Below are 121,896 nucleotides of genomic sequence, written 5' to 3'. Positions count from 1 at the left end.
GGGACCCACTGCATGAGCTTATCTGCACTAATAAATGTCAGTGTGTGTGTGTGTGTGTGTGTGTGTGTGTGTGTGTGTGTGTGTGTGTGCGCGCGCGCACGTGCACATGTGTGTTTGTGTGTGTGTGCGCGCGTGCGTGCATCTCCTCTATAACTTCAAAACCATAAAACCTGGCAGCCTGAAACTTTGCATGCATACCAAGAAAACTTCAAGGGAGTGCATGAGTGAAAATTTGGTGTTGGGGTTAATTAAAACACTCCTTTTGAAGATAATTAACGGCTTTATTTAATTATATCCTTTATCATGCGCATCCTTGGGCACCTCACTCTCCCTCGATGGGGTCTTAATTTGCCATTTTCTTGGCCTGCTCAATAATGCCTTGACTTGGAACAGGCCACAACAATTTCTTAACAATGAAGTTTTTTTTCTTCACTTTCCTCACTCATATCATCGAATTCCTCATCTACATACCTACGGATCGCTGTATGGATTGCAATGCTTATAAACGCCCGGAGATGCAAGTGTTCATGGCTTTATTTCATTTCCACATGCCGTAACCTCGAGAATCTCTTAAACCAAGCCGAATTGCAAAATTTAAGCTCCATAATTGAACTTGGCGGCAGCTCCGACTGCTAAAAAGGTGTTCATTTGTCCAATTCGGATAGTTTGACATTTTGGGCGTCTCTTGCAGCTGTTTAATATGACGGATCGGTGATCGCTAATCGTTTGCCAAGCCAGCCGTTCCTTATCAACAATTTCATTGGAGTGCTTCCTTGAACGCTTAAGCCACTTGGCGAGCATTCTATAACACTCGCACTGTCACTGAACACTGTATATCGTTCGACTTGAATGAGTTCAGGACCACTCGCCTGTATTTGGCTGTGTGGTGCATCGGGCGGTGGCTGGCTCGCTGAAAATGTGCAATTTTATTTTTCACCACGTTTACCTTTTTGTACGATCTTCTTTCATTGTACAATCCATCACTTCGGCATCGATAAATACAAATAAAAAAATTTAACGTTTCATTTTTTAAAGTTTCTTTAACCATTTAGTTGAAGTGCTTGGTTAAGCTACTTGGCACATGCTCTTCAAGCTTCAATGGTGATATGGCAATTTCATACTGGAGTTAGGAAGGCAAAATAAATTAGATGATTACATTGAGTAAAAAATGTTTTCAGTTGTGAATCGCCACATCACGGCAGGATATCTGAGAGGTACGCACGCTCGCTCTAAGCTGTCTAGCCTGGGTTCAAATCCTGACCCAGCTATAAACGGTCATCCCGGTGTTTCACTGGCAGGCCGATTCCTCAATTTGTGTGCCGTCTCTCGGGTGGATGTTAAACTGGTCGTCACATCTGCCGGAATCCTTCCTCTCTGCTCTGCGCTCTCTCCTCCCATCTCTTCCCCTCCTCCCTCTATCCCCTCTCCCTCTCTCACCCCTCTCCCTCTCTCTCCCTCACCCTGTTGCCTCTCTCATCCCTATCCCACCCCTCTCTCTTTCTCCCACCTCTATCCCTCTCTCCCCCACCCCTCTCCCTCTCTCTCACTCTTTCTGCCACCCCTCCCCCTGCTTCCCCACCCCTTTCCCTCTGTTAATGGGACTGATAAGAACTGACTGGTTAGTTTTGAATTTAAAACTGCTTCCCCATAGGGTAGCATGTCCGAATCAGATTCAGAGTGAGCCGACTGGAGGGGTGCAAAGGCCGCTGCATGTGTGAGCATACATGCATGCAGGCAGGCAGGCCTTTGCTAGGTCGATGGCGCATTGCGGGTGATAAAGGTTGTGGTCAAGTTTCATCGGAATGTGGGGAATTTCTGACAACAAAGAAAACACCTATTTTGGGGATAACTCTCCCCCCCCCCGGAGACCCCTTTAGACCCCAATGTTTTTTTTTTCGTGCCATGAACAAACGTTGGTACATCACGAGTGATGAAAGTTGTGGTCAAGTTTCATTGGAATTGTGTGTGTAGTTTCAGAGAATAAGCGTATACCTATTTTGAGGGTGGTGAAACCTGGACCCACCTTGACCCCCGGTAGACCACCTTGGATCCCGACTTTTTAATGCCGTGAACAAACTTGAGTTGTAACATACCAAATATCATTTTAGCCATGTTTGGTCACAATTCCATCAGCAGTTTCAGAAAAAAAGTTGCAAGTGTTTATGGACAGACGGACAGACACCACGCCATCCCATGAGCTCACTGGAACTACGTTCCAGATTAGCTAAGAGTTGGGGGCACCAATTGTAGAAACAAACCCTACAACAGCAATAAGCCTTCCCCAATGCTGTAGGTGGCGGCGTAATAACTAGCCATTCTTTCATTATCTAAGAGGTAAATAACAGGTAAGGACAAGTGTGGGCCCATTGAGGAATAGCACAGGGAGAGGAGTTAGTGATGAAAGTGAGATGGCAGGCTTATTAAACAGATATTTTGCTTCAACTTTTACACAAGAACATTCAGGAGAATTTCTAATAGCTGAGAGTATTTATAGAGGAGGTGAGGAAGGAGACCCGGGTCGGAGTGGGGGAAGTAAAGGAAGTTAGGAAATCTAAGAGAGGATAAGGCTCCGGGGCCAGATAACATGAACCCGAGAGTATTGAGGGAGGTGGCTGAGCAGATAAGCGAGTTGTTGACGGATATCTTTAATGGTGTACTGGAGTCAGGACAGGTACCGGAGGATTGGACAATCGCAATTGTAACACCATTATTACCCCACACACGCGAAGCGAAAGGTAGAGTTCAGCAATCGGTTCACTTTGTCCGTCTGTCTGTCCACAAACGTCAGTTTATGATCGAGGAACAACTTATTTAAATTGAATGTACATTTTGAACTTGAATCGGAACACGAACCTGCAGTTTAGCAGTACTTTGGCTCTGAATTTGGCAAATTGCTTTCGTCCTGATTGCGTTTGTGCACAGAGGAGTAAGGTGATTGTTTTAGTCTGTCTACCTGTCTGATAGTCAAACTGTAGCGTACATGATTGGGGGGGGGGTGGTTTGTCAGGGGGCAGACTCCTGACAGCGTTTTGGGCAAAAAGTATGGGTTTTTTTCGTATACACAGTCGAACAGGACAAAAGCAACACCAGAGAGAGAGAGAGAGAGAGAGATGTGGGGTGGGGGGGGGGTGGGGTGACACTAACAGTAGAGCTGAAGGCTAAGACTGAGGGAGAAGGATAAGTGATGGGTGTGGGGGTGAGGGAGCAGGAGAGGATGTACCGGATGGACAAGATGGACACAGAAGGAAACTCAAGTGGAAAACTGGACATTTGGAAGAAGGGATTTGGGTGGGGTGGGATTAATGAGGGTAGAGGAAATCATAGTTTTGGATTGGGGATGACCTGAGATGGTGGTGAATAGCTGTCTTGAAGACCTGGAGGGAAGTTGGAACTTGGTTCCACAGACGGAAAAAAAAAGAGAAGCACATACATGAGTGGACATGAGCAATAGTCCCAGATTTAGGTCGTTTCACCAGAAGGGAGTTGATGGTGCACCGTGTGTGCCCTGCAGAAACCGAGTAGGGGGACAAAGTGTGGAAAGAACAGAAGGTGCAAGACCAGAAAGGAGGCGGTAGCAGACAGAGACCACCAACCTGTCTGCGATGACTTTGTGACAGACCCATAGACTCAGCCTCATCACGGTAAATTCCAATAATGTTGAAGGCCTTGGTTTTCATGGTGTCTAGCTGAGCAGGATGCGAGGCATGGGGAGTCAACCCAGACGGGAGAGCAGTCCTTCATCAAGCTGTGGATGAAAGCCTTGTTGGTGAATAGGAGTTCAGGTATGCCAAGGAAGTAATTTTTACGACGGAGGTTGCTCAGTTGGCAGCTGGTTTTGAAAGCCAACTTTGAAATGTGGTTTGCCCAAGAAAGATGATAGTTGGCAGTACCAATCATGTACAGCCTTTCGGCTGCTGGTTGCATCATTGGTTAGAGGCGCGGCTAAGCCGCTGATGCAGTGCCCCTCTACCAGTACACTGGTACTCATTTCGCCGACCTCGGAAGGATGACAGGCTGAGTCAACCCCCTGGTGTATTAATTCAGCGGCCGACGGGGCTTGAACTCAGGATCCTAGGATCCCAAGCCACCACCCTAACTGCTAAGCCAACACCAGGCATCTCAAGAGGATTGGGGCTTGAACTCAGGACCCTAGGATCCCAAGCCACTACCCTAACCGCTAAACCAACACCAGGCATCTCAAGAGGATTGGGGCTTGAACTCAGGACCCTCGGATCCCAAGCCACCACCCTAACCACTAAACCAACACCAGGCATCTCAAGAGGATTGGGGCTTGAACTCAGGACCCGAGGATCCCAAGCCGCCACCCGAACTGCTAAGCCAACACCAAGCTTCTCAAGAGGATTGGGGCTTGAACTCAGGACCCTAGGATCCCAAGCCGCCACCCTAACCGCTAAACCAACACCAGGCTTCTCAAGAGGATTGGGGCTTGAACTCAGGACCCTAGGATCCCAAGCTGCCACCCTAACCGCTAAACCAACACCAGGCTTCTCAAGAGGATTGTTAAGTTGTTTTCACCAGATTTCTTTCAGAGAGAGATAGTGAGAGTGTGAAATTTGTCAGGATTGAAAGACATATTCCGAGTGAATAAGGAAGAAATGTTCATAAACGTTACAAACGTTTCAATGAACATATAATTTTGTGACTCAAATCACGACTTAATGGTTGTGTTTTTTTTAAATCCCTCGGTTATGTGTCATCTAAAGCTAAGAATGTTTCGGTATTTGGTCAATATAAAACATCCAACAAGTTACACATGCACATCTCCATTTCCATGACGTGTCATGCAGAAAACAAAGTACGAAGCACAAGGTGCGTGCGTGTGCGCGTGCGTGTGCGCATCAACGATCACGGAGGTCATCAAAACAAGTGACTCACCAAAAAAGTTGTGACAGAGTAGTTTGGAAGAAGCAAGGCAACGCCGAACTCAGGTTTTAAGATTTATTAACAGAGCTTTTGTTGTACAAGTTTGACCAAGATGTAGATCTAAGCTGTTGTGGAATATACACGCATGTGTCGTTCGGCCCTAACATTAAAAACAAATCTACATAATAATACGCTTGTTCGTCTGTCCGTCGTCGTGTGTAACAATCCGTTCCACACATTGGCCGGACAGTTCGTCTGATGCCACGCACTGTTTCAACCTGAAAAATGATACGACCGCCATGCTGGTGCTTCCTGGTGTGTGAAGTCAAAGATATCTTTGGAGTTGTCATATTCACAATCGCCATGCCATCCCTATAAGTTTTCCCTTCAGTGCAAGATGTTCAAAGCGACAGTTGTAAGGATTTTGAGCCGATAGGCAGCACAGGCCTTGTGAAGATGGGCCTCATCAATCAAGGGTCTGTTGTCTATACACCACCCGAATAACTATGTGGCATTCTCTAAAACAGGGTTTGTTTCTGCGGAGGTTACGCAGGAGGTTGAAGGAGTTTGGAAGGGATTCACACCTTCGGGTTGGAAGGGGGAGGGTGAGGACTTGGGGTTTGGGAGGAAGGGTTGAGGACTTGAAGTCACATTTTGCATTGGGAGGATGTTCCGCGGGTCCCCGCAAGTGAGAAATAAAATTTCTTAAATGGTAATTGATCTGCCGTGGATAAAAGTGAAGTCTTTTCTGGCCTTACCCTTCGTCGCAGCAAAAGTGGACCAACTCCTGGCTGAATACAAAAGCTGAACACTGTACCAGCAAGGGAGCGAGACCAATGGTATTGAAACAACAAATACACAGGGAATTTTGAAATTAATAATCAAGAACATGTTGGAGTGCACTTCTGCCAATTTTACAAGACTGTATCGCATCGCACGGACTCATCGTAGTGACACGACCAACTTCTTCAGCTACAGCTAGAGCTGAGCGACCATTCAGCAGGGTCGAACTGATGAAGAGCCATCTTTGCTCCACAATGACTGGAGAACGGCTTTCTGGGCCAGCATTGCTCAGTATGGAAAAGGATCTTGCATCAACAGTGGATTTTACTAATCAGTGATTGAGACGTTTAACAGAATATGCAAAACGTGCAAAAAATTTCATGTCAAGGTCAGTTTAAAGTTGAATTTATATTTTCCATACAAGTAATGCCGCCATGTAATACATCTTTAGAGTGTTCAGACATAGAAAAATACGTTATCACCTGGAACCTTCGTGCTTAATACTTTATCACCTGGATCCTTCGTGCTTGATAGTTCATCACCTGGATCCTTCGTGCTTGATACTTTATTAGAGAACATTGTACTTTACGGTAATTCCACATATCGACGGTCCCCTGTGCCAGTGCGCATGCGCAGCCTGACCCGGAGCCAGGGATGTTGTGGGTGTTTCAACCTGTTCAATACTTGTTTGATTATTGTCGTTCCACGCTAATAAAGTGGTCGAACAAATTGAACTCTGTTCTTATTTATAATCAAACAAGTTGATGCAGTCGAGTAAAGATCGTCGGTGCTGAGGAGGACGCGACTGGGTGAAAACGGACCACGAGAACGTCGACAGTGAGTTTGGATTTCTCGGGTCCTGTACCCAATCTTCGCCCCCAGGACACTGTACACACGTGTGCATCACCGAAAATAGAACGTTTACTCCAGAATAACTGTTCCTATGGCGCCGGTGGAAGCAGAGTGCCCGATCGAGGGTTGTGACTATATGGCTACACACACAGAGGCGGCAGTGGTGGCCGCCATGTTGAGTATACACGCCACTGTGCACGTCGCCGCCCCCAGGGCGGCGAGCTCGAATGCCAAGATGGAGAAACTCAAGCGTCCCTCCATAGCACTGGCCGGAACGGGCGAGGCCTGGTCGTACTTCATAACCCGCTGGGGCGAATACAAAACAGGTACTAAGCTTGTCGGACCGGACATAGTCGCGCAGCTACTGGAGTGCTGTGAGGAGGAGCTGAGAAAGGACCTCACTCGCGCGGCGGGTCGGAGCCTCGTGGGCAGCGATGAAGAAGACGTCCTCGCCGCCATGAAGGCGCTCGCCGTCCGGACGGAGAACACGATGGTAGCTCGAGTGGCCCTGTCTAACATGCGGCAGGGACACGAGGAGCCCGTCCGGTCGTTCCACGCCCGCATCAAAGGGCAGGCGGACACGTGCAAGTATGAAATGAAGTGCACCAAGGCGGGGTGCGATCAGGTCAACGACTTCACCGAAGAGATATTGCGCAACGTGGTTGCCCGTGGCATCGCGGACCAAGCAATACAACTTGACCTACTCGGTGAGAAGAACCAGGACATGCCATTAAAGGACATGATAGAGTATATCGAGGCCAAAGAGTCTGGAAAACGCTCGGCATCGCGCCTGCTTGACACTCAGAGCACGGACTCGATCAGTAGTTCGTATCGGCGGGGAAAGCGACAGGACGTCCGCGCCAGAGTAGGAGCCAGGCCGGAAAAACGGAAGGCCAAGCCCGAAGGAGTATGCATCTACTGCGGCGAGGTGGGCCACGGCAAAACGCCTCAATGGCGCGCCAGACGCGCCGAGTGCCCCGGATACGGTAAAAAGTGCCGGAAGTGTGACCGCCAGAATCACCTCGACAAGGCGTGCCTGGGCGGCCGATCGGCAAGACCCCCATCTAAGGAGACCGACGGGATGTACGACGAGCAGACGGCAGCCTTCGTCGAGCTATGCACGGTCACCATGGCCAGCACAGAGGACGAAATGCGCACGCTTGCCCTCGCTCACCACCTGTACGATGATATGTGCGATAAGTGGATGAAACGCATATCCGACCCGCAGCCATACGTCAACCTCACTCTCACCAACAAGCGCGAGGATTACAAAGCGCTGGGTTTTAACCTCCTGAAACACACCCGCGCGGTAACCCTACCCGCTATGGCAGACACGGGGTGCCAGAGCTGCCTGATCGGCATTAAAGTCGTCCAACAAATGGGCCTGAGTACCGAGGACCTCATACCTGTATCCATGACCATGAAGGCCGCAAACAACAGAGGAATTCGTATCCTCGGAGCCGTGGTAGTCAGATTCGCCGGTAACAGTGATGACGCTCGGAGATTGGAGACGCGCCAAATCGCATATGTGACGGACTCTTCAGACCGCATCTTCCTCTCCCGCGCGGCCTGCATGGACCTGGGAATGATCTCGGACAGATTCCCGACACTCGGAGAGGTGAATCTGACAACCTCGGAATTGTGCGACTGCCCGCGACGCGCGGAGCCGCCGACCAAGCCGACCGCACTCCCCATGCCAGCGACCGAGGCCAACAGAGAGGCACTACAGTCACATTTACTCAGGATGTATGCTCAGAGCACATTCAACACGTGCCCACACCAGCCACTACCGAGAATGACCGGCCCGCCACTACGTCTTATGCTCAGTGAGAACGCGACACCGGTTGCCCATCACACTCCCATCTCCGTGGCCATACATTGGCAAGATGAGGTAAAAGCAGGCCTCGACCAGGACGTTCGGCTCGGCGTGTTGGAGGAAGTACCCGTCGGCACGCCGGTGACATGGTGTCACCGCATGGTAATTTGCGCGAAAAAGAATGGCAAGCCGCGACGCACCGTCGACTTTCAGGCCTTGAACAAGCATGCGTTCCGCGAGACCCACCACACCCAATCCCCGTTCCACCAGGCGAGACGCGTACCTAACGGGAAGCGCAAGACAGTATTCGACGCATGGAACGGTTACCATAGCGTCCGCCTACACGAGGACGACCGCCACAAGACGACCTTCATCACTCCATGGGGCGCTACCGGTACCTATCTGCCCCACAAGGGTATATGGCATCGGGGGACGGTTACTCACGACGATACGATGAGATCGTCGCGGACATTGGTAACAAGACCAAGTGCGTAGATGACACGCTCCTATGGTCAGACACGATTGAGGGGAGCTACTTCCAGGCGGTCCAATGGCTGGATATATGCGGCCGGAATGGAATCATCCTCAACCCGGAGAAGTTTGTCTTCAGCGCACCCACGGTGGACTTCGCGGGCTTCACCATCACCATGACCGACGTGCGACCGTGCAGCCGCTACCTGGAAGCAATCCACGATTTCCCACAACCGCGTAACATCACCGACGTCAGATCGTGGTTCGGGCTTGTCAACCAGGTGGCATACGCCTTTAGTATGGCCGAACGAATGCAGCCATTCCGGAAGCTCCTGAAAAGTGGAGAACGCTTCCAGTGGTCCATGGAGTTAGAGGACATATTCCGCGAGTCGAAAGACGTGATCGTACAAGAAATCGAACACGGTGTCCGCATATTTGACAAAACTAAGCCAACATGCATCGCCACGGACTGGTCGAAGGAGGGAATCGGATTCTGGTTGCTTCAAAAGCACTGCCGATGCGTGCCAGTTAGACCATTCTGCTGCACTGATGGATGGAAAATAACCCTGGTCGGCAGCAGATTTACACACGCGGCAGAATCCAGATACGCGCCCATAGAGGGCGAGGCTCTCGCAGTCGCGGACGCCTTGGACAAAGCGCGCTACTTCGTACTGGGCTGCGAGAACCTGATCGTTGCGGTAGACCACAAACCACTGCTGAAACTCCTTTCGGACAGAGCACTTGACGACATACCCACAGCCCGCCTCAGGAACCTCAAGGAGAAGACCCTGCGTTATCGCTTCCGCATCATACATATCCCGGGCATGAAGAACAAGGCGGCAGATGCCATGTCGCGCAGGCCAGTTGGCACCACGCGACCTCCACTCATGAACCTTCCAGATGACAATGCCACCATAGCGACCCACTTCCAACCAAGCACGCACACCGACGTCCTGTCCCTCCTACGCCAAACTGAGCCGGAGTATGACGACGACGTCGAGGACAACCTGGCATGGTGTGCCGCGGGCCTCGAATCATTGCGATCAGTAACATGGGATCGCGTCAGGGAAGCCACCAGCAGCGATGGCGATATGCACATATTGGAGGGAATGACAATGAACGGCATCCCCGACTCAAAAATCGAGATGCCAGAGACAATTCGCGACTATCACCAGTACCGCGAGAACATTACATCGACAGATGGAGTGATCCTATACAAGGACCGAGTAGTCATACCACCCTCACTCCGCGGCGATGTGCTGAGCACCCTACACGCTGCCCACCAGGGCGTATCAATGATGACCGCCCGCGCAGAATCCTCTGTATTCTGGCCAGGCATGTCGGCCGACATCAGCGCCACTCGGAAAAACTGCGAACACTGCCACCGGATGGCACCATCACAGCCTGGAGCGCCACCAACTCCACCTATTCCGGTCGTTTACCCCTTTCAGGCAGTGTGCTCGGACTTCTTTGTACACAGGGGTGCACACTACCTTGTGACAGTGGACAGATACTCGAACTGGCCGATCATCTCAAAGTCGACGGGTGGCGCCGCCGGACTCATAAACCACTTACGTCGCGCCTTCGTGACGTACGGGACACCAGAAGAGCTCGCGTCGGATGGGGGACCGGAGTTCACCTCCACCGAGACCAGGTCATTCCTGCACAGATGGGGCGTACACCACCGCTTGTCATCGGTGGCCTTCCCTCACAGCAACTGTCGCGCGGAGATTGGAGTTAAGACAATGAAACGACTTATCACGGACAACACCAGCCCGCAGGGAGAACTTGACACTGACGCTGTGCAGAGAGCGATACTACAATATCGTAACACGCCTGACCCTGACACGAAGATCTCCCCGGCAATGTGTGTCTTCGGCCACCCGATACGCGATTTCATCCCAATTATCCCCGGGAAGTACAGACCGCACGACACTTGGCATGAGACCCTGAAAGCGAGGGAGGAGGCCCTCCGCAAACGTCATATCCGCACAGCCGACACCTGGGCAGAACACACCAAACGCCTTCCGCCACTTGCTGTAGGGGACCAAGTCCGCGTACAGAACCAGACAGGATTCCACCCAAAAAAATGGGACAAGACAGGCAGTATCGTGGAGGTACGCCAACACGACCAATACGTGATCAAGATCGATGGCTCGGGCAGAGTCACACTTGAACAGGAAATTCCTGCGCAAGTTTAGCCCAGTTCGCAATGACCAGCTGCCACCCCGGTCTATCTATGATGATCGAGCAACCCGCATCACTGTACCTGCACCCGTTGTAACACCGCAACTGCCTGACCTCGACAGCGAACCCGTGACATCTGCGACGCCAACGGGGCCCACGCCGGCACTGACGTCAGTATGCACACCCCAGCGCAAGACGACACCCGTTTTAGACACGCCAGCAGCACCAGGACGAGGCACACCGAGGCGCGCGATCCTTCAGACGCCACCATCGGCCCCTGAAACCCCGAGAGCCCCATCCCCACTGGGGCCCGATGTGACACCACCAGCACCAGCGATAGGTCAACGCCGATCCACCAGAGCGACCAGCGTGCCTGCCTGGCACAAGGACTACTCCATGGAATAGTCACACGATGGGCGATATAAACTTTTGTTCATTCATTAAACTTAATATTTTCTCAGCCTTTATCTATTAACATAATAAAGACTCGGAGGGAGATAGAGAACATTGTACTTTACGGTAATTCCACATATCGACGGTCCCCTGTGCCAGTGCGCATGCGCAGCCTGACCCGGAGCCAGGGATGTTGTGGGTGTTTCAACCTGTTCAATACTTGTTTGATTATTGTCGTTCCACGCTAATAAAGTGGTCGAACAAATTGAACTCTGTTCTTATTTATTTATCACCTGGATCCTTCGTGCTTGATACTTTATCAGCTGGATCCTTCGTGCTTGACACGTTACCAGTTGGATCCTTTGTGCAAGCTACATTATCAGTTGGATCCTTTGTGCAAGCTACATTATCATTTGGATCCTTTGTGCAAGCTACATTATCAGTTGGATCCTTTGTGCAAGCTGCATTACCAGTTGGATCCTTTGTGCAAGCTACATTATCAGTTGGATCTTTTGTGCAAGCTACATTATCAGTTGGATCCTTTGTGCAAGCTACATTACCAGTTGGATCCTTTGTGCAAGCTACATTATCAGTTGAATCCTTTGTGCAAGCTACATTACCAGTTGGATCCTTTGTGCAAGCTACATTATCAGTTGGATCCTTTGTGCAAGCTACATTATCAGTTGGATCCTTTGTGCAAGCTACATTATCAGTTGGATCCTTTGTGCAAGCTACATTACCAGTTGGATCCTTTGTGCAAGCTACATTATCAGTTGGATCCTTTGTGCAAGCTACATTACCAGTTGGATCCTTTGTGCAAGCTACATTATCAGTTGGATCCTTTGTGCAAGCTACATTATCAGTTGGATCCTTTGTGCAAGCTACATTATCAGTTGGATCCTTTGTGCAAGCTACATTACCAGTTGGATCCTTTGTGCAAGCTACATTATCAGTTGGATCCTTTGTGCAAGCTACATTACCAGTTGGATCCTTTGTGCAAGCTACATTATCAGTTGGATCCTTTGTGCAAGCTACATTATCAGTTGGATCCTTTGTGCAAGCTACATTATCAGTTGGATCCTTTGTGCAAGCTACATTATCAGTTGGATCCTTTGTGCAAGCTACATTACCAGTTGGATCCTTTGTGCAAGCTACATTACCAGTTGGATCCTTTGTGCAAGCTACATTATCAGTTGGATCCCTTGTGCAAGCTACATTATCAGTTGGATCCTTTGTGCAAGCTACATTATCAGTTGGATCCTTTGTGCAAGCTACATTATCAGTTGGATCCTTTGTGCAAGCTACATTACCAGTTGGATCCTTTGTGCAAGCTACATTATCAGTTGGATCCTTTGTGCAAGCTACATTATCAGTTGGATCCTTTGTGCAAGCTACATTATCAGTTGGATCCTTTGTGCAAGCTACATTATCAGTTAGATCCTTTGTGCAAGCTACATTACCAGTTGGATCCTTTGTGCAAGCTACATTATCAGTTGGATCCTTTGTGCAAGCTACATTATCAGTTGGATCCTTTGTGCAAGCTACATTATCAGTTGGATCCTTTGTGCAAGCTACATTACCAGTTGGATCCTTTGTGCAAGCTACATTACCAGTTGGATCCTTTGTGCAAGCTACATTATCAGTTGGATCCTTTGTGCAAGCTACATTACCAGTTGGATCCTTTGTGCAAGCTACATTATTAGTTGGATCCTTTGTGCAAGCTACATTACCAGTTGGATCCTTTGTGCAAGCTACATTACCAGTTGGATCCTTTGTGCAAGCTACATTATCAGTTGGATCCTTTGTGCAAGCTACATTATCAGTTGGATCCTTTGTGCAAGCTACATTATCAGTTGGATCCTTTGTGCAAGCTACATTATCAGTTGGATCCTTTGTGCAAGCTGCATTACCAGTTGGATCCTTTGTGCAAGCTACATTATCAGTTGGATCCTTTGTGCAAGCTGCATTATCAGTTGGATCCTTTGTGCAAGCTGCATTACCAGTTGGATCCTTTGTGCAAGCTGCATTATCAGTTGGATCCTTTGTGCAAGCTACATTACCAGTTGGATCCTTTGTGCAAGTTACATTATCAGTTAGATCCTTTGTGCAAGCTACATCACCAGTTGGATCCTTTGTGCAAGCCACATTATCAGTTGGATCCTTTGTGCAAGCTACATTATCAGTTGGATCCTTTGTTCAAGCTACATTTTCAGTTGGATCCTTTGTGCAAGCTACATTATCAGTTGGATCCTTTGTGCAAGCTACATCACCAGTTGGATCCTTTGTGCAAGCTACATTATCAGTTGGATCCTTTGTGCAAGCTACATTATCAGTTGGATCCTTTGTGCAAGCTACATTATCAGTTGGATCCTTTGTGCAAGCTACATCACCAGTTGGATCCTTTGTGCAAGCTACATTATCAGTTGGATCCTTTGTGCAAGCTACATCACCAGTTGGATCCTTTGTGCAAGCTCCATTATCAGTTAGATCCTTTGTGCAAGCTACATTATCAGTTGGATCCTTTGTGCAAGCTCCATTATCAGTTAGATCCTTTGTGCAAGCTACATTATCAGTTGGATCCTTTGTGCAAGCTACATTATCAGTTAGATCCTTTGTGCAAGCTACATTATCAGCGCTACACCAATCCTTCGTGCTTGATACGTTCACCTCAACGTTCACCGCTCGCCCTCATTGAGTCAATCCATTGGAGAAACATTGTGTTGGTGTAGCGCAGGCGTGATGGGCCAAGTGGCCTCCCAATTCCGTTGCAACAGGTGCAGACGTGCATTACATGGTTGGTGACATCTCACAGGTACCCAGCAGGTGCCCCTCGAGGGCCACAAATCAGCATGTTTAAGGTCATTTGTGGCCTTCTCCCATCCGACTTGGTCATTATCGCCAAACAAGATCACCCTTCTCGCAGATCGTGACGCTGAACTCGAACTGCTCTGACATATGTATTCGTCAGTCTTTGCAAAGCGCTTCTGCATCTATTTCTGGCGAATCTGCATTCGTGTAATCGCGGATATGCTCATTACGAGCACTTTGGCTCCCTGTCTCTGGACGTCACAATGCAGCATTGTCTCTGCTGTCTGAATATATTTTATTGCAGTGTCCCGTGCTGTGCGCCATGAACCAAGATCTCTACGGTGAGGAGTACGGAGCGAACTATCTGGGATCCACGAGTGCCTCCGATGGAAGGAACGCGATCGGTGGGGTAGGGTCACCCATGGACCGTGGGTCCGGGGTCGCTCCACCGGTGGATAAGCAATCGGGACCCGGTACGTACCGTGAGGGTCCCGTTCCCGGCGGGATCGGTGCCAGAATCGTAAGGCAGTATTTAATGAATCTTGGTGAATTTCTCATCGTTTTTACACGTTTCCATCCACAAACGTGGAACAGCCAATCACCGACCGCCAAAAGCAAGTCTTGGTTGTCTCCACCCACGTGGCTGGGATATTCACCAACTTGTACAGCTTTCTTCATGGTCTGTAATTTCATGTCTGGTCTTTACATGATAACAAAACTCAGGAAACAATGGGTACTGTATTTGAAATTTCTCTTTTGATTTTCAGACTATCTGAATTGGATTTATTACAATTTCCCAAACTACCTCAAAGTCTCTTCAAAAACTAGAAAGACCAATCAGTGATCGTCCCTTGCCAGTACTAGTTTTGTGTCTTGCGTGTAATTTTATAAACGTACTCGCACTCCATACGTCATCAATGAATGCATGTTCTAATAGTACGTACTTTATACTTGTATACGTACTCACATTCTATATGTATATACTTTACAGACGCACTCGCATTCTGGATGTACATACTTTATAGACGTACTCACATTCTATATGTACATACTTACAGACGTACTCGCATTATATATGTATATACTTTATAGACGCACTCACATTCTATATGTATATACTTTACAGACGCACTCGCATTATATATGTATATACTTTATAGACGTACTCACATTCTATATGTACATATTTTACAGACGCACTCGCATTCTATATGTATATACTTTATAGACGTACTCACATTCTATATGTACATATTTTACAGATGCACTCGCATTCTATATGTATATACTTTATAGACGTACTCACATTCTATATGTACATACTTCATAGACGTGCTCACATTCTATATGTACATACTTTATAGACGTACTCACATTCTATATGTACATACTTTACAGACGCACTCGCATTCTATATGTATATACTTTATAGACGTACTCACATTATATATGTACATACTTTATAGACGTACTCACATTCTTCTGTAAATACTTTATAGACGTACTCACATTCTTTCTGTAAATACTTTATAGACATACTCGCATTCTATACATACATAGTTTTTATAGACGTACTCACACTCGAAATGTACATACTTTACAGAGGTACTCACATTCTTTCTGTAAATACTTTATAGACGTACTCACATTCTATATGTACATACTCTAATGACTTACTCGCATTCTATATGTAAATACTTTAAAGACGTACTCACATTATATATGTACATACTTTATAGACGTACTCACATTTTATATGTACATACTATTTAGATGTACTCACATTCTATATGTACATAGTTTTTATAGACGTACTCACACTCTATATGTAAATACTTTACAGACGTACTGACATTCTATATGAAAATACTTTATAGACGTGCTCACATTCTTTCTGTAAATACTTCATAGACGTACTCACATTCTATATGTACATACTCTAATGACTTACTCGCATTCTATATGTAAATACTTTATAGACGTACTCACATTATATATGTACATACTTTACAGACGTACTCACATTCTATATGTAAATACTTTATAGACGTACTCACATTATATATGTACATACTTTACAGACGCACTCGCATTCTATATGAAAATACTTTATAGACGTACTCACATTCTATATGTATATACTTTTTATACACATACATTCTGTATGAACATACTTTATAGACGTACTCACATTCTTTCTGTAAATACTTCATAGACGAACTCGCATTCTATACGTACATAGTTTTTATAGACAAACTCGTATTCTATATGTACATACTTTATAGACGAACTCACATTTTTCTGTGCATACTTTTTTCGACGTACTCACATTCTATGCGTACATACTTTATAGATGTACTCACATTCTATATGTACATACTTTATAGACGTACTCACATTTTATATGTACATAGTTTTTATAGATGTACCTGTACTAACACTATATGTAAATACTTTTTTCGACGTACTCACATTCTATATGAAAATACTTTATAGACGTACACATTTTTCTGTGCATACTTCTTTTGACGTACTCACATTCTATACGTACATACTTTATAGATGTACTCATATTCTGCATGTACATACTTTATAGACGTACTCACACTCTATATGAACATACTTTACAGAGGTACTCACATTTTATATGTACATACTTTATAGACGTACTCACATTCTATATGTACATACTTTATAGACGTACTCACATTTTATATGTACATACTATTTAGATGTACTCACATTCTATATGTACATAGTTTTTATAGACGTAGTCACACTCTATATGTAAATACTTTACAGACGTACTGACATTCTATATGAAAATACTTTATAGACGTACTCACATTCTTTCTGTAAATACTTTATAGACGTACTCACATTCTATATGTAAATACTTTATAGACGTACTCACATTATATATGTACATACTTTACAGACGCACTCGCATTCTATATGAAAATACTTTATAGACGTACTCACATTCTATATGTATTTACTTTTTATGGACATACATTCTGTATGAACATACTTTATAGACGTACTCAGATTCTATATGTAAATCCTTTATAGACATACTCACATTCTGTATGTACATACTTTATAGATGTACTCACATTCTATATGAAAATACTTTATAGACGTACTCACATTCTATATGTACATACTTTATCGATGAACTCACATATTTCTGTGCATACTTTTTTCGACGTACTCACATTCTATATGCACATACTTTTTATAGATGTACTCACATTCTATACATACATACTTAATATACGTACTAACATTCTATATGTACATACTCTAATGACTTACTCGCATTCTATATGTAAAGACTTTATAGACGTACTCACATTCTATATGTACATACTTTACAGACGTACTCACATTCTATATGTACATACTTTATAGACGTACTCACATTCTATATGTATATACTTTTTATAGACATACTCACATTCTATATGTACATACTTTATAGACGTACTCACATTCTATATGTACATACTTTACAGACATACTCACATTCGATATGAAAATACTTTATAGACGTACTCGCATTCTACACGTACATACTTCATAGACAAACTCGCATTCTATATACACATACTTTATAGACGAACTCACATTTTTCTGTGCATATTTTTTTCAACGTTCTCACATTCTATACGTACATACTTTATAGACGTACTCACATTCTGTATGTACATACTTTATAGACGTACTCACATTCTGTATGTACATACTTTATAGACGTACTCACATTCTATATGTACATACTTTATAGACTTCCTCGCATTCTATATGTACACACTTTATAGACGTACTCACATTCTATATGTCCATACTTTATAGACGTACTCACATTCTATATGAAAATACTTTATAGACGTACTCACATTCTATATGTCCATTCTTTATAGACGTACTCACATTCTAATATGTACATACTTTATAGACGTACTCACATTCTATATGTACATACTTTATAGACGTACTCACATTCTATATGTACATACTTTTTATAGACGTACTCACATTCTATATGTCCATACTTTATTGACGTACTCACATTCTATATGTACATTCTTCATTGACGTACTCACATTCTATATGTACATACTTTATAAATGAACTCACATTTTTCTGTGCATACTTTTTTTGACGTACTCACATTCTATACGTACATACTTTATAGACGTACTCACATTCTATATGTACATACTTTATAGACATACTTACATTTTATATGTACATACTTTTTAGATGTACTCACATTCTATATGTACATAGTTTTTTTATAGACGTACTCACACTCTATATGTAAATACTTTACAGACGTACTCACATTCTATATGAAAATACTTTATAGACGTACTCACATTCTATACGTACATACTTTTTAGACAAACTCGCATTCTATATGTACATACTTTAAGACGAACTCACATTTTTCTGTGCATACTTTTTTTGACGGACTCACATTCTATACGTACATACTTTATAGACGTACTCACATTTTTCTGTGCATACTTTATAGACGTACTCACATTCTATATGTACATACTTTTTAGATGTACTCACATTCTATATGTACATACTTTTTATGGACGTACTCACACTCGAAATGTACATACTTTACAGAGGTACTCACATTTTATATGTACATACTTTATAGACGTACTCACATTCTATATGTAAATACTTTATTGACGTACTCACATTCTATATGTAAATACCTTATAGACGTACTCACATTCTATATGTACATACTCTGTTGACTTACTCGCATTCTATATGTAAATACTTTATAGATGTACTCACATTCTATACATACATACTTTGTATACGTACTAACATTCTATACATACATACTTTATATACGTACTCACATTCTATACATACATACTTAATATACGTACTCACATTCTATATGTACATACTCTGTTGACTTACTCGCATTCTATATGTAAATAATTTATAGACGTACTCACATTCTATATGTACATACTTTACAGACGTACTCACATTCTATATGAAAATACTTTATAGACGTACTCGCATTCTACACGTACATACTTCATAGACAAACTCGCATTCTATATACACACACTTTATAGACGAACTCACATTTTTCTGTGCATATTTTTTTCAACGTTCTCACATTCTATACGTACATACTTTATAGACGTACTCACATTCTATAAGTACATACTTTATAGACTTCCTCGCATTCTATATGTACACACTTTATAGACGTACTCACATTCTATATGTCCATTCTTTATAGACGTACTCACATTCTAATATGTACATACTTTATAGACGTACTCACATTCTATATGTACATTCTTCATTGACGTACTCACATTCTATACGTACATACTTTATAGACAAACTCGCATTTTATATGTACATACTTTATAAATGAACTCACATTTTTCTGTGCATCCTTTTTTTGACGTACTCACATTCTATACGTACATACTTTATAGACGTACTCACATTCTATATGTACATACTTTATTGACGTACTTACATTTTATATGTACATACTTTTTAGATGTACTCACATTCTATATGTACATAGTTTTTTATAGACGTACTCACACTCGATATGTAAATACTTTATAGACGTACTCACATTCTATATGAAAATACTTTATAGACGAACTCACATTCTTTCTGTAAATACTTTATAGACGTACTCACATTCTACACGTACATACTTTTTAGACAAACTCACATTCTATATGTACATACTTTATAGACGAACTCACATTTTTCTGTGCATACTTTTTTCGACGTACTCACATTCTATACGTACATACTTTATAGACGTACTCACATTCTATATGTACATACTTTATAGACGAACTCACATTTTTGTGTGCATACTTTTTTCGACGTACTCACATTCTATACGTACATACTTTATAGACGTACTCACATTCTATATGTACATACTTTATAGACGTACTCACATTCTATATGTACATACTTATAGACGTACTCACATTCTATATGTACATACTTTATAGACGTACTCACATTCTATATGTACATACTTTTTAGATGTACTCACATTCTATATGTACATAGTTTTTATAGACGTACTCACACTCGAAATGTACATACTTTACAGAGGTACTCACATTTTATATGTACATACTTTATAGACGTACTCACATTCTATATGTAAATACTTTATCGACGTACTCACGTTCTATATGTAAATACCTTATAGACGTACTCACATTCTATATGTACATACTCTGTTGACTTACTCGCATTCTATATGTAAATACTTTATAGACGTACTCACATTCTATACATACATACTTTATATACGTACTAACATTCTATACATACATACTTTATATACGTACTCACATTCTATACATACATACTTAATATACGTACTCACATTCTATATGTACATACTCTGTTGACTTACTCGCATTCTATATGTAAATAATTTATAGACGTACTCACATTCTATATGTACATACTTTATCGATGAACTCACATTTTCTGTGCATACTTTATAGACGTACCCACATTCTATATGTCCATACTTTATAGACGTACTCACATTCTATATGTACATACTCTAATGACTTACTCGCATTTATATGTCCATACTTTATAGACGTACTCACATTCTATATGTACATACTCTAATGACTTACTCGCATTCTATATGTAAATACTTTATAGACGTACTCACATTCTATATGAAAATACTTTATAGACGTACTCACATTCTATATGTAAATTTGACTTCCGGTTCCGGTTTTGGAGCAGCGAGACTTCTCCTTCGGGGCTCCCTGCTGACGTTATCAAAGCTAAGTTTCCGGTTGTTATTTGTCCCGTTTTAACTGTTTAATTTTCTCACCTACATGTTACTGTGTGTTGCTAGTTCGGTTTTGTTTCAAAAATCGTGCTATTTTGTGAGTATTTTTGTCGACGTTCTTACCTGTGCTTGAGGCCTAGGCCTAGACTTGAGGCCTACCGGTTCCACTCGGTGTTCGATCGTTTTTTTTTTTGTTTGTTTTTTCCCCCCATTATCTTCAATTTCTATCCTCCCCATTACCTTCAATTTTGATCCTCCCCACTTTCCAAACATCCCCCATTCTCCCAACTAATCTCTTTCTTATCTCAAAAAGAAAAAAATAAAATAAAATAAAATAAAATAAAATAAAATAAAATAAAATAAAATAAAATATACCCTACAACAACACGCTCACCTTCTCCCGATTTTGCTTCTTCTTCTTCCTCTTAACTTCCTCCTCGTCTTCTTCCTCGATTTTTTTTTTTTTTACACTTCCATGACCTAATCTGTTGAACTCTCATACATTAATATTAACAACAACAAAAAAAAAAATATATATATATATATATATACCCAACAACAACAACAACACGCTCACCTTCTCCCGATTCTTCTTCCTCTTAACTTCCTCCTCGTCTTCTTCCTCTTTTTTTTTTTTACACTTCCATGACCTAATCTGTTGAACTCTCTCATACATTATTTTTAACAACAAAAACGATCTTATAATGCTTCATCTTCCTCTCTCACACATGTGGTACTCTTTACTGTTTCACAATGCACTAATCTTCTGCTATTTTAACAGACTGCTCTCATTTCGACCTCTCCTTCATTCCTTGCCTAAAAAATCCAACTATTACAGCGGTTCTTCTCTCCATTCTCTGAATTCGCCTTCATTGCATCCATCAAGAATTGTGTTAAATCGCATCTCTGACCTAAAACTTTTAAAAACCACAGTTTGCCATGGATGCTCGCTTTCCATCAACCATTCTTTTTTTCCAACTTCAGTGCCAACTCACCCCCTCACCCCTCACTCTCACTCTCAAAGCAACCATCCCACTCTCTTCTCCCTCCAAGCCTCCCTCTCACCTCTCTCAAAATCCCCCCTCACCTTTCTCCCACCTTTCATCCCCCTCACTCTTCCTTCTCAAAGTTGCCCCCCTCTCTCATCCACCAACCTGCCTCCCTCCACTGCCCTCTCACCTCCATCTCTTCACTCCACCTCCTCAAATCCTCAACTGCCTTCTTCCTTGTCTCTTGTCCCCCCTCTCCCCCAGCACCACAGAGCCTTTTCTCCTCCTCATTCGGTCCCCTCCCCTCGTTATTCTGCAATACCCCACACTCCTTCAGCAACCCTCCTTACCTGCCCCCCTCGTCCCTTGTCCTACCCTCCCCCTCCCCCTCCACCTCCTGCACCCAAAGCCTCCTCCCCTTCCTCTTCATTAAAAGTGTGGACCTCAAATATCCGGGGCCTTCGCTCAAACCTTTCAGATCTTTCCATGCAGGTTGCCACTGACAAACCAGACATTATCTGCCTAACAGAAACTTTCCTCTCCCAAGACGTGTCTGACTCCCAAGTATCTCTCCCTGGCTACTCACTCCTCCGGTATGACAGACCTGAGTCTCGTCCTGGCGGTGGAGTTGCTCTCTTCATCAAAGACTCTATTCCTCACTCTCCATGCACTGCCCTCACTCCCCCACACCCCAAGGAATACCTCTCGCTGCGGCTTCCCCTCCACTCCCACCTCATGTTTATATGTGTACTGTACCGTCCACCGAACAGTGATGACTCCATCTACACCTCACTATCCGAAAACATGGACCATCTTCTATCTTCTCATCCAAACTCTCTCTTCCTCTTATGTGGTGACTTCAATTGTCATCATGCCAGTTGGCTAGGTGTGGGTACCTCTCTCACCTGCCATGGCACCTCAGCAAAATCTTTCTGCGACTCATTGGGACTGACTCAATCGGTCAACATCGCGACCCGGATCTCAACCAATGGTACTCCATCTCTTCTGGATCTGATTTTGACAAATTTCCCTGACAATATCTGCTGCTCTTCCTTCGCTCCAATTGGTTCTTCTGACCACGTCCTTGTCAAAGTGGACATCTCTCTGGCTGTTATCAGAGAACCACCTCACCGCTGTCGACTCTGGCATTTCACTCAAGCCGACTGGCAGGGTCTCCGAGCAGCCATCAAACTTACAGACTGGTCTCCTATCACTACTTTCTCAAACATCAACTCATCCTGGGAATTCTTTCAAAGAAACTTGCTCTCCCTCATGCACAGATTTATCCCCTCTCGTGTTCAGTTGTCTTACCCTTCCTCCCGCCCTTGGTTTACTGAAGCTTGTGGCGAGGCAGTTGTCCTGAAACAACTTGCCTTTGCCTCATGGAAAGCAAACCCAACTGAGGGCAATCTCAGTTCTTTCCACAAAGCTCGGAACAAGTGTGTATCTACCCTCAGGAGAGCCAGAAAACAACATCTTTCTCATCTCAAGTCTGAACTCTCAAACCTCTCTCCCTCCTCAAAAATCCTGGTGGCGTTTTAATCAAATCTGTTTCTGGTGTATGTTCCCCCTCCATCCCTCCCTTACCTCAAATGGCCGCACTGCTGATTCCACACGTGATAAAGCTGAATGTCTAAACTCGGTGTTTGCAGCTAAATCTTGTGTCCTAAACCCATCACTTTCTCTACCCACTTTACCCAGTCGCACCCAACTGTCCCTGGACTCTGTGTCCTTTTCTCCTGACAAGGTGGAGAGCTTGCTTTCAAACCTCGAGTCAGATTCTGCAACCGGTCCAGACGGCATCAGCCCACGTGTCCTCAAAGCCTGCTCTTCTGCTCTTGCTCACCCTCTCTCTGTTCTATTCACCCTCTCATTTTCCCAAGGTCATCTGCCATCTGCTTGGAAATCTGCTAACATCACTGCCCTGCATAAAAAAGGTGCAAAAACAGATCCCTGTAACTACAGACCAATCAGCCTTCTCCCAATCATCAGCAAGGTGATTGTGGTGAATGGAAGGTCGTGACGTGTGACCACGTGATGCCCGGCCGAGCACAGAAGAGATAAAGCTGAGGTTCGGCTCGGCCGCGGGGTTTTGTCCCTGGGGCATTGCCGTTTTATGTCGCCGGCTCACTTGGTGCTCATTGAATGGTGAGAACACTGATTGATATATAATACTGATTTATTTTGCGGTGATTAGTTGCGCGTGTGTACCTTACTGCTTGTACTCCATACTGCGTTTGTATTTCCTGGTGTGCCCGTAGAAGCGGCTTCAATCAAATGGAATAAAGCCTAAACTCTGAAGGTTCTTCTCTCGTCTTCATTTCAGTGATGGAATCCATCATCGCTTCAGATATGAAATCCTTCCTCTTCTCCAATGGCTTGATTTCCGATCATCAATTTGGTTTCAGACCAGGTCACTCTACCCTGGATATGCTGCTTCTGCTCTCCCATCAATGGATGGAGGTCCTCAATGCCAGACAGGAAATCCGAGCCGTATCCCTGGACATATCACATGCTTTTGACACAGTCTGGCACCCTGCCCTACTCACCAAACTCTCTTCCCATGGTATTCAAGGCCATCTCCACTCATGGCTCGCAGACTTCCTCTCCTGTCGCAGTCAACGTGTGGCCCTAAATGGAGTTCTTTCATCCCCTCTTCCTGTGCAGGCTGGAGTTCCTCAAGGTAGCGTTCTGGGCCCTGTTCTTTTTCTGGTTTTCATCAATGATCTCTCGGACTCTCTGGAAAATCCTCTATTTCTCTTTGCCGACGACTCCACCCTCTGCCGTACCATCTGTCATCCCTCAGACCGGCAAGCAGCAGCTTCTTCGCTCACTGCAGATCTGGTTAAAATCACAAACTGGTCCAACACGTGGAACACGTCTTTCAATCCAGACAAATCTCACACTCTCACTATGTCTATTCGAAAGGACCGTTTACAAACCCCCCCCCCCCCATCCACTTTCTCAACAATCCTCTGGAAGAAGTCTTTTCTTTCAAGCTTATAGGTCTCACTATCTGCCATGAACTTTCATGGGAAAGTCACATTTCCAACCTCGCCTCAAAAGCCAGTCGCCGACTGGGAATCCTCCGTCGTGCTAAGTCCTTCCTCGGCCCTCCTGTGCTCCTGACCACTTACAAAGCTTTTGTCCGTAGCCTGATGGAGTCCTGCTCTCCCCTCTGGGCTGGTCCTCCTGCCTCCCACCTTTCTCGGCTTAACGCTGTCGAAACCAGGGCATTTAAGATCATCGGCATCTCCCGCAATGAAGCTGAGTCTTTGGGCCTCTCACTCAATCACCGCAGGTTGGTCGGTGGTCTTTCTGTCTTCTACCTGTACTGTACTGAATTGGGAGATGCTTAGCAGGCAGACACGAAGCGGAGGAACAGTCGAGCCGGGCTGTGTTGCACGAGTGCGAGCCAGGGCGTACTGTGCCCGCGGCTCTCCTTTATTCCGTACGCGGTACACTCACGAGCCGGCCGACTCCAGTATTACTACGACGCCTCAGACGGCGTGCACACCTCATATCCCTCGCCGACCCCCACGGCCACTCCTCCAACCATCACGCCCATCATGCATCATCATCATGCCCCTCCCCGCGGGCATGACTACACCACACTCCTCCCTCCTAAAAGTATGATTATTAAATGATCAGTATTATAAGAAGCATGCAGAACACGAAGGATTTCGTATAATAATCATGGAAATAAAATGAAAATAACAAAGTATAATAGCACATCACATCATATAATGCGTGGAAGCGAGCTACTGGAGAAGCACAGCAGCACGACTCAGCAAACCCGCCCCCAGGCAGACCTGAAACAGATAAACCTTTCGAGGCCGGACCCCCGCTGTCTGGAACCCGCGGCGCCACCGCCAGACCCAACCGACTTTGTGGGGGCGCTGAACAGCACCCTTTGCCGGAAGCAACAAACACTCCCCAACCTTCATGCACCATAATCAGTTAAGATTCCACCGCATGGCCAAAACGGCCTTGAGCGCACCCAGAGAGCCACGCCCCAGGCGCCAGGCACGTCTGACTTCGCTGAAAGCAGAGGTGGGGTAACGCCGACCAGCGCACGAGTCCCGGCCCCGAGTCGATCTCCGAGACCCACACGGCAGTTAGACAGTAGTAATTCCATTTAAACCCCGCTCAACCATAAGCTCGTTATAAATCAATAGGAATAACATTCGAAGCATCGTAAATTCATTTTTCCGTACAGCGCGCTTTTGATAAAATCCCAGCACATGACAAAGCAATTACCTGCGGCCTGGAGCAACTGGAGGCTAACAAACCTTCTTTATTCGCCCCCACATCACATTGACCATAATCCAACTCCCATTGACTGATCTCCGCCACATCCACTTTTATATGAGAACTGCTGGCATTTATTTCAACAACGTTAAACTGCATCACTAGAGCAAGGAAAAACACATATGCCATGAACAACAACCCACAACCCACATCACGAGTCCGCTTCTTGGTTGTCGACTTGATGCTGCGACTCGCGACTCCCTTTAATGCCACGGGCCCACCGCCACCTGTTGAAGCTGCCTGAACCACACCGATGCGCATTGCCTCACGAACCCTGCCGAAGCGCGGGAACTCATCGCGAACGAAGCGCGGGAACTCATCGCGAAAGCTGATATGGCTCTCGCCGCTCCTGGAGCGCACATCATCGCCGCAGGCAGCAACGAACGGTGGCTCCCGCTGCATCGACGCGGCCCCCGTCGCCAGCACCTCGCCCTCGGTGCACGAAGGTCTCGAAGAGAGCACTGGCACATCTGGAGGCACGGAGCAGAACCCGTTCCGACCCAAAATGGTCCGGCTCGCCGAGCCCGGCTCCTGCTCCGGCTCGCCGGCATCATCATGCCCCGGCTGCAGGCTGATCTCCAGGTCACTGGGGTCCTGCTGCGGTGCCCCTTCGCTCCCGGTGCGATCGTGCTGCGGTGCCCCTTCGCTCCCGGTGCGATCGTGCTGCGGTGCCCCTTCGCTCCCGGTGCGACCGTGCTGCGGTGCGCGCTCTCGCCCCGCACCGCTAGGCGTGCGAGCACCCTGCGGCACTTGAGCCATCGCGCGGACTTGCGCGGTCACCGGTGTCTGCTCGATAGATGAAACAGTCGCGATCGCCGAGTCGAATGTGATGTCGGTCAATGGCTGCTCGCAGACAATGTCAATGGCTGCTCGCAGACCAGAAATAAAATGATCTCTGATCCGTGCCGGTTGCTCCACTGCCGTGAATTTGCACGGCACAGCCCGAATGCGATGCGCGGCCAGCACGAGAGTGGACTCAACTCGACACCCGATCCGTGCCTCGCTCACTTCCCCCCCCTGCCACTGATCTTGTCATTTCCGGATCAATCGCAAGCAGGGTTCGGCAGCAGGGACGGAAGGATCGCCTCGCACACCGCCATCTATGACCGTAACAATGGGCGATGACCCTCGGCCCACACACACGTAGAACGACCTCGAGAGCCCAGACCGCCGTCCGGTGATTGCATTGCCACGCTGCGCCCACGACCCGCGCCGCAGACCGTGCGCATGGCCGTGCGTGCCTGGCCCATCGCGATGACCCCTAGACCATCTGCTGTGTCCCGACCATCGAGACCTCGGATATTCTCCAGAGCTTGTGCGACGTCCAACGCCGCGTTCGAGCCGAAATGCGTATCCTCGACAAAACGAACAAGAAAATGAACCAAATGAACGAACGTTGCCCACTCGACGTGGCCGAAGTCGATTCCGACGAAGGCGGGCATGCGTACGTTTGCCATGCACCGACCCTTTGCCATGTTCGCGCCGGCGGGCAGCACCTTGGCTCCGTAGCCTGGAACCGCACAGGTCATTTGCCGCCCTTACACACGTCGATTCGAAAGTCCTCGTTCGCCAACTGTACTGTACTGAATTGGGAGATGCTTAGCAGGCAGACACGAAGCGGAGGAACAGTCGAGCCGGGCTGTGTTGCACGAGTGCGAGCCAGGGCGTAATGTGCCCGCGGCTCTCCTTTATTCCGTACGCGGTACACTCACGAGCCGGCCGACTCCAGTATTACTACGACGCCTCAGACGGCGTGCACACCTCATATCCCTCGCCGACCCCCACGGCCACTCCTCCAACCATCACGCCCATCATGCATCATCATCATGCCCCTCCCCGCGGGCATGACTACACCACACTACCGACTCCTCTCCAGCCTTGCCCCCCCCTGCTCTCTCTGCGATTTGTCCCCACCACATTTCCACAGGGCGCTCAAGGTCCGCCAACAACCCCCTTCTGGTAAAACTACCAAAATCACGAATCACTGCTCATCTTCACTCTTTCATTCCTCTTTTTTCCCGCCTTTGGAATAAACTTCCTCACTCTATTCTTTCCCATTCTTCCCTCCAGGCTTTCACAACAGCTGTTCACCACCACCTCTTATCTTCCCCCATCCAAATCCTCGATCTTTTCTACCCCCGATAATCCACCCAAGCCCACTTCCTTCAATTCTCCTGCTTTCCTTCCTGAAAGTCCCTGAAATGTCCATCTTCTCTTCGCCATGTTCCCCGTCCCATCCCCATCCCTCTCCCTTCCACAGTTCACCTAATGTGTCTTCCCCACTGTTTTGTCCCTTCCACTCCCGCCCCTCTTGTCTCATGCCTCCTTGCTGTGAGTTGTGTGTTTGCTCTCATACGAGCCTCGACCAAGGTATACAAAAAATAAAAATAAAAAAAAATAAAAACTTTTTATAGACATACTCACATTCTGTATGTACATACTTTATAGACGTACTCACATTCTATATGAAAATACTTTATAGACGTACTCGCATTCTACACGTACATACTTCATAGACAAACTCGCATTCTATATGCACATACTTTATAGATGAACTCACATTTTTCTGTGCATACTTTTTTCAACGTTCTCACATTCTATACGTACATACTTTATAGACGTACTCACATTCTGTATGTACATACTTTATAGACGTACTCACATTCTGTATGTACATACTTTATAGACGTACTCACATTCTATATGTACATACTTTATAGACGTACTCACATTCTATATGTACAAACTTTATAGACGTACTCACATTCTGTTTGTAAATACTTTATCGACGTACTCACATTCTCTATGTACATACTTTATAGACGTACTCACATTCTATATGTACATACTTTTTATGGACGTACTCATATTCTAATAGCACAGGAGATCCTCGTATAACATGAGGGATGCATTCCCATAAAATGCCGTGTTTTTCAGGCAATATTTAACATAAAAAATGGGGGTTATGTTCCAAACGGGGAAGATTTAAACCTTTTTAGGTTGAAGACCAACATATAAACCTCAAAAAAGCAGCAAACAATGCATAAAAATGTTTAACAAATAAAAACTTTAAAATGAATTACTTTTTAATAATTGTTATCATGATTGGGGTTGGATACAGTACATATTGCTTGTGGCAGGCTTATTCAGGTGCGGCAGACTGTCCCGTTGAGGTCGAAGGCTCAGAAGATGAAATGGCGGCTGATTCATGTGGGAATTTTTTGAAGAACTTCATAATGGAGACTTGAGTGCCTACATTCATTTTCTGTTCATCGACCTCCTTGTAACATTTCGCTGCATTCTCCATCTCCCTCCGCACCAGGAACGTCTCATGCAGTCGGGATCGTGTTCATCAAAGATGGCCATCGCTTCATAAACCAATTTGAAACCTTTAGCCATGACCTTTATTGTGAGGGTTTTAACTAGCACAACCTCAGGACTTGATTCTGATTCCTCTCTGATGCGCTCCTCCTCCAGAGCCAGAAGATCTTCATTGCTCAGCTCCTCCCTGTGTGAGAGAAGTAATTCCTCAACATCATCTTCATCGACCTCGTCAAACCCCACTTGCAGGGCCATGTCCACAAACTGTTGCCTTGCTTCGCCGACTTCAGCCTCCGTGAAACCTTTGAACTCAATCACTGCCTCAGGCCAGAGTTGATGGAGATGAAGATGATTGAGATGAAAGTGTGGCTGGGCATGCGTTTGCAAAAGTCCAGTTTCATCGAGCTTAAACACCTGGCTTGGTGTGTAAGGTCTAAGTCACATTTGCCACGGCGGCCGTGGGGTCTACAAAATCTACGGCCACTAGCAATTATAGGGCGGCCGCAATATTTCCACGGTCACACAATGTAGCAGTCACATATGTTTTTATTTTTCGGGTAGCCGCACAGCGTATTTATAAATTGTGGAGACCAAAAACGTGGGGGTGCCGTACGGTCTTTGATTTGATGTCGCACGGTGACCTTAGGGCGTTCCTGCGGCGGCCATATAATTTTCAAGGCAGACGCAAGGTGCCCGCAAGGCAACCGCAGGAGGACCGCGGGGGGACCACAGGGGGACCGCAGGGGGGCCCCAAGGCAAACGTGCGGCCAGACGGACGGTCACGAGTGGATTCTTTTTTTTTTCTTTTACCAGTTCTTTTGTTTCGGCTCGTCGAATTGCTACGGCGAACGTAGAAATGAAAAAAAGTTATAACTCCGCGCTATAATTCCACGGCGACCCCTACGGTCTGTAAAATATAGCCAAACAGTGTAGGGCCACCCTGAGGCCACCGCAGAAACTCTGCGGCCGCCGCACGTTTCTGTCAATTCAGAGGGCGTATGGCCGCCGTATCCTCACCATGCTTCACTTTTTGGAGATTGCAGGTGTATGACATGAATGACTGTACTTTTCCTCAAAAATGAAAGGGGCTTTTCTACTGCCTTGACAGAGCCCACAACCCGTGTCTTGCACTCGGTTATCTTGAGTTGTGTTCTGCTTTTAGAACTTATCCTGTCCTATCCATCAGAATGAATTTTTGCTCCAATGACCAATCCACAATCTCTATCCTTATCTTGATTTGTCACCTTTTACTCCTGGATCTGGGGGGGGGGGGGTGTTTGTTTACATGAATCTTTTAGAGTGTTACCCTAATTTGTTTTGTTCTATATGCCAAGACCTTCAAAAAAAGTTTGGGTAACACCTCCAGATCAAGTACGTTTTCTCTGTAGGGTCCATCTTGTATTCGCAGTTGGCTACCAGCAAACCATACATGAACCAAAATGCCCGGATTGGGTTTAGATGGAATAAATCATTATTAAGCATCCATAAGTTATTAATTTTGATTTACTTCAATTATTATGCATTGCTTAACACATTTTAGCATGATTTATTCTCTTAAAACTTGGTTCACAGGAGAAAATTACCATATTTTATGTAATTGTAGTCAAAAATAGCTTTCAACTTGAAAGTAGCTCAAAGTTTGATGGTCTCTGAATGACTTAATATTAGATACTTAGTAAGTAGAGTAAGTAATACTTAGTAAGTAGAGCTATAAACTTTGGCCAAAAGTTTCATTATTAAGTTCTCTGAGCAATTCAATTTTCATATTCTCACAATGGGGCTGTGTGTGATGACCAGAGCTCATTGTAAACCAAAGTCACCCCTACCCCCAAATGGCCACTTTTGCGGTATTTCATCAAATGATGATATCTCCTTAATTAAATGCCATGGAAAGTAGATTTTTTTCAACACATATAGGTTATTGACCCCAAGGAATTCATTGATAACATTTTTGTATTTTTTTAGCTGATCTAATTAGCATAATCCCAAGATGTTCCTCAAAATGACTGCCAAAATAATGAAAAGTACACATGATTTGACATTGAAGCTTTAATTAATGGTCTAAAACAGTGATGTGCATATGCTTCAATCCTACAGGGACTATATTGAGACACTCATCTTAATTAAATGTAGGGGAACTTGGGGCACAACCACATACCAGTGTGCGATTGTGTCCCAGGCCTCGAACACAGCCACACACTGGTATGTGGTTGTGCCTCATCCAGAATGTGCAGAATAGTTTACATGTATTTACCTGTTATGTTCTTGAGGAGATGGGGGTCATATACAATTGCCAAAATTAAAACTAGCATTGATTCCAAATAGGTAGTTGTCCAATTTACTTTAAGTGTGTGGTTGTGCCTCCAATTCCCCTAGTATGTACAACATGTAGTACTAATAATATCCTTTTTTCAGGGTTGTGAAGAGTTGGATAAAGTGCCAATGATGGAGTCTGTAACTCCTGTAAAGTCATCTCAAGACCTCTGTTATGATGCAACAAAATGTATTATCTGCCAAAAAGTAGGCGATGATAAGACAGCAAGCACAAGCAATGGCTGCAAAAGGATACGGGAAGCCAGCGGCATACACAATGACCATGTTTCCAAAAGACTGAAGCTTGTTGAAGGAGATGGGTTTTGAGATGAGATCAACAACAAGTCAGGAACATATTGAGCTATTTGGCAGCAATGTGTATGTAACTAATAGTATTGATGAATGTGCATTGTGCACCACTGTATTAATGGTTGTGCATAAACCAGAACTTATTTCAATGTGTAAACATTAAAATTGTTAAATTAATATTGCTTTTGACTTCTTTTAATAGATAGGCTCGAGGAAGTGGGAAGGATATTAAGTTAGAGTTTCATCTTGAATATTGTTCTGCATTCCGAATTTTCAATATTTTGGCAGCAATTTTGGAATTATTAATAAGTAGATCAACTCCAAAAACTCAAAATAATGTAACCAATGAATTTCTTGTGGTCAAAAATCTATATATGCATGTAGTATCAAAAATCAACTTCCCATGCCATTTAGTTGAGTAGATATCATCATTTGATGAAATACAGTAAAAGTGGCCATTTGAGGGCAGGGGTGACTTTGGTTTACAATGAGCTTTTTTCAATATTTTGGCAGCAATTTTGGAATTATGCTAAGTAGATCAACAACAAAAACTACAAAAATTTTATCAATGAATTCCTTGGGGTCAATAACCTATATTTAGTACAAAAAAAATCAACTTCCCATGCCATTTAGTTGAGGAGATATCATCATTTGATGAAATGCTGTAAAAGTGGCCATTTGGGGGTAGTGGTGACTTTGGTTTACAATGAGCTCTGTGGTCATAACACACAGCCCCATTGTGATAATATGAAAATTGAATTGCTCAGAGAACTTAATAATGAAACTTTTGGCCAAAGTTTATAGCTCTACTTACAATATTAAGTCATTCAGAGACCATTAAACTTTGAGCTACTTTCAAGTTGAAAGCTATTTTTGACTAAAATTATGTAAAAATATGGTCATTTTCTCCTGTGAACCAATTTTTAAGAGACTAAATCATGCTAAAATGTGTTAAGCAATTCATAAGTAATTGAAGTAAATCAAAATTAATGATTTATTCCATCTAAACCCAATATGGGCATTTTGGTTCAATTATGGTTTGCTGGTAGCCAACTGCGAATCCAAGATGGACCCCACAGAGAAAATGTACTTGATCTGAAGGTGTTACTCAAACTTTTTTTGAAGGTCTTGGCATATAGAACAAAAAAAAAAAAATAGGGTAACGCTCTAAAAGAGTTATGTACACAAACATCCCCCCCCCTCCAGAGCCTATACTATTTATCTTTATCCCCTTGCCAGTATGTTCTGTTGTTGCTCTGCTAAACTGTAAGTTTAACCTTGCTCTGCCTTGAGCCTCGTTCTTGTTGAAACAATCCCTAAAATGTATCTTTGTGTGAAGTTTTTGCAATATCGAAAATTGTAACAGTTGCTTTCAAATTATCGATGCTTTTTATTCCTACAAATGTTTCTTCAAGTTTGTCTCGTGCACCGATTTATTTGCAGATTTCATTGTGAAAGTGAAGGTTGAGTCCGAATTCGTTGATGTTTGGACACCGCAAGTTAGAGGGCTGAACCATGGTAACTGTTTGCACGTTAGAGCTACAGATGATGATGAGTGTACATTCTATGACGCATTATTGTCTCGATGCCTATTGCGAGGCTCTTTGGTGAATCGAACACTAAGCTCGTAAGGAACCTTCATTCCTTCCGCACATTTGTGGGCATGTTTGGGGTAAAACACGTGCATTGCCGGATATGACCTTAAGCGGTCATTTACCACCCTGCAATGCGCTGGCAGGATGGCCTGGAGGTGTGCATACTTTACTCTGAGCTGTCCAACTTGGGTTTTAATCGCAACACGGCTATAAACTGTCATCCCAGTGCTTCACATGCAGGGCGATTCATTGATGTGTGCGCCGTCCCTTGGATGGACGATAAACTGGGCATCCCATCTGCCCGCATTAGTTGGTGAACATAAAGATCCCATTGTGTTCTTTATGAAGAGCAGGTGAACGATTGCCGGCACCCTGACCAAATTCTTCCACTAAACTACATGGAGCATTGATTGCATCAGCGACGTAGCCACACTCTCAGAAGTGAAGCAAAACCAGCCAGAGGCCGCATACAAAATGAAATGAATCAAAATGCAATTCCCCATAACGGAAAATCACATTGAGTTGTCACCGGATTTATTTTGTTCCAGATTTTGACCGGAAGGCGAAAAAAGATCCTGAGTTTGTGGATTGTCCCATGATAGGTAAGTCTTGAAGAAATTGTTAATGTTGAGGCTTGAACATTAATCTGAATAAATAAGTTCCTCCTCACCAATCTCCGTTTGAGGTCAACTAACGATGTTGTGTTAGCGGAACATTCCTCCCCCCCCCCCACGAGGATGAACCATGTGACTCGCCATTGTCAATCATAATGCTCTGTGGTTGTGCAATAGTTCCTGTCTGTTTGTTTGTCTTTCTTTCTGTTTGTCTGTCTGTCTGTCTGAGCATGATATCTCAAAATGTTATGGATGTATTCAGACGAAACTTGGTGTACAGGTTGGGTGTGTAACAAGGACGAAATGATTAGATTTTGGTGAAGATCCAGATAATGAACTGGATACTGTTATGTTCAGTTACGTGCTTTTGTTCCGGTTGGTGATGCGCGTGCATCGTGTTTAACTGGAGAGTTTTATGTTGCCGTAAGTGAGGATCAGGGGGGAGCTTTACGGCAGGGAGAGCGGCGCCGTGTTTTGTGAAGATGTGCAAGGCACGCAATAAATGTGTTGGTTGGTTTCCCATTCTAAAGTAGTTGGAGTCGTTTTTTTCTTTTCTTTTTGAACCTACCACTGTAGCGCCCCTCTACCGCTCTCAGTGGTTATGGACAGGTCAGAATTGAAGTCTTGGGTTCGTTGCAGCTGCTGGTGCATTAGGGTACCAGGTCTGTCGGCTTTCTCAGTCCATGTTACGCGCAAGGTGGCCTACCTCCTGGGTCTCTACCTCTTCATGGTGCTCGGTTTCTCCTTGACTGAAACTGCGGCACAGAAGGTTGCTTCCCCCCAACAGCGACAATGGTCGGCGCTGTTTGATTGCCTCGGCTGCCTCTCCGCCTTCATTCACCAGCCCATTGGTGATCCCAGTGATCCAGCCACTGTGCCATATTCCCCTCACCCTGCGGGATGAAGTGACAGCCGAGCTGAAAGCCCTACTGGATTCTGGGATTATCGAGACCATCAATGCCTCGCCCTGGATCTCCAACCTGGTAATAGCAAAAAATAAGTTGGGGGGGGGAGGGGGCTCCACATTTGCATGGATCTGCATGCTGTGAACACAGTGATCACCCCAGATAAATATCCACTTCCAACAACAGAGGAGCTCACCACCCATTTCTACAGCTCCACTGTCTTCAGTAAACTGGACTTGAGACAAGGCTACCTCCAGGTTCCCCTACACCCGAGCAACAGGGACCTCACTGCTTTCATCACACACGCTGGCGTTTTTCACTACGCCTGCATGCCTTTCGGTCTGAGCTCGGTGCCCATCTGTTTCCAGAAGATAATGTCGTCCATCTTCGCCAGCGTCCCAGGAGTGTCCATTTACTTAGACAACATTGTGGTACATGGTTCCAATGCCTCCATCCACGACGAGCACCTCTGCCAGGTGTTCTGCAAGCTGGCCCAGCACAACTTCACGCTCAACAAGAAGTGGTGCATCTTTGCCGTGTCAGATATTGAGTTTGTGGGGTTCCGTCTCTCAGCCCACGGTATCTCTCCACTACACTCAAACTCGGACGCGATCCACCACGTTCCGGAGCCTATGTCAGCTGCACAGTTTGCCTCCTTTCTAGGTATGACAGCATACTATCTCCGCTTCTTGCCAGAGTACTCAGCGACAACATCGCCCCTGCACCAGCCGCTGAAGAATGAAGCTTCCTGGGTCTGGACTGTGGACTCTACCAAGAGGCTGTGCACCAGCTGAAGCACCAGCTCACCATAGCACCCATCCTGGCACATTTCGACCACGCCAGTCCCACATTGGTCACCTGTGAGTGACCCCTCTGCCACAGCGTTGGGGACCATCCTCTCCCAACTTCAAAATGGGATGGAGAAGCCCATCGCTTTCGCCTCTTGGGCATTGAGTCCTACCAAATATAAATATTTGGTGGGGGAGCGTGAGGCTGTAACTGAGCTTGTGAACGCTGGCACATATACCTATGTGGCCGGGCTTTTACACTTCGCACGGATCACCAGCTCTTGCAGCCATGATATCCACCTCGGGTACAGGACACAGACCGCTCTGACTGTACAGAAGGGCGGATCGCTTCCAACTGTACAATTTCAAGCTTCACTTCACCCCAGGCCAGGAAAACGTGGTAGCGGACATGCTCTCCAGAGCTGTCGTCGCAGCCGCACCTGCCAACCGCAATGTGGACATGGAGGATGACTTGATTCAACTGCTGCCCACCCCTCTCCAGGGTGTGGTTTCCCTCCTTGAACTCCAGCAGGCATCTGCGGAGGAACCCCTCTCTAGCACCTTGCGCTCCTACATCACGGGAGGCTGGCCTTCCTGGGTGCCCGATGAGCCAGCACCATTTGCCAGGATCAAGGAGAAGCTGTCATGCTAGAATGACACCTGTGTGGCTCAAGGTCACTGCACAGTCATACCATATGCTCTGCGTGCATGAGTGCTGGCTGGCTCTGGTGCATGAGGGACACCTGGGTATCATCAGAGTGAAGCAGCATTGCCGGGACTTGATGCGGTGGTCTGGTATCTACCACGATATGGAGGTAATGGTCAGAGACTGTGCAGCTTGCCTGCTTTGTGGAAAAACGGGCAAACCTGCCCCCACTGCCTCTGCAATCGCTGACCTGGCCTTCTCGGCCCTGGGACCACCTGCAGATCGATATCTGTGCGGAAATCCATGGCGTACACCACCACCAGTGCTACCTCATTGTCATCTATGATCTCCATTCCAAATGGCCTGAGGTCTTCCCGATGGGCTCAGTAACCTCCCAGGCCATAATCAACATCCTTGACACTGTCATCTCCCTTTGGGGGCTGCCTCAGATCATCATTACAGATAATGGGCCGTAGTTCATCTCTGCCAAGTTCTCCACCTTCCTCAGTGATAGGGGGATCAAGCACATCCGTACAGCTGTCTATCACTCACAGGCCAATGGGAGGCTCAAGCGGTTTAATCAAACCCTCAAGAATGGCATACGAGCGCACCTGGCCCAAGGTTGCGCATTTCAGATAGCTCTCCTCCAGGGCAACCCAGCACACGACCACAGGGGTCTCGCCAGCGCTGCTAATGTTGGTGCGAGAGCTGAAACTGCCACTGGATAGGCTACGTCCACCTAAAGTTCGGCTTCCCACACCTGATGTTTGCACCAGAGTCAGTCAGCACCAGCACTGCATGAAGCAGTGGTTTGACAGAACTCACAGAGTGAAGTCGCCTGGCATACGTGTCTCGGACTGGGTTAGGTCTAAACGGCCCCACCATAGCGACAAGCTCCAGTCCTTCTGGTCCTCCTCTCTAAGTGTTAGTCACCAGCTTGGTTCAGCCACTTTCCAGCTCCACGACGGGTCCCAGTGGCATGCCAGCCGGCTGCGCAAAGTACTACCTCCAGAACCTCAGCCAATACCGTTTGGTCACCATAGAACTTCTTTCTGGCCCTCCATTTCAGATGTTGGGACCAATGGAGGGGACCTTGAACGTGTTGTGCCTGCAGCACGGTCCACGCGGGTTCGACAGCGTCTGGGCTACCTACAGGATTTTGTAACCTCTTTCCACATCTAAACGCTGTGCAGATAAGAAAAGGGGGGGGGGGAATGTAATGTTCAGTTATGTGCTTTTGTTCCGGTTGGTGAGGCGCGTGCATCGTAATGAACTGGAGTTTTCTGTTGCCGTAAGTGAGCGGCGGGGGGTGCTTTACGGCAGGGAGAGTGGCGCCATGTTTTTTGATGATGTGCAAGTCACGCAATAAACGTGTTGGTTGGTTTCCCATTCTAAAGTAGTTGGAGTCGGGTTTTGACACCATAATAGATACTAGAATTTTTATCCTCACCAAAGGAGAGGGTATTGCATTTGGGTCCGTTTGTTTGTTTGTTTGTCTGACTGGCTGTTTGTTTGTCCGCACAGAACTTTAGTGTTTTTCTCCGCAACCGTTTGTCGGATTGAGACAATTTTCACCATTGGTGCGACTACTCATGTAGAATGTTTTAATGATAATTATGACACAGGTCACCTGGTGTGGCAGCCATATTGGAAAAACTTTGGACCTCTGTATCTCTGAAACTGCACCAAGGAAAAAATTGAAACTTGGCACATAGCAAGTACTCATGGGGAATAAGTGATTTTTTTTTTTAATGACGTCATAGGTGCCTTCGTTATCACGTCAAAATTGCATATGTAGAACCCCCACATCGAATCAGTATGAAATTTTTAAGGGTCATCTCGTGATTAAATGGTCCACAGAATAACAATTGACGTCATCGGTCACATGATTCGCAGCCATATTGTTTTATTTTTTTTAAACCTTAAAAAATATTTTTCAGTGAAGTGGCTGAACAGATCGAGGCGAAACTTTACACGTATGACCGCCTGTCGATGAGGAAGAAAAAGGTCACACTTATGATGTCATTGGTCACATGGTTTGGCAGCCATATTGGATTTATCCTAAAACCTATAAAAAAATCTTCTTCTCCAGAACGGCTGGACAAATCAAGGGGAAACTTCACACAAATGTTTCCCAAGCCTTGGTTGTACAAGTTTGTTAAGGAATACTTGATAGGTCACATGGTTTAGCAGCCAGATTGTATTGAAGAAAAATATTCAATAATGTTTTCTCTGGAACCGCTCAAGCAATCGATGTGAAACTTCATGCTTCTGATGTAGTAGAAATGGGAATACATGCTTTAAATTTCAACTTCATCGGACACGTGGTTTGGCAGCCATATTGGATTTACCCTCAAACCCATAAATAAAAAATAAACCACTCAAAAGAAGTCCTGGCAAGGGTCTGCAATCTCTGATTGCTCTTTTTCTTGTTTTTCAACTGATTCTTCATCATTGATCGAAAGTGCTAAAAACGATACAGAGCATAATATCTCAAAAGGTTATGGACTGATTCGGACTAAAATTGTTCTCCATACGTTTGGTGTGTGAAGCATAATGTTACAACCTCAAAGCAGATTAAGATGTTGTAGATTAAATTGCAAACGAGGCTCAAAAAAAAAAGATGTAGTTTCAACGGTATTTTACTTTGTGGAAGATATAAAAGGTAAAAAGAAGTACTTCGGAAGGATACAGGTGTTGACTTTGATTTCATGGGGGCAATGAGTCCTTAGCTGTCCTAAGCTTCCGAAAGGCTGAAATGATAATGTCCAGAGCCCATTTGTCTGCTCATTCGTTTCTACATGTCTAATGTTGCCCATAATAACAGTGTTTATCAATCCTTTAGTGAAAGCAGGATAGGTTACACTTTCAATTCGCCAAAGTATTTGGGAGAACTGTGATTCAGCCGAACAGAAAATGTAATCCATTCTTCTTTCATCCAAGCCTGTTTGTACACGGTGTCTGTTCATGATAGTCATGATTTTGCAAATTAAATGCACATTCAGGCAGTTCTCACGGGTGCAAAAGAAGTGTCCTACAACTTTTGTTAGGAGAGTGTATATTTTGAACTCTCTGCAAATATAGTTTGACAGTGGAACTTTTACTATGTTCTGCTTTTTGGTTGTACAGATGGTTCTGTGAGCCTTCATGGTACTTTGTTGTTGGCTTGATAATTTCAAAAATTGTGCATTTGTCCTTTGAATTCACTTGTCCGAGCTGATTTTTTTGGTCATAAATAAACTGGTACACAGTGTCCTCTCTTTGACGGACTGATATCACATTGTTTGCAGGTGAATCTCATCCAGTGAAGACAGAAATTTTCCAAAGTGACATTATTCAAACTCCCCAGGAGGTTTTGAGCAGAGACTGTGTAAAGCAAGAACCATGTGTTTCTCCTCTCAAGGAGGTCAACCCTGCTGATTGGTTGCTTGACGGTGAGAAAGGTTGCGCATAAAACACGCGGCACTGCATTATTTCTTCAATACGTGACTTTCAAAATGATATATGAATGCTAACTGAGGCACTTTGCGTATGTGCTGTGTGTGTTTTCTGTTACTCGGTTTTGTTCGCCGGGGACTTTTAAACCATCGTTACAACCAGTTTAAAATTTTGCCTTTTTTTTTTTTTTTAATCGCTTGATAGTGCCAAAGCCTTTGTAACTATGTGAAAAGTAATGTTAAATGATCCCCAACCCCATTCCTTAGTGGGTGGAAGGAAGTGTTTTCAGCCCTCATTAAAAAAAACAAAAACAAACAAACTTTGATTTCTTCAAAATGCCAAATAGTGGGGTAGAATATGTTAGTTAAAAAGTTCAATGGGAATTTGATGATTAAAGCAAACCACCTATCTAATCATCTTTATTAGTCCCCAAACAATTTAAAAAACAAACAAACTTGATGGACATCTCAAAAACATGTGGAATACCATTTTATGATCATCAAAATGGCTGGCTGCCATGGACGGGATGCTTTTAATCAGATTTCCAGTAATAATTACTTGACCAAGTTTAATGATATTGGAAACGAAATGTTCAGGATGATGCTGTCGAACTGTTGCTACTATTTTCAGACAATATTCCACAAACAATTGATGAAATGTATCCCAAAAGAGTAAATATGGGTGTTTTTAGTAGCACTTCAGTAGTTTTTTTAGTTTTTTTAGCACTTCAGTAGCCAACATTCTTTCGTGTAATGGACTAGTATACAGGAAAGACACTGAATGGGTTGATTATATTCTAAAATTTTAAAAAGTGATCCAAAGGCAATACATCGTTTGACAAAATATTTATCGATATATTTATGTAATATTTATTGACAACATATATTTTAAATGCAGTTTCCAAAGGGTTGCTCTTGTACAATCATTGTAAGAAATCATACAGCTATGATATTGCATTCATGTGTATTAACAACTGGGCATGAGCTTGTATTACCAAGATAAGATGAATTGTACACCGCCCCTCCCGATTCCATCTCCAGGCGCAGCTAGACGTCATTGCCTTCGGCGCCCGGCGATGACACGCACCGAAAGGGCGTACTCAGTTTTCACTCTGTTTGTTTTCTTGTTACTTGCAAAATCGAAGATTTTTCAAGTATGTTGATTCGTTGATTTTGTTATTCTGTCTGTCTGTCTGTCTGTTTGTCTGTTTATCGTCTACAAGTCACAATTTCAAACCAATCTTTACGAAACTTCACCACATGGTAGAGTTTGTCATAAGGAAGAAGCCTGTTGTTATTAAGGTCAACATAGGCCAAAAATCAACAACTAAGGTGATATTTCTAAAATCCTCAATTTTCATCTGATTGACTTGAAATTTGAAGAGGATTTATATTTCAGGACACTGAATTCAAGTAGCCAATTATTTTGGAGGTCCACGTTGGCCAAAAGATCAACATAGGCCCAATTTTAAAATTGTCAATTTTCATCCGATTCACTTGAAATTTGAAGAGGAGTTGCATGTTTGGTAATTTAATTCAACCACCAATTATTTATGAGGTCAAATTGGTTTTATGGATTTTTCAAGTGCCGTGCTGTGCACGACATCTTATTGTTTGTTTGTTTGTCCGGGCAATATCTCAGCCATCTTTTGAGCTTGGAAGCTGAAATTTGGGCACAATATTGAACAAGTGCTTTGGCAAAAAGGGTATTTTTTATTTTTTGATTAATCAATTAATTATTAATTACTTTATTTTCTCTCTCATCTGGGCAATATCTCGGGCACCTTTTGAGCGAGGAAGCTGATATTTGGACACAACAGTGACCAAGTGATTTGGCGATAAAAGGTGTTTTGTTTTTTTTATTAATCGATGAATTATTGAATTTTTCGATAAATTCCTTTATTTTCAAAAAGTTACAGATTTGGATGAAATGGTGGTGGTTTAGGTATGCTGTTAGCCAATTGAGAACTTAATTGTTTTACGATTATTATTTACGAGCATAGCCTACCCATCACTTCGCTGACCAACCAATTAGTTGTCCTGTTTGCCAAAATTTTTTGGGCGAGAAGGAGAAGGAAAGCAAGACAAATTTACCCGTGCATAGAGTGCTTTAAACCCTCCTCTCCATCCACCCCCTCCCCGTCCTCATGTCCCGCTCTCCGCCTTTGCCCCTCGTTTATCCTGATGTCCTTTCCCGCTACAAATGTCTCACACATGATGACAGGCTTTGACAGGCCCCTTCGCTTTTTTGGGGGGGGGTGGAGGAGGAGGGGGAGGAAGGAGAATGGAAGGAGGACAAATTTACCCATGTGAAGAGTGCTTTAACTTCAGCATTGCCCATGTAAAAATGGAAATTGCCACCACCATCAGGTGACACCACACGGTACACATTTACGAGGAGAATTTATGCCCCTTCCAGCCCCCACATCCCCACGTGAGACTATGGCCACACAGCTGATGTTACCCTCACACAAAGTTGTATTTGTACCCCTGAGTTTGATGTTTGTAACTTAAAATATATGGCTGTGCAAGAGAGAGAGAGAGAGACACAGACAGAGACACAGACAGAGAGACAGATAGATAGAGAGACAGATAGATAGATAGATAGATAGAGAGAGAGAGAGAGAGAGAGAGAGAGAGAGAGAGAGAGAGAGAGAGAGAGAGAGAGAGAGAGAGACAGAGAGTGAGAGGGAGAGAGTGAGAGAGAGAGAGGGAGAGAGAGAGAGGGAGAGACAGAGAGAGAGAGAGAGAGAGAGAGAGAGAGAGAGAGAGAGAGAGAGAGAGAGAGAGAGAGAGAGAGAGATATATATATATATATATATAGAGAGATTTTTTTAAGGTATATATTTTAATTACGCAATTAATCAATCAGTTATTTTACACCGCTCCCTCCCAATTCTGTCTCCATGTGCTGCACGGCGGAGTAAGTATCATTTGTACACATTCACCTCAGAAGTGCAAGAGGATGCAATTAAAAATCCCCCTCCACTCTGCTTCGTTTCCAATCTCTGCTTCGTCACCGACATCCTCAAAGTACCGTGTGTTGCATTAGGACCAGATAGCTCTTCGGTGAAGATCACAGAGTGAACCACCTGGAAACCATACCGTGAGCGATTGAGGAAACTTGGTCAGTCCGGGAGGTTCTTCCGCAGAACAATTAATTACATGGTCGTTTCACCTGATGATAAGGATACTGGACCCGGTAAATGATGTTCGTTTCATACAGAGAACTTGTGGTTCATGAAAGTTTGGTGTAAATGAATTGTTTTTATTCACTGTTTATGTTTTAGATTCTGATAAGAAAGTGAAGATCGGGATCGAGTTTGTCGCTGATTCGTTCCCTCACTATGAAAGTTTGAACCACTGCCACGTGAAGCACAGACTTCAGGTGTTGCACGAAACTTCATTGTTTGAGCTCCTTCACTTACAGAGAGACTTTACAACTTGAATTTCCCATTTAACTGAAGACATGTAATGGCTGATCGTACACGTGTTTCTGGCTTTAAAGGCGGTACAAGGGGAAGACCAAAAATATCTCGAGTCACCTCTTCTGAAGATAAGGAGTGATTGCGAATGAAGTCAATAATTATTGAATAGCCAATCTTCTCGAAATACCTCAAGATTTTTAGGTCTTTGAGAAAAGTATGGAATGAACAAGGAACATTACAAGCAATCTAAGGAAGCGACTCGGAAAAGGAAGTCGAGAAACAGCGGAGGAAATGAAAAATTGCACCGCAAAGCGGGCGTAACCCCTCAGCCCCTTGACACAAACCAATTTCAATATGGTGGCCATATTGAAAATCGCAGCGCGCCCATTTTCGAAAGGAACCTTCCTCTACTCAACCCCAACATACCCTGCAAAAATGGATTTAATCGGACAAGGCGTTCTTCTAGAAATCGACGGAAACCAATTTCAAGATGGCTGCCGTGGCGGCCACAGTGAAAATCGCAGCATGCCCATTTTGGAAAGAAACCATCCTCTACTCAACCCCAACACACCCAGCAAAAATGGATTTAATCGGACAAGGCGTTCTCCTCAAAATCGACGGAAACCAATTTCAAGATGGCTGCCATGGAGGCCACATTGAAAATCGCAGCGCGCCCATTTTCGAAAGGAACCTTCCTCTAATCAACCCCCAACACACCCTGCAAAAATGGATTTAATCGGACAAGGCATTCTCCTCGAAATTGACGGAAACCAAAAGTTGACAGACGGACACCCGGACGGACGGACGCCCGGACAACGCCTGTGAAGACAATACCCCTTAGCCCAATTCGGGCTGAGGGGTAAAAATGGATTAGAAAAACAAAAAGCTCGTAATCAAAAACAGATAGCTACAGAAGCTGAGGTCGAAAAGACTAAAATACTTGAAGGGCAGAGAGCTCGTAGTCAACATCGGAGGTTATACAGTACCTATAAGCAAGTATACAGTACCTGTAAAGCCATTGAAGGAGATTGCAACAGAGAAAAAAAATCAAGAGAGAGTAAGTTTTAGGCAAACTCAATATCCATTAGTACAGCGTGGGGCAGCGAAACGGGCGGTTTTAAATACTCAGTAATTCAATAAACATTTTGTATGTGCCAAATTACAAATATGCCATCTTGAAGACCACATCCTTGAGGTGACCTCCATCTCTGCACAGGCATTCCACAGGCATGTTTCCCATGACACAGCGTAGCATCTCCAAATAAATTCTGGCAATTTTTTGACGAAGTCTTTCTTTCGGCTCTTCAATATTGTGTGGGTGATGAGTGTTCCCTGTCATCCTTCCGAGGTCGGCAAAACGAGTGCCAGCTTGCTGGTATACCGTGTTTGCATGGCGACCCGTCAAGGATTGTGCCCAATAGCCAAGGAGACTGCTTAAGCAGCACCAATGCTCTGCACAGAGTATGGTCCCTTTGGATGGATGGATGGATGAGTGTACGATTTGCTTTTTAAGTGCCCCCATGAAGAAGTCATAGGCTGACAGGTCTGGGGACCTTGGAGCCAAGTAATGTCACTATTCCTGCAGATGATGTGGTTATGAAAAAGTAGTCGTATGGCGGCCATTGACACAACACTGGTGGTATGAGATGTTGTGCCATCTTGTTGAGACCAACTGGCCTCATTAACTTGAGGAAACCTAGTAGCGAGTCAGTCAAAGAAGTTGCGATCATGTTGGCATTGTGGAGATCGGTTTTTAAAATCTCCTGTTTCTCTGCCCCACCCTGGACTTGCATATGCCATTACTCGCAATTGAGCACAAGGAATCACTCGAGACAGAGTGATGGTGGATTACACATCAAAATATCCAAGTTATACAAGATACCACGGTGCTTTCTTTGTTGCTCTCAGTTGCTCAAGGACCTTCAAAGGTATCTTTCTGAATAATTTTCAAAGAGATTATATTTATTGTTATCCATCTGGAAACATCTGCTGTTCATAATCCATCCATTAGGACCATAATCTGTGTAGAGTGTTGATGCTGCCTAAGCAGTCTCCTTTGCTATTGGGCACAATCCTGGACGGGTCACCACTCCAACACAGGATACCAGCATGCTGGCACTCATTTTGCCGACCTTGAAAGGATGACAGGCAGAGTCAACCCTACCTGAATTCAGCAGCTAAGTGGGATTCTGAACTCAGGATCCTCAGATCCCAAGCCAACCACCCTAATCATTAAGCCAACATCAGGCATAAAGACTATAATGGATGACTTCAATATGGATACTTTTGGGTCTTACAAATAATGAAGGGAAGAGAAAGTAAATGTTTGAAGAGGATTAAGAAACTGAATGTGGTTATACCAATAGTGTTCATGATGGATGGAGAGAAGTTGCTCTAAAACACAAAAGGTTTCGAAAAAGACTCTGTAACTCATCATGATGACAGCATGGATCTGGAATTGTTTTTTTAATTTATGACCATTTGTCTAGGCTGTTATGACCACATTGTGTATGTTGTTGCCTGCTATCTGTGGATGCTCATACCTGTTATGCTCTACTGGTGAACTTGCAAGCCATTTTGCTATGTATTGAAAATGTGAACAATTTGCCAACAACTGTCATTTCAATAAACGTATTAACAAATTGTTATGGTCTTTTTTTTGTACACTGCTCCCTACCAATTCCATCTCTATGTGCTGCATGGAGGCATCGCTGGGTGCCGAAGGCTGGAGGATTTGTGATTTATTTATTTGGCAAGGGGGAGGTGTAATTTAAATGTACCTCTACTTGTCTGTTATAGTATTATTAGGCTGAATATCTTCATATAACTGCCCTTGAATCTCTGTTAAAAACAAACAGTAACTTCAAATGGAGAGTATAATACACATGTAAAAAAAAAAAATATATATATATATATATATTTTCAGACATCAGTGTCCACATATAAAATATGCATTATATTTATATATTTACTGAACAAATTGAGACAAATACAAACATTTAGTAAACTGTTATGCTTTAAAACACTGCATTGTCATGACAATAACTGAAGATCAAGTCTTAAACATAGGGATACTGAATAAAATAATTATAATATAAAAAATAAAAATAATACAATACTGAAACAGAATAAAATCACAAGTACATATTGTGTAAAGTATATATGGTTTTCGTGACAGTTGAACTAACATGATGCATATAAATATAACACAAACTACTAAGTAAATATAACATAACTAAGTAAATATAACATAAGTAAATATAATATAACAACTACTAAGTAAATATAACATAAAAAAGAATAACTAGCTAAAATGACCTGATAAAACATAATAAATAATAATAAATTTTAACTTTGCAAACAAAAGGTAGATACAAGCCGTTGCATCAAAGGCACGCAGCAGTAGTTTTGTGTCGGCCTCTTCTTGCTCACTCACTTCATCGCTCTGTGTGTTGCTTCACATTTGTCTCCCCATGCCACAAGCTTTATTCCCTTCTCTGTGCCATTCTGGAGTGATTTTATTTATTTATTTTCTGCCAGGTAGTTTAAGAGCTCGATCTTTGTGTCTGCGTGGGAGAGTAGGTTAGTTTAGAAGCATTTGTGCTGAACACATTTTGTTTCAAGTATTTCATAATATTTTGGTAGAATATTGTCTGAAAATAGTAGCAACTGTACTGCAGCATGATCCTGAACATTTTGTTGCTGACATCATTAAATTTGGTCAAGTAGTTTCAAAATTATGACTGCAAATGTGATTTTATAGCATCACATCCATGGCGGCCATTTTGATGACATCATAAAATGGTGTTCTTCCCGTTTTTGAGATGTCCATCAAGTATTTTTTAGTTTATTGGGGACTAATAAGGACAATTAGATAGGTAGTTTGCTTTAATCATTAAATTCCCATGAGATTCCAGATGCCCCTATACTAACCAGAGTTGGTGTCAAAGCCACCCAATGCTCGCCTGTTTATACATTTATCATTTTTAAAAGACGAGTCTAATAATTAATATTTTTTATAAAGCATTGCAGTGAAGTCTCATCCAAATAATTTTAAAGCAATATATGTATTTGTATATTGTAATCAGTAACAAGAGCGCAAGTGAGCAGAATATTCGCCCGAACAAGAAGGTATATACAGAATTGTGCTACTACATGGAAAACAGCATCCTGGTTGCCATCGCAACCACTTTAGATGACGAACGTATGTCACGACACACCGTCTCCACAGTCTGTACCTATGTACCAAATATGAAACATGAAAGTTGAAAACTTTGGGAGTTAGAGTGCGGACAGGAACGGATGGAAAACAGCATCCTGGTTGCCATGGCAATCACTTTAGATGACGAACATATGTCACGACACACCGTCTCCAGTCTGTACCTATGTACCAAATGTGAAACGTGAAAGTTGAAAACTGAGTTAGAGTGCGGACAGGAACAGATGGAAAACAGCATCCTGGTTGCCATGGCAACCACTTTAGATGATGAATGTATGTCACGACACACCGTCTCCACAGTCTGTACCTATGTACCAAATATGAAACGTGAAAGTTGAAAACTTTGGGAGTTAGGGAACGGACGGACGGATGGAAGGCATCACATAATACTTTTTTTTTGGTAGAAAATATATATATATATATATATATATATATATATATATATATATATATATATATATATATATATATATATATCGGGCGTATAAAAAAAAAATAGTGTGGTAAATAAAAACATTAGAAAGGAAAAAATAACTTGCACCAAAAACTTTAACATTTTCACGCTCACGCTGACACTGACGCTGATGCTGACGCTCACGCCGGGGATAACGCTATAGCTCTCTGTTCTTCGAACAGGCGAGCTAAAAAGGATTAAAACAGCACCGGGCAATGCTGGGTACCCTTGCTAGTGTTACGTAATTGTTCATCAATTCTAATCGACCACCGAACAAATGTCTGTTGAGGAGACTACTGTTCACGTATGGGGCATCTCTCGTGCTTTCCACAACTACCTTGTGCACAATATCATCGAATAATTCATAATTACCCTTGCCATTGGAAAGGGTATCACAATTGGGTCTGTCTTACTTGCAAAATCGAAGATTTTTCAAGGATATTGGTCAGTCGATTTTTTTATTCTGTCTGTTTATCTTATTTGTTTGCCTGTTTGTCGCCTACAGGTCACAATTTTAAACCGATCTTCATGAAACTTCACCACAGGGTAGAGTTTATCATAAGGAAGAAGCCTATTGTTTTTGAGGTCAAAAGGTGAACATAGGCCCAAGGTCAACAACTAAGGTGGTATTTCTCAAATCCTCAATTTTCATCCGATTTACTTGAAATTTGAAGAGGAGTTGCATATTTGGTCATTGAAATCAACCACCAATTGTTATTCGAGGTCAAATTTGTTTTATGGATTTTGCAAGCATCATGCTCTGCATGATGTCTTCTTATTCTTTGTCTGTCTGTTTTTCTGTCTTGAATGTGTTAAAGTGGGCCACAAACGCCACCTAGTGGAACACGTTTTTTTTTTTTTTCAACCGAGTACCTCTCTAAAGCATGTACAATTAGAATGAGTATGTCTATAAAATACGTACTATAAAACCACACAAAACAAGTGCGGACGAGGGTATGGAATCTTTACTTGTTCTAGTTTATTTTCTTTGTCCCCTCGCACATACCCAAGTTGCTTAAAGAGCAAGGTTTTCATTTTTCCTTCGAGCAACAATGCCTCGAATACCTTTAATAATGTCATTGCACAGTCAGTCACCTCTCTGCCAGAAGGAACCCCTACCTGCACTGATGCATTTAATGTTTTCACTTGGAATTACAAATAGAGCTTTTTAATAGAAAGTTATTGGCTCATGGAGGAGCTGAACGATAGAGTATTAGGTTCACAAACAACCAGAAGGATACGGGTGAGGATTGGGGGGTGGGGGAGGGGGGGAACTTGGGATAGAGAATGAAGAAGAGGAGGATGGTGGACGTAGACAATGAGGAATAAGAAAAAGAGCAATCGCAGATTGCAGACCATCACCAGGATTTGTTTTGTGTGGCGATTGTGTACTTGTGTGTTACCTAATTAATAAGAGACATAACTGGAACTGCCACTTTATAACTGTGGGCAATGATGACCGGGTACCAAGACGTCCCGCTTTGATTGAATACCTGACCCTGACCCATGATGTTTATTATTATTCAATTGAATTCAGAATGGGATTAAAATGAATTCAATTCAAATGAAACGGAAGACCAAATAGGTACAGTCCTGCATTGGAGTCATCAAAAGGAACTCAAACAAGACAAAAGCAAAGATGAAGTCATCAGGAGGAACCAGGATAGGATTTGCATTTCAGCGACTACTGCTATACCCTCAAATCCATCCAGGCACAGCCAAGTAAGCCTGATTCAAAAAAAAAATAATAATAAATCAAAAAGTACCCAGATCAAAAAATTAAATATACCTTGATTCTAGCTGCCAGACCATGCATCCAATCAGGTTGAAATTTAAAATATATATTCTCCATCACTACTAGATCATGACTGTGAAGTTTCATTTCGATTGATTAAGCGGTTTCAAAAGAAATAACTTTTTTTTTTTTAAAGTTTTTCGCTCAATCCAATATGGCTGCCAGACCACCTGACATCAATTATTCATGAATACCCTGGTGGCCCCAAGGCTTGGGAACATTTGTGTGAAGTTTTCCCTCGATCTGTCCAGCTGTTCTAGAGAAGAAGTTTTTTTTTAATGGGTTTTTGGATAAATCCAATATGGCTGCCAAACCATGTGACCTATGACATCATATATGTGAACTTTTGGTTCCTCATGGATAGACGGTCATACATATAAAGTTTTGCCTCTATCTGTTGAGCCACTTCAGAGAATAAGATTTTTGAAGTTTTTATTTTTATTTTTTAAGAAATATGGCTGCCAAATGACGTAACTGATAACATCATTAAAAAAATTTCTGGAGACCATTTTATCCCGAGATACCCCTCAAAAATTTTCATACTGATCAGATGTAGCATTCTACATATGCAATGACATCATAACGAAGGCACCTATGACATCATTAAAAAAAATCACTTATTCCCCATGAGAAGTACTTGCCACGTGCGAACTTTCAATTTTTTCCTTTGAGCAGAAGTCCAAAGTTTTTTCCGTATTTCCCACATGGCTGCTACACCACGTGACCTATGACGTCATAATTATCAGTCCAACACTCTCCATGAGTAGTCGCTCCTCTGGTGAAAATTATCTCTCACTCAGACAAGCAGTTGCAGAGCAAACACGAAAGTTCTTTGTGGACAAACAAACGAGAAAAAAACATCGTGCAGAGCACGATACTTGCAAAATCCACCCCCTCTCCAAAGGTTGCCATGGATACATCAAATTGTCCATTTCGTTACCATTAAAATTGATAATCTTAATCAAAGCTCAGGTCAATCGGATGAAAATTGATTATTTTTCAGATTGAAATTGATGATTTTAGAAGTTTGACCTTGAGTTGATCTTTGACCTGTTGATCTCAAAAATAGCTGGTTTCCCAATTCAGTGACGCAATATGCAAATCCTGTTCAAATTTCAAGTCAATCAGATGAAAAATGACGATTTTGGAAATTTGACCTGAAGATGACCTTTGACCTTAAAATCAATAGGTTTCTCAGTTGAGACCATCTATAAAACTTGGTGGTTTCATGAAGATCGGTTTTAAATTATGACCTGTCAGCGATTGACAAAATTGAATGACCAATACACTTGAAAAATCTTCTATTTTGCAAGTAACAAACAAAAAATTGCTTGTTGAGCAAGGAATTGCTGGAATAACTTTGTCATAGCTCCATGATCTCTGAAAAAACAAAAACCTGGAAATCAATTTGGTTCTTATAAGTCGATAGTGCTACTGTTTAATGAGTTATAGCACTTAGTTTGGTCATGATCATAACTTGGAAGTCAATCGCACTTTAAATGGCGTTTCTATCGCAATTTGAAATTTTTGACCCGACCCTCCTGACAATCGACCCCCGACCGCTAAGAAGGGTGTTGGTGTGACACCCCAATGAGACACGGTTGGATGCAGTATTGGAAGATGCACATTTTGGATTTGGTTTGAAGGCGATACGACCATTTTAGCGGATGTTTTTGCGAAAATAAGAATTTCGGTTTTTCGGTGACCTTGACCTTTGACCTAGATTCACCAAAAAGGACAAGTGTCTAAGTTGGACCATGGCCGACGTCTGTACCCAGTTTGGTCATGATCGCTGAAACGGTGTGACTGCTACAGGGTAAACAAACACACAAACAAACAGACAGCCAGACACACAGAATGACACACACAACCGACCAACATAATTGCCGAAATCCGAAGGATTCCAGCAAGTAACAAACGGACTCAAATGCAATACCCTCTCCTCCGGCGAGGGTAAAAACACAAAAACGAGGAGTGAAAGCTTGGAGAGGAATAGAAGAATTTGTGTGTGTGTGTGTGTGTGTGTGTGTGTGTGTGTGTGTGTGTGTGTGTGGGGGGGGGGGGGGGTGAGCACCAGGTATCAACTGAGATAAAGTGAAATACCGGTTAATTCTGCTATTTTCACAGTTATGGTGCTTTTATTGCATGCTTTTGTTGTTTCTTTGCAGAGAAAGAAATGAAAAGCAGGATTACAATTCCATATTCCAAGTGCTCCAGCTTCTTTTACACAAAGGACTCTTTCAATCAGCATGCTGCACAGGCCTTTTGTCATGATGTTAACAAAATTAGCGACTGTGCTTCCAACGGTGCCGGCACACTTTTCTCAAAGAGACACAAAAATATCAAGAAAGGTGAGAGGCCACATGAATGTTCTTTGTGCCGTAAAGCTTTCAATCGGACATCAAAGTTGAATCAACACAAAAAAAGTACACATGGGAGAAAAGCCTTACAAGTGCACTGCGTGCCACAAGTCCTTTTCGTATTCATTCCATTTGAAGCAACATCAAATCATACACACGACCGATAAATCATTCAAGTGCACCCTGTGTCTCAAAGCATTTGCTCGTTCATCACATTTGAATCGACATCGAAGGATCCACTCGGCAGAAAAGTCTTACACGTGTACTTCGTGTCAAAAGACCTTTTCCGATTCGTTCAATTTGAATCGACACAAAAGAACACACATGAGTGAGAAGCACGAGAAGTCGTACAAGTGCACTATTTGCCTTAAATATTTTGCTCGATTATCACATTTGATTCGACATGAGATAATACACACGGGCGAGAAGTCGTACAAGTGTATCGTGTGTCATAAGGCCTTCGCTCAATTGTCGTACCTGAATCAACATCAATTAATACACACACAAGAGAAGTCGCACAAATGCACCGTGTGTCAAAAGACTTTTGCTTATTCGTCACTTTTGAATCGACATCAAACGACACACTCCGGAGAGAAATCGTACAAATGTCCGGTGTGTCATAAGGCTTTTGCTCGTTTATCAAATTTGAATCAACATGTAATCATACACTCTGGAGAGAAGTCACACAAGTGTACCGTTTGTCATAAAGCTTTTGCGTATTCATCACATTTGATCAGACATCAAAGAATACATTAGATGGATAAGCTGTACAAGTGCGCTGTATGCCAGAAGGCTTTCGTTCAACTGTCATATTTTGACTCAACGTCAAATATTATACACTGAAGGGAAATGTAGTCAGGAATGAAGACAATGAAGTTAAAATGCATTATTGGACTTCATCAAAGTCTGTAAAACCAGACAACACACTGCTAAATGCAGTATCAGCTGTTTGGGTTTGACTCAAAGCGAATTCTTAACTTCTCGCTATCGTACGAGTACACCTACAGGCTTTAGAAACCTTTATTTTTGGGGCGGGGGAGAGGGGGTGGACAGCACCGGGGAATATTGTAGTCAACCAATTACAATTGGACGCTCTCTGGGTTTCAGTGCCAATTCGTAAAAGAGCCCATGAAACAAAGATAGTAGAACAGAGAAACATCACAACGTGATCCTCTAAAAACGAATGTAGATAGTTTAGGCCCTTGGAAGGTTCTGTTCTTCCTTCGAACACCTGCTGAAGGAGATAAAGACCAGCAAGAGTAGAAGATCTCAATCTCTCTGCGAGACCGCTCCACACTGACGCAAAACCCCCAAATCAACACAAAACTAAGCTCCAAAGCAACAAAAGAGGTAAGCTGGAGTATAGAGGAGAAGAAGACCTCTCTTTCAAAGTGTGTTCTTCACATGTGGTTTGGGGGGGGTGCACAGAAAAAGTCACCAACTTCAAAAAGCAGTGGATAAAGAAGTGAACTTCAAGAGTGGAGGCAGTTTCACTTCCAAAGATCACAGTGGCATAAAGTCCACAAATACCTATCCAGGGGTTTCCTTAGAAGCCGGTTACCGGCGACCCGCAGCCGTCTACTCAGAGAAAAAAAGTAAAAGGTCGCCACCTACTTCAGCGCCGATTTATTTTTTTTCAGTACCTGAAGCTGATGACCATGGATTTTCAGAGTATGGTGCAGATTACATTGACCGACTTGGTCAGTTTTTTGAGAAAGCTGGTCAACAGAAAGTTGTTGCTGAGTGGCAGAATTTTAAGTTTGAATTAAATTCATGGAAAAAAAAACATGTGCCTGCTGAAGTACTTTCGTTAAAATCTAACCTCACACCAACAGAATGGGTACTTAAACAAATCTTATCTAAGAAACAGGAGTACAAGCACTTTTACCCCAAACTGGTAGAGCTTGCAGAAATTTGTATGTCTCTGCCAGTTTCCAATGCATGGCCAGAATGGGGAGCCAGCACCCTTAAAGGTCCCCTGACATGCAAAACTTTCTGGTTATTTATATATTAACTTGACCTTCCTAGTGAAGAAATCACCCATGTTTTTTTTTTAAATCAAAAATGGGATAATTAGAGAAATATTTCGATCATTTCTGGTGCTTTTCACAACTTGCTATGTCCCGCCCCTAAAAAAAAGTTGACTTCAGCGAATCGCAGCGTGACGTCACATACAGAAACTCGCACAGAGTGGATTGACTCGAGATCTCTAGAGTCGAGACCAGCGTTTCTCAACCTTTTTACCCTCGTGGAACCCTTGAAATAGTTTTCATGTCATCAGGGAACCCCTGCATAAAAATTATTAGATACCATTATTAATATCTAGCTCTTTTATATTTTTATCGTAGTTCACGTGGTAAATATAATTTTTTTTTTTCGGATACCTTGTTTAAGGAAAAAATGACCCCCTTTTTGTCAAATTTATTGGCAATGAAAAAAAAAAAAACATACTGCTCGTTTATAAGGCCTCATGCCGAGGTTTTAATTCACAAAAATTTTTTTGTTTGTTTTGTTTGAAAACGTAATTTTTGAAAGTGTTTGTCAACCCCGAGTCTGTTTGACAATAAAAAAAAACACACCTCATGTAACTTGATCAACAAAAGTTAAACAAATAATGCTGAAGCAATAAAGGTAAACAGAAGAACTAACCTTGAGAGAGAGAGAGAGAGAGAGACTTTGTGCTAGGAAGCACAGAGAAGATAGATGGACACCGTGCATGCGTCCCGTACTTGAGTCAGTCACTCAATGATACACGAATCCGCCGCGTACAGGACGTCCACTAACCAGTGAGGGCGGTTTCACACTGGCGCCATATAGACATCGTTAAATACATTCCCTATGGTTGTTATAATTGTAAATAATATAAGAGGTTGAAGCCTCTATTATAATAACCAAGGAGTTTCCAACAATATGCCGTACGTGTATCATAAAATTACAAATATTAAATCAAACAAAAACTACTCAAAAATACACTAGCCGATTTACTACTGTTTCTCGCGGAACCCCTAGCGACCTCTTGCGGAACCCTAGGGTTATGAGGAACCCCGGTTGAGAAACACTGGTCTAGACTAGTCCGATAAATCCGTCGTTCGTCCGACTAGGTCTAGGTCTGTCTGTCCTCTCTCCTCTCTCCTCTCTCCTCTCTCCTCTCTCCTCTCTCCTCTCTCCTCTCTCCTCTCTCCTCTCTCCTCTCTCTCTCTCCTCTCTCTCTCTCTCTCTCTCTCTCTCTCTCTCCTCTCTCTCTCCTCTCTCTCTCTCCTCTCTCTCTCTCTCTCTCTCTCTCTCTCTCTCTCTCCGTGTGGCTGCTGGTTGCATCATTGGTTGGGACGTGGCTATGCCGCTGATGCAGTGTCCCCCTTACCAGTACACTGGTGCTCATTTTGCCGACTTCAGAAGGATGACAGGCTGAGTCAACCTCCTGGTGTATTTTAATTCAGCGGCCAACGAGGCTTGAACTCAGGACCCTAGGATCCCAAGCCGCCACCCTCACCACGAAGCAAACACCAGGCTTATTGTTTTCTACTGGCGCTACGTGACGACAGTAGGAATAAAATAAATAAAAATGCAACAGAACATCAGATTTATCAGACAACTCGAGACACTTGTGTCACAAGGTGTGTTCTGCACACAAGTTTTCATCGTATCCAGACAGCGAGATTGCTTCGTTTTATGCGCGGAGAGACACGGCCGATGACATGCGCCGGCCTTGATTGGGATTCATTCGCCACGGTGCAAGATGTCCGCTGCGCTGGTCACGTCACCTCACTAAAATATTTCTGATATCGAGCAATGTGCAAGTCGAATTTACATTATTGAATTACAAATAGGATTTAGTGTAACCAGTTGTTATTGCCAAGTCTTCCTTCGATGTCCTCCCGATCATAATGAACGCCGGGAATTTCATTGCCATTTTCCTCTGCTTGTCCTGCTTCGGGCTCGAACTGCCAAGGCCATATTTCATTTCCAGCGACTACATTATCCGACAATTCTCCATGTGATTCAGACCAAAATCCTTCATTTCTCTCACACTCACTGTCGCTACCAGACAAATGAAAGTCCATGCCATCCATTATTCAAAACCAAATCTTCGATTTTTTTTTTAAAGCGGAAATGAATGAAGCGATTGAGTCAACCAATCAAATGTGAAACACACAGAAAGCCAATAGAATCACGTAGACAACCAACCCGAGTAATTTACGTGCAGCCTTTGTCATACTGTACGTGACGTCATGTGGGTTACGCCCCTTTCAGGATAATTTTTAGGGGCGTTCCCGAAGAGGTTTGTTTTTTTAATTTTACATTTTACAGAATGAGTATTGTGAAAAAAAATTGTCAGATCTGAAATCACGATGAAAAAATCCTATAGGACATATATAAATGAAATTTCAGTACTTTTGCGTGTCAGGGGACCTTTAAGCGTATTAAGTCAAGAATGAGGTCAACAATGAAAAATGACATGCTAGATGTCTTGTTAACAATCTCAATCAATGGTCCTCCAGTTGGCTCAAATGATGCCGAACTCCTTATCCGACAATGTGTACTTGACTGGCGTAGCCAAAAACCTCGACGGATGCTCCCAAATCAACGGCTTGTTTGTGTACCATCAACTTCGTTTGCATGTCCCCAAATTCTCTTGACTGATGACTTGCCTGTCGAATCAGAATTGTCCCCTCTGATTGAAAATGAAGCAGTGCGACAATTTAATGTGGAAGACATTTCATCTGATGGTGACAGTGACTCCAATTGTGTTGCTTAACTTGCTAAATCTCTATTATAATACCAAGCTTGCATACTAAAAACTCGGCTCGCCGTCACATGATCCCTATGAAATTGCTGTGGCACTTAGCGGACATGCCGACAATGTTTGGGAAGTCTTGGCGTTCCATCGTACCACTTGCATTTTGCACAATGCGTATTTTTGTCATTCCCCGTGTACGGTCTGTCGTCTGCTACCAGCTATGTTGTACTGCTATCCCATGCATGTGCACGGGTATCGCTAGTGACTATAGGTTAAACACTGTTAAACAGAACTGTAAACATCAGCTTCAAGAATTTACACAGAACATATACAATTTGTTCTTTTCTGGGGAACGTTTCTTCATCCCAAATACATTTTAAGTTTACCAACTTTCAATCATTGATTATTTAATTACACATAATGTCATTTGTTCATTCCTGCAAGAATAATATCATAAAGATGTTGGATACGTTTGCAACTGAAAATAGACTGTGAATTCATGACTACTTTGATCCTGAAATTTGGACAACATTGTTTTGAAAGTTGAGGATGGAGAATGTTTGTAGCACAAAAAATCTAATAAACTTTTTGAATGTGAAATCTCATTTATGAATTAATTTTTCTTTCTATAAAATATATATAGCGACTCAGATTCCCAAAGGACTTGATTTTAATACTAAACATTGATTGAAATATTGTTTACCGGTATACGAGTTTGTCATTGGTTTGACAACAGAAATGCAAGATGAGTATAACTCCTAGAATGTTTTGTATAGATATCAAAAATATCACACTTCCTTGATTACTGGAATTAAATTATATCACAATAAGTCTATTACTTCAATCAAACTTTAGATCCTGATGTATACAGAATTTCCAGTGTTAATAGTTTGGTTTGCACATTTTACCCAACATTATTATAATAATCTAATCCTTCATGCTCACAGCATTCACAGCAAACCCTGAACACTCACAGAAGTGAAATGGAATATGGTTTCCTCAATGAATGCTAGTTCATCTACACTATTATTTTGTAACACACTTACTTCAGATTGCTCACTGGACTCCACCATGTGCAGTATCATCTCCCTATTAAGAACTAAGGTATGGCCCAAATGTTGCTAAAATGCCTCTCTTTTAAAGTGCTTAGATATTCCATCTTCCAGACACCTTGGTGTGCCCTAAACCATGGCCTTAAATTAATGAACCCCATTTAAAAGCTGCTTGAACTAACTATACAGTATAGCTGAATTTCAGTCAACCAGTCAGTCGGTCAGTATGTTAATGCACCCACATCAGTATAGGCCTAACCACCTGTTTTTGTGGAGTTTTCCACCCCAACAGCATGATAATATGAGAACCATTTCATGTCAGAAATCGTGCTAGAATGCATCTCCAACCATCTAGGATCCTCCGGCTTCCAGGGCCCTCTGTGGGCCCTGGACCCCGGCCATACAGCTGCGCTCACTTCGCTTGCGGTGATGGTAACCTGCTACTCCAAAAAATAAGGAAACCCCTGCCTATCCAAAGACAGAATAGTTATAGCTATCGTGTGCAGCCTGTGGCTGCTGGTTGCATCATTTTCTCGGGGCACAGCTGTGCCACTGATGCAGTACCTTCTATTACCAATACATTCCGCTTATACACAAATACATAATATACACCAATACATAATACCAATATGGTACTCATTTCGCCAACCTCAGGAGGATGACAAGCTGAGCAAACCTCACCTGGTGTTAATTCAATCGAAGCCGGTCGAACTCAAGAACTTAAGATCTTCAGCCAGCCAGCTTAACTGTTAAGCCAACACCAGTCTAAAAGACAGAATAAAGGAGATAATCTATATAGAAACCAGGAAAAGGTGGGAGGGATGTGAGGGCACAGCGTGAACTTTCTCATAAATACAGTGAAGTGCAGCGACAGGAGAAGGTGGACGTACGAGATAGTCGGACCACGGTGACCCGACCAGAGTGAAGAGAAGTCTTTCTATCAAAACAGAGCAGAGGGCCTGATGTAAAGCAGAGGTTGTTCTTTTATCGCCCTGGCAGAAATAACAAACTATGTGGGTAGGCAGGGGTTTTCGCACACTGAGCCATGAGGAGCTAACTGCTATGAATCCGAACAGGCTAACTTCGAGCAGACTGTGAATCCAGGCAGGCCTGACGACGGTGTTGAAGTACAACTGAGGACAATAGTGCAGACGCATCTCCAGAGAGAGAGAGAGAGGGAGCGTGTCCAGCCAGCTAACCTCGGCCGGGTAGCACAAGCGAAGAAAGAGATGACATGCAAGAGTGGTGGATGACATTTGAGAAGATTGGGAAGAGCAGGAGTGTGGAGACTAGAAAAATGAGGGTGATGATGAGCAGTGCAGACTGGAAGAACTGGTCAACAAAATAAAGAAAGTCAGAATGGAGGCATTCAGAGAATGGGCACGACTCGATTGAACAGAAAACAATGAACGGATCAAATAAATTGTAAAGAAAACAAACCAAGCACTCTGAAAACTGACCCCCAAAATATCTCCCCTCAATTCAACACGAAGTTTTGCCAAAGCTCTGTTACATTCAAGAGAAATTACCAAGATGAAATATCTGGTCTCCCAACCAGAAATCAAATACCACCATGGAAACAGACATTTGAAAGGCAAATAACAAATCGGAAAGGAAATGGAAGAAATAGAACAAGTCAGGAAGTGGAACGTAAGACCCAAACCAATAAAGAGAAACCCCCCCAAAAAATACAAATAAAATCGGAGAAAGAACGAGAACCAACTGACAGTAAAATACAATACACTCAAGATGTAGATGAGACCAAAAACAATCTCGTTTTGTAAGGCTGACAGGCCTGAAGAAGTCTGTGTGGAGTGGATGAAACGTTGCTTGAGATAAGGTCGAGTAATTACTACCGAGTTTGGAAGCGAGTAGAATGTTCTTTCAACTTAATTTGGAACAACATCTTAAATGAAAATAATTTTTACATTTACTTTCATATTTACAGACTTTATTCATCACTCAGAAAGAATGATTTGAATGCAAATGTGAAAATACAAGGTGTTCACCATGGAGATAATCTCTTCCTTTTCCTGATCTTTTTTTCCCCCATTTTTTTTTGGACCTGGAAGGTAAAATGATCAATGACAGCAATATCACAGAACCTCTTAACACTAAATAATTTAAAAGGGACAAAAAAAAGTCAAACACCTGTTGCTCCAGTGATGAGTTGTTACTTTTCACACCAAATGATGAAAAGCGAATGTAACTAAGGCCGATAAAACAGCATTCCCAGCGATATCAACATGGGATTTGGACGACTACTCTGCATTGCACAGGTATTCCATTTTCTTCTCGTATCAGTTGCTCGTTCTTTTGGAAAGGACGTATTCAGGACAAGTATAAGTTCCGGTATTTTATGAAATGATTAGCTGAAATCTATTTGGGAATGCACATGTTGGTTATATTAACGGGGAACAACAGGTTTCCCGTAAGCTTCCTTTTCTAACTGTTATGGTTTGATGACTGTTGTTAGGGTTTACACCTGTTGTTATTGTTAGACATCTCTGTTAGGTTTTATGCCTCTTGTTGCTGTTAGACAAATGTTTTTACACCTGTTGTTACTGCATTTTAATTAAATGAAGCACGATATAGTCTCTAGATTGTCGAACACTGTGCTGTTAATGTTTAGTAACTTCATCGGAAGTATTGCACTCTGATTTGTTCACATGTTGAGGTTTATTTAAATTTATTTATATATCAACAGGTTGGGATTAACCTGTTGTAAATTGATCTCTTTTTCAGTTCAAATGATCATTATTTCTCCTTTTGAATATTTCGATTGTGTTCTGTTTTCATTCTGATTCATTTATGCTTTGTGTCTGTCCTTGTCTCTTTTGTCAACCTGGCTGTGTGTCACCTCCACACCTACCGATTTATTACGTATGCATAGAGGAATGGGTGAGTAAATTGTGGAAAATCGAAATGATGGAAATTAAAGGAAGGAAGGATAATATTGGAGGAGTTATGAAAAAAAGGTAAAGATGGAAGGAGAAAAAAAGATAAGGGGGAAGACAGGGATAGGAAGGATATTATGATTGAGGAGATGGCGGGACAAATGGGGGAGGGGCAAGAAGTATATAGGTGGAGTTGTTCAGAAGTTCTGCCAATTTTTTTTTATCCGTAATGAATAGATGGCCAATAAAAAGTTTGCAAATGTTGAGTGGAATGCACGACTTCTGTTTTATGGCCTTGTTGAGGGGTATAATAAACCAAATGTTTCTCTATTGAGACTATAATTTATTTCTGAGGAAATCTGGTTCACTGTTTGGCATTTTGAAGACTTGTTTTTCAGTTGTGTTGACCTGAGCATTTCAAAACCGATTGTTGAACTGTTTGTTAATGCCTGTCCATTTCTGTGTTGCTTTACTTGTGAAAACATCTTTCAGCTTATAGCACCTTTTGCAGGACATCTTGCAGCACATGATTCAATTTGTACACTTTAACCGGCTTGATATGGACGTCCTTGACTGACAATAATCACCACCCTATGTTCAATAAGCCCAATGCTTTGTTTAGTTTGTTTATTTTTCATGAGAAGCTGTTCTATCCTCTCTTCTTGTTATGTCTCACTTGTGGCTTATCTTGATTTTAAACACATGCATCAAATAACGAACAGGTGGTTTTGGCTAGTATGCAACACCAACACGATAAAGATAAATCCCTTAACCTGTCGTCGATATGCAGTACAGTACTTTGCCTTTTACAAAGAAAAGTCTCAATCGAAATTGAATCACATTGGTAAAAGAACATGTGGAGGAAGAATAGTGGATCTTGAAAACCTCTTTGACTTTTTTTGTTGGGGGCAAGGTTTGCTTTCAAATAGTGGGGGCATGGGCATGGTTTGCAGCTCGTGACTTAGCAGCACGGCTTACGATGCAGTGGCGCGGCACTCAACACGTTAATGAAAGAAGTTAATAGTCAATAAATTTGAAAAAATAAAAGTAATTATAAATAATAAATTTTAAAAAGAAAAAAAATATATAATTTTAATTTAAAATAAATTTCAAAAAAGAAAACATATTTTCACATTTTTTGGTTAATTGAAAAAATTGGTGTGGTGGGCGAGGTCATGAAAAGCGTTGCTTCGCAACAATGATAAAAATATATAAATTTTATTTTTGCTTAAAAATACTTGCACAGGACACAATGTTACAATGCATATAAATAACGTGTGCATGGCGTTCACTGATAAAAGATTTTCAGAATGAAAAAATTGCAAAAATACATTCAAAATAAAAAAAATTATAATGAAAAAAGGAAATTCAGTTCTTTTTAAAACTAACATAAAACTGTATTTTTTTCTGTTATTTAACAAATATATCTATATCTACATATCTATATCTACACACATATATATATATATATATATATATATATATATATATATATATATATATATATATATATATATATATATATACATAGCATTGAAGATTGGCGGTTGTACTCGGGGTGTGATCGAGAAAGTTTTAGGTGATAAAATAATTTAATTACCGCAGAGCTCAGGGTGGGGTGTGGGGAAGGGGTGCAGATCCTCTGTGTAAATGTGCATCATTTAGTGATACTTCCTGGTGTGAGGGTGTAGTTCCAGTCATAACTAGAATGGCACTTGGTAAAGTGCATAATTCCGCCAGGCTGAACAGTTTACATTTGATATCCGACTGATAGGCCGGATCTGCACCCAGACCTGAACCAAAATCTCATCGCTTTGCTTTCGTCATCCACCCAACTCATCCAACAAGTTTTGTTATACTCTGTCCAATACTTTTTAAAATATCATGGTATGTATCATTTTTGGCCCTATCTCTCAATTGTGAAGAATCACTTAAAAACTAGAGCGCACTCAGTAGAGCGCATATCTCCACCACGTAATGCCTGATCCACGAGAACATATCGGGTCCAATACATTTTTGAAATATCATGCTATACAGTACTATATAGCGTTGTTGTCCCTATCTCTCAATGGTGAAGAATCACTTTTAAAAAATTAAATAATTCCCGTATCCTATTATAATCTGTGGCCCACACTAAATGTGATTCTTTCTATAATACAATGCATATAACTATTGACTCCTTCTTCCCCACTAAACAAGTAAAGTTGCACAATGGTGATAAACCATGGATGACTACATTTATCAAAAGTCTCATTAAAAAAGCATCAAAAGCTTTTCAGTCAGAGAAATGAGCAATGGAAGAAAATGAGGAATAGAATTTCGAAATTGATTTTAAAGGCCAAACAGCATTTCTATCATGATAGAGTTCAAAATCTAAAATTTTCAAACCCAGCACAGTGGTACTGGATCATGACTACCGGAGTCAGTTCCAACCCTACCATTGAACCACCCCCTCATGTCGACCTAGAGGATGACCAAGGAATAGCCAACTGCATCAACGATTACTTTGTGGAAATTGTGAAGAATGTTATTCCTTTCGATTGCTGAACACCACAGGCATACTTATCAGCCGCACACCCATGTCCATAAATAAAGGAACATCAAGTCTACAAAGTCCTACAGCACATCAATTGCGATATATCTTCTGGTCCTGATGAAATCCCAGCCCGTTTGATTCGTGAATTTGCGCCCCATTAATGGATATCTTAAATTCTTCATTTAAGGAGGAAACTGTTCCTGTACAGTAGAAAAGAGCAATTGTCCCGATCCCAAAGACCTCCAGACCAGTATGGAACAAACTCAGACCAATATCCCTGAAGGATCACTTTGCAAAATTAGCTGAAACCTTTGCAACTGAATAGATAATCAGTGACATCAAAGACAATATTGAAATCAATCAGTTTGGTAACTGAGCAGGTTATTGCACTTCACACTACCTTGTTAAGTTGATGAATAATTTATACGAGCAAGTTGATAAACAACTAAGTCACACAGCTCGGTGGTTGTAACAGATTTTTCGAAAGCTTTTGATGTGATAAATCACAATGTGGTTGTAACAAAGTTGATACAAATGGGTGTCAGGCCTGCCTTAATTCCTTGGATATGTAGTTTCTTAGATAAAAGAGCTCAATGTGCTACATACAAGGAGACCTTTTCTGTGAATCGAACCTTCAGTGGAGGGGTACCACAGGGTACCAAATTAGGCCCCCTCTGTTTTCTGGCTCAAATTAATGATGCAATGACTCAGCTCGATGACTATGCTCATATTCGAGCCCTGAAACACCATCAACAACAATGTAAACAGTGCAGGTCCTCCATCAGGATCCTCCACGCTCTGAGATGCAGCACCGCCTTCAAACAAGGCACTAAATCCGCATTTTTTAAATATTGCCCGGGTTTGATAAAACAACAATTGTACGCTTTAGTATAACAAGGAATAGCAAGGAAATCCAACACAGGTGGAGGCCATTCAGCCCATCATGTCTGCGCGAACACCACACCAACCCATCTACACAAGATCCAAGGAAGAAAATGCAAAAAAATGTTTTTAGTTAACGAAATAATTTTTTTGTTTTTTTTGTAGTAAAAACTACTTTCATGAAAAACTTTCATGAAATCAATTATTTCATTGAATCCTTAGGTAATTGTTTATTTTTGCATTTATTTTTTCTCTCACTGGTTTGTGCGCCCAACCGCGGTTATAACCGGTTCAAAACTCTGGCGTTGCATGGTTCATTGAAAGAAAGATCAAGGCATGTCAAAGCATACAATTGAAGACATAGATTCTCAATAATTGCAGAAACAAATATTGATTTCAGATGCAGAGTGTCTTCAAGATGGATGCAGATACGACTGACCGAATGTCTGATTCACAGCCAGAACATGGACATGATGATCCCGTTGATGAAGAAATAACTACGGCTAACGTTGAACACACACCAGGTAAGCCTAATAAAACTTCTTGAATTATTTAAATCCCTATAGTCTCAATTAACGAGCCTCCATGGCTCAGTGGTATTTCCATCCGCGTCTGATGCGGCAATTCCTGGGCTTGAATCCAGGCCACACCGGATTAATCATACTGGCTCTCTGTCACATGGCAAAAAACTGCTACTTTTGCGAAAATCGCCCATGAATATTAAATGGTTTTGAAAAAAACTGCATGGGGCTTAAAGAGTAAATATATTAGAGGCTTTCTATTCATAGGTAGCTACGTAAAAAAAAAAAAAAAGGTGTTTTTAATTTGCACACGATGAAGACACGATTTTGTTACACTTTTGAAACGTGTTTACGTGTTTTACAGTGTTTTAATTGAACACACGTTTTGTTTTCCTAAAACATTTTATAAACACGCAGGGAACACGTAACACGTTCTAAAACAAAACATCAAGGCACGTTTTCGAGCTTGTTAAACTTTTGAAACACCTGCACACGTTTAAAGGCCCCATCCCGTTTTGTTTTGGATCGGAACACGGCGAAAACTCAGTACTGGTAAAGATTTCCGACATTGATTTAATCGCAAAGGAAGTCAAGTTTCACCTTTCCTGTAGAAGCAAGAAGTTGGCTGCTGCAGCTGGAATAAAACACATTGGCAAACAAAGCAGTAAATGTCAGAAAACTGAAAATCAAGCAGTCACACAAATTTTCGATTATGTCAAGTCACATATTATCCTCGATTCTCGGCCAGAGCGTTTTATATCTGTCTGTGATCACTTTTGTTTTGTTTTGTTTTTTGCCAAGAAGCCGAAGAAGAAGCTACAATCAGTAGTTGTCAATATCTTGGGGAAATTCTGAAAAAGCAATTTCCAAATGAGTTGAGAATTTCTACTCCAGATGCAAAGAAGCAAGGTTCGATTTTATCCATAACAGTCTTCTTGATTATAAATCGATAAAAGTGGTTTATGATTTCAAGTCATCTGATGAAGGCCAGCTTGTAACGTCCGCCTTGCTCCTACGCAAACATTTGAAGGATGTGAAGAAAAGCCCTTTAAGCGAAACATTGGACCGAGACTCACTTATGCATGGTGAAGGTGAAGCACCAGAATTGGTACATCTATTCTTCCGAATTCTCTTCGGTGGTAGAAATCGAAACTCCGACGCTGTAAAACGGCGTGCACCATCAGCAAGCGAAGACGCATTGTTCAGAAAATGAAAGTTTATGCCTAAAAAACACATTTTGCTTGGTAGTCTGGTGAACTCAATGACAGGGAGCCATAAACTGATGACAATTCTGAATCGCTTTGGCCATTGCATTAGTTATTCGAAGTACAAAGAACTAGAAACAGAACTGGCAACAACCATTCAAAGCAGGCAAACACGTTCTCCAAAGGGCGCCAAGCAAGATCTTGTCATGGGAAATGCTTTCGACAATTATGACGAGCTTGTTCATGCGCTATCAGGCCTTGGCAGCCTGCATGACACAATGGGTATATTCTATCGGAATATTGACTTACATACCAATGAAGTCGATGCTGAGCAACCGTCAACGTCACATCAAACTGAAGCTGTACAACCTATATCAGGAAAGAAACGCAAGAGAGAATTGGATATACTGCAAGCGGATATCCCACCATATCGAAAGAAGCCGCGGATAGAACAGTTTGAATATGCCAATGCAGAGTACAGCCAACTTCCCAAAATTTCCCATCGTGCACGAAAACTAGACACACTGTTCCTCCTGAGCCACGTCAATTCGGAGACTGTTCCAATGTGGGGTGGATTTAATGCACCTTTTCACCAAGACAAATTGCCGAAGCAGGTTGTTCACTACATGCCAAACCTGAGCCTACCCATCACAAAATGTGGTGTTGTTGCAGACACCATGCGCACATCTCTGAAGTGTGCCGAGGAATGTGGCCAGAGGTACGGCTTAGTCACATGTGACCTTGATGTTGCAAAGACTGCGCACAAAATCCAAGTTGCTGAACAACCAGAGTTTGACGAGCTCTTTATAATGTTTGGAGCATTCCACATTTTTACGTGCTTCTTTCGGGCCATAGGAAAGGTTATTGCGGAATCTGGCGGACCTGCAATGCTCACAGACTCTGGTGTATTAGCACCGGGATCACTGAGAGGATTCATTGGATGTTTCAACTACAATCGCTGCAAGCGACTTCATCCAATGCTTGCCTTTGCATTGGAAATATTACACTTTCGACGATTCATGGTGGACAACGAGAACTCGGACCTGATTCAGCTGGAACTGCGAAATGTCCGATTCGAAAAGACGGAAGATGTTGAAGATTTCTGCAACTCGGCAGTGTTTGTTCAGTTGTTTAAGGAATTCGAGAAGTTCAAGAACAGCACTGAAAGTGGTGCCCTCGGTAGAACTGCACAGTTTTGGGCGATGTACATACGGTATATACAGGTCCACCACATTCTCGAACGTTCAGTTAGAGAAACGGACATTGATCTGTTCATCACCACACTGACACCGATTATTGATCTATTTTTCACAACCAACCGGCAGAATTATGCTCGCTGGATGTCGAAACACCAACTTGACCTGATGAACATAGAGGATTCGCATCCGGGCCTACGACAGATTCTAGATCGAGGAGGCTTCTCAGTCCCGACGTTCGAATAATGAATTCGCGTGAATCCCAGTAGACCTCACACTGGAACAGACGGTGAATGCTGATGCCGCCTCACGTATGACGGGATATTCATCATCCACAAACAACTACAGCTCAAGAGTACGATGGAGTGTTACAAAGAGTAGTCGAGCAGCACTTGTGAATGAAGCTCTCACGATGGTCGGTATGGGTAATACCAGAGACACTCAAAATGACCTTAGACCAGCCAGAATCAAGAGAGACAATGAGGATCTGCGGAGAATCATCACTCAAATTGAGTCGTGTGCCAATCCATTCACACTAGATCCGAGTTTACCACTCATCAATATCAGCACGGGGAAGAGTGTAACAGATGCCCTGAGCAGGTCATTGTTGAGCATCCCAGATGACGGCAAGAAAAGGCATGAAAGCTTCGTCAAAGAGAGCCTCGAGAGTGCGGAACGTTTTGAGAAACCGATCCGAAGAAATCCTCTTCGCACATTCGCTAGTGAATGTGCAACCAATCGAAAAGCAGGTGAAAACGCCAAAGAAGCACAGCTTAAATGTACCAGTGAACTCCTTGGCCGTATGGCTTTCACGGCAGCACCAGCTGACATTGATCTTGAGTATATCTTCTCATTTCCACTGACACCTGTACCATTGTCAATGTGTAATGTGGATGGCACGATGGCTCATACGGCAAAGAGCAAATTGTTTCAAGTTCTGGAAGGCACTGTTAGTGACCATGGCAGCCCAGCTTTCGTCGGTACCCATATCATCGACGGCAACTTCCTGTCGCAATGTATGTCGCCGGATCAGCCTGTGACCTATGGGGATCTGTCACGAAACATTTTGATTACCAGTTTGGCATATCGTTCACGGAGAATCGATATCAACTTCGATACTTATGAAAGACCCTCTATCAAGGATTGTGAGCGAGAGCGCAGATCAGCTGTTGTGGGAGGAGAGCTAGTTATCGAAGGACCTCGGCAAAAAAGAGACACAAGCTTCAGGAAACTGCTAGAGAGGGAGTCCTTCAAACGAAAGTTACCCGTCTTTCTGGAGAAGGATTGGTCGAGCAACTTCTACACGGAACTTCTTCTGGACAGGGAGGTGTATTTGGGAGTGATGGGAGAGTGCACTCGATACCTCGTAGAAGATGGAGCAGTACACGCTGAATCAGTCCCATCTCTAAGCTGTGATCATTCCGAGGCCGGCACTAGAGTAATCCTTCACATGAGTGAGGCCGACAAGTCCACACCTGGAGACATTGTTACAAGAGCTTCAGACACCGACATTCTTGTGTTGCTCTTGCACCATCTTCATTGTGTGTCATCCATTGTCTGGATGGAGGTTGGTACCAGAGGACACAGCAATCTTCGTTATGTAAATGTATCCAAGATTGCTGCTACTATAGGACAAGAGATGTGCGCCGCACTTCCTGCACTACACGCATTCACTGGCTGCGACTATACTTCTTCCTTTGCCAGAAAAGGAAAGAGCAGGCCATATGAGATTGTAGCAAAAAGTGACAAGTTCCAGAAAGCTTTCGCTTCAATGAGCCGCGTTGTCCCAACAGAGGAAATCACCAAAGTCTTGGAAGATTTTGTCTGTGTCTTGTACGGAGGACGGAAAATTGTTCCACTCAACAAACACCGCTTCAACGTGGTCGACAAAACCTACAATCGAAAGTCAAATGCCGGGCATCCATTCGACAAGCTCAAAAGCAGTTCAGGCAGCGCCATCCCACCGTGTGAAGCGGAACTAGCTCCGCACATCGATAGGAGTGCATTTGGTGCTTGACTGTGGGGCAGTGCTCATCAACAATACCTGGACGAAACACCTCCAAACGGATGGGAAAATGTCGATGGCGAATTTCGCGTTATTTGGTTCGACGGAGAACAGCTGCCCGCTGCACTCATTCCAGCGATACAGGTTCAGACAGAGGCAAATTACAATGCTGACGATACTCAGGGCGATGGTGATATGGATGACGATGTCGATGAAGATCATGATCCTTTGCCAATGGAAATGGAGTCATCCGATGAAGACAGCGATGGTGATTACGAGTGAGATGATCACAGTCCTTATTAGGACATTTGGATTTGGTTTGATTGGACTGGTCAATTTCTGTAATCTTGTAATATCTGTAATTTCTGTAAGTGATTGTATCAACACTTACCTTGAATCGTTTGCAATAAATGTTTTGTATGCATTGACATACCTTGATCTTTGTTTCAATGAGCCATTCAATGTATAGTAGATACCCCTCAGGGTTAAAAGAACGGTCCGGGATGTTTTGAAGTGACATTCAGATTATGAAAGATTTCATGCTGATTCCAAATATATTTGTGTTTAATTTGTAAGGTCAGTTTCGGCCACGTAGATTATTCATGGGCATGATGACGTCACGCTAAGTCTGAGTCAATTCTAAAGCCTTCCCTGGGCCATTTCCAACATTTACTATCGGGTTGTTTTCTAAAACCAAATGAATATTTGTATCTGGGGTCCATTGGTAGCAATCGGGACACAGTTTGAGTATTTTTCTTATGTTATGACGTCATCGTGTCCAGTAATATTCAAAATGGTTCAAACTGACCTCCATAGATTGCAAAACTTTAATTGACATTTCCTCCGTAAATATTAGTGTTACAAAATAAACGAAAATATACAGTATTTGGAATCAGCACGAAATTGTCTTTAATCTGAACGTCACTTCAAAATACCGCGGACTGTTCTTTTAAAAGGCCCCCGTCTTTCTGCAAACCCTAGGAGAAATGACGTCTTAAGTTGTCAATATAATGTCAGGAGTAATTAAATGACCATATGCAACGAGAATTTTGAATGGACTCAAAAGTGTGAAGAAATCATTAATTGATCCCTAATGAGTATTCGTCTTAATTAGTAACCCCAGACAATTTTGTGTCTTAAGTTAAATTTTCATTCACTGGGAGAAATGTTTTATCCATAGCTCTAATCATAATTGATGTACTCCATTTTTTTTATAAATTCGATTTTCGGCGTCCAGACACCCCTCCGGGTCCAAATGCCCCGTCTTATCTGTAAACCCCAGGAAAAAAAATCACGTCTTAAGTTGTTGATACAATGTCAGGAGTGACTAAATGACCATATGTAAAAATAATTTTGAATGTACTCGAAAGTGTGAATAAATCATTAATTGATCCCTAATTAGTCTGCGTCTTAATTAGTAACCCCAGACAATTTTTTGTCTTAAGTTGCATCGTTATACTTTGGGGGGTCATCCAAATGAAACTGACTTGAAACAAATGTTGTACTCGATTTTTTTATTAAAATGGATTTTGGGGTCTTATTTTAGGACCCCCAGGGACCAAACCCCAGGAATGCGATACTAAAGATGCCCGATTCCTTCATTGGTAGGCCGATTGCAATCGAATTAAAAAATTCAAACCTTTTGTACTCAACTTTATGATTAAGATCCACGTAGCTCTCAAACTATGAGGATATAGCCACAAATGGATACTTCACAATCCGCAGAACTGACAAATTTTGATGCGGAGTATGGTCAGACGTGATCATTGAACAGGTACTCATGAGATCATTGAAATCAGCTGTCAAACTTGTTCGAGGCTGTGTAATCACTGAAAGCACTCGAGCGCGTTGGGTGCTCTCATCTCCTCGGCTAATAGATGTATGTTAAGAGTCTGGAGACTTTCTGTGGAGTTATGACTTGCACTTCAGCGCAGCACGTCGAATTGCATGATTCTTGACAATCTTGCAACGATCGTGATCTGCAACGCTTCTTCCACTGATTACTGTCACATTCGCCATTCGGAGCTCGACCCGTGGACCAGCTTGCTTCTTTCAGCTCAGGACTTGTAGCTGATAAGTCAATCAATTGCTATGATGCTGTTGCAATAGTGTGGTTGGCAATCGAGAAAATGACTGGAAACAACTTTACTGATGTCAAACATTCGATGCAATGACAAGGTTTTTGCCCCTTGCTTCCATGAAAGACACTATTACGGTCCGCAATGAAGAGATTCTTATCAATACTCAACAACTGTTTGATAGAATCGTCTGCATACGAAATTCAACTTTAAAACTCCTGAAAATTGCACTACGAACTCACTCCATGGCCGTCCTCTCTTTGAAGACGTGTCAATGATAAAGTTAGTAAAGTCTCATTTGGCTAAAGTGATGGAATCTCTTGCGCTGTGCGAAGAAAACAACAACAAACGTGCCTAGTTTGTTTTAGATGGGGGCAACCCTTCTTCATGCTGTTGTGTGGCTACGGCCAGAAACCTTTGCTGAGGTGTATAACGTATATGAAACATGTATAAAATAAATACGGCACATCAATTATGATTGTCTTCGGTGGTTATATTGGGCATCCGATGACGAAATTGGAAGAGCGGAAACGCAGGTTGGCAAAGGCATCTTTGGTTGATGTGTTTTTTTGAAAACGATGCACACAACAACTTCCGAGTCAAAGTTTCTTGGAAATCCAATAAATCCATCTCATCCATGCACTCTCCACTGAACTTTGAAATGCTGGATTGTGGACGCTGCAATCGATTGGAGATACAGACTTGCTATTCGTTTCCACTGCATTGGATTTGGCTAGGTGTGAACAGGCTGTTGTAGTGGTTGGTACTGACGTGGATTTTCTTGTTATGCTTGTATGTTTTGACTGACAGGCTCGACTGACAATATTTACCTTCTGAATCCTGGCACCAGTAAAACACTGGATAAATTATATGGTGTTTGTAAACTTCAGGAATATTTGGGTAAACTGAAAGAGAAGCTTCTCTTTCTGCTTTCAGTGTGTGACACTACATCAGCACCATTCGGGAAAAGCAAAAATAAGGCATTCAGTGCACTTCGTAATAAAAGTGGTGTTGCAGAGGAGGTGGGTATTTTTTTTTTTTTTTAACAGTGAGGACGCATCACATAACAAAGTGGCCAGAGTCGACATGAAGTACTTTGTTGCTTTGTATGAAAGCAAGAAAGACACACAGGATGAGTTGCACTACTTCTGTTACAAGAGGACAGTGGCACGCCAAAGCCCGAGGACCATATTCAAATGAGCCAGTTTCCCTCCCACAAGTGCAGCCACTCAACACTCCTTTTGAGTGTATCTACAAGTGCAAGAGTGGCGTTTGCCTTCATTTTAGAAAACTGTGACAACTTAGATGTGAACTAATTGATGTTGAAGTCTATTCTATATTTGTGTCATATTCTCATTGTGAATATTCTCAATGTATAGACTGTATATATATATATAATATGAATAAATTATCCACAAATAATTAAAGCAGATTATCTTGCGAAGGTATCTCCGTGTCCTGAACATCTCGAACGCGAAATAATTGCACCTGCCTGAATTTGAATAACAGAGTGCAACTCCAATATACTGTGCACCGGTCTTCTTGAAACGCTGAAGTCTCCCATATTCGAGGGATCCCCTGCAGTCTGATATGAAGCACACGCTGAATATTCCAGGACTTTTAGCATATCAATACTCATGCCATACCTAACTTATCTTTAAATTTTCAGCTTTATACGAATTAATTCTGGGTTTTGCTGAATTTAGCGTAAAGTTCTTGGCCGACAATGAAAGTTAAATTCACTAAACTAATGGTTTTTAAAATTGATACTTTGCAGATTGGGGATGATCTAAGATTGTGGTGAACAGCTGTCTTGAAGACCTGGAGGGAAGGATGAGATTGAAGAGAATGTGGAAGTTGGTTCCACAGGTGGTTGGAAAGAGGGAACAAATGAGTGGAGGTGACCAGTGATTCTGGATTTTGAGTTTCACTAGAAGGAGGTTGATGGTGGACCATGTGCACACTGCAGAAACCTGGGGTAGGGGGTTGGAGAAATCGGGCACGGAAAGAGCAGAGAGTACAAGACCAGAAAGGAGGTGATAAAAGACAGAGACACCACCGACCGATCTGCAATGGGAAAGTGATAGGCCCATAGACTCAGCTTCATCGTGGGAGATTACAATAATTTTGGAGGCCTTGGTTTCCATGGTGTCAAGCTAAGCAAGGTATGAGGCAGGGGCATCACCTAGAGTGGTGAGCAGTATAGCCCGGGAGCCCGGGGCCCTGAGCTCAAACGAACGAGGTACTAATATCTGAGCACAGGGGCATGAATGGAGTATCAAAAGACACATAGAAAGTTATTTCTGCCGGGTACCACCCTCTGCGTAAGGACCCTGGTGACCCTCCAAAGGAGTCCTTAAAATTGGCTAGATCAAACATTGGAAGTACCAGTTGGTATCACTTCCACATGATGCATATGACCAACCTTACAACAAAACCACATGTGAAAGACATGCCTACTACTGCAAAAGGCCCCCCAGAAGCCCCAACAAGGGCCCCCCAAAAAGGGGCTAGCTCAAACATTGGAGGTACTAGATAAAACCAGTTTTAAAATCATATATACATCCCACAGAGTGTAAAATGTCCATTACCAGACAAATTGTCTGCTGCATTGGCCCTACCAGAAGCCCCAAAAGTGAGCTCTAAAAAGGGCAAAACATTATAATAGACCAAAAATACACAATTGGCATAATTTTGCACATTATGCCGGCACACCATTACCATAGGAAACATTTATGTTGAACAATTTAACAAAAGAACTACAAAATACTAATAAGCCTACTGGTATCACACTATGAACCAGTAAACTCGGAAAAACTACAGGCTCATATTGTACTGAAACACTCGGAAATATACGAAGACATAAATAGTTCTAATGTTTCCTAACTTCTCCGAACATTCTTTTCCGAGTTCGGAGATGTTATATTAGGAGAGGTCAGGGAACATTAGAACTGTTATTACTTCCAAAGATTTCCGAGTTAAACACTTACCGGGAGGAAGGATTCTGTTAAACAGATGCCCAGTTTATGAGCAGCGGCCTGGATTTGAGAGATCTGTCAGGTTGTAGTGGAGACCTTGGATGTTTGAGGTCCACACAGTTAGGCACTGGGGAGGGGTGATGGGAGCGTGCAGAATTGAGGGAGGTTTTGCGGGGGCAGGGTGAATGGGAATCATTGAGGGGGTGGGGTGAGGAGGAATCATTGAGAGGGTGAGGGGTGAGGTGAGGGATGCTGAAAGAGGGGACGTGAAGTTGTGGAAGGGGGGGTGGAGAGTGGAAAGAGGGGACATGAAGTGGGGTGATGCAGATTGCAGATTCCCAAATTGGACAAATGTTGATAAAAGTCATGGGATGGGTGGTAAGAATTTTTGTTGAAGGCACGTGGAAAGGTGGTGCTATAAGTGTGGGACGAGGGTTGGTGGACCAAACGCTTAGCTGACAGTTTTGGGAAATAATCAAAAAGAAGAAAAGGTGGAGGAATAGATTATGCTGAATTAACACCACATGCGGTACTCCTGACCAAGAAATATGGAAGGTGAAGCATTTTAAAATGTTTTTGAATGCTTCTAAAGTAAGAAGGATGAAAGGTTTATATCCAATGAAGATTCAGTTTGGAGATATTGAGAAAAGGGAGGAAAAAAAAAAGAATGGAGTAGAGGAAGTACAGGTAGAAATAAATTGAAGTAGAATTGCATTGTTGTGGTGTGAATTTTTATTTTTCTTTATTGCAGCGGAGGATAAATATGATGACGTTGAGGAGGTAGAAAGTACAATATTTGGGAAGAAAGAAGCAACATGGCAAAAAAAAAAGGGGGACACATCATTGGCACAGCGAAGATCCAAGGAGTAGGCCTTGAACAATGTGAAAACGAATTTGACAAATACAGCACAACGCGGTACGATTTAACGTGGAAAATTGGACTGAAACACAAACAGCAACACAGAGACGAAGATACAACAGAAAATAATATGGCTCTGGTTCAGAAACTTAGCTTCAATGAGGTTGAAGCAGCAGTTGCAGATTTGATCATTTGAGCCGTGAAGGTATTCAACCAATTAGTTTTAATGAGGTATTGGGATGGAGAATCAAAATTTGCTTTTTAGCATTTTTTTTTTTTTTGTGTTGGGTGCATTTATTTGTACCTTCGTTCTTGCAACAAACTGATGTCACGTTGCTTGCAGGAAAAGTTCAACCATTGAAGACAGAAAAGTCCCAAAGCAACTTTCTTCAGACTTCCCAGGTTCCTTTGAGCAATGAAAGTGCAGTAAAGCAAGAAGCTCACAATTCTCGTCCGAGGGAGCCCAGCAATGCCATGCGGCTGCTAAAAAGTAAGCACAGCCATGCACCAAACATATTGCTCTGCTTTACTCATTTAATTCAGTATTACCTCTGCCACCTAAGGTGGAAGGAGGTTATGTTTTCACCCCAGTCTGTTTGTGTGCAGGATATCTCAAAAAGTTGTGGACAGATCCGGATGAAATTTGGTGGGCAGGTTGGGCGTGTGTGTAACAAGGACAAACTGATGAGATTTTTGTGAAGATCCAGATCCGGCTACTAAAAATTTTAAGTGATTCTTTACCATTGAGATAGAGCCAAAAATGACATATAGTATGATATCTCAAAACATGGTGGAAGGATTCGTATGATGAAACTTAGTGGACACGTTGAGTGTATGACAAGGAAGAATTGATTCAATTTTGGTGAAGATCCGATATTTTCTTTAAGTGATTCTTCACCATTGAGAGATAGGGCCAAAAATGATATATATATATATATATATATATATATATATATATATATATATATATATATATATATATATATATATATATATATATATATATATTGTCGTGGGCCTGTGGTTCAGGTTAATCCCCTGACCCAAATTGTAGTGACGGGCGGTCAACACCGCTAGCCCGGATAGCCGAGTGGTTTTCCTGAGGAGGCGGACACGTTTATCCTCAAAGATTATAACGCGCGTGGGAGGGGTGGGGCGCAATGGCAGAGCGATGGAGGCACAGATGGATGCATGGGGGGGGGGGGTTATACTCGAACCCCATGACAAATACATGGACACAGGAACTTAAAATAAACATGGGATTTAATGAAAATAGACAAATATTTACAAGGGACAATAATTCAGATATAATAATACTCGTGAGATAAATTAAACCTAAAGTTGGGGCGTCTCTACACACAGACTTAAATAAAGACAAGGGGAAACAAAATAAAAGAAAATCTTTCCTTTATTCTGACACTTAGCTTGGTCCAGAGATGGTCTTTGTGGAACTTGGAATTGAAGCACTTCGTCCTGCACATGTAGATGTGCCCAAAAATGGCGCCAAGCCGCTCTCTCGCAGTGGGAAAAATGTACTTCGGGCAATTTGTGAGCAGTAATCAACACCAAGGCTCAGAGACCGCCGTGCAAATTCTTTGTCTATCGCGCTTGCCGATACGTGGCACTCTGCAGAATGGTGCTTCAGTGATATACACGAGGCTTCAAGGTCCGTCTCGTATGACTCAACCAAGAGTCAATTGCCAGCGTCTTGCTCAGTACGCAAGCCAATTCGCCTCAGCATGAATACGAGAATCGTGCCGTTGTCTTCATGTGTCGAAGGAAAGCCAACTGTAAAGCCCTGTTCTTACAGGCTATCTCCTCCCCATGTTTTCTCTCTACCGCGTACATCCCTCACTCCGAACTCGTCCAACAAAGCCACCCGCCTCTTCGCTTCTCTATCTCTATCTCTCCTGACGTCATACCAAACAACCGTTCCACCTCCGGTGCGTGACTTGCTCACTTGAAACCTGGGAAGGCGGGGCTTCTGCCCACTCGGCACGCCTGGCTCACTTGTTGTTATGGTTGTTATAAAAGCGCAACTCCATCATTGCTGGTTTGTAACACAAAAATAGAGGGAAAAGTAAAAGGGGGGCAATTATATACTGGGGGAACTTATCCTTAATCCCTATCTAATTAACACCACCCCCCCCCCCCCCCGTGTTGTGATACGTAACACTAAAGCTCACAGTTTCCCTACTTAATTACATCGAGATGTCTCCTGCAAGTCCACGGACCAAACAACTCTATTCAATCCTAAATTTCCGCTGAAATTCCTCCATCTATCCCCACAATTGTAACAACAGCATGATAGTTCAAAAATTTATTGGGCCTGATATGTTCTTGTGGATCAGGCATTGTGTGGATGAGGTATGCGCTCCACCAAATGCCCTCCTAGTTTTTATGATGTAATGCTGAAATCAAAAATCCTGCAGTAAGTACAATGGATGTATTTTAACATCGTGTACCAATGTTTATTGCAGGCTCGTTTATGGCAGCTATACACAGACATCACTTGCTGCTCAAGTTCCTCATACCAAGCACATTTCAGCGATTGTTTTCATGGCTCTTATGTCGGACTAGCAGGAGTACCCAGCATTGCCCGTTGCTGTTCTTATCCTGTTGCCATTTTGAAGAATCAAATTTTGATTATTTTTTTTCTGTTTAATGTGGGGGCCAAAAACATTTTCCTACCCCAACAACAGAATAGGGTTGGGGATCATTTAATATTCCCTTTCATGTAGCTATGAAGGCTTTGGCATAATAGAGTGATTAAAAACCAAAAAAAATCCCCAACTTTTATTTTCAATTTTTTTCTTAAAACACTCCCCGACACTCATTGATGATCTTCCACTGTCTCAAAGTATCCACCTCCGTGTGTGTAGTGTGTGTGTGTGTATATATATATATATATATATATATATATATATATATATATATATATATATATATATATATATATATATATATATATATATATATATATATATATATATATATATATATATATATACATATATATATATATATATATATATATATATATATATACATATATATATATATATATGTTGTTGCGGCCACAGGTACCGAGACACCAGCTTGTCACTCAGGGGGATTAATCCCCGGTTGTCCTTGAAAGAGCTGAACCTGGGGCCACCGCTCACAATTAACGTTGTGGTACGGTGGGTTGTTTTAAAACCACGAACACCACCCAGTCAACCACAAGTTCCAGTGTCCGCCGTCCAATTATTGTTTAACTAGAGGTTACCTGGTTAACTGAGTGGGGAGCGCGTCCTCAGCAAAGCACCAATGTTATCTGATTAGATTTTAATTAGGGCGGCCGAGCGTTTTAACCGCTGGTGCGTGCCGACAATTTTTTGGTCAAATCTGTGGTCATTACCTCCCAGTCTATCTCGGTTCAAACAAGGCTAGACCAATAGAAGGAAAGGACAAACACGGACAGGTTGGAAATTGACAAATAATTTATTAATAATAAAATAAATAAATAAAAAGAACCTTTTATTTGCTGAGGTAAATAAAGAATGAATTTCAAAGCAAAATCAATCAAAATGCCAGGAAAGAGACAAAGAGCAGATGCTTATCGGGGGTTGACTTACAGCTAAATGCAGACAAGGGTCCCCAACAGATCATTCAGGGGGAGGGGAGGGGGAGAATCGTCTCGCTCACCAGAAAGTCGTCCGTGAAGCGAAAACGTCCTGAAAATGCGTGCGTGCGTGTCACGTCCGTCACCAGCACCCAGCTTTGCCGTGCACCCTCTCGCGGGGCAGCCTTGAACGCCAGTCGAAGTTTGGAGGGCACCAAGATTGTCCATCGCGGGTTTAGACCCTGGTGTTGTTGGTGATCGACCCGTGCCTCACTTGTTGGCGGCGTCGCTCACACCCACACGCGCACCACACGCTCGCTTGCCGAAGCACTCGGAAGGGCGAATTGTCTCTTCGGCGCTGGTCAGACACCCGCTTCTTGGTCGCTTCTCTCGCCCTTTGCTTTTTCCTCTCTCCTTTCGCTTTTCCTCTCCTCACTTTTTCTCTTTAGAACGCTTTTTTCCTTTCCTTTCTCTCCTCACTTTTTCTCTCTAGACTTTTTCTCTCTTCAGACTTTTTCTCCTCAGAACGTCTCTCTCCTCTCACTTTTTTTTTTTTTTTTTTTTCACTTTTTTTTTACTTTTTTTTTACATTTTTTTTTTTTCCCTTTTTTTTTTTTTTTTTTTTTTTTTTTTTTTTTTTTTTTTCTTCACTTTTTTTTTACATCTCAGAACGTCTCTCCTCACAGAACGTACCTCACGCTTTCTCTCGCTCATTTTTATATGCCCGGGCCGTCTCCGCGGGGTGCTGTCTGCCCCAAGCTCACCCCGCCCCACTGGGGCACGGTTACCATGACGACCCGTGCGCTCTCAAAAAAGAAAGGCGTCGGAGCTCGCGAAAGAATGTTGCTGAGGAAAAATGAGGGCGGGCTTCAGAGCTCATGAAAGAAATGTGTGTGAACGTGTCTGTCGTAAAGAAAAAAAAAGCTTCCCATAAGAGAGGGGATCGATCCTTTACCTTTCTCAATGCATCACATTTAAGATCCCATTAGAGATGGGGATGGGGCTAATCTGAACATTCATTTAAGGAAATAACTCTGAGGACCTGGATGTGTGGATGCATTCATCAGACCAGATTCTAAAATCCATAACAATATATATATATATATATATGCATATATATATATATATATATGTACATATATATGTATATATTGTATATGTACGTATGTGTGCCTGAAAGTTGCTGTTGTTGGCTGCTATCTCCACACATAGGCGGGTTTCAGGAGAAGGAACGGAGACCTACCAGGTCTTGGTGCGTACGTGCATGTATGTATGAGACTGCTCCATTACAAGCCTTAATAATAACCATTACTTCCTTTCACGCCGTTTGGCACATTGGGTTGCTGGGAAGTTTCATTTGGCTAACGAGTACTATCCTGGACGGGTCGCCACTCCGACGCAGGATACTCAAATTGCTAATTACCCCAGTAATCTGGTACTCATTTTGCTGACTTCAGAAGGATGACAGATTGAGTAAATTCACCTGGAGTTTATTTCAATGGAATAACAGGCTCAAGCTCAAGACCCTGATATCTTAAGCCAACCACCTTAACCATTAAGCCAACACCAGGCTTCATTCCAAGCATTAGGTTATGTAAATAAAAAAAATGAAAATGACAATACTTTTCTTTTATTTAAGCTAAATTCTCCACATATATTTAATTGCAGAAAAGATAACTGTTCAACATTATATAGTAAAAAGGAATTTGAGGAGTATATGAAATGCATGATTGGAAAATCTAAATATATAATTGTGAAGCAAGATGAGATATTAAATGATATTTATCATTAAATAAATATACTTGTGAAATGGATGTGCAAGAATGAGTAAGAAGGTTCAAATAACATCAGAAAAACTTGTAAAACAAGAGGAAGAGATAGAGATGAAACAGACAGAAACTAATGAGTGAAGAAGCGTGTGAATGCAAACGAGAAAAATTTTAAACCACTTTTAAAAAGTACACCTCAGCAAAAAATGATAGAAGCACCTACAGGTCCAATTCCCATGATAGAGTATATCCCTGATAGTGTACCAGCCAAACAATTTTACACTTTAAACGGCGTTGTTTGTTAATGGCAGGTAACCATGCTAGAACAGTCATTCATGGGTTGAGGAAGAATATGTGGGTGGATTCTTGAATTATAAGGTCATTTTATGGTCTAAAGGTCAAATTTTGCTTAAAAAAAACATTTAACTGCACCTTGGCCTTGTAAATTATATGATTTCAATGGAGAAAACATTTTTGGTTCATTTTACGAATAAGTATTATAGAAACAATCATTATTTTAATGAAACAAGAAAGGTATAATGAAGAGTAAATTAGTTATTGGTATTTTACATTTAATTCATATAGACTACAAATTAAAATTTAACTGTTTTGCATTTTGATGAATTTTTTTTCTTCTTCTTTCATCACCATCAAAAATGTTAATAGATTAAAAATCAAGGATTTTGTTCTTGTTTTAAATATCTTTTTGAGCAGAGATAAAATGATAAACTTCTCTGAACATTCTTGTTTGAGCTCCTCCTGACCCATATACGTTGACAATTATTTATATTTTTGGCTTACTCGACATCCATCAAAATTTTCTGTCCATTCAAGGTTGTTTATATTTCTTAAAAGCTGTAAGTCACAAGTTTCAAAATGTAATCCTTTTTGTTTTATGTATGTTGAATTTGGTTTTTTCTTCAATAACATTTATTTGATATTTTTCACATTCATTATACTTCCTATTTAAATACCAGTGTTGTGATTTTTCTTCATTCCTTGGTTTGGTTTTTACTTGGTTCTATTAACAGACATTTCTTGAGGAGATTAATATTCGAAAAATAAAATGAAGAATACCCCTCTGTTTCCCCACCATATCATCGGAATTTATTAACTGTTATGTGACTGTCTGGCTGAGGCAAGGAAGTTTCTTAGCAACATAAAAGCCAATATAATCAAAAACAGAAAGTGATGTTATCTTTGTTTAACAGCCGTATGATTATGGGGGTTCTGAATTACCAAGTGAATTGACCTGAATGAATGGTGTTTGTGCTATAAGAAGCGAAGCAAACTGAATAAACCAAGTGAAAATGAGTGAAAGTGATTTATTGACCAATTTTGCCCTCAAGGGTAATTATACATTGTGTAATTTGATAATTATGGAGATTTATTAATTTATAGGGAGAACAAACAAACTGTGAAAGTGGACAATATGCCATAAAGGATGGAATTGTTATAAATTTTGATACTTTTTAATCAATCCTTAATAAATTGTAATAAGTGTCTTAAAAACTGTTTTTAACTTTTGTTTTGTTTTTATCCTCCACCGCGTGGTGGAAGGGGGATATTGTTGTCACCCAGGTCGTCCGGCTGTCCGTCCGTCCGTCCGGGCGTCAACATTTATAGCTGTGAGTGCGATAACTCATAAACTGTTCGCCATATCGATTTGAAATTTGAGTCACACATGTACCACCTGAAAAGGAAGAACCCTATTGATTTTGGGCGTGGCTGGATCCAAGATGGCCGACTGGGGCGGCCATCTTGAAAAAAATGTTTTTTGTAATAAATGGAAAACCGCTTGTCTGATTTCAATTATTTTTGGTTACTACGTTCCTCACCCCTGGGGAACTTTTTCGAGATGATGACCAAATGGTGTCTTGTTTCCAATTCACCTCCCTCATTATCTGGAATATGTATGACCTTTTTCATTCAATGGTGGGGGATTCCCCATCTCTGATGGTATATTTTAGGTCTGTAATCTGTATATTCTGGTGGTTAATTACCATATTTTTGTGCATTTGTCTCAGAAAACTTTTAGCTTTTGGTGAATTTTGTGAACAATGTACTTCCAAAGGGGAAATTAGTCAATAAATCATGAATCGTTTAGAACTCCCATGATTATAGCATTGTCTTCGCTTACACCATACCAGTGTAACGCTCAAGCTCAATTTTGAGTGCATGCCGAGGCTTGGTTTGCGCTGCTGAAAAAAACTACTTTTATTAAGATAATACAAACTTCTATGCACTCAGCACATTTTGTCTTTAAACATTTGCTGATTTTAACCCATGGTCAATCTATGAAGGTTGTATGCTGAAAAAAAAACTATAGATATTTAATAATGTACTTTTGTTTATTTTGCCTTTTTCCACCTAAATCGATCTTTTACATGAATCGAATTTAAATGAAAATACTGAATCTTGAAAAAAAAAACAAAAAGGAGACTAATTCTATATAAGTAGTTAAAGTGGAAAAGGTAGGTTCAATTGTATTGATTGACTCATATCAGGACTCGACGTCTTCTCTAAGGAGGTCAAAAAATTCTGCTATGTCTTTGAATCATGTATATGTAGCTTCACAAACATAAGGTTAATATAGCAGACATAAGGCCTGATATTTAATGAAATTATAAGTTCTATCACATTAAAATTTTCACAGTAATAGTTGATCACTGATGTAAAATTTTTGTAAATTTTCTTTGCAGAGAAACAAGTGAAAATGGTTTCTTGCTCCAAATGTTCCAAGTTGTTCTACAAGGAAGTTAATTTCAACAAGCACGTGACACACACTTCTTGCCAGGCCATTGACAATTTTACCAGTTTGCTTAACATCTACAAATGCAGGAGTTGTAGAAAGATGGTGAAGAAGATCAAATACATTGAGAAGCCCTACAAATGTTCTGCCTGCCATAAAGCTTTTGTTTGCCCAAAAACAATGAAAAGGCATCAGAGAATTCAGGCAGGAGACAAGCTCTATAAGTGCTCTCAGTGCTGTAAGGCTTTTGATCATTCATCACATCTATATCACCATCAAAAAGTACATATGAGAGAGAAGCAATTCAAATGTTCTGTGTGCAGTAAAGCTTTCACTCGTTCATCATATTTGTGTCAACATCAAAAAATACACATAGGAGAGAGGCCTTTCAAATGTTGTGTGTGTCTTAAAGCCTTTGCTCGATTGACAAATTTGCACATTCATCAAAAAATACACATGGGAGCGAAGCCCTTCACCTGTTCTGTGTGCCGTAAGACTTTTGTTGACGGAGCAAAATTTAGAAACCATAAAATTATTCAAACGGATGAAAAGCCCTTCAAGTGCTCTTTGTGCTGCAAGGTTTTTGGTCATTTATCAGATCTGTATTTCCACCAAAAATTACACACTGGAAATGAGAAGCCATATAAGTGTTCTGTCTGCAGTAAAGCTTTTACTCGTTCTGCACATTTATATCGACATAAAAAAATACACACCGGAGAGAAGCCCTACAAGTGTCCGGTGTGCAACAATGCATTTTCCTCATTGTCATATTTAAATTTATATCAAAATATACATACAGGAGAAAAGCCATACAAGTGTTTGGTGTGCAACAAAGCCTTTGCTTTGTTTTCATATTTGCATCTCCATAAAAGAATACATACCAGAGAGAAACCATACAAATGTTCTTTATGCAGCATGGCATTTGGTCATTCATCACATTTATATCAACATCAAAAAGTACACACGGGAGAGAAGCCTTACAAGTGCACTGTGTGTCTTCTGGCTTTTTGCTACAAAAAAAAAAACATTTAAAAGGCATCAGAGAATACACACAGGAGAAAAGCCCTACAACTGCTCTTTGTGTCATAAGCGGTTTGCTGACAGGGCAACACTGAGGAGTCACCTGAGAATACACAAGGATGTGCTGTCTGCCCCCAAAACACAAACCAAGCTCCAGATAAAAAAGAAATGTGTAAAAGAGGTGAGCTGGAGTATAGAGGAGAAGGAGACCATCCTATATTGCCAAGCGTATTCTGCACACGAGGCATGGGGGACACATGGAAAAGGAAAATGTTTCGAGGATCAACTGAAAAAGTCCAACATATCTTCAAAAGTGGATAAAGTCTCACTTAAAAAGATCTCCTCGGTAGCATCCACAGTGCACAAATACCTATCAACAGACAGAGTAAAGGAAATAACTGCGCAAGCTAGACGACAAGCAGCTAAAGACCATAGAGAAATGACCCCAGAGAAAAAACAACCGCTTGAACAAAATAAGAAAAACTGGTCGAAAGAATAAAAATGGATAATGTTGTGGGCTAGAGAATATGCCAGACAAAAGTGCATACGACGAGAAAGTGCAAACACTTGGGAGAAGTTATTTCGAAAACACTGCAGGTATAAAGACCATGTTGGAAGACAAACCCGAAAATCTATGAAAGCAACAATAAACCAACAGAAAACCTTCACAGATGAAGAAAATAAAATAATGGAATAGCAAGTTAAAGAAGCAATAAGAATTGAATTGTCACCAACAGATGGAGAATTACCACCAATGCCACAATGGACAGATTTTTCTTTGCACTTGGCATGAAAGTCCCATGAATCAGACTTTGGATGAGGGGAATCCCTCAGCAGACCATAGTGGGTGTATACTGCCAATGGAAGGGCAGAATGTGAGTGTGGCTACAGAAGAGGGGCTGGTACACAGGGCTTTTCGTAGAGCAGTAACACACAAGGACCCAGACCTGGTACCAGAAAGTAGGAGTGGTCTCGCACTAGAGGACATGACTTCTGGCCAGGGTTCGACATCAGAGGCCTAACAGTGGTACCGTAAACCGGCAGGGAAAAATGATGCAGATCCAGATTCAAGTGGCTAACCCAGACCGGGCAGTACAAGCACAGACAGATATGGCAGTCAAAAAAGCTGTGAGTAATAGTGGGGAGAAACACGTGGGAGGGCAGGAGCAGAGCAAACTTGATGATGATGTCAACGTCCTAGCAAGAAGAAAACATTGTAGTCTGGATGAAGAGTTTGCCAACAAAATAGAGATGAGATCGAGACCATTCAGGGAAAGTCCACGACTCTGTCGAATACAACACAACAAACTGATCAAGCGACTTGTCAGAACAAACTGAGCACTCAGAAGAATGATAACAACGGAATCCCCCTTCAAATATATCAACACCAGGTTTAGCTGTAGCACTGCAGATTCAAGTCAAATTAACAGGCAAACAACACCCCAGAAATAAAGGTCTGGACCCACCTAGCAGAAAGCAAACTGCCATGGAAATAAAGACTCCCAAGTATTCACAGATGAAGACAAAAATCATTTAAAAGGAAGTCGAGGAAAGAATGAGACACAAAGGGCTACAAACAGAAGACAAGTTGGTGTCAATGCCACAGTGGATGTATTCAACTCACACTTGAGAGGAAGTCTGTCTGTGAAGTCTTTCAATGATGAGCAATCAACAGATTGCAAGCCTGGTGTTGGCCGAGTGGTTAAGGTGGCGGCTTGGGATCCTAGGATCCTGAGTTCAAGCCCCGTTGGGCCACTGAATTAATACACCTGGGGGTTGACTCAGCCTGTCATCCTTCCGAGGTCGGCAAAATGAGTACCAGTGCACTGGAAAGGGGGACACTGCATCAGAGGCATAGCCACGTCCCAACCAATGATGCAACCAGCAGCTACAGGCTGCACTCGATAGAGAGAGAGAGAACAGATTGCAACAGGGCTATATGACTGATTGAGGAAGAAGTAGCATTTGCAGTCTCATGAGTATCTGATATATGCCTGGTGTTGGCTTGATGGCTATGGTGGTGGGCTTGGTATCCTAGGATCCTGAGTTCAAATCCCACTCAGCTGTTGAATTAATACAAGGTGAGGTTGACTCTGCTGTCATCCTTCTGAGGTCAGCAAAATGAATGCCAGCTTGCTGGTATCCTGTGTCAGAGTGGCGACCTGTCCAGGATTGTGCTCAATAGCCAAGGAGACTGCTTAGGCAGCACCAATGCTCTGCACAGAGTATGGTCCCAATGGATGGATGGATGGAGTATCTGATACCATAAGGCACTGGGAGCCACTTCCTTAGCCTCTCAGTTTATTTTTTTGGTCCAAGTCAGTTTGGGAATGGCTCGACATCACTGAACACCAAATTAGTTTGCTCGTGTCACCGGGATGGTTGAAGAGGACATGACTCAGACTGGATTGCTTCCCAGTACAATGTCCATTGCAGTATCATTTGTGGAGCACTAACAAGGTATTCACAGATGAGATCGTTCACAAAGAGACCTCATTTGTGTCACACAAGAGTTGCAACCTCTTACGAGGATCGTTAACTGAAAGGTGAAACTTTGGTGTCATGGTATTTTTACAGATACATCAACATCTGCATCGACATTAAACATGGACATGCTGGAGTCTGAAAAGCGGTTGGGGAATTGTTTGCTAATTTTGCTCTTAGGCAGCATTATTGGTTTGGTGGGGGCAGTCTGCTGATATGTAGCTATTCAGGTTTACTGAATAGCTGTTCTCATTTTTTTTTTTGGGGGGGGGGGTAGGTTGAATACTGGTGTCAGGTGTAGAAAGATTATCTTGGCTGTATTCAACAACCAGGAATTTCAATGCAAGAGGAGGCCATTAGGTCCATCAAAGCCTGTGCTCGTTTTGTATTGCCAAATTATGGTTGTTTTTCTGTGCTCTGTCCATTTAAATGCTGAGCGTCAAGCAAAGAAGCAGCACGTACCATTTTGAGACTCTTTGGTATGACTCGGCTGGGGTTCTAACTGCCAACCACCCAGCCTCAAAGCAGACACTCTAATCATGACACCACCAAGTCTGGTTAAAGTCAATCCTCTTGTTCAACAGCAAGGTCCCTACTACATATTTAGGGATGTTAATACATCTGCACATCAAGGTTGCATTTCAGGGCAACATTACTCACATGGACAGGCCTGAATAATCTACAGACTTAAATTCAATGAAGATGTGCTTGAGACTTCCTAGAGAGATTTGTGGTCCCATTTCCACCAAAAATCTCTTGATCAAGTATCTCTGGTCTAAGAGTGGTGCAGTAACTTGCAGTGAGAACTGGTTTGTCATGTATGGTTGATGAAAAGACATGTACACCCTTGTATGGGGTCATAAATTTTATTAAAGCTATTACTACCAATGTAACCTTGTTTGTGATCATTCACCTCCGCCATCGAGGATCGGAGGTTACTGTTGTCACCCCTTTCTGTTTGTTTGTTTGTTTGTTTGTGAACAGTATTACGGAAAAACTCGACGGATTTCGACGAAACTTGGTGGGGGGATTAGGTATGGTCCAAGGATCATGCCATTAGATTTTAGACTTGGTCCCCCCCCCAAAAAAAATTGTTAGAGAAATTTATTTATTTTTTATTTTGCATTTCTACATGTTTTAAGTGATTTCCAACCCCCCCCCCCACCAATAAAAATTAAGAGAAAAAAAATTTTTGCAACTTTTTTTTCAACAAAATTTCGATTTCCTTTTTTTGCATTTCTACATGTTTTAAGTGATTTCCAACCCCCCCTCCCCACACACAAAAAATTGTTAGAGAAAAAAAAATTTGCAACTTTTTTTTCAACAAAATTTCGACTTCTTTTTTTTTGCATTTGTACATGTTTTAAATGATTTCCAACCCCCCCCCCCCCAAAAAAAAAATGTTGGAGAAAAGAACTATAACTCTGTCAGCACTGTTGACATCTTATTTAATGAATAAGATATAAGGTTCACTTGAGTGCCCCAGCAGTATTGGCGGCGGAGGTTTTGCACTCTCCCGAGTGCTCTCCCTCTAGTTTTTACACTGCTATTATTGTCATATGAAACATATTTCTTTGTTTGGTTTGTCTCACTGCACTAATTTCAGACAGCCAGGTTGTTTTCAAATCAAACTTAACATTGTCTTCCACCTACAAAATATTTGTTTATGGAGTATAAAGATCAATGTACTCATCTTCTTCAACCAGATTATGAATACATTGAAATGTGCAAGCCTCAAAACTTTTTTGTGAGTATAATGAAGATAAATGTCGTCCGACTAATTACCGGCCGATACTGACTGAGTCGGAAATGTTTCTGACCGATACTTATCTTGGTTCAGTATGAGCTAGTCTAAGGAAATCCTGAAAGAAAATTTAATAATTTTCGACTGATTCTTTTTCTCTTTCTCACTTTTCTCTCCCCCACCCTCCACCACCCTGTGGTCGTCTTATGGCATCTGTGTGGATGCACCTGTAATTTGGTGTTGCAGTTCTGTTATTCCCTTTCTCTTGTCTTTACCCTTCTCCCTCTGTATTTTGTTTTCCTTTCTTGGATTTAGGTTGATGGTGGACCGTGTGAACCCTCCAGAAACCGAGGTGTGTGTGTGTGTGTGTGTGGGGGGGGGGACAAAGCATGGAAAGAGCAGAGGGTGCAAGACTAGAAAGGAGGCTGTATAAGACAGACCACTGAACTGTCTGTGAAGGTGAAGTGATAGGCCCATAGACTCAGTTTCAGCATGGGAGATTCCAATGATCTTGAAAGCCTCGGTTTCCACGGCATCATGCTGAGCAAGATGTGAGGCTGCTGGGGTGCCAGCACAGAGGGAAGAGCAGTTCTCCATGAAGCTGCGGATGAACACCTTGTAGGTGGATAGGAGTTCAGGTGTGCCAAGCACGGAGTTCAGGTGTGACTTTGTACGATGGGGATGCACAGCTGGTGGCTTTGAAGGCCAACTTTGAAATGTGGTTTGCCCAAGAAAGATCATGGCCAATGGTGAGATCCACGAGTATGAATGATTGAACTGCCTCAAGATGATTGTTTCGAAAGTAGATAGGAGGGTTTGCCAGACGGTCCTTTTGAGTGAGAGTGTGAAATTTGTCAGGATTGAAAGACATATTCAAAGTGTTTGACCAGCTTGATTTTGTTTTTTCAAGGTCTGAAGAGAAGGAAGAGGCTGCAGCCTGCCTGTCTGAATGATGAGTGATGTCATGCCAAAGGGTGTAGTCATCAGCAAATAGATAGAGGATTTTCCAGAAAGACAGAAGTTCGCTTTTGTATACATCTTGTTCAGCTCATGCATCATCCCCTACCCCTCATTCCACCCCACACCCACTATTTGTCCCTGTCTCCCTCTTTCTCCTTCAAAACTACTGTTGATATCCCCCCCTCTCTACCGTTCCTTTTGTTCTGTTGCGTCCTGATCCATTCAGTGTTCTTGCTCTCCACAAACCTTGGCTCTGTATTATATTCAACATTCAAAAAATTATGTCTAAAAGCAAAACAAAAACCTTTTGGCTCCATTCCTCATATGTTACATATTTTGTGGGTCATCCATGGCTACCAGTGGTTCCCTGGTTATCGTATACAGCCGCGACCAGGTGAGAACCCCGGTTATCGCCCTTAAGTTTTTTTCTTAATGTCGTGAACAATCTTTGGAATGTCATGGTTGATGAAGGTTGTGGTCAAGTTTCATCGGAATTGCGTGTGTAGTTTTGGAGAAGACAGCAAATACCTATTTTGGGGCAACCCTCCCACCTCCCCCATAGACCATCTTGGACCCCGATTTTTTAGATGGTGTGACAAACTTTGTTATATCATGGGTGATGAAGGTTGTGGTCAAGTTTCATCGAATTTGTGTGTGTAATTTCGGGGAAGAAAACATAAATATTTTGGGGGGCAAATACAAAAATAACTAGAACGGGCACTCATAGAGCGCATACCTTGGCCGCCACTACTTTTTTTGTTCTTGGTATGAGTGTGGGGAACTGGTTTCATATGAATGGTCTTATGACACAAACCACATATCTATAATGTCATGACCCCCCCCCGACTTTCGGGGGCTACGGACGAAAGAACAATCAACTCACGTCGTTTTGGCGAGTCTTCACTCGCAAGCTCGGTGAATAGAACGTTTAAACAAGAGAAGGTAATCTCGTTTGATGCTGGTTTCATGCAAATCGAATAAGAATTGACTGAGTTATGCCGAAAACCGCATATTTTTCAAGGGCGTGACCCCCCCCCCCGACATTTTACCCCAACCGGTGACATGTGTTATGACGTCATTGTGTCACAAGATTGGGCATTAAATTCTGAACATTTTGGTGCTGGGTTCATGTAAAGCGGACAAGAAACCTCGGTGACCGTGTTATGTCAAAAAACGCATATTTTTCAAGGTCGTGACCCCCCAGACCTTTGACCCCTAACCGGTAACAAGAGTATGGGCGTCATTGTGTCATATTGCATATCACAAGATGAGGCGTTGAATTCTGAACATTTTGGCGTTAGTTGCATGCAAATTGAATAAAAATTGACCGTGTTATCGTAAAAAGACGATTTTGACCTTTTCGTGACCTTGACCTTGACCTTTGACCCGAACGATCCCAAAATCTAATCGAATGCTTCCTGGCTAATAACCAATCATCCCACCAAATTTCATGCAATTCGGTTTAATACTTTTTTGAGTTATACGAATCACAAGATTACAAATAAATAAATAAACAAATAAATAAATAAATACACGCCGACCAAAACATAACCTTTCGCAGAATGCGAAGGTAAAAATACAAGAAAGCAAATACGTATCTCCGATTGGAATAGGGATACCATCTCCGACTTTTTCCAGTTGTTACTGGAGTTCGTCGGGGGTGTGTACTGGACCCCACACTTTTCAGGGCTTCTATGGACTGGATTCTGGGAATGATGTCAGAGAGATCGTTTGGGAATGTCAAGATCTCTGACCTTGATTACATAGATGATGCAGTCATCTTTGCGGAGACTCTTGATGTCCTTTTGGGGGCCCCCGAGGTGCTGAATGAGTTGGAGCCGCTGGGATTATGGGTTTCCTGGATCAAAACTAAGATCCAGGCTTTCAATGACATCTTGGATGCTGCTATCCTATCTGTACCTGTTTGTGGTGAGGATGTTGAGGTCATGGAGAGATTCATTTTCCTTGGCAGTGATATTCATGTCTCTGGTGGCTGTGAGCCAGAGGTCAATAGACGTCTTGGTCGGGCCTGGGGAGTCATGGATTCACGAGTTCATGGGGTGTTGCACTGTCGGCACCTGTGCAGGAGGACGAAAGTCTGAGTCTTCAGGTCCTTGGTGCTTCCAGTCTTGCTCTATGGATGTGAAACTTGGACTCTGACCAGGGATCTGAGTCGGAAACTAAATTCCTTTGGTACCAGGTCTCTTTGGAGAAGAGACCTGGCTAATGCTAGTCCTTGGCTATTGCTAGTCAGATTTTGTGTCAGAGGAGTTGGGGAGTCGTGCCAAGGTTTCTGAGACTCGAATGAGATTTTATTAGATATCAAATAAGATATCAAATGAGACGCGTTAACAGAGGAGTTGTGCCAAGGTTGCTGAGAGAGACTCAAATGAAATTTGTTACCTGCATAGTCCGTGAGCATCAGCTGTGGCTGTATGGACATGTGGTTTGTTTTCCTGACGCTGATCCTGCTCAACAGATTCTCTCAGCAAGGGAGCCTCATGAGTGGAGGAGGCCAATGGGCCGACCACATGTCTCATGGTTTCAGCAGGTTGATCGGCATGGAGATGGGGATGGGCCAGGCATCTGCCTGGGGGATGGCCATACACCCCTGGAGTACTGGCGGAAATTGGACGCAATGACGCGCTGCTCCGGTGCATGCTCCTATATCTGACCTGACCCCATATACCCCCTTCGACCCCAATTTTTATCTTGCCAAAACGAAGATTTTGCAAGATATGTTAGTCAGCTTGTATGTTTTTTTTGTCTGTAATCACGTATAAAAAATTCTGCAGAGCACAGTTATCATTGGAAATTTTTGTAACTTCGCATATCAGAGGCCTATAGAGGTCCCTTTCAGCGCATAAAATTTTGAAGGTCAAGGTCAAAGGTCAAGGTCACTTTGTCGCAAATCAGGGGAGTCGACGAAACCCTTATTTTTTGAGTAATTTTGATCGGATCGTCTTCAAACTTCATGCGAATATAGTTCATGGTCTGGCGCTCAGCTGATTAATTTTTGGTGGCGATTGGCCTTGACCTTCATGGTTAGCGCCTCAGGTCAAACATATTTGACCCCAAGGTCAAATTTTCAAGTTTTAGGAACCATATCGTGTAGTACCTCAAATTGAACATCTCGATGAGTGCTTTCTAGATATGTCAAGTTTGAGACATTATGACGTCATTTGGTGACGTTATGAGGCAAACGCATATTTTTCATGGTTACTCTGTAGAACGATTCTCATCGGAATCTCTCGTAGGCAGATATTCCTCAAGGAGTCGCTCCTGGTGGATAGCAGCTCTGTTCACCTCAGTGTGACCTTAAAGAAGTCACACGTGGTCACCTTTTGGCAAGATACGGGTCACCCTGCGGGTGACATTGGTTTATTTTTTTTTTTACTTTTGCCTGTCTGGCAGTCAAACAAAATTGAAAATCATTCCAAACAGGAAACGTACTGTTTTGAAATACATTATAAAGGACACCAATAACAGGCACAGATAACTAATGTAAGGTGTTAACCATTAAAAGTAACCTTTAACCCGCAGTAAAATCTGGGCAACTTAGGGTGTTTCGGACTCCCCCCACCCCAAAGGAATTTTTTTCAGAAAGAAAATGTTCTTCTCATTTTATTGCAATAACATTAAGTACATATCAAATTGAAACCCTTTGTAATGTTTTAAGACCAAAACTAGATTAATCTACTCTTAATAATTTTTTACTAAAAATTTCAAGAATAAATGTTTGTTTGTGTTTTTTTAACTAAATATATGTTAGGTTTGGGCTCCTGAAAATCCCACGTTACCTTATGAGGGTAAAAAAAAACAACAAGGTGGTGTAAAAGATGACTTCCAAAAAAAAAGAAGTTTTGAAGAACCTTCAAAATCTTTTTTTTATTTCAATTTCCAGTAATAATATACATACTTGGACACTGTAGAACACAAATCGCTTTTTTGGCACTTTCAAAACCCTTCCATTTCGCGGTACAGTACTTGGTGACAATATTACGGCATCTTCTGTCATCACGACCAATCAAATTATCTGCTTGTTGACCCCGCCCATGTCCTTTCTCAAGACAGCATACCTGCAAGAGGTAATGTGTTCTATGATCTCTGTATTTATATTGATTTTATTATTTGAAGTGGCCTTGGAAAAAATGTCATGATTAGCTGTCATAACACGGATTTTGCTCAAAGCAGAAAACCCTCTTGGGGAGGGGAGGAAAATTAAGTCGCTACAACCTCCATTGTGTGACCCTTTGTCCTCCTGTCAAGTTTGGTTGAAATTGGATAAGTATCGATCAAATGTATCACGGTCAAAACTACACACAGACACCAAATTGCATATTTTAGTCTGAGTGAAGTGTACGAGGTGTGTTCAAAAGGTATCCAACCTTTGTTCATAAAAAAATACTCGTATCCAGATACAACAAACTTACACTAATGTCCTTCAAAGTAGTCCCTTTGGGCTGCCACACACTTCTCCCAACGGTTCTGCCACTGTCGGAAGCAGCGCTGGAACGCCTCTTTTGGGATGGCGCGCAGCTGGTCTGTCCCATTCCGCATGATGTCTTCTCTGGACTGAAATCTGGTCCATTTCAGGGGCATTTTCAGCTTGGGGAAAAACCATGTCAGAAGAAAAAGCCAGAAGCCAGAAGAAAAGCTAGAAGAAGACGGAGCCATGTCGGGAGAGTAGGGAGCCCGACGAAGCACAGGTGTGTTGTGTTTGGCCAGGAAACTCTGTATCAAATGTGAAGAATGGGCAGGTGCGTTATCGTGATGGAGCTGCCAATTGACCGCTGCCCACAGGTCTGCCCGTTTGCGTCGCACAGGGTCACGAAGGCGATGCAGTACTTCTTGGTAGTATCCTGCATCAGCAGGGTCCTCACTTGGTCAATGACGATCTCATTTCGGGATGTTGAGGGCCCACCAGAACGTGCTTCACTTTCCACTGATGTGCGACCATCTTTGAAGCGGTTGTACCACACTTTTATCCGCGTGGTGCCCATTGCTTCGTTCCCGAAGGTCTGTTGAATCTTGCAGATCGTTTCCACTTGGGAATCGCCAAGCTTTACACAAAATTTGATGCAGTAGCGTTGTTCAAGTTTTTCCGTCATTTTGTCAAAAACGAAAATCCGACGGCACTCACTTACACTTCCTCACTCATCGGCGGTCTGTCGGCGACTGACAGCTTCTGCAGGCGGGAAAATATTCACGCATACGGATTAGGATCGCCTACATACGTGCACCAAACCACGCCTCCCAAGCTTCATTTGTTTACGCACGAAAAATTAAGGTTGGATACTTTTTGAACACACCTCGTATACTTGAACACTACGGGTGTGGGGGTATCGTGTTCTACGAACTCTCTAGTAATGGCAATGGTTTTGTTCGAACAATGTGAACTCTTACTAGTGAGGCTTCTCTTGTTGATTGTTATCTCCATTTGCAGGTTTCAGAAGGTGGGAGGAACTTCTCCCAGAACTCAAAATCTCCTCCTTTTTCAGTAAATGATCATTATTCATGGACCAAATTGTCAACTGGTGCATGAATCTTTCTCCTTCAACGATAATCAACAATGTTTCATGCGCAGAATACACATTAACAGATGATTTCCTTCTCCATGCTCTGTTCATTTAATCTTCTCCGATTCGTCTGGAACCTGCTCTGTCCTATCGTGAGGCAGGGGTCCTCTTCCTCACTGGAGAAGTTTCAGTCATTGTCTTTTTCAGAACACATTCCGGCTGCTCGGTGTGGCCGCACAGACTTAAGCCTCAGCCGATGAGGGGTCTGTGTCCCTTTCGTCATTTTCTGTGACCGATTGTAATTGTTTGGCATATTTTTGACAGCCAGACATTTTGTTTTCCCAAGGAGGCCTTAGAGCCTCAGCTGCTTGACAGGGGTCACCAATGGCACTCAGAGGAGTCGTGCCAAGAAGGCATACGCCAGGGTTGTGCGTGTGCCTGTTTGCTTTCTCCTCACTGGTTTGTAAGACGCTCGTCGCGCTTCTCCCATGTGTGAGTTCTTTCATGCCTTTTCATTGATGAGGAAGTTGGAAAATCCTTACTGCAAACAGAGCACTTGTGTGGTCTTCTTCCATTGTGTATTATTTTATGTTTATATAAATCTGAAGAATGACGAAAAAACTTGCTGCAAACAAAACATTTGAATGGCCTTTCTCCTGTGTGTATTCTTTGATGATTCTTCAAAGTTTGCAAAAGACGAAAGGCCTGAAGACACACAGAACACTTGTAGGGCTTCTCCCCAGTGTGGACTGTTTGATGTTTGTATAAACTTGATGAACAAGTAAACGCGTTGCTGCACACACAACACTTGTACGGTTTCTCTCCAGTGTGAATTCTTTCGTGTCTTTTCATTGAATAGGAAGTTGGAAAATCCTTACTGCAAACAGAACACCTGTGTGGTCTTCTTTCACTGTGTGTTTTCTTATGTTGATATAATTGTGCGGAATGACCAAAAACCTTATTGCAAACAAAACACTTGTAGAGCTTCTCTTGCGTATGTATTCTTTGATGTTTCTTCAACGTTTGAGAAAGTCTAAAGTCCTTAAGACACACAGAACACTTGTAGGGCTTTTCTGCAGAGTGTAATTTTTGATGTTTATCTAAATTCGACGAATAAGTGAACGCGTTGCAGCACACAGAACACTTGTACGGTTTCTGTCCAGTGTGAATTATTTCGTGTCTTTTCAATGAATAGGAAGTTGGAAAATCCTTACTGCAAACAGAGCACTTGTGTGATCTTCTTTCACTGTGTGTTTTCTTATGTTGATATAATTGTGCGGAATGACCAAAAACCTTGTTGCAAACAATACACTTGCAGAGCTTCTCTCGTGTATGTATTCTTTGATGATTCTTCAAAGTTTGCGAAAGAAGAAAGGCCTGAAGACACACAGAACACTTGTAGGGCTTCTCCCGAGTGTGAATACTTTCGTGTCTTTTCACTGAATAGGAAGTTATAAAATCCTTGCTGCAAACAGAACACTTGTGCGGCTTTTCTCCACTGTGTGTTTTTTGATGTAGTTTTAAAGATGATAACGCAGTAAATGATTTGTCGCACAAAGAACACTTGTATGGATGTTCTCCTGTATGTATTCTTTGATGAATCTTTAAGGAAAGTGATCGATTGAAGGCTTTAAAACACACAGGACACTTGTAGGGCTTCTCACCTGTGTGAATTCTTTCGTGTCTTTTCATTGACGAGGAAGTTTGAAAATGCTTGCTGCAAACAGAACACTTGTACGGCTTTTCTCCACTGTGTACTTTTTGATGTAGTTTTAAAGATGATAACACTATGAATGATTTGTTGCACAAAGAACACTTGTATGGATGTTCTCCTGTATGAGTGCCTTGATGAATCCTTAAGGAAAGTGATCGACAAAAGGCTTTAAAACACACAGAACACTTGTAAGGCTTCTCTCCAGTGTGTATTCTTTTATGATTGCGGAAATGTGTCAATTGACCAAAGGCCTTATGACACACGGAGCACTTGTACGGCTTCTCTCCTGTGTGTGTTCTTTTATGAATGTGTAGAGTTGATGAGCGAGCAAACGTTTTGCCACAAAAAGGGCATTTGAATGGCTTCTCACCCGAATGGATTCTTTCATGTTTTTGCAATGCTGAGAAAACAGGGAAACCCTTGTTGCACACAGAGCACGTGTGCGGCTTCTCTCCGGTGTGTGTTTTTTGATGGACGTATAAAGTTGATGAACGAGCAAACACTTTACAGCAAAGGGAACACTTGTACGGCTTCTCTCCGGTGTGTATTCTTTGATGGACGTATAAAGTTGATGAGCGAGAAAATGCTTTGCAACAAAGGGAACACTTGTACGGCTTCTCACCGGTGTGTGTTCGTTGATGTTCGTATAAACCTGATGAGCGAGCAAACACTTTACCGCAAAGAGAACAACACTTGAATGGCTTCTCACCCGAATGGATTCGTTCATGTATTTGCAACTCTGAGATAAAGCTGAACGATTTGTTGCACACAGAGCACTTGTAAGACATCTCACCTGCATGCACTCTAAGATGTTCGTTAAAATTTTTCAATTGAGCAAAAGATTTAGGACACAAAGAACACTTGTAGCGCTTCTCACCTGTGTGTGTTTTCTTATGAAGATTTAAAGATGATAATGTGGGAAATGATTTGTTGCACAAAGAACACCTGTGTGGTCTTTCACTTCCTTGGGTATTCTTGAGGGTCTCTGTACAACGTTTACAATTGCGGTTGTAAGACACGATGCTAAATGTGTCGGTTCCTTGACAAATGGTCCGAGTCTTGTGTGAATTGAAAACTTCCAGGTCGAACAACTGGGAACAGTTGGAACAAGAAACCAGTTTCATTTGTTTCTCTGTAAAAACAAGTCACAAAAGTCACAAAAATTGTAAAAAATTCAAACTAACTTTGGAAAATAGAGCATAAATGACAACTATTCCACATAAATTAGATTTGAGGAATAGATGAGAATTATTTCTCGAAAAGGGTCCTATATAAGGCTCCAGAAGCATTTTTTTAAATTAAAAGTTGGGAACATGACTTTTTAACATAATTAAGGTATGCTGAATTCGACTAGCCCTGTTGGCAAGCTGAATTTTAAGTTTTTTTTACCATTTAATTAGCATAAACAAAATGGCTGCCAAATTGACAATTTGGGGCACTTTCTTGGGACAGGCACTACTATACCAGCGCAACGCTAATCTATTTTACTTGTGAACAATTGTTAAGTTGTTAAGTTAACTGTTAAGTTGTTAAGGGCTTGTGTAGGAATATACTAATGATTCATTCTTGTTTGCAGGTGACAATGGATCCTGTGTTTAGCTTGAAGAGGCCGTCACCTGTAGACTACAGCCTATGAATTTGCTGCCAAACGCATAAAGCCAGAAAAAACCTGAGTAAAGCAACTGATCATGGACTCACAACACTCACGAATGCAGCCTGTAGCAGAAAGAAGCTGAGGGACTCCAAAAATATAGACTTAATTGATCGTCTTGATAATGCATTAGATTCTGCCACAGCCGCATCTCTTGTGTGGCACAGAATGTGCTATGCCCACTTCACAGACAAGAGTAAAATAGAACGTCTTCAGAGGACTCAGACAGTGTATTCAACAGAGGGAGCAGGTTGCAGTTCAGGTGTTCCAGGTGGTAACAGGCGTTCATTGCGAAAAGGGGTGCAGCCAGTCAACTGGAGCCTTTGCATTTTCTGTCAAACTGCAAATAAGAAGGCACGACTGATCTCCGTCATGACTAAGCAAATGAGTGATCAAATCATTCAAGCCTCACATCTTGACGACAAAGTTGGCCTTCGACTGGCAGGAGTGATTGACCTAATTGCAGCTGAAGCCAAATATCATCTGCCTTGTCTTAGCGCATTGAACAGGTCGACCTCCAAAACAAAGCAGGAGTCAGCAAATACAGACCTTGCTATGATATGGCTTTGCCAAGAGCTCCATCAATCAGCTGGCAAAGGACATGTGATTCTTCTGGATGATGTATGGGAAAGGTATAAGGAGCTAGGTGAGGAATCTTCAACCATGATTCAGCCGTCCTATCAAAGCAGAAGAGGAACATTCAAGGAAAAGTTGCAGTCACAGCCTGGGGACATTTTCAATTTCTTTCAACCTCTTGGCAGTTGTATATCAGAATGAAAAAACCATATTGATTCCCACTAAGTACCAGCCAACAGCAGTTTTGCAGATGAAAGCAGACACAGAGGAGAGTGAGCAAAAGTTAGCTTTTCCTAAGTATGAGCCCCAGGATGACATTTTCCTTTCACTTGTTCATGTAGCGATGAAAGTCCGTGGAGACATGATGGAAACTCCAGGACACAAAGGGTTCTCTGTCAGTGAAGAAGATGCTATAGCATGCATTCCCCAGAGTTTATATATGCTACTGAGACTGATCGTCGGTGGCCAGGCATCCCTTGAAGATGATAGCCCTGGGAACAATGAAGAACAAGTCCGGAGCAGAATTCTGAGTGTGGCACAAGGTCTTGTCGACTGCATCAGTGGTAGCAAAAAATGGACTCCAAAACATGTTGGTCTTGCAAGTACTCTTTATCAAGATAGGCGGTAAAAAGACCTAGTACGATTGTTCAAGAAGGCAGGGCATTGCCTGAGTTACAAACAGGTGTTGCAAGTAGACACTTCCTTGGCTGAGAGCACTCTCAAATCATTGGACAAAGCAACTGGTGCCATCATTCCACCAAACATTGAGGCCAATAAATTCATCCACTACACCTGTTTTAACATTGACATCCTTGATGAAACACTTGATGGAAAGAATACCTTCCATGCAACTCAAATGGCAGCATGGCAACGAGGCCAAACAACTGATGCTTCTCTTAAAAATCTCGAGCTATCCACAAGACATACTTTGATTGTGCCAAATGGCCTGGAGGAGCTGCATCCTGTCAGTATAACCCGTGGAAGATGCAAGCCAGTATTCACAGCACCCGTCGACGAAGCCTGCTTCAGCAAATCAGAGGAGGACAATGAGTATGTAAGACAAGCAAAAGCTACAGACTGAGCTTTCTTCTTGCGCCATCAAAATTCAGAGATAAAACTTTCTTGGACACTACTCAATCAGTCATTGCCATCAGAGGAACCAGAACAGACAGCAGCAAGATATTTGCCTATAATCCTTGCTCCGCTCATGAGTTGGATACTTTGAATACCGCCGTGAAGAGATGCATGGCAATATCTTCACATTTTTGACAGGAACATACAGTCCTCACAGTCGACCAAGCGCTGTACTGCAGACTTATGGAGCTAAAGTGGTCTGTTCCAGAATACCAAGGCAAGTTAATACCTCGCCTAGGTGGCCTTCACGTATCGATGAACTTCCTCAAGGCCATAGGAGATCATATGAATGGTTCTGGACAAGCTGAAGTGTGGGTGGAGAGTGGACTGCTCAGGCAAGGCACTGTAGAACTTGTTCTGGCAGGAAAGGCATACAACAAAGCTATGAGGGCACACAAACTGACTTTGCAAGCTCTGTGGCGTCTCCTGATGCCAAGCCTTCTCTCCATTGTTGCAGAGGCGGACGAGGACTGCCATGCTTGCATTTCCAGGATGGCTTCTGATGACGACCCGCAGAAGATTCCAGAACTGATAACATTTCTGGATCAGGAAAAGTTCAGGAAACTCCTGGATGATTTTGTTGAGAGTAGATCTGATGATGTGAACTTCAGCTTCTGGTGGCAATATATGGACATGGTCGCTATACTTCTGCAATACACTCGAGATCAGCGTGATGGCATCTGGGATCTCCATCTTTACTCTTTCACTCTGATGTTGCCCTACTTCAAGCGGTATGACCACCTGAACTATGCATGATGGGGTCCAGTGTATCTAGTGGAGATGTATCAGCTTCCAGAACCTGTTTTAACAGAGTTCCAAAGAGGCAAGTTTGTAGTCAAGAGATCTGCTCACAAGTTCAGCCAAGTAGATCCTGACCAGGCCATGGAATGGATAAATGGCACAGGCAAGAAAGGAGGTGGTATCATTGGTGTCACCAAGACGACATCAGCTCTGTGTAGGTAGACACTCTCCTTTAACCTGAGATCTCACATAGCAGAACAAACCCATGGAATGTACAGTCTCCACCATGGGAGTACAGACCTTCACAATGAAGCAACCAAATCACGACAAACGAGAGACAATGATGACGAGAATTCATTACTTTCCACTTTCCAGGGGTTCAGTGTATTCTCATCTGTATCACATCCAGGTGTGTTGCAAAACCTTGTTACGAAAGACCTAGCAACAGAGTCAATTCAAGAATCACTACTACGTGCCAAGGAGTTTGGACAAGAAGAAGTCAAGAAATTTGTTCAGGACAGGTTGATCGTGGCTGAGCAATGTGATAAGCCACATGTTTCAATCCATGACCATCTGCGCAGGAATAACGCCCCAACATTTGCCACTTTATACGAAGTGGTTAAACACACAAAGGACAAAGACAAGAAAATTGTTCTGAAGACAGACAGAAATGTCCTCCGACGTCTAATCACTGCCTATGAGGCGGGTCGGCCAGTTCATTTACCATCTGTACTCAAACATGAGCTTCTTCCGGTCCCTGCATCCCTTGCCAAAATGAATGGTACACTACGCACTGGAAACAAGTCGTTACTTGCTAACGTGCTAACAGAAGACAGACTGTCCTGAGACAATTCAAATTCATGACACGTCAACTTGCCTCATCATTGATGGACAACCATTGGTAGCTCTTGGAAAGCCTGATGATGCTGTAACCTTTGGAGATCTGGCCGACACGTACGTGAAAACTGTGCTGAAAGCAGGTTCCAAATATCAAAGAATTGATATTGTGTTCGACAGATACAGGGAAGAAACAATCAAGGGTACAACCAGAATGCGGTGCAGTAAAGCAGCACGGCCAATCAGATGGCTTGTGGAAGGTCGTGATGTACCTCTTCCAAAGAACTGGTCAAATTTTCTGTCACTCGCTGATAATAAAGCAGATCGAGCACATTTCTTGTCTGAGGAACTGTGTTGGCAGGCGTCGAAGGATAAAGAAGTAGTTGCTGGGGGATTTAGAGAGGAACTGAAGGTCAAGTCATCAAAAGGTACAACTTGATTTGACACCTCTGAAATCCACACATGAAGAAGTGGACACAAGATTGGTGCTGCATGCCGTCCACAGCCAGTTTAATACAGTTGTGTCTTCCAGGGACACTGATGTTCTCCTGCTTCTGGTATCCCACTTTCGACGTATGCAATGCGAGCATCTCTGGATGATGTTGGGCACATTTAAGAAACGGCGGTATATACCCATTGATGCAGTTTTCAACAAACTACCAAGAGGCTCAGCAGCATCCTTGCTAGCATATCACGCATTGACTGGGTGTGACACCATCTCCTACAACGCGAATCACACCAAACGATCATCATGGAAGGTCTTCGAAGAGCACCACGAATTGCTGAAGAACTTGGGCATTGGTGAACTCACGGAGGAAACCATCAAATCTTCAGAAACCTTTGTCTGCAGAATATACAATGTGCACACAACAGACTCTGCTGATGCAGCACGGCATTTATTGTTCTCCAAGACGGGGAAACCAGAAGCCATGGCCCCAACAAGTGATGCGCTCCGTTTCCATTTGATGAGAGTACACTATCAAGCGATTATATGGAGAAATTCCCGCTGCCCCACACCTGAGCTCCCTGCGCCCTCTGAAATGGGATGGAGACTTGGGGAATCAGGACTGCAACCCATACTGTTGCCATTGAGTCCCATTCCAGACAGTTGGCTCGATATGGTAGCCTGTGCATGCCAGAAACGCTGCACATGCCGGAATTCAGGATTACGATGCACGTCAATGTGTGCATGCCAGCAACAGATTGATGATCAGACTCCTTGCATGAATACAATGTGATTTGCCTAAAAGATGTTAGGCATTCCTGAAAACTGTTTATGCTGACTGAAATTTGTTCACGTAGCATGATAGAACTTTGTTTGGTTTTTATGATGACAGACTAGTAACTTTAACTTCTACATTTTATTAATAAAAATCGGTAACCATGTAAACATTATTTAAAATGCTTCAAATATGTCTTAATCGTTTTTCTTGACCCTCAAAACGTAGGTCGAGACATCTCATTTGTCAGGTTTGCATGCATAGTAACAAAGTTACAGCAGAAAATGGATTTTTTGGTAATTGCGGTAGCTAATTAGCATAAAAATAGATTTTTTGGTAATGGCGGTAGCTAATTAGCATAATGATAGATTTTTTGGCATGTTACAAATTTTATTAGCATGTAGTTTTGATCTATTGCTCAAGAGACATTTCTAAGATGCGTACGTGTGAACAATGTGCATTTATTTAAATGGTATAGTAGTGCCTGTCCCAAGAAAGTGCCCAAAAATTGTCAATTTGGCAGCCATTTTGTTTATGCTAATTAGATGGTCAAAAACTCAAAATTCAGCTTGGGAACAGGGCTAGTCAAATTCAGCATAGCCTACCTTATTTATATTAAAAAGTCATGTTCCCAACTTTTACTAAAAAATGTTTCGAGGATGCACATTTCTCAGAAATACGTCTCGTCGAGAAGCACAAACTACATTATCAGATGTTATTCAATTATTCTGGACAACGTTTTCAATTAAAAGGGTGGCTCCATCGAACGAAGGGTTAACACCTTGAGACCCAGAAGCTTGAATGAGAAGACTTCTTCCAGAGGATTGTTGAGAAAGTACATGGGGCAAAGGGGGGGGGGGTCTAAACGGTCCTTTCGGAGAGACAGTGAGAGTGTGAGATTTGTCAGGATTGAAGGACATGTTCCACGTGTTGGACCAGTTTGTGATTTTACCCAGATCTGCAGTGAGCGAAGAAGCTGCTGCTTGCCGGTCTGAGGGATGACAGATGGTACGGCAGAGGGCGAAGTCATCAGCAAGGAGATAAAGAGGATTTTCCAGAGTCAGATAGAACATTGATGAAAACCTTAAAAAGAACAGGGCTCAGAACGCTGCCTTGAGGCACTCCAGCCTGGACAGGAAGAGGGGATGAATGAACTCCATTAAGGGCCACACTTTAGCTGTGACAGGAGAGGAAGTCTGCGAGCCATGAGTGGAGATGGCCTTGGATACCATAGGAAGAGAGTTTGTTGAGCAGGGCAGGGTGCCTGACTGTGTCAAAAGCACGTGATATATCCAGGGATACGGCTCGGATTTCCTGTCTGGCATTGAGGACCTCCATCCATTGTTGGGAGAGCAGAAGCAGCATATCCAGAGTAGAGTGACCTGGTCTGAATCCAAACTGATGGTCGGAAATCAGGCCATTGGAGAAGAGGAAGGATTTGATGTCTGAAGCGATGATGGATTCCATAACCTTGCTGATGATTGGGAGAAGGCTGATTGGTCTGTAGTTGCAGGGATCTGTTTTGCACCTTTTTATGCAGGGCAGTGATGTTTGCTGATTTCCAAGCAGATGGTAGATGACCTTGAGCAAATGAGAGGGTGAATAGAACAGAGAGAGGGTGAGCAAGGGCAGAAAAGTAGGTATTCAGGATACGTAGGCTGATACCATCTGGACCGGTTGCAGAATATGAGTCGAGGTTTGACAGCAAACTCTCCACCTTGTCAGAAGAAAAGGACACAGAGTCCAAGGACAGTTTGGAGCGAATGGGTAAGATGGGTACAGAAAGCGATGGGTTTCGGATACAAGATTTTGATGCAAACACCGAGTTTAGGCATTCAGCCTTTTCATGTGTGGTGTCAGCAGTGTGGCCATTTGAGGTAAGGGAGGGGATAGAGGGGGAACATACACCAGAAACAGATTTGATTAGATGCCACCAGGATTTGGAGGAGGGAGAGAGGTTTGAGAGATCAGACTTGAGATTAGAAAGATGTTGTTTTCTGGCTCTCGTGAGGGTAGACACACACTTGTTCCAAGTTTTATGGAAGAAACTGAGATTACCCTCAATGGGGTTTGCTTTCCATGAAGCAAAGGCAAGTGGTTTCAGGATAATTGCCTTGCCACAAGCTTCAGTGAACCAAGGGCGGGAGGAAGGGTAGGACAACTGAAGACAAGAGGGGATAAATCTGTGCCTGAGAGAGAGCAAGTTTCTTTGAGAGAATTCCCAGGATGAGGTGATGTTGGAGAAAGTAGCGATGGGAGACCAATCTTGAAGTTTGATGGCTGCTCGGAAACCCTGCCAGTCGACCTGAGTGAAATGCCAGACTCGACGGCGCTGAAGTGGTTGTCTGATAACAGCCAGAGAGATGTTTACTTTGACAAGGACGTGGTCAGAAGAACCGATTGGAGCAAAGGAAGACCAGCAGATATTTTCAGTGAAATTTGTCAAAATCAGACCCAGAAGAGATGGAGTACCATTGGTTGAGATCCGGGTCGGGAAGTTGACCGATTGAGTCAGTCCCAATGAGTCACAGAAGTCTTTTGCTGAAGTGCCATGACAGGTGAGAGAGGTACCCACACCTAGCCAACTGGCATGATGACAAATGAAGTCGCCACGTATGAGGAAGAGAGAGTTTAGATGAGAAGATAGAAGTTGGTCGATGTTTTCGGATAGTGAGGTGTAAATGGAGTCATCACTGTTAGGTGGACGGTACAGTACACATATAAACATGAGGTGGGAGTGGAGGGAAGCTGGAGCCAGAGGTATTCCTGGGGGTGTGGGGGAGTGAGGGTAGTGCATGGAGAGTGAGGAATATTGTCTTTGATGAAGAGAGCAACTCCTCCACCAAGGCGAGGCTCGGGTCTGTCATACCGGAGGAGGGAGTAACCAAGGAGAGATACTTGGGAGTCAGACACGTCTTGAGGGAGGAAAAGTTTCTGTTAGGCAGATTATGTCTGGTTTGTCAGTGGGAACCTATGTGGAAAAATCTGTCAAGTTTGTGCAAAGGCCCCAGATATTTGAGGTCCACACTGTTAATGAAGAGGGAGGGGAGGAGGCTTTGGATGCAGGGGAGGGAGGGGAGGGTAGGATGCAGGGGAGGGAGGGGAGGGTAGGATGCAGGGGAGGGAGGGGAGGGTAGGATGCAGGGGAGGGAGGGGAGGGTAGGATGCAGGGGAGGGAGGGAGGGTAGGATGAGGGAGGAGGGGGAGAGGTAAGGAGATTTGTTGAAAGAGTGTGGGGGATTGCAGAAGAGCTTGGGGAGAGGGCCGGATGAGGAGGAGAAAAGGTTCTGTGGTGTTGGGTTGAGGTACAGTGGGGAGTAATAAGAGAGGGGGCAGAAGGCAGTTGAGGATTTGAGGAGGTGTAGTGATGAGATGGAGGAGAGAGGGCAGGGGAAGGAGGCAGCTTTGTGGATGAGAAGGGGGGCAACTTTGAGAAGGGTGAGTGAGGGGTGAGTAGTGGGAGAAGGGGAGTGGGGAGAAATGAGGGAGAAAGGTGAGGGGGGAGTTTTTGAGAAAGGTGGGAGGGAAGCTTGGAGGGAGAAGAGTGTGATGGTTGATTTGAGAGGGAGGGGTGAGAGGGGTGAGGTGGCACTGAAGCTGGAAAGAAATGATTGAAGGAAAGCGAACATTTATAGCAAACTGGGGTTTTAAATTTGTTTAGTTCATAAATGCGATTAAAGACATTTCTTGAGGGATGCAATTCAGGCAAATTAAGAGAATGGAGAAAAGAAACATTGCAACAGTTGGATTTTTTCAACAAGGTATGAAGGAAAGGTCGAATTGAGAGCAGTCTGTTGAGATAGAAGAGGAGAGAATTATGATACAGTAATGAGAACCACACGTGTGACAGAGGAAGATGAAGCATTATAAGAGATCGTTTTTAGTATTATTATTTTTTGATTGAGATTGCATAAGATTAGGTAAAGGAAAGGTTGAAGAAAAGATAGTGAGTTGAATGGTGAATTTGGATTGGTAAACGCAGAGGGTGGAAACGGATCACGTGGTTACGGGAGGTGTATAGATAAAAGTGAATTTATTTATTATTATTATTATTTTTTAAAATAAGGATTGCGTAAGATTCGGAAAAGGAAAGGTTGAAGTAAAATCATGGAGGTGTATGGTGAATTTGGAACGGTAAACGCAGAGTGAAGCTGATGGATCAATGAAAAATACCAGGAAGAGGGTAGAGAGAGACACGTGGTTTCAAGAGGTGTATAGTTAGGAAGGATACAAGGGAAATTATTATTTTTTTGATGGATTTTTGAAGAATTAGATAAGATTGGAGTCTGGAAGGCTGTAGGAAGAAATTGTGAAGGTAATGGTGAGAGTGGGTCAGCTCAAATAGAAGAAAGATGGTGTGTCAGCAGAAGGAGAAGGAAGAATAAGAAGAAAAAAGAAGAATCAGAATCGGTACTTGTGGGTATGCAGGGATAAAACAATTGTTGTTGTTTTTTTATATTTTTATTTAAGACAAGAAACAGAGTGTGGATTTGGGAGGGATAGACGGAGGTGTTAGGAAAAGTGGGGAAATAGGAATTGATGGTAATAGGGAGAGAATACAAATAAAACGATCGTACACCTAGATGGGAAGGATGGGTAGACCGCAAGGAGCCCGATAAGATAAGGTCGACGAAAACTCACAAAATAGCACGATTTTTGAAACAAAATCAAACTAGGAACACCCAGTCAACATGTAGGTGAGAAAATAAACAGTTAAAACGTGACAAATAACGACCGGAAACTTAACTTTGGGAAAGTCGGCAGAGACCCCTGAGAGAAGCTGCTATTGCGACAAACCCAGAACTAGAAGGATTTCCGGTTCTGTTATTATTATGTTCAATTATGGCTGGAATACCACTTATCCGATGAGGCCATCATTATCACTCTATATATCCCATGTGGAGTTGATGGCATCTGCCAAGTGTAAATGTTTTTAGTTGAATGGTTTTGGAGAAAATGATGTCCAAATTGTTTCCTTTAATCCAACATGGCTGCCATATCATGTGGCTGATGTCGTCATAAGTTTAATTAATCACTCACATCGGGTCATAGATCAGATATATTAAAGTTTCAGATTTTTCGGATAAAGGATTTCAATTTAACCAATTATGCCTGGAATAGCATTTCACTGGTGACATCATCGTAATCACCCTATATATCCCATGGGGAATTGATGACATATGCAAAGTTTCAATTTTGAGCGGGTTTCGGAGAAAATGATGTCCAAATTTTTTCGTTTAATTCAATAACACGTAACCTATGCCGTCAGAGTTAGCAATAAAATATTATCCATGGGGAGTCCCTCCTATGTTTAAAGTTTCACATCGATCAGACAAGTGGTTGCAGAAAGAACCATTTTTAAAGCAAATATATATATAGATGCAGACAGACAGACAGACAGACAGACAGACAGACAGACAGACAGACAGACAGACAGACAGACAGACAGACAGACAGACAGACACACACACACACACACTTGTACAGTATCAGCTATTCCTAAAATCTTAAAGTTTGTTTTGTGTGTTTGTTACTTCCACCACCGAAGGTGAAGGAGGTTATGTTTTCACCCCTTTCTGTCTGTTTGTGTACAAGACATGTCAAAAAGTTGTGGACAGATTCCGACGAAACTTGGTGGCCAGGTTGGATGTGTCGCAAGGACGAATTGTTTCAATTTTGGTGAAGATCCGAATCCAGATCTGAATACGAGAATTATTTAATATTTAAAGTGATTCTTCACCATTGAGAGATAAGGTCAAAAACGATATAGTGTTACGAATCTGGAAGCTTTGTGCACACAGACAGACAGCCGTCCTCTATAGCTCAGTTATGTCGGTAAGTGTGTGCTTTTAGTTAGGGTCCCATCCCTTGTTTAATGGGTAATTAAGTGTTGATGCGCTGCGGAGTTATTTTGATAGTCAGGGTTTTTATTATTACATCCATAAATCTTCTACAACACCAGCATCACCCTCACCTTCACCTCGCTCTGGCCGACGCCATGGTGCCCGTGGTGGGCGGAGTTCAAGGAGTCACCTCGTGGCGGTTCTCGCCCAATCAGGGAGATGTGAGCGAGTTCCTCGGCGGTCGTCCAATGACCACAGCCCACACAGAATAATGTTCCTCTGCCTGTTTGGGGGGCGGTCCGCAGTGACGGCCGTCACGCCCCCCCCCCGGTCCAATCAACGGCTTTGGTGCCCGTTTTGGCCAATGACAGGGCGACGAGCGCACTTTGCGTGCCAAAACTGCCCAGTGAGGGAGAGCGGGGAGGGAGGAGGCGTCCCCTCCCCCTCCCCCGGACAAGGGTGAATAAGGTTACGCCGTGATCGGACCGAGAGGAGAGTGTTTTGGTTGTCGGGACGAGCGCTGTACGGAGCTCTCGGCTCTGATTGCATCTCGCTGGCGCCTGTACTGGTTCTTCTGACCGCTTCTCGAGCGTGTGTTCTGGGCTCTGCTCGTCCCGCCGCTGGCGCTGGTCGGATCTTTCTTGTCACTGGCTCGGGGCTGGTCGCAGCGATCCCTCACCTCGTCTCGCCGCCGCTGGATTCGGCTGCCCTGGTCCGTTCTTGCCGACTGGTGCTCCGGGAAGGTGCGGACGTCGAGCCGCACGCTCGCGGCCAGGTAGCCTGCCACGCTCTCGTCCCTGAACTCGACTTCCCTCTGAGCTGAAGGGATATTAAAGACAATTTTGGTTCTGTTTATTTTGGGTGTGCGTCTGTCTGTGGGCCCTGTCTGTAAGTAGTAATTGGATAAGTGCTTTCGCTGTACATTATTTGCCTTGCTTTAGTCGGTTTAACTCTCCTCTTATGTGTTCCTTCCCCACCCATTGTAAATAAATATCCATGTGTTAAATGTATCAGCTCGTTTTTGTGGTTCTTTTATTGGTTTAGCAAGGTGCATGTTGGGAAATTTGGGGAAGCGGCAAACTGTACATTTGGACCGACGGGACTTTGGTAACCATCCGCTCGGGTTACGCACGGGTCGAGCACGCATACGGCTCGTCCCGTACGAGTTCCGTCGAGGGTGTGAATCCTCAGTATATCGCCACGTGAGCCTCTAGGTATTTTGAAGTTTGGCAAATAACTCTGTCCCACGTGGTTGATTTCTTGACGATTCACGGTCCTGTAAGGGACCCGTACCTTTCGGAGTTTTCCGAAAGGTACGATCTAGATTCCGAGTGTTCGGCAGTGTCGACCCTACTGCTCCATCTCGCGGTCGTGCTCGCAACCGATCCCCGGCCCGCAACAATAGTACTGCATAGCATGATATTTCAGAAATGTATTGGGCCCGATATGTTCTCGTAGATCAGGCATTGCGTGCTAGAGGTATGCGCTCTCCTAAGTGCCCTTCTCGTTATTACAGTGTTTACATATGTTAAATTAAAAAGATTGCTTTACACAGGTTTATTTTAACACCTCCGTCTTCAGGCCTCAAGTGAGTATGTTGCTTACATTGCCTGGCTTCTCCCAGGAGAGATAGAGTAATATGTATTTTGAAGATCATATGTTGAGCCATACGGAAGCTAATAACAGAAACTGTGTATTCCCTTGGTACGTTTCTCAACTACCTTGGCCAATCAGAAACCATAAAACTGAGCAGTCACGCTCATCTTCTTCTTCTTCTTCTTCTTCTTCTTCTTCTTCTTCTTCTTCTTCTTCTCAGTAAGTCACCACCCAAAATCCCACCATTTCCTTACCTTTCATTGAACTGACTTCACCTTTACCTCGTGGTGTGGTAAGTTGGAACCATTGTGTTTTGATGGTTACGCCACAGCATTTTGAGTGTTACAACTAAACACCAAGTAATATGTTTGAAAGTCATTAACAGAAACTGCTGATATCCTTCACAAATTGCTTCTCCGGGTTTATTGAAATACCCGTGTTCAGCCCTTGATAGAGTATCGTACTTCGACTCTGCCTGGGTTTTTCCCCGGGAGCGATCGAGTAATAGGTATTGTGAAGATCATATGTTGAGGTCATACGTATGCAAGCTAATAACGGAAACAAAGAGAATGGCGGGTTTTTTAAAATTTTGCATTCCCAGGTCATGAAAATTAACTTTGTATGCAAGTCATCTGCCTCTGGGCTACCAAGATATTTTTGATTCTGACTTCTAGTCAACTTTCCCAAGGAAACACTTCTGTTGAGAAATATCTTAACCTACCTTACTTGCATTATAAGTATTGCCAAATGCCATCAAAAAAAGACCCCTGATGGGCAGAAAGTAATCAGATACAAAGAGAATGGCAGTCTACACGTTACTTGACATTCAAGAGCAGACACAGGCTCGACTTGAGGATAAACGTGCAAGACAAGCAGTCTCCAGGTCAGCTGAGAATACAGAGCAGACACAGGCTTGGGTTGAGGATAAACGTGCAAGACAAGCAGTCTTTTCTGTTTGTTTGTACGTCAATTGCCTACAGATCACATTTTTAAACCGATCTTCATGAAGCTTCATAAAATGGTAGAGTTGGTTATAAGCAAGAAGCCTGTTAATTTTGAGGTCAAAGGTCAACAACTTTGTCAAATTTCTAAAATCATCAATTTTTATCTGATTGAGTTGAAATTTGAAGAGGATTTGACATACGGTCAGTGAATTCAACCGCCAATTATATTTAGGGTCAACACAGACCAGATTTCGAAAATCATCAATTTTTATCTGATCGAGTTGAAATTTGAAGAGGATTTGACATACGGTCAGTGAATTCAACCGCCAATTATATTTAGGGTCAACACAGACCAGATTTCGAAAATCATCAATTTTTATCTGATCGAGTTGAAATTTGAAGAGGATTTGACATACGGTCAGTGAATTCAACCGCCAATTATATTTAGGGTCAACACAGACCAGATTTCGAAAATTGTCAATTTTCATCGGATTGACTTGAAATTTGAAGAAGATTTGCATATCAGATCACTGAATTCAACCACCAATTATTTTTTGATCAACATCAGCCAAAAGGTCAACATAGGCCAAACTTCTAAAATCCTAAATTTTCATGCAATTGACTTGAAATTTGAACAAGATATGCATATTAGGTGACTGAATTCAACCACCCATAATTTTTTTAGGGCCGCATCGCCGAAAAGTCAACATCGGCCAAAGGTCAACAACCCAGGTGCAATTTCAAAAATCCTCAATTTTCATCCAATTGACTTGAAATTTGTGTTTGCATCTCATGTCATTGACTTCAACCACCCATAATTTTTGAGGTCAACACAGGCCAAAAGGTCAACACAGGCCAAACATAGGATAAAGGTCAACTTCAGTGGGATTTCAAAAATCCTTAATTTCATCTGATTGACTTTAAATTTGAAGAGGATTTACATATCAGGTCGCTTAATTCAACCAGCAATTATTTTTAAGATGAAATTTGTTAGAGAGTATCGTGCTATGCACATTTTTCTTGTTTGTTTAAGTCTGTTTGTTTGTGTGCAGGATATCTCAAAAAGTTATGGACGGATTCAAATGAAATTTGGTGGGCGTGTTGGGTATGTGACAAGGAAAATTGATGAGATTTTTGTAAAGATCAGGTTCCGGATCCGGCTACTACAATTTTCAAGTGATTCTTCACCACTGAGAGATAGGGCCAAAAACTATATACAGTATGGCACGATGTGTCAGAAAGTTGTGGACGGATTCGCATTTTCCAGGAACCTCACCCCCGCGCCATTTGAGGGTTTACTGTATTTTATAATCAACTAATATCCCTGTCTCGTGAAGATAAAAGAAACCCACTTGGTTGACCACAATTTAATGGATGTGTTATTCCACAGAGTTTGGAAAGAAATTATTTCATCAATAAAAACAAACAAGTAGAAACAGTTTGATGTGTTTCCTGTGAAGCTTCACTTACCCTCGAGCAGCTGAGCAGCTTTTCTGGACTCTCTTGGGGGAGAATCACATGGTTCCTGCTTTACATGCTCATTGCTCAAAGCATCTTGGGAAGTCTGAAAACAACTTTGGAAAGTTTCCATCGTCCCCAGATGAGGGTCACCTGAAAACCATTGGATAATTTGTTTCTTACTCAGGAAGGCATTTGTGTTATTAGACCAATCACTGAAGATTATTATTTTTATTATTATTATTATTATTATTATTGTTGTTCAGACCTTCAACAAGTGAAGAATAATCATCAATGAACTCGGACTCCACCTTTACTTCCACAATAAAATCTGAAAAAAACATCCCATTCAAACTCAACTTTAAATATTACTTCTGAAGAAATGAAAATCATAATACAGCTCTGGACAGCAAGAGTTTACTTTTCATTCTCCTGAAAAAAATATTTATTTGAAAACAAATAGGAAAAGGAAACCCAATAATTTGACCTTCTGTTGGTCAATATTGAGCCAGTGATTTTCCACAACAACGGAAAATGGACAATTCAATATAACCGGTGACTTCAAACGGATAACTAAATCTGACACAGAAAAAGAAAATCAGAATGCAACAATTTGCATGAAAAATTAGAAAATAACATATTCACGATATTGTCTGATTTTGTGATTCTGATTCTCCAGAGTTAAATTATGTAAAGTAGTCAATTAAAAGATGGTACAGCAAAATTCAATGCACAAGGGATACCGCACCGTGTATACCGTCGATACCTGGAGAGCGAGCACAGCCGATAATTCGTTCATGGTAATCGGAGCTCCTTCAGACGAGCGTTGGCATTTCTTTTTCTCTCATGTAAGCACACAAACATCCCATCTGCCATCATTAGATGGAGGACGTTGAACATCCCATGTTGTCCTTTGCGAAGAGTAGGCAAGCTATCGCCGGCACCCTGGCAAAATTGCAAATTCCTGCCCTAACTTCCTGTGTCAGAATGGGGACCCATCCAGGATTGTAACCCGAGCCAAAGAAACGGCTCGGGCAGAACGGACGCTTTGAAGACATCACGCATGGTAAATGATTTGATCTAATGTAAATGATCTGATCTGATGTTCACAAATAAATGTTTATGTTTGCATTGATAATGTTCACTGCCCGGATCATCAGCCGGGCACCATTTTTCATCGAGGTTTCGATCCTTTCAGCATATTTTTGACACGGAAAATCACTGGTTCTATCAATATTTGACCTTTTGAAGTGCAGACAAAAAGAAAAGTTATTTTGTTGATTTTATATGAACTGCAACACCACTTCAAGAACCATCTCAATTACAAAGGTCCAAAATGTATGTGAGCACTCCTGGGATATGAATATTGGCTTGTACCTCCGATATAGAGGTTTCTCACCGACGTAAGCTGGTAACGTCACCACAGGTTAGTCCCTCATTTTGTAGGTCATCCAGATTGCAAATAATCCAGGGTGTGTTACGTTAACAAGCAGGTTACTATCGCTTGCCAAAAACAGCTGTTCTGTATCAACCACTTTGCAGCCACAAAGTGGCTGGCCGCTTGGCAAGCGATAAAGAGGTGCGTAGCGAGCAGGAGGCGTGCTCCTTGCAAACATAACATCTCCGCATGCTCTAAAAAATGGCCGCCGACATCAAATTCAAACGATCAAGGAGGCCATTTCTTAAATATATCTTTAAAATGATTTGTGGCTATATCTTCAAGATCCCATGGAGCAGCACACAAATGTGGAGCAACTGTCTGAACTACAGTGACCTGATTATCAACAAAATCATGGAGTAAACACTTCCTCCTCCTACATAAAGGAGGCCATGAAAGCTTATAAGAGCTAGTACGGTTACAATACTGTGGGAAGCTGAGTTCATTGGATGCGGACTTGGACGCGAGAGAAACAGAGGATGCTGGTGATGTTTAAAGTAAGTACCAGCTGATATTAATCAGCAATGTGCACTTCTAAACACACTAGCATGTTATAAAACTGTGTGGGGTTCATTGACTCCTGTAATTGTGCTCTCTATCATGATGTGAATTGAAAATTGGGAAACTTCAATCAACCGGTTACTCAACAGTCCCAAAAATGCTTTCGGACATATTTTCATACAAGCAGAACTGAAGGACCTTTTGACCATCGAACCGCTTCCTTCCATCCATAAATTCACTCACTCCACGAGATACATTCATTCAGAAACTCCCCATTACATTTTATATTCCTCTCTTTCAACTCCTCACCTGCATTGAACCCCCCCCCTCCAACCCGCCCCCACTCCGCCCGCAATCCCATCTGGCATTTTGTCATTTTGACGTTCAAAAGCAACATTAAATAAACTAAAAACTAAAAACACTTTCAGCAGCAAAACTGAGAAAAGTTCCAGAGGTGTAGAGGTGATTATTACAAAGAAAAAGGAGGTAGTGGAGTTGTAGATTCCGAGAGAAGAGGGGGATACCATCGAACTTCTGTCACAACATGTCCATCAACGACTCTGCTCTCAGGAATCAAAATCACCATTTGAGCTTCAATTCCAGTGAACAAAATCGCTTGATCGGTTCAGGACATTGAAATGATCGTGTACAAGGGGACCCGACACGGACATCATGGGATTCCCCATATAAATAGAACATGACATTGGAGAGAGAACAGGACAGAGAGGAGAAACAGGACAATGTGGGGAGAACAGGACAATGTGGGGAGAACAGGACAATGTGGGGAGAACAGGACAATGTGGGGAGAACAGGACAATGTGGGGAGAACAGGACAATGTGGAGAGAACAGGACAATGTGGAGAGAACAGGACAGTGAGGAGAAACAGGACAATGTGGGGAGAACAGGACAATGTGCGGAGAACAAGACAATGTGGGGAGAACAGGACAATGTGGGGAGAACAGGACAATGTGGGGAGAACAGGACAATGTGGGGAGAACAGGACAATGTGGGGAGAACAGGACAATGTGGGGAGAACAGGACAATGTGGAGAGAACAGGACAATGTGGAGAGAACAGGACAGTGAGGAGAAACAGGACAATGTGGGGAGAACAGGACAATGTGCGGAGAACAAGACAATGTGGGGAGAACAGGACAATGTGGGGAGAACAGGACAATGTGGGGAGAACAGGACAATGTGGGGAGAACAGGACAATGTGGGGAGAACAGGACAATGTGGGGAGAACAGGACAATGTGGGGAGAACAGGACAATGTGGGGAGAACAGGACAATGTGGGGAGAACAGGACAATGTGGGGAGAACAGGACAATGTGGGGAGAACAGGACAATGTGGGGAGAACAGGACAATGTGGGGAGAACAGGACAATGTGGGGAGAACAGGACAATGTGGGGAGAACAGGACAATGTGGGGAGAACAGGACAATGTGGGGAGAACAGGACAATGTGGGGAGAACAGGACAATGTGGGGAGAACAGGACAATGTGGAGAGAAGAGGGCAATGTGGAGAGAAGAGGGCAATGTGGAGACAATAGGACAATGTGGAGAGAGGAGTGCAATGTGGAGAGAACAGAACAATGTGGAGAGAGGAGAACAATGGAGAGAGAACAGGACAATGAGGAGAAAGCAGGACAATGTGGAAAGAGCATGACAATGTGGAGAGAGGAGTACAATGTGGAGAGAAGAGTACAATGTGAAGAGAACATGACATGGCAGAGAGAACAGGACAATGTGAAGAGAAGAGGACAATGTGGAGAGAACAGGACAATGTGGAAAGAACATGACAATGTGGAGAGAAGAGAACAATGTGAAGAGAAGAGGATAATGTGGAGAGAAAATGAGGCGAAACATGACAATGTGGAGAACAGGACAATGCAGAGAGAAAAGGACAATGTGGAAAGAAGAGGACAATGTGGAGAGAACAGGACAATGAGGAGAAACAGGACAAGGTGGAGAGAACAGGACAAGGTGGAGAGAACAGGACAAGGTGGAGAGAACAGGACAATGAGGAGAGAACAGGATAATGAGGAGAGAACATGACAATGAGGAGAAACAGGTCAGTGTGGAGAGAAGAGGACAATGTGGACAGAACAGAACAATGTGGAGAAAAGAGTAAAATGTGGAGAGAGCAGGACAATGTGGAGAGAAGATGATGATGTGAAGAGAACATGACATTGCAGAGAGAACAGGACAATGAGAGAACAGGACAATGAGGAGAGAACAGGACAATGTGGAGAAAACAGGACAATGTGGAGAAAACAGGACAATGTGGAGAGAACAGGACAATGTGGAGAGAACAGGACAATGTGGAGAGAACAGGACAATGTGGAGAGAACAGGACAATGTTGAGAGAACAGGACAATGTTGAGAGAACAGGACAATGTGAAGAGAACAGGACAATGTAGAGAGAACAGGACAATGTGGAGAGAACAGGACAATGTGGAGAGAACAGGACAATGTGGAGAGAACAGGACAATGTGGAGAGAACAGGACAATGTGGAGAGAACAGGACAATGTTGAGAGAACAGGACAATGTAGAGAGAACAGGACAATGTGGAGAGAAGAGGACAATGTGAAGAGAACAGGACAATGAGGAGAGAACAGGACAATGTGGAGAAACAGGACAATGAGGAGAGAACGGCACTTACCGTGTCCAGACTCGTTATCCTCGGGTGGAGCGATCCTGGACCAGTCCATGGGAGATCCTTCTGCACCGACCAAGTTCCTCCCATGGGAGACACTTGTGGATCTCGGAGGGTTCTTCCTGTGCTCCTCACCAGAGAGATCTCGGTGCATGGCGAACAGTACAGTGGAGTAAAGTACAGTACAGTACAGTGGAGTCGAGTACAGTGTCGTACAAACAACAACGTGCGAGTGAAGACAATGCGCTCGAGCTTATCCCTGTAAATAGTTAATTCACCAATTCCAACCCGCAGATTCGCCGCGGATCGAGGATTTCGTTTAAAAATAATATATTCGGGTTTTGTTTAAAAACTAAAAACAAACAATTCCTGATCGAACCACAATCAAGAACCCACGGCTCGTCCTTCAACCTTGAACAACAAAGTGGGACAATCAGAGCTTTCCCACTACATCTTCATCGAAAGGTCAATGCGTTCTCTGTTTTGTGTACAATGTCGAGGTTCGTGACACAGAAGGTATTTATTTATTTACTGACAAAGGTACTCCGCGTTGCCGGGCAACGCCGCCCCTCCCCCCCCCCCCCCGCAGGCCTGTATTGTTACTCGCAAAATCGAAGATTTTTCAGGTATATCGAATCGATCTGTTTGTCACCTAAAGGTCACATTTTTATACCGATCTTCACGTAACTTCACCACGTGGTAGAGTTTGTAGTAAGGAAGAAGCTTATTGTTTTTGAGGTCAAAAGGTCAACATAGGCCAAAGGTCAACATATTGGTGAACAGCTAAGGTGAGATTTCTAAAATCTTAAATTTTCATCCGATTGACTTGAAATTTGAAGAGGATTTACATTTCAGGTCACTGAATTCAACTAACCAATTATTTTTGAGGTCAACATTGACCAAAAGGTCAACATAGGCAAAGGTCAACAACTGAGGTGGTATTTCTAAAATGCTCAATTTTCATCTTATTGACTTGAAATTTGAAGAAGATTTATATTTAAGATCACTAATTTCAAGCACCAATTGCTTTGGAGGTCCACATAGGCCAAACGGTCCACATAGGCCAAACGGTCAACATAGGTCGAATTTCTAAAATTGTCAATTTTCATCCGATTCACTTGAAATTTGGAGAGGAGTTGCATGTTTGGTCATTGAATTCAACCACCAATTACTTTTGAGATCAAATTTGTTTCCTGGAATTTGTAAGTATCGTGCCCTGCACGGCATCTTCCTGTTTTTACATTATTTTGTTTTTGTTCCATTTCTGCTTCGTCAGTTTTCCCTTCCACTTCTGAGATCTCCACTTTACACCTCTATCCACCTTGTTCAACCAACCCGTGTGCCCTCCCCCCTCTCACCTCCCTTTGCTCTCATTACCTCCACCACCGAAGGTGGATGGAGGTGATGTTTTCACCCCTGTTCGTCTGTCTGTTTGTCACTTGGCGAAAGTATTTCGCCAAGTATTTTGGTCTGTAGTATCTGGTTGTCTGTTTGTCACACGATTTTCATCCACAGTTTTGAAGAAATTGTTCTGAAAATTTCTGTGTGTGGAGTTGTCTGGCCAAGGACAGCAACACGCATATTTTGTCAGGATCCGGATCTGCATCCGGATACCAGAACTTCGAAAGTGATTCTTCACCATTGAGAGATCGGGCTCAAAATGATATATGGCGTGGCATCTCAAAAAGTTAGGGAAGGATTGGGACGAAACTTGGAGGACAGGTTGGGTGCATGAGAAGGAAGAATTGAGTCAATTTCTGTGAAGATGGAAATCCAGATCCGAGAATTGTTAAAGTGATTCTTCACCATTGAGAGATGGAGCTAAAACGATACATGGCACGAAATCTCAAAAGTTTCCAACCCAGGTATGAACTTGACCAGTCACTCCACAAGCCCTTACCTAAGTGTACAACTTCCAATGTGGTACCTTATTAAATGCTTTCTGCAAGTTGAGATATTTCTGCAACTACATCCATTGCACGATATCTGACTACCTGATGTTAGACACTGGAGACTGTCCTGATGGATAATAAATTCAAAGTTTAATAACAATGAGATGTACACAGCTGCCAACCAATTATGTATACATGTTGGGGTTGATAAAGGCCACAACAGCTGAAGGAAGCCTGATGTTGGCTTAATGGTTTCGGTGGCTGACTTGGGAACTTAGAGTCCTGAGGTCAAGCCCCTGTTGGCTGTTGAATTAACACCAGGTGGGGTTGACTCAGCCTGTCATCCTTCTGAGGGTGGTGAAATGAGTACTTGTGTACTGGAAATAGGGGTATTGTATCAGTAGTACAGCTGTGCCCTCAGCCAATGATGTTACCTGTTGCCTTGTGCTGCAGACAAAGGAGGAGGAGGAGGAGGAGGAACCAATGGAAATATACATTGACAATAAAGATTCTAACACAGTACTTGCTTTTATGCATTTTCCATTCTCATTAAAACACAAACATCGTCAGCATGTTAACTTTCACGGAAGCTTGCGCCGCCTCTTCGTCTTTTTGCAGTTGTATTTGGTGCTGGTGGAAATCTTTTCCAACCTCTTTATCCACTTTTTCAAAGAAGAAACAATCCAGTATAGATGCAAAATTATGAATACAACACCAACAATGCTTTCCCACGACACGTCCACCTTCTCTTCTTCCGCATATTCGAGCGAATCGATGTCCGGCCATTCTGAAGGATCTGGGTTTGGGATGAGCAAACAATGGATGAAAGGAAAGAGAAAATTAATTTCACTTGGGTGACCTTGAAATCAATTTGAGTAAAACAAACACAGATCAGTCGTGTCTCTGTCTGTCTGTCTGTCTGTCTGTCTGTCTGTCTGTCTGTCTGTCTCTCTCTCTCTCTCTAGATTCCTCATTGAGGTTGAACATGGCAATGCTAACACGACAGTGTGAAACTAGAAGGAGGCAGAAAATCATTTAAAATAATAAAAATTATAGTTTATTAATAGTTATTCTCAACGTGTTGTTATATCTACAATGAAGAAATTATTCACAAAAGGTAACACATTGAAACGGTCTGCTCATCTAATCAATGCGACTTTCTTGTTCTATCAACACATTTTCCAATCACCATGAAAATGAACTCACCGTGCACATCCACATCATCCAGAGATTCGGGTTCGGGTTCAGTTACAGCGATCTCAGTCACTGGTGTCATCAAAGGTGTTGGTGCGTCCTCCGGGGAGCTCAACATGGAGGTATCGGTATTCATTGAGGTTGGGGAAATCAGGTGTTGGAAGAGGAAATTATTTAGGAAAATGTGATTGAAACAAATTTTATAAAGTGAAACATCAAATCATTCAAATGAAGGAAAAATGAACCGACTCAGGTGATTTTTGCTGTTTTTGTCAATGAAGAGTTTAAATTATAAAAGTACTGTTCAGAAGATGGCAACCACCGGTCAGGACGAAACAACACAGTTACCATTGCACTTTCAAGGACTGGACTCTGAATGATGCCAAACTCAAACTTTCTCACAAGATGAGAAGCAGTTGGCACCGGTTGTGATACAGTGGTAGTTAATCCTTTGCCTTTTATAAAATAAGATGACAATAAATTTAAACCCCTCCCCACCCCTCCCACCACCCCAAAACCAAAAAAAATTAACCTGATTGTTTCTCGTCCAAAATGCTGAAAGCTGTTGCAAACTATTCTTTATTAAATAAATAAATGATTACACAAGACGTGGTACAAACAATTCCTGAAAGCCAAAAGGTAACTAATCTCTAACATCCACCCCATATCCCCTTCCCCCCCCCCCATTCCCAAAAGGGCGACACAATACACATAAACTGAGGCAATAAAACAAGACCCAGGCAGTGTAACGAGGAAGGCATGTCACAGAAGCACGTCTGGCTGCGGCATGAATCTGCAGCACAGAGTATCATCTCAACCAGTGCAAGAGCATGAGCCAGGGCCGGATTAAGGTCTTGGTAGGCCAAGGCCCGGGCCTCACGGGCCTAGTGGTTAATCCGGCACTAGCATGAGCAAGAGGAGATGAAGAGATTGAAGGAAAGTGAGAGTGAGAAAAGAGGAGAGCAGTTCATGTCGGGGCCAGATTTATAAACACAGCCCCTGCCATGACACAAACTGCAAGGGACCCTGCACGGTTTCCAAACAATCGCAGACCCTCAGGCATTCCACCAATCATGGCCTGAGCCCTCAGAACATCCTGCCCCAATACCCTCGTGAATCTCTGCAATTGGACGCCCACCAATGCCAGGACGAGGCTTTTGGGA

At 42.6% G+C, this 121,896-nt stretch overlaps 3 protein-coding genes, 1 long non-coding RNA gene and 2 pseudogenes across 11 annotated transcripts in view; 4 read left to right on the top strand and 2 right to left on the bottom strand.

The window, feature by feature from the left end:
• Window positions 1-14,362: 14,362 nt before the first annotated feature.
• LOC147009523 (uncharacterized) lies at window positions 14,363-52,433 on the top strand. 7 transcript variants are annotated; one of them, XM_085861308.1, is made up of 6 exons: window positions 14,365-14,667; window positions 33,740-33,814; window positions 34,440-34,493; window positions 40,135-40,278; window positions 48,888-49,005; window positions 52,346-52,433. In XM_085861308.1, the coding sequence occupies exons 1-5, from the start codon at window positions 14,517-14,519 to the stop codon at window positions 48,977-48,979; spliced, it is 516 nt and encodes a 171-aa protein (XP_085717434.1). In that variant the 5' UTR covers window positions 14,365-14,516; the 3' UTR covers window positions 48,980-49,005; window positions 52,346-52,433. The 7 variants fall into 7 exon arrangements, with proteins under 7 accessions (XP_085717432.1, XP_085717434.1, XP_085717431.1 ...); XM_085861305.1 differs by lacking the exons at window positions 48,888-49,005; window positions 52,346-52,433 and adding exons at window positions 45,524-45,637; window positions 45,721-46,352; XM_085861306.1 differs by lacking the exons at window positions 48,888-49,005; window positions 52,346-52,433 and adding an exon at window positions 41,323-42,942 and having other exon boundaries at window positions 14,363-14,667.
• LOC147009522 (uncharacterized) lies at window positions 52,379-55,721 on the top strand. Its single transcript, XM_085861301.1, has one exon. The coding sequence runs from the start codon at window positions 52,610-52,612 to the stop codon at window positions 53,291-53,293; it is 684 nt and encodes a 227-aa protein (XP_085717427.1). The 5' UTR covers window positions 52,379-52,609; the 3' UTR covers window positions 53,294-55,721.
• A 24,842-nt stretch (window positions 55,722-80,563) lies between these two features.
• On the bottom strand, window positions 80,564-118,142 carry LOC147009519 (uncharacterized). Of its 2 annotated transcripts, none has more exons than XM_085861314.1 (4): window positions 117,654-118,140; window positions 113,319-113,381; window positions 113,063-113,203; window positions 80,564-85,915 (listed from the first exon to the last, which is right to left on the bottom strand). In XM_085861314.1, exons 1-4 carry the CDS (start codon window positions 117,799-117,801, stop codon window positions 85,827-85,829), a joined length of 441 nt encoding a protein of 146 aa, XP_085717440.1. In that variant the 5' UTR covers window positions 117,802-118,140; the 3' UTR covers window positions 80,564-85,826. The 2 variants fall into 2 exon arrangements, with proteins under 2 accessions (XP_085717440.1, XP_085717441.1); XM_085861315.1 differs by lacking the exon at window positions 80,564-85,915 and adding an exon at window positions 97,845-98,141 and having other exon boundaries at window positions 117,654-118,142.
• Window positions 83,036-85,651, top strand: LOC147009521 (uncharacterized; annotated as a pseudogene).
• Window positions 98,800-101,126, top strand: LOC147009520 (uncharacterized; annotated as a pseudogene).
• A 1,358-nt stretch (window positions 118,143-119,500) lies between the features above and the next one.
• LOC147009518 (uncharacterized) overlaps window positions 119,501-121,896 on the bottom strand; it is a 4,174-nt gene continuing 1,778 nt past the window's right edge. Inside the window, exons 2-3 of the long non-coding RNA XR_015052747.1 lie at window positions 120,746-121,896; window positions 119,501-120,335 (exon numbers count right to left, since the gene is read on the bottom strand). The exon at window positions 120,746-121,896 is cut by the window's right edge and continues 848 nt beyond it. This is a non-coding gene — a long non-coding RNA (uncharacterized LOC147009518). The remainder of the gene's footprint in view (window positions 120,336-120,745) is intronic.

Source organism: Eptatretus burgeri, chromosome 17 (assembly GCF_056783735.1).
Source record: "Eptatretus burgeri isolate ZD-2024b chromosome 17, Ebu_testis_v1, whole genome shotgun sequence".
NCBI lineage: Eukaryota > Metazoa > Chordata > Myxini > Myxiniformes > Myxinidae > Eptatretus > Eptatretus burgeri.
The sequence above is the reverse complement of the archived record's forward strand: the minus strand, read 5'-3'. Positions and strand labels throughout refer to the sequence as shown.

Excerpts from the sequence above, each read along its gene's own strand:
- LOC147009523 (XM_085861302.1), top strand. The coding sequence starts at position 14,517 with ATGAACCAAGATCTCTACGGTGAGGAGTACGGAGCGAACTATCTGGGA. Across the intron at positions 33,815-34,439 it reads AGTTAGAGGGCTGAACCATG|ATTTTGACCGGAAGGCGAAA; the intron begins GTAACTGTTTGC and ends ATTTTGTTCCAG. Across the intron at positions 34,494-40,134 it reads TGTGGATTGTCCCATGATAG|GTGAATCTCATCCAGTGAAG; the intron begins GTAAGTCTTGAA and ends CATTGTTTGCAG.
- LOC147009522 (XM_085861301.1), top strand. The coding sequence starts at position 52,610 with ATGGGAGAAAAGCCTTACAAGTGCACTGCGTGCCACAAGTCCTTTTCG.
- LOC147009519 (XM_085861314.1), bottom strand. The coding sequence starts at position 117,801 with ATGCACCGAGATCTCTCTGGTGAGGAGCACAGGAAGAACCCTCCGAGA. Across the intron at positions 113,382-117,653 it reads GGATAACGAGTCTGGACACG|ATTTTATTGTGGAAGTAAAG; the intron begins GTAAGTGCCGTT and ends TGTTTTTTTCAG. Across the intron at positions 113,204-113,318 it reads TTATTCTTCACTTGTTGAAG|GTGACCCTCATCTGGGGACG; the intron begins GTCTGAACAACA and ends AATGGTTTTCAG.